At 44.4% G+C, this 142986-nt stretch overlaps 6 protein-coding genes, 1 long non-coding RNA gene and 1 pseudogene across 11 annotated transcripts; 2 read left to right on the top strand and 6 right to left on the bottom strand.

Annotated features, from left to right (window-relative positions):
* Positions 1–6359: 6359 nt before the first annotated feature.
* On the bottom strand, positions 6360–8912 carry LOC120679748. The gene is made up of 2 exons (XM_039961402.1): positions 8673–8912; positions 6360–6898 (listed from the first exon to the last, which is right to left on the bottom strand). Exons 1-2 carry the CDS (start codon positions 8758–8760, stop codon positions 6699–6701), a joined length of 288 nt encoding a protein of 95 aa, XP_039817336.1. The 5' UTR covers positions 8761–8912; the 3' UTR covers positions 6360–6698.
* Positions 8913–73320: 64408 nt separating this feature from the next.
* Positions 73321–76508, top strand: LOC120679161 (AUGMIN subunit 1-like). Of its 3 annotated transcripts, none has more exons than XR_005677016.1 (6): positions 73321–73832; positions 74371–74505; positions 74600–74726; positions 75666–75803; positions 75889–76070; positions 76162–76508. XR_005677016.1 is itself a non-coding variant. In XM_039960671.1 (5 exons), the coding sequence occupies exons 1-5, from the start codon at positions 73393–73395 to the stop codon at positions 75997–75999; spliced, it is 951 nt and encodes a 316-aa protein (XP_039816605.1). In that variant the 5' UTR covers positions 73321–73392; the 3' UTR covers positions 76000–76508. The 3 variants fall into 3 exon arrangements, 1 of the variants encoding a protein (XP_039816605.1); XR_005677015.1 differs by having other exon boundaries at positions 73322–73832; positions 75889–76055; XM_039960671.1 differs by having other exon boundaries at positions 75889–76508.
* Positions 76509–79464: 2956 nt separating this feature from the next.
* Positions 79465–80598, bottom strand: LOC120677989 (probable xyloglucan endotransglucosylase/hydrolase protein 23). Its single transcript, XM_039959159.1, has 3 exons — positions 80335–80598; positions 80048–80247; positions 79465–79852 (listed from the first exon to the last, which is right to left on the bottom strand). Exons 1-3 carry the CDS (start codon positions 80596–80598, stop codon positions 79465–79467), a joined length of 852 nt encoding a protein of 283 aa, XP_039815093.1.
* Positions 80599–82263: 1665 nt separating this feature from the next.
* LOC120679163 lies at positions 82264–89332 on the top strand. 2 transcript variants are annotated; one of them, XR_005677018.1, is made up of 5 exons: positions 82264–82986; positions 83090–83508; positions 83904–84002; positions 84352–84446; positions 88900–89332. It is a non-coding gene; the product is annotated as an uncharacterized LOC120679163 (long non-coding RNA). The 2 variants fall into 2 exon arrangements; XR_005677017.1 differs by lacking the exon at positions 88900–89332 and adding an exon at positions 85110–85334.
* Positions 85660–87729, bottom strand: LOC120679162 (xyloglucan endotransglucosylase/hydrolase protein 24-like). The gene is made up of 3 exons (XM_039960672.1): positions 87013–87729; positions 86721–86920; positions 85660–86189 (listed from the first exon to the last, which is right to left on the bottom strand). The coding sequence occupies exons 1-3, from the start codon at positions 87289–87291 to the stop codon at positions 85808–85810; spliced, it is 861 nt and encodes a 286-aa protein (XP_039816606.1). The 5' UTR covers positions 87292–87729; the 3' UTR covers positions 85660–85807.
* A 12546-nt stretch (positions 89333–101878) lies between the features above and the next one.
* LOC120679325 lies at positions 101879–106498 on the bottom strand (annotated as a pseudogene).
* A 17143-nt stretch (positions 106499–123641) lies between these two features.
* LOC120678422 (endo-1,3;1,4-beta-D-glucanase-like) lies at positions 123642–138382 on the bottom strand. Of its 2 annotated transcripts, XM_039959608.1 has the most exons (11): positions 138121–138380; positions 137370–138016; positions 137138–137225; positions 136890–136979; positions 126095–136795; positions 125966–125987; positions 124727–124844; positions 124484–124571; positions 124263–124352; positions 124068–124168; positions 123642–123988 (listed from the first exon to the last, which is right to left on the bottom strand). In XM_039959608.1, the coding sequence occupies exons 5-11, from the start codon at positions 126315–126317 to the stop codon at positions 123848–123850; spliced, it is 783 nt and encodes a 260-aa protein (XP_039815542.1). In that variant the 5' UTR covers positions 126318–136795; positions 136890–136979; positions 137138–137225; positions 137370–138016; positions 138121–138380; the 3' UTR covers positions 123642–123847. The 2 variants fall into 2 exon arrangements, with proteins under 2 accessions (XP_039815542.1, XP_039815541.1); XM_039959607.1 differs by lacking the exon at positions 125966–125987 and having other exon boundaries at positions 126070–136795; positions 138121–138382.
* On the bottom strand, positions 136680–138346 carry LOC120677988 (endo-1,3;1,4-beta-D-glucanase-like). The gene is made up of 5 exons (XM_039959158.1): positions 138121–138346; positions 137995–138016; positions 137138–137262; positions 136890–136979; positions 136680–136795 (listed from the first exon to the last, which is right to left on the bottom strand). The coding sequence occupies exons 1-5, from the start codon at positions 138344–138346 to the stop codon at positions 136680–136682; spliced, it is 579 nt and encodes a 192-aa protein (XP_039815092.1).
* Positions 138383–142986: the final 4604 nt, after the last annotated feature.

The following is a 142986-nucleotide window of genomic DNA, read 5'->3' as shown; positions in this document are numbered from 1 at the left end:
GAGCTAGCGAGTAGGGTGTCCTAATTAAGTACGAGGGTGAACCCCGTAGGGTTACCCAAAATAGGCACGTAGCCTAAAAAACTACTCGGCTCTGCTAAGTCCTTCAAAGGAGTTTAGCAGACAAGTAGGGTGTCCTAATTAAGGATGAGGGTGAACCCCGTAGGGATACCCAAAATAGGCACGTAGCCTAAAAAACTACGCGATATTTGTCCCAGATCTTTTGGAAGGGTAGGGAACTCGAAGTAGTTTGGGAACAAGTGTAGGCCATGTTAAGATAGAATTTTGGGATGCGGAATCCAGGCATAAGTTGTCGATTTGGTGAAAATCAACTTTATTGCCAATAAATTTGCGAGTATAGGACTTTGAGATAACAGACTCTGACCTTGTGACTCTTTGACAAAACTAGACTCTTAACTAAGGCCTACCACTTGCCTAGAGTGACTTGCACTTGAACAATGGTTTATTTGGGAACTAAATATGAAAATACTTAGCTTAAATTCTGCGAAGCTTTGGGAGTTAGTGGGGCGCCTAAAGCTTTGCGCAGGGACTTGCAGTCGAAGGTCGTATGAGAACCTTTTGGGTGCCATCTGCACTTGCAATGGAGTAGTTTGCTGAACTTTTCTTCATCAAGAAGCGTCTTTGCACAACGCTGATCATGGGACGTGCCTTGAGAGTCAACGTCTATGTGCCCGCACTTCCTAGAGGGTCCGGGATGGTCTTCTGGGATGCGGTAGTTGGAAGTAGGGTTGTAAGCCTCTATTTTCTCCCGCTCCTATCTTCTGGAGATGATTACGTTACAAGCGTCGCGCCCAATGTTGATGACGTTGTGGAGATCGCTGTTGTAGTAGTCGTAGTTGTCGCCTTGCTGTTCTTGGCAATGATCGACTACACCCTGGCATCACAGAGCTCGCTTCTGGTTGCGAATTCGGCAGCACTCGTACAAATCTTCCACCACAGACTCGTCTTCCAACTGGATGGTAACCGTCACAGTTGGTGGAGCTAAGAGTGGGTCTTGCTTCAGGCTAGTCTTGACTTCTATGATTGCCATTGGGCTCATCTCCATGCTGTCGAAGAGGTATTCATCGTAGTCATCAGAGTTGTAGTCGTCGAGGTTAAGGCGTTCCATTGAATCATCATCTGATTCATGGAACTTTGAGATGCGAACAATGGTTCTTCTTTCTGCTTCTTGAGCTTAGCTTCCTGCCAGAGGACGTCGGCAATGTGGGGTGGATGGCACATTGCCTCCATGAACAAGTCGAGTCGTTCGACCAATCTTTTAGATCGTCGAAAGGTTCAAGGTTATCTACACTTTCCATGAACTCGTCGAAGTCCTGATCAAATAGAGGATCAGAAAAGTCGGTGGGTTCAGAGGTCCAGTTATGGGTGGATTTTGACGAGCGAGCCTGGGGGTCCCTAAGATAGGCGGTCCTATCCGATCAAGTCGGGGATTTGCCTTCTCGAGTTTCCCATAGGGCTTTGCTGCCTTGTCTTGTTTCTTGGTGTCTCCGTGCTAGAGGGTGTCTTCATCTATGTTAATGCAATCGATAATCGTGGAATCGATTCGATCAAGCCCAGAGAATATGTCACCCATCTGATCGTGTTGTGGGTTCGAGTTCTCTGGGTTTTGGTTTGTCTTGGTTTGACCAAGAGCAGATTCTGCAAGCTTGATTTATCCCTCGATGGATCGTGAGACCCGATCTACTCCATCGAGTAGTTCGGGGTTGGTGACCCTAGGACGTTTGAGTGACTTTAGGTAAGCCACGTATTTTCCGAGGGTTTCAGAAAATTGAGAATATATGGAATTGGGGGTCAGGCTCCACTGACTCGCCTTGGCGAGTTGGAGCCGGAACGTTCCCAACACTTTCCGAATCGTGAACGAGTAGAACTCGGGTTGACGGCTTCTCGCTGAGTTTGGCATGAGCATCGACGAGTTGCCTATCGGTGGGGATCCTTGGCTCTTCGGGGGTGGTTAGGTGGCTGGTGTAGCCGCCCGATCCGTTGACGGTGCAGACCCAAGAACCGAAGTTGATTGTCGTGCCCTTCGGCACATTGTTGGTGTTGTCGGAATCGGTTGTCGAATACGCTGGTGAACTCGCCGAATTCCCTACCTGGCGTGCCAGCTTTTGGTGTTTAGCCACCAAGCCTACTCAGGGGTACCCTAAGCAGTAGAATTATAGGCAAGAGATCAACTAGTCCCAATGGTTCAAAGAACACAAAAATTTAGACAGGTTCGGGCCACGAAGTGCGTAATACCCTATATCTTGTGAGGTTGTTTGTATTACCTTAGAGGTTGATGTATGACTGTATCTTTTGGAGGGGTCCCTGCCCTCCCTTATATAATCCGGGGGGATAGGATTACATGGAAAGTCCTAGTCGAGTACTGATAGAGCCCTACTCTAACTAGATTGGGTAGTTTCCTTGTACTCCGACTAGTTCTACGCTTATTAGGTAGTTACAATAGGATAAGGTACATCTATGTGCTATCCCTTATTCTAGAATATTCTATGCCTATGAGCAGTCCCGCTGCCCTAGGTCTGACAGCGACCTTTACAATGGGGCTCGTGCAGTGGCAGTGTATGTTCGGGGATAGAGCTCGTGCGGCAAAGGTAACACAGCCCCCCCCCCACGCGGCAACAGCGGCGGCAGCGGTTGGCATTCCCTTCTTTTTATTCTTCCCCATCTTATGTTCTCTGAAAGGAATTGGTGCTCATGGCCTAAGAGAGTTAGGCAAACTTAAAACCTTAACCTATGACTCAATCTAGTTCGCACAAAACATAAACTAAACATGCTATCTAGATGTGCAACTATGGTTCACCTAGTGTGAAACCCTCATCTAGTGTTTTGCAACATATAGCCAATCCAAGAAAGATACTACTGTAAGAAAGTAAGGGCACATAAGTTGCAAGTATAAAATGTTGAAACATAAAGAAGGGGATGAGGGGAAGTAAACTCTTGACGCTCGGATTTATCCCATGGTATCGAAATGCACTAAGCCACCCCTAGTCCATGTTATTGAAGCACTCGCTAAGAGTATTGCTTCTCGGCCACCAAGTCTCCTTCCGGAAACCCCTTGACTTGCCACAAAGGCTAGGCCACTAAGGCTCACGCTGAGTTCCCAGTCACCTTGATCCCGCTTTCCCCTAAGGAGCTTCTCCATGAAGGATGGGGGTCTCCACATCCCGCGCACAAGATCATTGATGCCGCTTCATACCAAGCTAGAGGGATGAAGATTTACATGTGAGTCTCCAAGACTCCAAGGGGCCGGCTCACCAAAATACAAGTTTGGTTCACTCTAGAACCACACACAAGGCACAATACCTTTCTCTCTTTCACTCTCTCTAGAGCTCTCCTAGCACTAACACTAACTTGAAAAATGCTAAGGCCTAAAGTTGTGATCAAATAACACTCTTGTGGCTTGGAGGTAACAACACCTTGATCACTTTCACTCTCACTAGAGCTCTTAAGGGTGTATGCAACTTCTCTCAACTCCAGCAAGCTCAAATGACCCGGGGTGAGGTGCTTATATAGGATAGAGGGAACCATATAGCCATACTAGCCGTCTGCCAAAATGCGGAATACACAGGTTAAACCGATCATCACCGTCGGTTTAACCGGTTGCACTGACTCTGCGCTAGCTGTTGAACTCCAACTATGCATATTTCCTGATGTCATTGCACCGACGCCCGTCGGCTCAACCGCTCCTAAAGGATTACTCTACTGCAGCTTGACACACTCTCTGGACAATGGCAGCACAATTGCACTGGCTCCTCTTATTTACACCCTCGGTTTAACCGGTCCTATTGGGTCTTCTTAGCTTCGATCACCTTAGCTTCTTCCAATGCACAAACCCAATGTAGTTTGATACCGTTGGTTCAACTGGTCGACTGTTTTCTATTGACTCTTGTCCAACTCATCTCGGCTGTCATTTGGACACCTTGACAGCAATTTGGACTTCTTGGATATGGTTTGGACTGCATCCATGGAACGTAGAAATCCTACAAACTTGAACTTATAAAGCCATTAGTTCCATTGACTATGTTTTCACACAATCATCAAAATTACAAAATATGGCCTAATGGAACCATGTTCCTTACATTCTCGGCACACAAGTTTCAATTCCACCCCATCTGTCCTCCTAGCAGAACTGAAATTCTCTAAAAAAAAGAATTGAAATTGGATTCCTTCCTAAGGTTCCAAAAGCTAATTTCAGGTAATCCAAACAACATGGTTGGAATTGTGGTCCATTTTCAATACCATGACTGATTTGGTATTGAAGTCAATACGATGCCACACCTCCAATATCAACGTCCACACCGAGCCTAAAAACTATAGAGTATAATCTTGCAAAATAAGTATTATGCTGATGATTATTTAACAATTTTTATCTTGCATAATATGTATTCATACGTTTAACCAAACATCTCCCTATGATTTGGTTGGAATGAACCATGAAATTAAATAAAGCGGGTCTTGCATGCGCAGAATTAGACTAGGGACTGATTCTTTGATGCACTTCACACTCGCTAGAGAAGAGAACCAACCATGCCTTGCTCGTCGTCGCCAATTTCCTTGCTGGAACTGGAACTGAGCACTAGGGTTGTGCATGTTAAAGCAACTCCAGCAAAGTACCTAGTCGAGTCCCTATTAAAAAAATAGAGATCAAAAGCAAAAAAAAACTCACTCCAGCAGGGTCCTGTTGCAGCACCTAGACTAGGGAGGCCCCTAGATTCACCTTCCCAGCCCCTTCTCCCACGGGTGGGTAGGAAGACCCCTACTCGGCGATTTCCTCTTCTCTGCAAGCCCTTCTCCCTCCTCCTGAACAATGGCGCTTCCTCCCGCACGACGTCACTTCCTCTCGCGCCACTTCTCCTCGCTGGCTCTCAATCCCACGACGGCCCTCCACCAGCCCTCCACTACCCTACCCTTCCTTCCGCTGTTCTCTCCATTGCTCCCCTCCGCTGCAACTATCCGAGTACGGTGCCGCCACAGCGTGCCTCCTCCGCTGCCAGCAGCCACCCCATCTCTCAATGTACATGTGCTTTGAATTTCAGTGTATGCATGCTATGAATTTCAGTGTACAGTGTGTCTGATTATGACTATGACCAGTGAAGCGTTGAGGTTGGAGGAGTACCAATGACGTGATCCAGTCTTACTTGAGGAGTTTTTGAAGATACATCTGAAGATTGAGGACAAATAAGTTCATGAGAGACTAGCTCCAAAATGGCCTTGTGGGGCATTTGTGCGCTTCATGACGCTAGCTAGTATGATTTGCTTTGGTTTTATCGTAATTGTGACATGTTTCATATGTGGCTTGCAGCTTGCAATGGCTACTTTTAATTACATTTTAGTGAACAAAGAAACATTTTCTATCTTGTTGGCAAGAAAGTGCACAATCATTGCCTTGCCGGCCGGCTGAAACTATACCAGGATTAAATGGATATTCATCTGCATATTTTGGTCAAACTAAGTTGTGCTATTTTCTATCTTGTCTTGCTAGTTGTCGTTGAAATATGTCAAATGAAGTGTCTCCATTGTATTCATGATTGACAACTTGATGGCTTGCATTTACAAGTTTTTGGAATATGCAGTAGAATTGAACCAAGTTGCTAGTTATTTATCTATCTTGCATTGCCGGTTATTTGGTGAACTTTGTGTCTGGATATTGCCTTGTTGGTTGTCTCCATTACATTCATGCTTGCTGATATCTTTTTGTTTGAAATTTTTTTAATACAAATTTGAATTATTGTGTCTGAAATTATAAGTTTGAATAGGGTTCATCACTATGCTTTACAACTATTTAAATTTGAATTGTAGTGGTGTGATATGAAGATTATACATAGAGAGTATCATGAAGCTGGAAAGAAATAGAAATAGGGGCTGAGAAGTAGGAACCCTACTGGAGATGGGTGCAATAAACAAAACCCAAAAAGTAGGGAAAACCCCTAATCAAGAAGTATGAATCTTGAAGTAGATGCTATTGCTAGAGTTGCTCTTAGAAACAAAAGAGGTTGAATTGGTGCAGCAAGCCCCCTAAATTTTTAACTTTTTATTTTATTTCCTTTCGACAACTTTTTTTGCTTTTTATTAAACTTTGATTTTTGTGAATTCATAAGTTGAGTTTCATGCATCTTTGCAGAAGTTCCAGGAAACGAATTTGTGGTCAACTGTGCTAACGTTAAAATCTTGAAAACTGCACTTAAGCCAGAGAAGACATCTAGTACATCGTCTGCTACTGTTATGAACTTTGAACCAAGATAAGTTGGCTAGAATTACTGAAGTCGTTTCAAATTTTAAGGTCAAAATGAAAACTGTGTGACGGTGGCACGGTGTCAGTGCAGGAATGGTTGCACAACTGGTTGTTCAGTTGACCCTGTAACTGAAGAAAACATCATCTGAAGCTGTAAACCAGAGAGCAGCATGTTGAAACGAAACCAAAATACACCACAGAATTGAAAAGTAACCCCTCTTGCTCCCTCTTCCTCCCAACTGGCGAAAAAAAATGTCCAGCACCGGTTCATATCACCCTCTATCTACACACCTCAAAACACGACGTTTGGGAGCCTCAAGCTTTGTCCTTGCTGCAACTTTTCGCTCTTTTTGCAGGAAGAAGGGCGGGGGGAGGACGCCTGGTATTGAAAGAGACTGTAATAGGCTGCTAGTACTCGACCGCCGACGGATTCACTTTCGCTTGCCAGGCCCTACTGCGCGGCGGCGAGCGTCGACGAGGACCGGCCGGGCCACACAGGCGGCGGCGCCCGTTTCGGCGGCGGAGACGGCGGCGGCTTCTGGGCTTGAGCCGCTGCCTCGAGCTCCGAGGTGAGCATGTCGAACATGACCTGGACGTCCTTGTACCCGCAGGTCTGCACGTCCTCGTGGAGCTTCAGGATGCCGCCGCTGCCTGCGTTCAGGTGAGATCTTGTCAGACGCATTGTGGTGAGGAAATTAAGATGACTGGACCAGCTGCCAGGATCCCAGGACTGTGAAGAGGCATTATTCATTTCCATTACAATGTAGAAGTAGTAAGTATATAGCAAGAAAAGGAAACATAAATGAGCAAGATAAAGTGGTGATGTAATGAAGACATATTTGGGGCGCGAAAACAAATAAAAGGAGAAAAGTTGTTCACTACTTCACTTCATGCTTTACACTTTACTATTATTATAGTGTAAAACGGCACAGTCCTTGCACCTCCCTTGTGCTAAAACCACCAAATGGCATCATGGAACAGGAACTTTGGACCATCCCGAACCGAAGAAAAGGTACCAGAAGTCGCCTAAAACAATCAAATGGACGGCTGGGGGACAAAAAAGAAAGCCTCCCAAAAATAAAAAATAAAAAGCAAAAGCAGCATTGGTCCAACAAGGAATGGGTGCTCGCCCTGAAAGATGGGAGCAAGTCATAGTGCCGCCCGCCCTTTTATTGAGAAACTTCCTACTGTAATGACGCTCTCGTGCCCTCTTCAGTTTTCCCCAGCAAGGCAGCAAGGTACGGTGTCCATTTGGCCTGAGTAGCCTCTTTCTGCTGCGGCTGACTAGGCTCGCGATGCTGGTTTTGCAGGGGATGCATGTCTCCATCAGTTTTGATTTTCTCATCCCTCAGGACAGAGCATGGGTTGTGTGTAAAACCAAGCTAAATTTCCCAACAAATCCTCGCAAATTTCGCTTCCCGTGCTCCCAAAGTCCCAGCGATGGGGCCTCCATCCATCCAGTATAGTATTGAATTCAATCGAGGGACTGTCACTACTGCATCGTCAGGCAGGGCTATTCCTGCATCGACGGACGCATTCACTCGCTGCGCTCCGCCCCCAGCGCATACGTATGCGTATCCAAGGCACGAGATATTTAAGGCCGGCACGTGGGCCGACGCCCGCCCACATTCAACGCGGGCCCAGGATCACGTTGACACGGGGCTCCACTTCCACACACCCACACCGGACGGGCCCCACCCGTCGGCGGCGCTACAGGTCAATGGCGGCAGGGGAGGGCCGTCGTGTCAGTGCGGGTGGCTGCCATCATGTGGCGCGTGTGGGTGGTAGAGGCATAGGGAGAGGCTGGGACCTGGGAGGAGGAGGGTACGCACGGCCGGCCCCGCGCGCCTCGTGGTGAGGCTGAGGCGTAAGCGGCCATTCAAGTCACATAACTAAGTGCTCTCTACTTTTATTTTTATTTTGGCGTTGCAGACTGGTTTCCGTGGATTTATTGTATGCTTCATCGTTTTTACAGAAAAAAATCCGGAGGAGAGGAACAGAAAAGCCGAGCTCAGTTCAGGGCGAGAACAACCAGCCACTAGAACAGTCAAGTGCAGTGTGCAGCCAGAGCAGAGCCTGTTAGTATCAATTGAATCGCCGAAAACGGAAATTCTAGAAGCGAGCGAGCGTACTCTATTCATCGAATAGTTCATGATTTTGCCCTTGATTCTTCAGCATATCCACCCATATTAATTAATTAACCCTCTGTTTCGATTGTCTAAACGGCAACGGAATCGAGCCGCGCTCACGCGACGGCCAGGCGAGGAGAACGAGAAGTGCGATCGCTACTCCCGTCGCTAAACAAATTACTAATACTCATCGCTTCCGATCTCCCACGGAAGAACACGCGGCGGCAGAAGAGAACGCGTGGTCTGGCTCGCCTAGGGAGGAAGGGAAGGGGGACGCAAGGGGAAGGGTCACTGACCGGGCTTGCGCGCGCGGAGCCGCGCGGCGACGGCGGCCCAGGCGCGGCGCGCGCGGGGCACCACCTTCCTCCGCCACCACGCCGCCATCGGCGCCGCCCGCACCTCTCTCCAGAAGGCCGCGCTGCCGCGGCCTCCGAGTTCCCTGGCCGCCGCGGAGCCGCCTCGCGGTGGGTGTCTCTCTGTGTGAGAGGGAGGGGAGGGACTAGGGAGGCAGCGCGTGGCAGCAGGCTTCCGTTCGGTTCGGCAGGAGGCAGGCTGTGGGGGTTTTATTTTATCCAACAATGGGATACGGTTCGGTCCGGTCGGGCCGGGCCGCCGGGGCGATTGCGTGCAGCGGCTCGGGGCGGCCGGGTTTCCCGGGTGCACGTGGTTGGCGCCTGCCGCCGCCGCGCCGCCTCATCCGTTGAACCCGGTTACCGGCACGTGGCGGCACCGTAGTCCGTAGGGACGGTACCGATGGGTGATCTGATGCTGACTACAATCCGTGATGCTCTTCGTCAACGGCTTGCTTTCCATTTCCGACCAATGGCTAACAATTTTCCATTAGTAGTTTTCTCTTATTTTTTTCTTAAGGTTAGAGGCTAGAGTTCATGCATCATGTACCGGGACACTACAACTGCGCTCCGCTCTAGCAAAAGCGCATCCGATTTCCATTGTTTTCTTTTCCTTGGCTTCTATTTAGCGTTACTTGTTTCACCTTCTTTTTTTTTTGTGCCATGGTGTTTTCCCGGCGTTCAGTCGGGTTAGTGGACCCCACACTCCAACAATTGCAACTCTCGATCAACATTTTGTAGTGTCATAAGCTATATTAAGGTCATAAGACGATCATCTTATAGCTTTTATCGTGCTTACCCTAGCTCATTTTCTTCACCCCAAAAGACCACATCCGTATCCAAATTTATTGATACTTATTAATTGAAAAAGATTGCGCATTCATTTATGAATTTATTGTGGATTTATGGGTAACCTCGCCATGCTAAACAAGACATATCCAAATTTTACCAATGGGAATTAGTGCGGCGATATCTCATTCCCTCGTACACGTCATCTGGCAGATTGAAAACAAAAGATGTATCCTTTGGCACAAGTCAAGCTTGAACAAAATTCCTATAAAAACGATAAGCCTAAAACAATCTCTGCCACGTGTATGCGTGGCATGCACCTGGCCTACGTGACAATCAGCCGCATTATAAGAAAAATGACACGTCACACTCGGTCACATGTTTGCAGCATAGGGCCATTTTCTGGGCTCCACAGCCCCATCATTGCTCTCTGCAAGCTGGAAGGTGACCTCAAGCTCCTGTGATGCCATTCCACGTGGCTGCCTCCAGTAGATATTTTCATGTCCTTTCGCTGAATTCACACAGCGGATGTTTTCAAAAGTTGTACGGCCATCCCCAGAATTGATTTCTCAAAATACCTATTCTTTTTTCACAAAGTTTTGAGCTAGTTAGGCCTTTCCAAACGTCGTTCATGTTAACTCTAATTAATTAGTATCGCAAAGAAACAAAACTACTCATTTTTACTACTAATTCATTAAGCAAGCACGTCAAACGAGAATGCTGGGCCCATGCCTATCAAAGCTCACAAAAGCGTAGAACAGGGACGGAGTCAGACCAAGAAACCACCGAGGTCAGCTGTATAGATGAACAGTATTTTCTATTGAATTTAGCAAAGTTTAAGGGGTCGAGCAACCTCCACTACAGTAAAAAAAAGTTTCTAGGGGCGGGTGAAATAGTATTTTTAGGGGCGGACGCCGCAGCTAAAAATATAGCTGCGGAAAGCAAGGGCGGGTGCGGCGTCCGCCTCTAAAAATATATTTCTAAAGGCGAGTCACCCCATCACCCCTACTAAGAAATCGATTTCTAGAGGTGGGTCACCCCATTATCCACCCCTAGTAATTGATTTAAAAAATAAAAAAAAGGTCCAGCGTGCCGCTCCCAGGAGAGGCCACTTGCCGCGCGTGTCGCTGCCCACTGCCGCAGCTCTAGCCCCCGCCCCGCGCCGCCGCGTCCGCGGCCCGGCCGCGCGCTGCCAGGGGCCTCCGCGCTGCCGCCCGCCGCTCGCGTCCGCGGCCGCGCGATGCCGCAGCCGCCGCAGCTCCAGCCCTCGCCGCGCGCCGCCCGTCCGCCTGGCCGCCGGGGCCCTCCACGGTCGCCGCGCCGAGCACCGCTGCGGGGGCCTCAGGGCTACCGTTGGGCGGCCTCGCGACACCCCCGCCGCAGCTCCAGCCCCGCCGCGTGCCGCCGGGGGGCTCCGCGCCGCCGGGCCGAGCCTCGCTGTCCAGCACCGCTCCTGGCCGTGCGGCCCGTGCCCCGTGCCGCAGAAGATAAGGGATGAGTGGAGGGAGATGAGATAGAGGAGAGAGATGAGGGATGAGTGGATAAACACAGAGGAGAGAGACGAGGAGATATTAATACGCGCTGTCCACACAATTTTTCGTACCTGGCGCTGGCTGGATTCAAACTTTGTAGGGGCGGACTATGAGATGAGCCGCCCCTAGAAATGTCATATTTAGGGGCGGGTTAATTTATCATCCGCCCCTAGAAATAACTTATTTTTGGAGGCGGCTGATGGGACGATCCGCCCCTGAAAATATATTTTCAGAGGCGGGTCATTTGCTACAGTACTGTCCCTCTATTTGTAGCAACGGTGCAAATTTTGAGCCGTCCCTAAAAAAATCTTTTGTGTTGCTACAAATTATTTTTGTAGTTGTGCTTAGTGCCATAAAGGCAGCTTCCCCCCTGGTGTAGAAGCTCCATAATAAAATAATTAGTCTAGTCTCCATGCATAATTTTATTGTACTATTATAAAGACCGGAGATTTAGATAACCGTACATAATAGGTGTTATGGTGATGAAAACTCAAGTTACCAATTTTGCTGATGCCGTACGGATTTAATACCCACGAAATTCTATAAAACCCTTGATTAAGACTGAGGAAAACATTTCCACTCATGTTAAGAAGCTCGCACGTGTTCTAGTGAGATCTCTGAACAGCAGAGGATTTTGTGAAATCAGATTCCCAACTCCAAGGTTAATCAGACAGGAACAGGGCCAATTTTACGAAGGAGAAAAGCAAAAGAAATGGATCGACGGCGACGGCCCGCGTGCGCCTCCGATGCGTGCCTCCCCGGTTGGCCCACGGAGCCGTTGTCGTTGACCGCCGACGGGGCCACCCAAGCCATCCGCCTCGCACACGTGGCGCCGGATGCGTCGTGGCGCCCATGCGGGCCATCGGATTGGGTCGGATTCGGGTCGGGTCACTTCAGGTTTCGGGTCAAAAAATGTTGGCCCGCGTCCGACCCGTGACATGGTCGGGTCGGGTCGGGTTCGGATTGGGTTGGTTTGGCCCGCGTTTTTGTGTGTAATTTTCAGGTTCTATGAGGTTTTTTTGAGTTTCGGGTGAAAAATTTCGGCCCGTGCCCGACCCGTCACTTGATCGGATTGGGTCGGGTCGAGTTTTTTTCGGACGGGTCGGGTCGAATTTATCGGGTCGGGTGGCCCATGATCAGGTCTACTGTAGCCTAGCTGTCGCGGGCTACCGGCCTAGTGCCGCCCCCTACGACTGCGAACTATGGAGCTCTGCGTTGGGTTTACAAAATAGGTGGGAACCGGTCCGGTCCGGTTCCAGTTTGGGCCGGTACCAAACCGGCCCAAATTCAAAATTCAAATTTAAATTTAAAAAAATGAAAAATTTCCAAAAAATTCCTAAAAATACTTCAAGTTGCGACGAATCTAATGTTGTCAAATTTTCTCAAAAATTCGTTCGTTTAATATACTTTTCGGGCATTTAAAGTTAAACCAAAAAAGAAAAGGAAAAAAAAAGACGGCCCATTAAGGCCCACTTGGTAAACCGGTCAAACCGATCGGTATACCGTTCCAAACCGGTTACACATGCGATTTTAAATTTAGATTTGGATTTAAACCGGTCAAACCGGCTGGTAAACCGGTCTAACCGGCCGGTATACCAGTTCGAACCGGTTGAACTGAGTTTTTTGAATTCAAATTTGAATTTGACCGGTTTCTACCGGTTTCCGACCAAATCGGTCCGGTATATCGGTACCGGACCCCGCCGGTTTGACCGGACCGGTCGGTTAATTAAACCGTGGCGCTGCCCGCAGCCGGGGACGGTTACATGTGGGCAGTTACCCTGGCTCCATGACCGCGCCGGCGCCACCAATGGCGACGGAGATTTCGCGTCAGGAAATCCCCGGTCCGGTATTTCGGTTGGAGACTCCGGGGAGGGTGATTTGACTCGCCCCCTGCTCGTTGAACGTGACCGACCGCAAGACATGCAGGGCTCCTGGCCCTATGCCACCACCAAAACGTTAACCCAGATGGTTAGCGTAGATTGCACACGCTAAGAGTTTTCTAGGTTACTATAGCAATTTTTGTCCATCAATTAGTGATATTAAATAAAGACAATTTATAAAACTAACTCCATAACCCATGCGCTACTTTGCGAGACAAATCTAATGAGTCATTCGACCGTATAATTAGAGAATGGTTGTTGTACCATTACTGTAGCAAATCATGGATTAATTAGGCTTATTATATTCGTCACGCAAAGTTGCATCCATCTGTGAATTTTTTTTTGCAAATAAACTTCATTTAATACTCCATACATACAAGATTCTCTTCTAGCACTAGGTATGCTAGGGTAAACCAAACAAGGCCACTCTAAGTAGGATAGACGCGATTAAGGAGAAGTTAGGTACTCCCCCTGTTCCAAATTATAATTTGTTTAATTTTTTACTCTAACTTTAATTGCTCTTTTTAATAAAAAAATATGCAAAATGTCATTTTTTTGCTGTGGTTTGCTTTGTTAATACAAGTTTTTCAAGAATGACTTAAATTTGACTATATTTGCACAAATTTTTTGAATAAGACGAGTGATCAAATTTAAGGTCAAAAAAGTTGAACGATTTATAATTTGGAACGGAGGGAGTAGCTCTCTCGTGACGGAGCTATTTCAGTACTAAGCCGTGTCTGGGACTGCAAGACAATGATTGCGGATATATTAGTGCCATGCCTGTCAATAGCACATTGCAACTGGCGCTACTATATATCATGTCTCCAAAACTAAGAAACCCCTCTAATTAGCACGTGTCAGTTAGTTAGCCCATGTTCGTGTTCCAAGCCCACAGAACCCAGAGCTGGAATACTCGGGTTGAACGTAACGGGCCGTCTCGCCCCCCTCCCTGCAGAAGCAACACACTAGCTATGCATGGAGTCACAGGAGACAGCTCGCCTTCGGCCAACGCTACACGCTTGACAATGATCGCCACTAGTGTCGAAGCCATGGTCCGTGGATGCACACTCTTCTAGCGGTTCAAAATGCACAACCACTACTACAAAAACAGCCTTTGTTCCAGGTCATTTGTCCCGGTTACCTTTGGACCCGGGACAAAAGGTGGCTTTTGTCCCGGGTCCAAAGGAGCGGGGGGGGGGGGACAGAGGCCTTTTGTCCCGGGTGGAGCCACCAACCGGGACAAAAGACCCCCCTTTTGTCCCGGTTGGTGGCTCCACCCGGGACAAAAGGTCCAACCCTTTTTATCCCGGTTGGTGGTACCAACCGGGACAAAAGGGTGACCCTTTTATCCCGGTTGGTGGCTCCACCCGGGACAAAAGGCCCTTTTTGTCCCGGGTGGAGCCACCAACCGGGATAAAAGGCCCCTCCATGTGATAGTTCAAAAGGGAGTTATTCTTTACTGAGTCACATGTACTACTTAGGTGAGTTGGCAAGCAGGCCATGCGCTAGGCAATAGGTCTTGGGTTCCAATCCCGCAGGGCGCAAATATTTTTTAGCACGAGGGACATTTTGTCCCGGTTCTACCACCCGGGACAAAAGCCTCCAGCGCTTTTGTCCCGGCGGCCGAATCCCGGTTCCAAAACCGGGACAAATGGCCATATGGAACCGGGACAAAAGGCTGTTTTTGTAGTAGTGAACGCCTATTTGGGAATTTGCTAGAGTCCGTAAACTCCAGGATCTCGGATGGGAGGCTAACCTAAGTGGTCTTGTTGGATCATGTTTCTTTACCTTTTTACTGGTGATTTTATAGTTTTATCTTGTACTGCACCCCCTCTATTTTTGTGAGATAGAGTGGGTTGGGCATTTTTCTCTCTATTATTATAAAGATATGTCACTCTCCTGCGCATTTGAAGAGAAAAAAATTAGGGTGCATGATAGTGTAGAGGTGGATATATCATCTTCTGGGTTTCGTTTCTATGATCCTATGTTATCGCATTTCACATAAAGATTTGATCACATGCAATACTAGAAAACGGGCCTTGGGCACCGGCTGAGAAAGACCAAAGGCACCGGTTTCCCAACCGGTGCCCCGCAACCGCGACCATTGGCCTCTACTTAAGACACCGGGTTTTTCAACCGGTGCCTTAGGCCTCAATTGGTACCGGTAGGAAATACCAGCCGGTACCAAAGAGGCTGCTTCGCTGACGTAAGGTGGCAGCCCCTTTGGTATCGGTTGGTATTTCCAACCGGTACCAATGATCTTTTCCCTTTTTTTCCCAAATTCAGTTTTGTTTGTTCTATTTATTACTGTTTATTTTTTTATAATTGCTAAACGCACTCAAGCTCTACAGTACTCTACGTTCATTGGTTGTTCGTGTTCGTTTTCAGAGAATATTTGAAACTAACTAAAAGTGAAATGCGAGCATATAATTAAGCTAATTACATGAACTAATATATTTACAAATTTACAAACATCAAGGCACAATGTTTAAAAATATTTACAAATGTACAAGTCATGTTAGCCGTCCAACTACTAGTCCCCTCAGGATGTCGATGAAAGTCCTCTATCGATGTGACCGTCGTGGTAGAACTCGCCTCTAGGATCCAAGATCTCATTCAAAATGAATCCGGCGAGCTGCTCGCACACGGCGTTGATCCGATCAGTAGAGTAATATTCATCCCCCGTTTGAGACATCTATCATTTAGAAAAAAAGCATTAACATTCTGTGCGTTAGTACAATTATGAAAATATACTAGTGAACGGTTTGGACGTACTCTCGTTTCTTCATCAGTAGCCTTCCCGCATGGAGTCATGATGTGCAAGTAGTTGCATACGTAGTACCCGCACCAATCAGTTCCTTGTTGTTGTCTCGCACACTTAAGAAGAAACAAATAAATTACTCAATTTAGAACAATTTGAGATTATATACTTAACTAGACAAATCTTTATGAATGAACATACCGGATAATCCATGTTAACGTTCAGTTCGGGCCTCCATTGACCACGTCCTTTGTTATTTTTCACAAATTTTTTCCAAACCCTACGCTCAAAGTTAAGTTTGATATTCAGGAATTGTTATTAACAGAAAAAAGATTTGATTGTGCAAACTGAACTTACCTGTTCAAGGGGTCTATGATATGTTGGATTGCGGAATATGGATTTCTCATTGAGTCAAAGACTATAAGATTGCCGGTCTCTACGGAAAGTATGAGTAAAATCCAATGATAACTGCAGATATAGATAGGATATATACATAAATATATTAGACAACTTAGTATTTATTTAGTAATATAACAGAGGTTTGAGTCGATCAAGGCTTACCCAAAGTTGTATGGTATGAATATATAGGATTTGAAACTTTGCCTAGTCAACGAATCGTACATGTTTTCGTACGTTTCCTTGTAACTTTCGTTGATCAATTTCTGGTTGACTAGCAAAGGAGACATGAAGCCGATCTGATGGTGCCATCCATGTTTTCGGCTTCTTTGGATCTCCTGTCTAAACGATGCAATACAAATTTTATAATGCACACATATAATTATGTTCTTGTTAACAAAAAGTATTAATGTAGAGGTAAGTGATACTTACAAAACCCAAATGGTGATGATAGAGGCGTCGAGGGCTTGTCGATGGTAAATGTGATATAAATTTTGGAAGTACACCTAGAAGTCGTCCTCCCCGCGGAAGAAATCATGGTCACGATACTTGACTCCAAATATTTTCCCTTCGTCTTTCGCCATTCGCAGGTACCATCTATGCAAATTGAACATCTGCGTGCCTAGACTTTTCTCCTCTTCCTCAGTGACAAACGGTTTTCCATGCTGGAATGGAGTAATAGTGCGAGCGACAGGGATTTTTGCCTCCACATGCCCCGTTGCATCCTCTAGCGTTAATCCAGTTTCAGAAAGAAATATTGCGGCCTGTAGGTTCGCCTGGAGTTGTACGTCCGTCGGGTGTAGGAGTGGCAACCCTGGCATTCGGAGGGGCTCGAGTTCTTTTTGTTGTGTGCCAAGCTGAGGAATGGTCTTGCCACATTTTTTCTTCAGATTTCTCACCTTGTGTGCCTTTGTTAGAGTACGATCATAGTCCGAGGGTAAGCTTTTCAGTTTTGGTGGGTTGTCTAGGTTTGCGAGAAGCTTTTTCCCTAGTTCTAGAGGTACCTTTTCCCTCGACGGGGGACTTTAGGCTTCAATTGTTCTTTTATATATCGAGCAGTCTCCTCTTCCAACTCCTCAGCGGTTTTCTCGTAGGTTAATTGTCTTTCGACCATTTTCTGCTTCTTCTTTGAGGGTCCAGCCGCTGGGAGGGATGCTGTCTTTTTCTTTCCCTTTTCTAGTGTAGGAGGAGTTGGAGTACTCGTGGCCCTTTGCGCCGGCGGAGACGGTGGTGAAGGAGGTGGTAGTGGGGACGGCGGAGAGGTAGGCTGCGGAGACGGGCGATCGGTCTGCACGGGAGCCGTTGTGCTTGCAGTAAGTTTGATGTCGGCCTTGCGCCATAGAACGACCCCATGCAGTGCGTCTCCTAATGTCTTCTCTCCATCCCCTCCAACGAAGTCGAGCTCAAGATCCTCATTGTTTCCAACTATCTGCTTGACTGTGATGGAGGTGTAGCCAGGAGGTATCGGCCTTCCATGAATTGTAGTAGAAGGATTCAGGGGCAGGGCTGATCCGTATGCGACATGAATGGATATATTTCTTGCTCGCACATGAAGCTCGCACGGTGTCGGCATGGTGACATCATCCACTGGATACCTCTGGTCATCTACCGCCGTTGGTTCAATCTGGGGTTGCTGTTCCGCTTGTACGTCGGGCGCCGCCGTGGATGCATAGCTGCTGCGTCGCTGAGAGGCCGGGCTTATCACAACATCCAGGTGCGACCCAGCAGTGCCCCTTTGGTTCAGAGCTAGCTGCACCGCCTCATTGACCCTGGCGTCCATCTGAGATTCCAATGACGCAACCTTCTTGTTCATCTTTTCTTCTATGGCACGAAGTTTCTCTTCCTGTTCGGCTTTGCTCTTTCGGTGAGTCTTGTAAGAGGGATCTCCGGCCCAAGCAACTTTCCATGGGACCACGCCGATGCCGCGGGCTCGTCCAGGGTGTTCCGGATTCTTTAATGCCCTTGTCAGCTCATCATTCTCCCTTTGAGGATGGAATGTTCCTTGTTGAGTCTCATCTATTGCAGCGACTAGATCGCGGGACACTTCTTGCATATGCTCGGGCACGACCAAACTTCCATCCAACTGGTTTAGTGTCACGCCATTAGCAAATAACCACCACTTGGATCTATCCGGCCAATCCCAAGTCGTCGGCCTGATGCCTCTATCTATAAGGTCCTGCTCCATCTTCTGCCATTTTTTAACTGACTTCTTGTACCCGCCAGCCCCAAGGTGGTGGCTGTACTTCTTATTTGCAGCATTCACCTTGGCTTGTTCGGATTTTTTTTTGGGCTTCCTCTGATAGTTTGTATTGTTTGAACTCCTCCCAGTATGGTTTAACCTGAGGAAGATCGTCCCAGTTCGGCTCCTTATCCTTCTTGATGTAATTGGTGTACAACTTCTTCTTGAAAGTTGCAAAGGCAAGGGCCATCTTTCTCAAGCCACATTTCTTCACAAGTTCTTGGTCAACTCCTTCAGAAATAGTGAACATATCCTTGAGTTCTGCCCATAGCATTTCCTTCTTATGTGCAGGCACGGCGTGTTGCTGTTCTTCGGGTTTGGTCGTTTTCCATAGTCTTGTGGTGATCGGAATTCTTGCCCGAACAATAACCCCACATTGGTTGACAAATTTTGTGCTAGCATCCTCTGGCTCAATGACCTATCTTCCCTCCATTTTCTTGGTTGGCCGGCGTCTCCCTTTTAACTGGCTCAACGAAGTCGATGCGGAGGTCGACTAAATTACAGAAAAGATATGTTAATCGCAAAACTAATCTACCGAAGTCACCATGCATATAGTTTTTAGATTCGTACTGGAACATGCTGCTGTTGATTGGGCGGCGCAAAGTCATCATCTTCTTCATCGGCATCTCCAGACATATTCAGGAATGAATCAGCTGTCCGAGCATCTTCTTCAGCGATTGGCTGGGTGGTGTTAGCCCTCGTATCTTCGTTTATTGCGTCCAACATGTATTGCCCGGCAGCCTGCTCATCACCGAAGGGGTCCATCCTTAACTGAAACCATAAATATGTGTTAGAGTATGTGTCCATCCTTAAATGAAGTAGGAGATCCTTAAATATGTGTTTGAGAGAGAGTGTGTGTATGTTAGAGGGACAGAGAAAGAGAGAGAGTTAGTGAGTGTGTGTGTGTGTTAGTGTGAGTGTGTGTGTGTTAGAGTGTATTAGACAGTGTGTGTGTGTGTCGTGGAACGGGGTCGAGGAACGGGGTCGAGGAAAGGGGTTGCGAGTTAGAGAGCGAATACGAAATTACTCGTCGTCGTTACTCGTCGTTACTCGTCGTCATTACTCATCATCATTACACGTACGAGTTACATGAAAACAGCATCCAAAACTATGCTAGAACTATTCTACGCATTACAACGATCGCGTGGACATAATGAACGCCTAAAACGGAGCTATAACGCGAAAACTAGGCTTAAAACAAGATCTAGGGGCTTAACTGTAAGAAAAACAGAGTTTCTGGGGGTTTTCCGCAAAAACCGAGGACCTAAACATAAATAACACATAGATCTAGGGTCTAACTCGCAAAACTACAAGGGCTGGACGGCGGGTTCTATTACTATAAAGTTCAGGGGGGTCCGTGCAAGATTTTGGGCTGAACTGCAAATACTTTTGAATAGGACAGGAGCGCGGGTTGATACTCAGAAAGTGCAGGGGCTCTTTAGCAAAATGTCCAAGCCGAAGGGGTACGCGCGGATCTGATCCGTTGGATCACGATCCCGCGGCTCAGATTAGATCTGGATGTGATCTAATCTCGTCCGTGGGCTGAGGATCGGGCGGCTGGGATCGACTGGGCGCGCGGGGCGGCGGCGGGGCTCGCCGACGGCCTTGCTCCGCGGCGGAGCACGGCCGGAGTTGTTTGAACTCGGCATTTCCGGGGTGAATCGAGCTGGGGTTTGGGTCGGGAAGGGACTACGCGACATGCGTAGTCCACTTGAGGCCTTTGCGGGCCTCGGGGAGGTCCGTGGCGGCGTGTGCTACGACGGCGACGGCCCTGCGCGGCGGGGTTCGCCGGCGCGTGGCGTGCAGGCTGCTGGGGTGCGCTACGGGCTAAAGCAATCTAGCGTAAAAGCATGGCGGGGACTAGAGGGTGCTCACCGAGGCTTGAAACGGTCGGGGGCGTGACGCAGCAGGGTTGGCGGCGAGCTCCGGCGGCGAGGATGGTGCGGAGCTCGGGGAAGGGGCACTGCAGGGCTTGCTCCGGGCCTCCGGTCTCCTCGAATCGATGCGGTGTGTTGCTGCGGATGTGTACAAGGGGTCAGCGTGGCCGGGGGATCGCCAGCGGCGAGTAATCGCGGCGGCGCATAGAACTCACTGGCGCGGAGTTCCGGGGAAAATCCCGTGTGCGGTGCTCGTGGACGGGTCGATGCAGGGGTCCTCCGGGCCTCTGGACTCCACGGGGAACTTCAGGATCGTGCTGCGAAGCCGGTGGAGGGGTCAGGGAGGTTGGCAGTGCGCGCGCGGAGATGGAGGGCGGCGGCGGTCGACCGGAGGAATGGAGGGGCAGTGGAGAATTAGGAGGAAGAAGGCAACGGGTTTATACCTCTGGCCAAAGGTACCGGGTCAAAAATTCAGTCGGTACCTATGTGGGCCTTAGGTACCGATTGTATCTCCAACCGGTGCCTTAGGCGAGGCCTTAGGTACCGGTTCTCCGCACACCCGGTGCCTTAGGGCCCAACAGGCGGGAAATGAAAAGCCCCTATGGTACCGGGTGGATTAACAAAACCGGTACCTTAGGCCTTTTGAAGTTCACTTTTCAATCTTCTTTGACCCCCTTTGAACGGAATTCGTCAGTATCTCAATAGTAACTCACGGAAATTTGGGCTTCGCGGCCACGGTTCGACTCCCGCGCGCCGCCCCACTTTTTTTTACCCAAATAGGACCCTAAGGTACCGGTTGGATTTTCTTAGCGGTACCAAAGGTTATCTTTTCTTTTCCCCTTTCTTTTTCTCTTGTAAATCTATTAATTGCCTCATAATTCGTAATAAATCTGATATTTGCATAATAAATCTAATAATTGCCTAGAAAATTAGATAATTATCTAATAATTTAAATAATTGTCTAATAGTTAAAATAATTGTCTAATAAATTTGTTATTTGCTCAATAAATTTATTAACTGCCTAGTAAATCATTCAACTAAGAAAATATTAACTATGGTTTTAGGTGCACAATAATAAATCATTTTAATGTACAATAATTTTAATTACTACATAATAAATCATTTAGGTGCATAACTAATTATTTTAATTGCATAATAAATCAAATAATTGCATAAGAAATCTAATAATGTTCACAGAAAATATTACAAGACATAATCATTCAACTAAGTGAATATTATCGATGGTTCGCTTTACAATCATCCCTTCATTATGATCATGACGTGCGTACGGAGCCTCCTCTTCGGCAAAAATCCTCCACTGCGAACGGAGTCGTATCTTCAACCTTATTGTATTCTTCTTCATCTATAACATCGTCGACTCCCACAATTTTTCTTTTTCCTGCCAGAACAATATGGCGCTTTGCCTCATCTCCGGCACCTACAAAACTTGATTTATTCCTAGACTTGTCCTTTCTCGTTTTGCTAGACATGTCCTGCACATAGAAAACTTGAGTGACATTTTTAGCTGGGACGAATGGTTCGTCTCGATAGCCAAGCTCTTTGAGGTCTACCGTTGTCATTCCGTACTCGTTGATATCGACACCTTTTTCCTGTGAGTTTAACCCATTGACAACGAAATAGAGGTATCTTCAACGGCCCATAGTCGAGTTCCCAGATCTCTTCAATGTAACCAAAATATGAGTTCGTTTGGCCACTAGAGTCGGTGGCATCTATATGGACACCACTATTTTGATTGGTGCTCTTGTTATCTTGGGCTCTTGTATAAAATGTGTAACCATTAATTTCATATCCTTGGTACATCAGGATTGAATTTGCCGGACCCCTGGCCAGCCAAGCTAGCTGCTCATGAATTTGATCGTTGGCCATGACTTCCTTCTGCAACCAGGTGGCGAATGTATCGTTATGATGTTTTGTAATCCATGTCTCAGACTTCAAAGGGTATATACTTCGCACAATTTGCATGTGCTCCTCCATGTATAGAGCCACCAAGGCTGATTGTTGCAGAACTGTGAGATGTGCTTTGCTCAACGTGGCATGATCTGTGGCATTTACTGATTTTCTTCCAAGTGTGCCCTTTCCAATCAGCCGCCCCTCATGACGTGATACTGGAATCCCAATTGGGCAGAGTTCTTCCACATAGTCAACACAAAATTCAATGACCTCCTCTGTGACGTAACCCTTCGCAATGCTTCCTTCTGGACGAGCCCGATTACGAACGTATTTCTTTAGTACTGCAAAGTATCGTTCAAAAGGGAACATATTATGAAGGAAAACAGGACCGAGAATACCAATCTCTTTGACCAGGTGAACTAGAAGATGCGTCATAATATTGAAGAATGATGGAGGAAATATCATTTCAAGACTGACTAAACTTTGGACAACATCCTCTTATAGCCTGCTTAAACTCGATGGATCGATTGCCTTTTGAGAAATTGTGTTGAGAAATGCGCATAGCTTTATGATTGTTGCTCGAACATTAGATGGTAGAATACCTCTAAGTGCAATTGGAATCAATTGCGTCATCAACACGTGACAGTCATGGGACTTTACGTGTGCGAATTTCTTCTCTTTCAAGTTCAGTAGCCACTTTATATTCGAAGAGTAGCCTGATGGGACCTTGATACTGTTCAAACAGTCGAACATACTTTGCTTCTCTTCCTTACTAAGAGTGTAGCACGCAGGACCTAGATAATGACGTCCTTTATCCCTTTTTTCTAGATGTAGGGCGGCCCGTTGTTTCATACGTTGAAGATCTTGCCGCGCTTCCAATGTATCCTTTGCCTTACCGTAGACACCAAGGAAACCTAGAAGGTTCACACAAAGATTTTTTGTTAGGCGCATCACATCAATTGCGTGGCGGACGTCTAAGACTTCCCAATAAGGTAACTCCCAAAAAATACTCTTCTTCTTCCACATAGGTGCACGTCCGTCATCATTCTGCACTGATTTGCTGTTGGGTCCTTTTCCGAATACTACTTTTATATCTTTGACAATTTCAAACACCATTTTCCCACAACGGTGCCTAGGCTTGGTACGATGATCTGCCTTTCCATCGTAGTGAGCATGCCTCCTCCTTAATGGGTGCTTGATCGGAAGAAATCGACGATGACCCATATACACGATCTTCCTACAGTGCTTGAGGTACATGCTATCGGTTTCTTCTAAACAATGGGTGCATGCCCTATAACCCTTATTGGATTGTCCGGAGAGGTTACTTAGTGCTGGCCAATCGTTGGTGGTTACGAAAAGCAATGCACGCAGGTTAAAATGATCCTCTGCGTGCGCATCCCACATACGAACACCCTCATCTTTCCACAACAATAGAAGATCCTCAATCAGTGGTTTCAGATACACATCTATATCGTTACCGGGTTGCTTCGGGCCGGGGATAAGCACCGGCATCATAATGAATTTCCACTTCATACACAACCAGGGAGGAAGGTTGTATATACAGAGTGTTACAGGCCAGGTACTATGACCACTGCTCTGCTCACCGAAAGGATTCATGCCATCCGTACTTAAGCCGAACCTTATATTCCTCGCTTCATTTGCAAATGTTGGGAATGTTCTGTCCACTTTTCTCCACTGCGACCCATCAGCGGGGTGTCTCAACATATTGTCTTGCTTACGTTCTTCGTTGTGCCATCGCATCAATTTAGCATTCGTTTTGTTCATGAACAAACGTTTCAGACGTGGTATTAGAGGAAAATACCACATCACCTTGGCAGGCACCCTCTTCTTGACACGCATCCCCTCAACGTCACTTGGATCATCTCGAGGGATCTTATACCGGCATGCGTTGCATATAGGGCATGAATCCAAATTTTCATACTCACCTCGATATAGGATGCAGTCATTAGGACAAGCAAGTATCTTCTGTGCCTCTAATCCTAAAGGACAAACAACTTTTTTTGCCTCGTATGTTGTCTCCGGCAAGGTGTTACCCTCAGGGAGTAAGTTTTTTATAAGTTTCAGCAACTCCTCGAATCCCTTGTCAGACAAACCATTTGATGCCTTTCATTGCAATAATTCCAATGTGGTACCCAACTTCTTTTGGTCTTGTTTGCAATCAGGGTACAACAATGTTCTATAGTCCTCCAACATACGCTTCAGATCTCTCGATTCCTTTTCTGTTTCGCAACCTTCCTCAGCTTCGCGCAGCATCTGACCAAGATCATCTTCTACAATGTATCCTTCAGTATCTTCTTCAGGCTCACCCATTACAGTGTCGTTGAAAAAGGAATTATAATTGGCTGCAAAGTCAGGAATCCTGTCCTCTTCTTCTACATTATTATCCAGCTCAATTCCTCTTTCGCCATGCTTGGTCGAAACATAGTAGTTCGGCATGAAACCACTATTGAACAAGTGACTATGGATGGTTCTTGTTGATGAGTAATCCTTCTCATTCTTACAGAATTTGCATGGACAACGAACGAAACCGTCATACTTGTGTTTCTCGGCCGCTTCTATGAATTCATGCACGCCATCAATGAACTCCTTTGAACGCCGATCGGCCATGTACATCCATTGCCGACTCATCTAGGTCCACAATACATTTATATACATCATTGTAGTGTACAAATAGTACATTCATACTATAATAAATTTGAATTCAAATATATAATTGATAATGCTTATAACTATAATAAATAGATACTATTCACTTATCAAATAAATTAAATGATAACTGCTTCTAAAAACCAATTGCTAAGTTATGGAGAAAAATAACTAACCTTTTTTTGAAAAAAAAACAAAAATTCGCCTCCCCTCCCCTCACTCAGCTGCCATGAATAGTGAGTTCATGACAGCTTGGAGGGGGAGGGGTTGGGGTATTTATAGGCGTGGCTCAAAGGCACCGGTTGGTGCTCAACAACCGGTGCCAAACAAAAGGCATAGGCACCGGTGCCTTTGTTATGGGCACGTGGCGGCACCGGGCCATGGCAAAATACGGTGCCATTGTCCACCCTTTAGGCACCGGTTGGTTCCACCAACCGGTACCTATTCCTCCTTGTGCTTTTGGTACCGGTTGGTGGCACTAACCGGTTCCTATATTGAAGTTTTGGTGCCGGGTGATGCTTTAACCCGGTACCAAACACCTTACCTTTGATCACCGCTGGCCAAAGGTACCAGCTGCTTTTGCAGCCGGTACTGATGCGTGGCATTAGTACCGGTTGCAACAGCAGTTGGTACCTTTGGCCAGGAACTTTGGCATGTTTTCTAGTAGTGATGCAAATGCCCCCTTTTATTGGTTATCAATGCATGATGTTTTTTTGTAATAGAAGTTAAGAAGATATCAGTAAAGAAGATTCACCTATTACTCTTCAAACATAAATGCTTATGATATTTCTTATTATAAAACATATGCAGATATATAATGAAATCTAAATACATTTTTGTTATTTATATTTAACAAATATAGGGCACTTTTAATTTTATGGTTCACACCACAGCCTCAAAACTTTGGTACCATCCTAATTAATGTTAAGATCTATCACACACAAATCTAAAAAAAAAGATCTATCACACACATACTCATTAAAATGTTCACAAGGCAGAGTGTGCATGCATAGGTTGTAGGGGAGTGGCGGAACTAGTATAGGTGCATGGGTGTACAGATGTACACCCAATAATTTGGATAAAAAAGATCAGCAAGTATGTATATACATAGGTATACAAATAACTAGGCTAGATGATGTCTATTTGAGCCCAAGTAAGAGAAATAAGCTTGTTCCCCTCTAGCCTTGAAGAATATTGTTGTCGAGCTTTCAGTCTTACTTGTTGCAACAAAAAAACATACTATTAACTTATAAGTCTACAGACTCTTGAAATTAGTGATGTTGCTACCAATTGCAAAAAAAAAGACAAGGTACAAAAGTAGATGCTCACATGCACATACACTGTGTATGTGCATGTGAGCATCTACTTTTGTACCTTGTCTTTTTTAAAAAAATCAATGAAGCAAACCAAACATAATTTCATAGGTTCATAGCTTAATTAGTTGACTAAGTTCCTTTGGTTTTGGATTCTAAACTTAGAACAGTTGCTCGTATTTTTCTAAATTAATCTATCAATGCATAAACTACAAGAAACCATTTATTCTATGACGGAACATTTTCGTCATAGATCGCTAAAAATTCGTCATAAAAAATTGTTAGTGACGATTTCAGACAGCGTCATGTATTGAGCGTCACAGATTAAATCATGTGACATTTTCTTTAAAATTGTCACAAATCAGCACAATCTATGACGTTTTCTAACCGTCGTAAAATGCCCTTAGGCCTGTGCAACCAAATCCAAGTCCAGCCCAAGCCCAACATTCGTGACGAAATTTAACGTCACAAATGTTTGCCACGTCAACCAACAGGACTAGTGAGGTGGATAATGATGATGACACGTGTACAATGACATGGCTCGTGACGTGGATGATGACGTCATTGATGATGTGGCTGGTGACATCACTAATGATGTGGAGAATGACAGCCCATTTTAGAACTGAGCCAGTCAGTTGGGCCATTTTTTTATCCACTATCAAATCAAAGCTCACTAAACAAGTCCACTAAAATTGAGCCCATCAAATTCAATCCAATTTGTCATACATTCACCAAAATAGTCATTACAGCCCAAATGTCATAGTAAGTTTTCAGCCCATTTATTAGAATTACAGCATATTAGGTCCAGTATATCATAATCTCAAAAAACAAAAGATTCAACATCTTAGGTTACATTCAGAAGCACATCACAATAGCTGATTACACTTGTTCTCTGAAATATCAGTTGAAGTCAGATTAACACATACTCCCTTGCTTGCTGCAACCATTTTTTATAGAAGTGTACCATCTTTTGGGTCGTGATGCTCAGTCTCTCGCATCCTTCCTTGCTTGCTGCAACCAGCAAATAAAAAAACAACACAAAAAACTATTAGCAGGTAGTGTAGTTATTATATTTTGAATGTCCTTAAACATAACAAATCTGCAGTACAACTAATATATGTACAAACAGATCTTAGCATTTGGTTGCAATAACAAATCTTAAGCACATCCTATTGTATGAATGCTCATCCTAGTCAGGTAGCTAAAACCCTAAGTTCTGGATAAAAACAAGTGCATAATAGAAGAAAGACATCTATCTATTCTTCAAACATATACTAAGTTATCTCTAGTAAAATACTACTATACAGTATTAATCGATATTAGGTAGCTACTACCACAAGCACTGAGGAACAAAACTAGTATCATTTAGCAGAGACAACGCAGGCAAAAGGACATGCTAAAAAAGTTCATGCAATAGACATTCAGAGCTGAACAGATGCATGTAGCAAAACAGATCCCTACATTATTTTGATGCATGTAGCTAATAGATCAACTATATTATCCTAATAGTATTCTTATAACAAAAGCAATTCGGGGCAGTTGTCATCTTTCATAAGTCGAAGTAACAACCAATTATTCACTCAACAGGCAAGTGCATAACTATCAGATATCTCTTGTAAATTACACAGGCACATTATTCAATCAACAGGCAATGATAAAGTGAAGAGCATTCATGACATTAGACATCAACTAAGATCAATTCAGGTAAGTTTATTTATTTGTGAGTCCAAGTCAATATTAGCACCATCCTCTTCAGCTTCGTCCTTAGGGTTCATTTTCAAAATCTGAAACAGTTGAGAAAATATATAAGAAGAATTCTAAGCATGTTAGATCAACTTTCTACATTTGGCTTCAAACTTTACAAACCTCATAGACCTTCGGCTCCTTACATGCTTACTTGATACAAGTGCCAAGCTTCAGTAGGAGACCATCAGATCAAACTGAGAGAAGTCCAGCTGCAACCATTGCACTATCGACGAGAAAAGACCTCAGTTGTTGTTGTCCCTGCACAAATAGACTGAAAGTATATTGTTGCTTCTGATGAAACACATTCAGAACCAATGCTCCTAGTTGTCCACATCGGAGGGAGGACAGCTTACCTTGGGCTTGCGCATCGCCACGGCCGCCGGCGAGGAGCTCCAGCATCAGGACCATGGGGAGTGGAAGCATCAGCATAGCAACACAGCAGTTAGCTCCAAGCATACATCAAGGGCACAGTGCAGATATTTAATAATCATTACAGCAGATGATAAATAGAAAAGATTGAACAATGAAGAGATGTGCTCAAGCATTTGCTTTTCAAGAGACTTAAGTAAAAACACATCCATAGTTACGGTAGAGAGGCATAATAGATGTTGAGCATTAAGGCATTTAATCAAACAAGTTATGTGCATGCCCCATCTGCTCTCTTCTATTACTCTGCTACCCTTATTGTAGTAGAACTGGTTGTAGGATGGTTAAAAGGGATCAGAGCAAAATTTGCACAACAAGAACACCTATGCAAGAAAAAGAGAGGAGAAACACTACTATGTGGCTATAGTGTGTTACCGTGCAGGATTTAGCCTACAACCCCCACCTAGATCACGCCACAGTGCCGTCTCCACTGCTTTGGATCAGGAAGATGCGGAGGTGGCGATTGGAAGGGGGGCTCCGCCCAGAACATCGCCCCAGGAGCCGCGACGAAGAAGGGCCACGACGCCCAGGCTGCCATGGCGGAATGGTGGAGGAGTTTGTGGATGCACTGCACCCGTCGCTGCTGCAGGGTGAGTTGTGGAGGGCGGAGATGGATCTGAGAAGAGGATCCTCCATGGCGACGGCAGCCTCCTATCTACAGTGGTGGGTGGAGGGGAGGACGCGACGGCTGGGCCCGACTCCATGAGTCATGCTGCCTGCACCGGAGCCACGCGAGTCGGGGGCCCCCGGGAGCCATGCGCAGCAGCCGTGCCCCATCTGAGCAGCAGGAGGTGTCGGGAAGAGCGGGAACTGCCCTCCCGGGCCGGCAGGGGACAGATCCAGCGGGGGGGGGGGGAGCCCGGGATACGGGCGTACGGCGGTGGATCTGCCAGCAGCCGGGGTAGGGCTGTCCACAACGGCAGGAGGCGAGGATGGAGGAGGGAGGAGGTGACGACGGATCTGGCGCACCGACGGCCGGTCGCTGCCTGTCGTCGCGGGGTCGAGCATCCGGCAAGTGGTTGAAGTACAGGGCGCGGCAGTGGTGGTTGGGGAGGGGTGGGCGTGGCGGCGTTGGGAGGAGAGGGAGAGGGAGGAGGGTGGCGGCGGGGAGGAGGGGAGGCAGAGGGAGAAGGGTGGCCGTGGGTTCAGCTAGGGGAAGGTTTTTACGTCTCTGAAATTTCAAACACCCGCGCCCGTTCATTGGAAAATTTCGCACGCGGGCGAGTTGCGTGTGGTGGGGCAGCTAAAATATCTCGTGTGACTAACATGTGGGGCCAAATGGGAGGTGGGCTAGCCAGGGCGAATTTGATGTACTTTGAGCCCAACACTATTTATTGTTTTTACATGTAATTAAAAATATCACCCTTGCAAGATAACTTATAAAATAATTTATCTTATATACCTCAGTACAATTTTTACATTTAATAGATCAATATTTAGCCTCATATGTTCCATTATAACCCATATTCTCGAGATAGATCAATAATTCAATTGTTTCCTATAGATAATTCATACTTCTATCTCACTAAGATGCCATAGAATAATTATAATGATATCTAAATTTGGTCTGAAAATTCTACAAATTGGAATGACAACATATTTTTGGTCGTTTAGCTTCCCATAAAAAATCAAGTAGTTCTAATAGTATGTCACTATACATTGTTCACAAATGGATACCTCTCTCACATAGTTTCATATATCTCAAGTCAAACTTTGAGATTTGAATACCTCATAACATGTTTGAACTTGTATGCACCTCAAATTTAGACACCACCTTATGTTGACCATAACATTGAAAAATATCAAGTTACATTACCAATTGTTATGCAAAAACATGTTTTTCAATTCTCTATTTAATTGGAATAAAACATGTATTATGAAAACAATCAAGATATAGTAATTAACGTACAAACAAAAGCCACTAAATAAAAGATCCTGATTTTACAAAAATTCAAAAAAAAAACCATCAAATTTGGAGTTGATATGAGGAAGAAATACTAATTACAAAATTTAATTCCGGATCAAAAAGAAAAAGATGAATCACACATCAGTTCTTCATTGTAGGGCCACGTCACAACACTAGTATATAAAATAATTATTATCCAACGTCACCACAACCAAAGGCCCGGCTCATTGGTAGGGCACCCGGGTCTTATCGCCATGCCCCGGGTTCGAATCCCGCTGCTTTCTGCGCCTCTTTTTTCTCCAAATTATTAAAACATGAGATACTAGTCTATAAATAGGATAATACCATTCATCATCATAACCGAAGGTGTAGAGCAGTTGGTAGGGCTTGCGCTTCGTATCTTGAAGATCAGAGTTCGATGCCCTATTAGCTCCCATTTTTTAATTTTTCTAAATTAAAGCAAGTATATTAGTATATAAAGGATAATACCAAACTTTTTCACAAATGAAGGTGTAGAACAGTGTTATGGTGCGGCGGCCTGGTCTTGGAGACCATGGTTTGAATGCTCCATTCTCTCTTTTTTTCCCAATTTTTTATCGTTATTTTTTTTGGTGAGCAGCTCTTTGTTTTTCTTATCACCAATTCTGCGGGAGAATTTTTTTTCTTCCATCACAAGCAAATAAATGCAACTTATTTTGTGACGATTTTAATTTTCAATCCATGATGGTTATCAATGGTTCGTCATAGAAACTAGGCTCGAATTGGAGCCCAAATGGGCCATTTGCAAATCTGTGACGATCTCTGAAAACGTTACAAAAATTTCGTCAGAATTCGTCACAGATTAAATGGTTTCTTGTAGTGATAGGTTGTAGGGGGAGTGTATGTGCATGTGAGCATCTGCTTTTGTACCTTAGTTTATCTTTTTTTTATAGAAAAAATCAATGGAGCAAACCAAGCGTAATTTCATAGGTTCATAGCTTAATCAGTTGACTAAGTTCCTTTGGTTTCGAATTCTAAACTTAGAACAGTTGCTCATATTTTTCTAAACTAATTACATGAATTAAAAATATTGTTTCTTCAAGTAATGGGTAATCTACCCATCAATAGAGATAACGAGGCATCTGTGTTGATTTCACTAATATCAAAATATAACACACATCAACAGCAAGACATGTGTGATGCCTTTGTTAATATGAAGATATACTGGCACATGCTTATAGGGATGTTTTCACGCATCCATATGAAGTGAGTATTTATGTGCATATATTAGTAAATGAGAATGTCTCCGTTTGTTTTAAATAAAAATGATGAAGCTGATGCAACCTGTTGTTGTAAAAATAAATTTTGGTCCTTAAACTTGTCGCGAGCTCTCATCCCAGTCCCGATACTATTAAAATGCACATAATAGTACTTAAAACTTCTCCTACGCTCTCATCCCTATCCTTCAATTTTTCCCAGATTCTCATACCGGTCCTCATACTCTTAAAATACACATAATGGTCCATAAACTTATTCCACACTCTCAAACAAGTCCATATACTTCCAAATATTAAAAAAATTTACAAATTATTTCAAACAATTTCAAATCAAGTTCTAATCTCACTCAGAAGTGATAAAAAGTTCATGAGCCAAACATCTTGGATACAATATTTGATGATTCTAGAGTCATTATTTTAATACATTTATTTAATAGTTGACTTTATTTAGAGATTAAATAATTTTCAAATCATTTATCCTTTTCTCTAAAAATCCTAAGAAATCACAAAAAATTTCAAATCAAGTTTATTTAAAGATCTTGATATTCACATTCAATTCATGATAATTTAACCATAAATTTTGGATCCACTTTGAGTAGGATTCAAACTTGATTTGAAATCTAAAAATTTAAAACAATTCATGTTTTTTTCTAAATAAATAATGAATCTTAGAAGTATATGGACCTAGATGAGAGTGCAGGACAAGCTTAAGTATTATGATACTAACTTGGGACAAAGTTTACATATTATTATGGACATTTTGAGAGTATGAGAACCGGGACGAGAACTCGGGATAAGTTTAAGGATCAGGATGAGGGTGTGGGACAAATTTAAGGACCATTATGTGCATTTTAAGAATACCAGGACCAGAATGAGAGATCGGAACAAGTTTAAGGACCGCTGATGCAATTTACTCAGGGGAAATATTATCACTTTGATAACAGATTTTAGTTGTTTAGACATAGATATGGTATATGATACTTCTATTAAAACATATTATCTTAGTAAAATAATATGTTACAAAATTACTTTCATGCGTGACTACTGTAACGACCTGGCCTAGGAAATGACTAAGATTCACTCTACACATTGGGTGAACCACACTTGCTAATTAACTCCCTTACTCTTTTGTCCTCGCTTCATGCAAAAGGTTGCAAACGGAGTTAACAGCACCCAGGACCGGTCTTTTAAGCTGGTCTAGCTCTATGTGAACCACCAAATTCAGTCCAATTCACAGGACTAGACAACTTGGCTCACGGGCTAGGATGTCACATATACACCCATTCTTTTGGATTTGACATCATCGAACCAGGTTACACAGCTTATTCATAGGGAACAAATGTTCAGGATCAACTCCCCTGGTCACGTCCGTACGACGAATTCAGGATGCATATATACAATCGCCTAAATAATAAAACCTCACCGGATTGGTGAAGATTAAGAGGACATGATGAACCAGCCTCTATCACCATATTGGTGAAGATCATGTCTAATAATTACCTATCAAAAGGAGCCACCGGTACTATAAGTCAAGCAAGATAAACATCACATACCATCTTTGGAAAAGATTATTTGCAATAATTAGCAGCAAAAGCAAGTGTGTGCCGCTGCCGCCCTTTACTCTTTTCCTTGAAAAGCCACAAGCACATTATTTTGTTCACAAGTTTGAGATGCATGCATCACAAGGGATTCAAAAAATGGCACACCTCCTTTTTCCAAGAGCTTATGATGTTTCCAACGATCGACCGCCTAGGGTTCGGGCACGCGCAGCAGTTGAGGCGAGAGTCGGGAGGAAAAATGATATAGCGGCTTGGGCTCAAGCTGGGGCTGCTCACCTTGCGTCCTTAATAGCGCATGAATAATTCTGGCTGATGAGAATCCTTTTTTGTACTTCTCCTGTTAGCCGGATTTATAATCTCTCTTCTTTATCAATGAAATAAGCACTCTCTCGTGCTTGTTTGTAAAAAAAATATTTCCAATGATACGAATTAAAAAAATAATGAAAAGATTGATAAGACAGCCTGTTGCAGTGTTGTTACACCGGGTTCTTCTTTGTCATGAAATAAGTGTCCACTTGTCATAAGGATGGCCATCCCCAACCCATGGTGTCCAATTGTCCATAGATGGTGTCTAAAGAAAAAAAAAGAGTAAGAAACTACTCATAGACACTACCTCCCAATGCATAGTTTCTATGTTAAATTAAGAAACTAAATCTCATCCAATCCTCTCTCATCTCTCTCCTTGCCTTACCCTATCATTCTGTCAGACCCGGGGCATCGGGAATGCTTATAGGCATAGAATGTTCTAGAGTAAGGGATAGCTCATGGATGTACCTTACCTCTCTTGGAACTACCCGAGTAGGTGTAGAACTAGCTGCAGTACAAAGGAAACTACCCGATTGTGTTGTAGTAGGACTCCAATTGTACTCGACTAGGATTTTCCATGTAATCATGTCCCCCCGGATATATAAGGGCGGACAGGGACCTCCTCGAAATACATCAACACCTAAGGCAATACAAACAACCACACAGGACGTAGGGTATTACGCAACTCGCGGCCCAAACCTGTCTAAATCTTTGTGTTCCTTGCACCATCGAGTTCCAAAGCAGTCGATCCCTACCTACAACCCTACTGCTAAGGGTATCCCTGAGCAGGCTTGGCGGTAAACACCGATAGCTGGCGCGCCATGTAGGGGATTCGGCGAGTTCATCGGCAAATTCGATGGCAGGATCAAGCGACACCAACAACGTGCCTGAGGGCACAACTCTCGTTTTCGGCTCCTGGGCTTGTATGGCTGACGGATCGGGAGGCTTCTCCAGCCACTTTGTCACGCCCAATTCTCCTAAGCTGGAAACCATCAACCAACCCGCCGAAATCTGCAAGACCGCAGAACTCGACGGAAAGCAAGCTCCACTCGAGCTTAGTTCAGATATTCCTGAAAATGTGTCGACTCCAACTCAAATTCACTAGTTAGCCAAGTCCGACACAAACTCTGATCCCGAAAATCTTCACTAATCCGAAACCTTAGGAAAATACGCGACTTATCTCAAGTCAATCAAACGCCCCAAGATCGTCAACTCGGAACTACACGATGGAGTAGATCGGGTCTCACGATCAATAGAGGGATGCATCAAACTTGCAAAATCCGCTCTTGGCTCGTCTAAAACACAGCAGAACCCAGAAGCATTGAACCCACCACAGGAACAGTCAGGAGATATGCTCTCTGGGATTGATCGGGTAGACTCTACGGTCATCGACTGCGTTAACATGGCTGAAAGCATTCTGCAAAACAAAAAGCAGAATTCGGGAGGAGGAATCTGTGGGAAATCTAGAGAGACAAACCCCTGGCTTGCTCGGGTGGGACTGTCTCCCTCCAGGAAACCTCAGAACCCTTCATCGAAACCTGCTCGCAATTGGATTCCTGGACCAACTGATATCTCTGATCCCGTATTCGATTAGGACTTCGATCAGTTCATGAAAAGCCTCGACAACTTTGAACCTTTCAACGATCTCGAAGACTTGTTAGACAACATCGACTTGTTTATGGATGCCATAGCCCATCCACCCCAGACGGCAGACGCCCTCTAGAAGCTAGCCAAGCTTAAAAAGGGAAAATCCAAAGCTCCTGAAATATCCAGCGAGTCGATCTTCGACAAACATTGGATTAAAGAGCCAGAAGGATTAACTCCTACACAATCGTGGTTACATTGGATGAACGAGAACGCCCTCCGCGTAGAGATGGGCATTCCGCTTCTTGCTCATCCAAAGCACACATACTCCAAAATCGGTGGCCAAAACGACTCTGAATCCGAGTACTCTTATGGCCCGGAGGACGAGCTGGATGACCTAATCTAGTACAGCAAGGAAGTCGAATCCAACTCGACTAAGAATTCCAAATCCGATCAGGACTCCCTTCCAAACCTGGTCATATATGCCACACCGCAAGGACGGACAGTGTGCTGGAAGGAGATACAAGATTCTAAGGCTTTCAGCCCTCAGCCAACAGATCTCCCCTTCCAGCAGAGCACCCCACTAGATCCGTTAGCAAGCAAACAAGACCAAGAAATTCTGGATCTCTGCCGTGAAATCCTCATGGTTCGCATCTCTGAAGTCCACGAGTCAGAGGCTAATTCGATTGAACATCTCAACCTCGATGACTACAATTCTGATGACTATGACGAGTAACTTTCCGACAACATGGAAACTACTCCCCCCGCGGTCTGCTACCAAGCAAGACCTGCCTGCACCTCCTCCAGCAATTACGGTAACTGTCCAACTGGAAGAGCAGCCCGCAGCGGACGATCTCTACGAGCATTGTCGCTTGCTTAATGATAAGTGGGCGTTTAGGCGCCAGCGCGTTGCCAACCACCAGCAAGAACAACAAGGCGATAACTACGGCTACTCCAACAGTGACCTTCACAATGTGAGCAACATTGGTCATGATGCACGTAACGTCATCATCTCAAGAAGAAAGGAGCGTGAGGAAATAGAGGCTTACAGCCCTTCTTCCAACTACCGCATCCCAGCACACTCCTCCGCGTCTTTCAAAAAGCGCAAGCCGGCAAGTACCCTTCCCTAGGGTAAGCCTCGCACCCAACACCATGGAGAAACATCTCTTGGCAGAGACAAGATGAACAAAATGCTCCTACGCAAGTGCTTCATGCACCCAAAGAGCTCTCATACGATCTTCGAGTGCAACTCACTCCGCAAAGCCTTTGAGGCACCTCCGGTAAAGGAAACTTTACCCAAAATCTAGTCGACCACTACACCGATTAGTATTACCCCCGAATATCTTTATTCAGTCATGTAAACCATTGCTCACATATGAGCAAGGGGTAGGTCTTAAGAGTCAGAGCCTGTCATTTTACAATTGCTGTAATCACAACAAGTCTTCAATAAAAAGTCGATTTCCTTATAAATCAACTACTTCGCTCTCGCTCATCTGACTTATACCCCATCACTAACACTACTCCAAAAAGCTTTTCTCAACATAGAGCAACTATCGAGTAGTTCTGTATCCTATGGTTTACTCCGAGTATTTTTAAGATGGTTTCATCTTGGGTAACCCGACGGGGTTCATCCTAACAGATCTATCTTAGAAATTACTCCAGTCCTTGGTTAGGACACCCGACTCGCTGGCTCGAGTAGGTTTTGGATATTCTTATGATGGTTTCATCTTGGGTAACCCGACGGGGTTCATCCTAACAGATCTATCCTAGGAATTACTCCAGTCCTTCGTTAGGACACCCTACTCGCTGGCTCGAGTAGGTTTCGGATATTCTTACGATGGTTTTGTCTTGGGTAACCCGACGGGGTTCATCCTAACAGATCTATCCTAGGAATTACTCCAGTCCTTTGTTAGGACACCCTACTCGCTAGCTCGAGTAGGTCTTGTATATTTTTAAGATAGTTTCATCTTGGGTAACTCGACGGGGTTCATCCTAACAGATCTATCTTACAAATTACTCCAGTCCTTGGGTAGGACACCTTACTCGCCTTGCTCGAGTAAGTTCGGGATATTTCTAAAATATTTTCATCTTGGTTATCTCGACGGAGTTCATCCTAATAGGTCTATTTTAGAGATCAATCTAGTCCTTGTTTAGGACACCCTACTCGCTGGCTCGAGTAGTTTGTGGATATTTTCTTAAAAGTTTTTCCCACTTGGGTGACCAGATGAGGTCTATCCTAACCGGTCAACTTTGAAAATTACTCTAAAATAAAGCAGCATAAAAAAGTTCTTGGTACTCCAAATAGTTGACATGAGCCTCCCGCTTGTTTGGACCACCGAGGTGTTGACGCAAGATTGGCCAACACACAAGCACTAGAACGCACAGGATCGCAACGATCGCAATCGGACGAAGTTCCCTAGCGACCGGTCAGACCGGTCGCGCCAACCGGTCAGACCAGTCGGACGCAGAGAAGCTTCGCGAAGACCAAGAACCTCAAGCTCGGGAGGGACCCCGTCGGAGCTCGAAGATCTAGGGTTGTCTTGGAGTCCGCAAGCCACCCAAGACGCCCTTGAACGCCGTCAAGACGAGCAAAGAATAGCATGAGGTTGGAAAAGCTAGGGTTTGGTGAAAAATAGGAAAAATTATAAATTGATTGATTCGATTGGGTAGAAGGACCTCAATCGGCTGTGGCCTTTATATTTATAGGCCGGGGAGGACGTACCCCTTCCAAATCGAGTTACAAACGGACTCTACAACTCAGATCTAACTTGATTCGGATTACACAGAGCCAGACCGGTCTGACCGGTCGGGCCGACCGGTCAAACCGGTCGGCCTTCGGCAATGCCAATTTTAGCTGCCAACATATGCCCCCTGCTTTTTAGTGAGCTTTTGCAAACTAAAAAGCAAGTACCAGATGCTTGCCTAGTTACATAAATTTGCACAGAAAATACAAAGCTAAAAATAATGCTAAGGACGATATTCTATACCGAACGTCTTCATCTTCAAGCGTCTTGCCACACGCTGGGATAGTATTTCTTCAAGTATCTTCCATTAAGAGCCCTTGGAAGATGTTCTCCTTGCATCGTCTCCACCATATATGAATTTCCGAAGATAACCTTGATAATCTTGTATGGCCCTTCCCAACTTGGCGACCACTTGCCGAACTTGTTGCTCTTTGTCCCTAGAGGCAATATCGTCTTCCATACCAGCTCACCAACCTGAAAAGATTTGGCTCTTACCCTCTTGTTGTCCTTCTCAATTTCCTTCGAAGCTTGCAACCGCTTGTCGCTTACTTCGTCAATATTGTCCATCATCAAGTCATAGTAATCAACAGTAGTAAGGTCATTTTGTCAAGCCAATCTATAAGCGTCCAGATTCACCTCAACGGGCAAAACGGCCTCTTGACCATATACAAGCTCAAAAGGAGTAACTTTAGTAGCACCATGTCTAGATATGTGATGAGCCCATAATGCTTTAGTTAGAACCTCATGCCACCTTCTAGGATTTTCTTCTATCTTCATCTTGATAAGCTTTATCAAGATCTTGTTACTAGACTCGGCCTGACCATTGGCCTGAGCATAGTATGGAGATGAATTGAGTATCTTAATCTTATAAATTTCGGCAAAATCTTGTACCTCCTTTGAAATAAAAGATGAACCTTGATCCATTGTCAAAGTTTGAGGAATGCCGAACCTATGAATAATATGCTCTGTAACAAACTCAATTACCTCCCGATGTCTCATATTCTTCAAAGGAACCGCTTCAGTCCACTTAGTGAAGTAATCCATAGCAACCAACATGAAGCGATGTCCCTTTGAAGATGAGGGATTAATCTGACTAATGAAATCCAACCCCAACCTCTGAACGGCCATGGCTTAATAATAGGATGTAATAACGCAGCAGGCACCAATTGAACATTATCAAATTGCTGATATTCTTCACACCCTTTATAATATCTGAAACAATCCGCCATCATCGTTGGCCAATAGAAATCGGCTCTCCTAAGCAACCACTGTCGGTGTTTACCGCCAAGCCTGCTCAGCGGTACCCTTAGCAGTAGGGTTTGTAGGTAGGGATCGACTGCTCTAGAACTCGATGGTACAAGGAACACAAAGATTTAGACAGGTTCGGGCCGTGAGTTTGCGTAATACCCTACGTCCTGTGTGGTTTGTATTGTCTTAGGTGTTGATGATTATTTGGAGGGGGTCCCTGCCCGCCCTTATATATCTGGGGGGATAGGGTTACATGGAAAGTCCTAGCTGAGCACAGTTGGAGTCCTTCTACAACACGATCAGGTAGTTTCCTTGTACTGCAGCTAGTACTACGCCTATTAGGGTAGTTACAAAAGAGGTAAGATACATCCATGAGCTATCCCTTACTCTAGAACATTCTATGCCTGTGAGCAGTCCCGCTGTCCCGGGTCTGACAAGCCCCTGAGCTCTTCGTAGCCGAGTCCTGCAGGCATCGAGTACTTGGACGGCGTCTTCGAGTACTTCAAATAATCAGAACATCCTTCTAGTTGCTTCTGAGTCTTCCTTCTGATGCGCCGAGTAGTACTCCAAGTACTCGTGGTTGCTCTGAGGCTGTGAGGTGCTCAAGCCCCGAAATCTTGATCATATATGGTGCGCGAAGTCGCGCTCCATATGGAGTAGCCCCCGAGCCTTAGGTTGAATCGCAGAATCAGGCTGAGGGTCAATTCAGTCTTTTTTCCTTCTTTATTTTCCAAAAAATTTGAAAAATAAATCTCTGATGCACATATCCCGCAGCCCCCGAGTCTTGAATTTAAATCCCTCCATTTAGATTTAAGAATCAATGTAAACTCGTGGCAAAAACTGAAATCATCCCTGAGAAGGAAAGAATCCGTTGGCATCCCAAATATTCACAAAATTACCCCTGAAGACCGTATAAAGCCGGTTGAAAGCCTCCAAGGGTTTTACCCCTTGAACTCTTGGCCGCCGTCAAACTCAGATTCACAGTTGCATCTTCTTAGTCAAAATCCAAAAGCCTCTCTCGTAGCCCCCGAGCTAAAACTCGTGACTGTGAGATGGCTCCCAAGAAGAACAAGTCTAAGATTAAAGAGGGAACGATCGCCAATATGTCCATAGGTTGGCGTAAAAGCAAGATGTCTGAATCACAGGTCCGGGAGTTGGAGAGTATGGGTCTCCTCCAAGAGCAGGGCGTGAGCCAATGGCGCACTGGTGAAGGAAAAGATTACCCTATGGAAGGTACTCTTGAGACTGTTATGTTTGGCAATTTTGTGGAACGTGGTCTCACTCTTCCCATGTTAGATTTTTTCTATAGACTTCTTCAGTTTTGGGGAATTCAATTACACCATCTCACTCCCTAATCCATCTTGCATCTTTCAATTTTCACTCATTTCTATGAGGCATTCCTTGGAATTCTCCGCCATTTCCGCCTTTTCCAACATTTCTTCTTCCTTATTCCAATCCCTAATGCCACCAATCCCGCCGTCATCGGGGGATGTGAATTGGTACTCCGCCCTGAGAACAGAGGCGAGTACTTGGCTTATGATCCGGCGGGTCAAGGAGCCGAATGGAAGAAATTCTGGTTCCATGTTGGGAACTTTGAATCCCCACTTCCAGAAAGGACTGCTGGTGCCCCGCAAGTCCAGGAGAGCTGGTTGAGTTGAGGACCTGGTGGCAAGCAAGTTGAAGCCATTCTTCGTGCGGTTGCCATTATTAAGAAAAAATGAGACACTGGAGATCATGTGGTCTTCTCATTTATTAGTCGCCGTACGCAGCCTCTCCAGCTGCAAAAGCATCCTTCCTTTAGATACGAAGGTACGCAAGATCCCACTAGGATGTCCTCAGAACCAATGGCTCAGTCTGAAGTAGTAAAGAGATGCTGCAAAGTACTCGATAACTTCGACAAGTCTTTGACGCTTCCAACACTCTTCTCGGCACAAAATCCTCCCGAGAATGCCTGGGTACGTGCTTTGGATATCATGTCGAGTACTTATAGTTAACCATTTTTTGATCTTCTAACTAAGTATTGGCTTCTTTCTGTAAAAGAATTATAAATCCTGGTATTGTATGCCTCCGACTTCTGCAAATGCTGATTCTGACGACAGCAAGAAATGGAAGGTAGCTCCCGGATCAATGTTGCAGAGGAAAGTTCCTCGTCTCAATGTTGGCCAGTAAGTATATAATATTTTGTTGATTGTATCCCGTTTGCCTCAGCTTTCTTATTCAGAATCTTGCTTGGCTAGGATCCAACATCTTTCGCCACATGAGAAAGATGAAGTCCAAGACTTCCGCAACTGGGTGTCGAGTGGTTCGCAAGGAACTAGTCGATCAGCCACTGATTCTCCTGTAATTGGGTTGATCGAGAGCCCGGCTGCCGGTTTCTCGAGTGCAGACACAACTGAGAAACCAAGCGAACCAAGCCCTAAAACATCTGATACTCCTGCGGCTGCTGAAGGAGCCTCTAAAGCTGGTGGATCTAGGAGTAGTGGAACAAAAAGGTCAAAAGGTCCTTCCGTTCGACTGGTACCATTCCAGTCTATGCCTCAGTCCGCCTAAGAAGAGTTGGAAAAGGAACTGTTTGATGATCCACTGTTGTCTCTAGACAACATGAAGAAACTTGCAGAATGTATGTAGTGGAGCTTTAAATTTACCAAGGTGAGTCTTCTGCCACTACTTGTCTTTGTCGAGTAGTTGTTGATGTCTAACCAGATTCGCCTTGTATGTCTCAGGATGTAGCCAATCGATCTTTCTTGAAGTCTCATGCTTTATATAAGACTGTAGACAATCGGAAGATCTTAGAGGAGCAAAAGGCCATGATTGCTAAATGACTGGATGAAGCCCTTGCTGCTCGGAACAAACTTTATGAAGCAAGTTAGCAGCATCATCTGGAGATTTGTGACATGAACCTTGAGGAAGAAAGATCAAAACTTCAAGAAGAAAATTCCAGGCTTCAGAAGCAATTGCAGACTGCCCAAGCCTATAAGCACTCGATCTTTTGTCCTGATTTTGCTTTGTCATATCAATTTCTGAGATATCTTCCCATCAGGTTCTCCCGAAGACCATACTCGACTAATAGCAGCAGCTCAAGCCCTTGTAGATGTGGTTGATATTGAAGAGGAGTCGTCAAGTAGCAAGTCCTTGGTGGAGCGCTTGGAAGAAGCTCCCCAGAAAATTGTTGATGTCATGACGGCTACTTCCAAGAATTATCTAACCCATATCATAAGAGTTGTCAAGTCATACTTGTCTCAGTTTAATTTAGCTCCGATAGCTAAAGGAATAGCTCCCAGTTGCTCTGATGAGAAATTCCGAGAATATTGTAAGGAATAAGAAGTGATTGCGGAGGAAATTCTGAAGAACATGGTAGAGTAGACTGCTTGTAACAACTCTTATAATCCTCAGTGAGCTCTTGTCGTTGTTCATAGCTTGTATCCTGTTGGTGTGTCTTCAGAAGCATAATCTGATACCGTAGGATAAGTATGAACTAGTCGATAAGTCAAGTAGAATACCAGCATGGAGTAATCCTTAAAGTTAATCAGTTAGGATGAATCCCGTCGGACTATCCAAATAGAAAAAACTTGTAAAGATATCTATAAACTACTCGATCAGGCGAGTAGTGTGTCCTTACCAAGGATTGGAGTAATCCGTAAGACAAAACTGTTAGGTATGAACCCCGTCGGGTTGCCCAAGACGTAAATGTCATAGGGATATCCAAGGCTTACTTGAGCGAGGTGAGTAAGGTGTCTAACTTGTAGACTGGAGTAACTACTAAGATTGACCTATTAGGGCGAAGCCCGTCGGGTTGTCCAAGATGGACAAATTGCAGTAGTATCCATAACATACTTGAGCAAGCAAGTAGTTTTGCCTTTATAGCAAGGCTAGAGTTCCTTATAGTTGACCTGTGAGGATGAACTCCGTCGAGTTACCCAAGATGGACAACTAGTAAAGGTATCCATACACCTTCTCGAGCTAGGCGAGTAGGTTGAGCCCTTATATTAAGGGAAAGGATGCGGCTTGTGTAGTTGTCTTGATGAAAAACTGTGTAAGCTTATCCTGAACTGGTGATGCCGTCAAATTCCCTTCGATATGCCAATAAGGATCCTCACTTTATTAAGGAAATCAACTGACACCACTAAGCTGCTTGGATCAAGGATAAAACTTGCGCAAGTGCTCGATGTTCCAGGAATTCGGTACCTCATTGCCATCTGCATCAGTGATTCTGTATGAACCTGGTCTTGTAACCTTAGTTACGATGAAAGGACCTTCCCATCTGGAATTTAACTTGTGCAGTCCTATCTCATCCTGAATCCGGCGAAGTACTAGATCTCCAATATTGAAGGATCTTTGCTGGACATTGCGATCATGATAGCGTCTGACTCCTTGAAGATATCTATCCGATTGAGTTAAGGCGTTGACTCTGGCCTCTTCGACTGAATCAAACTCCAGTTGTCGAGCTTCATCTGCTTCTCCTTCTTGATAGGCCTCTACTCTTGGGGATCTCCACATGATATCAGCGGGTAGTATAGCCTCTGACCCATAGGTAAGGAAGAAAGGAGATTGTCCAGTTGCTTTGCTAGGCTGGGTTCATAGCCCCCAGACTACATGAGGTAGTTCTTGAATCCATTTGCCACCTTTCTTGGTGTTGGCATCATAGAGTCTTTTCTTCAAGCCATCGAGTACTAAACCATTGATGCGCTCAACTTGTCCATTTGCCCGAGGATGAGCTACTGAAGCATATTTGACCTCAATGCAGGAGTTGTCACAGAAATCCCAAAAAAATTGTGACGTGAAGTTAGAGCCAAGATCTGTAATAATGGTGTGAGAAAAACCAAACCGATGGATAATGTCGGAGATGAAGTCCACTGCTCTATCTGATGAGATCTTGACAATGGGCTTATACTCGATCCACTTGGTGAACTTGTCGACTGCTACTAGCACATGATTGAATCCTCCTGGAGCGACGGTTAATGGTCCTATCATGTCCAAACTCCAACAGGCGAACGGCCATGATGGAGGGATTCTTATGAAGTTATGTGCTGGGACGTGAGTCTTTTTGCCGAAGAATTGGAAGCCAGGACACCATCTGACCAGGTCTTCTGCGTCCGAGACAGTTGTTGGCCAGAAGAATCCTGACCTATACGCCTTGCCGACTAGTGTCCTTGATGCAGCGTGATTACCGCAAACTCCTTCGTGTATTTCTCGGAGGATGTCTTTACCTTCTTCAAGGGTAACACACTTCATGAGGATGCCTGAAGTAGAGCGCTTGTATAGGTTGTCACCGACGAGGACGAAACCCTTGCTGCGCCTGGTGATGCGGGCAGCTTCAGCGCTTTTAGGATCAATATGTGGTGGAAGCTTGAATTCCTTGATGAAGTCAATAAACTGAGTCCGCCAATCTTCATCAATCATCAGCACTTCTCTGACTGTGGCCGGGAGTTTCGTTTTAGTGGCTTGTTGGCTTTGTTCCTTGATTGATGGGTGGTGAAGTTCATGGACAAAAACTCCTGGTGGAACAGCTGCTCGAGTGGACCCAAGTTTGGAGAGGACATCAGCTCCCACGTTGTTGTTGCGGTCGACGTGGTGGATTTCCAATCCTGAAAACTTGTTTTCGAGCTTTCTGATTTCTGCAACGTATGCGTCCATTGTATCCTTGTTGATGTCCCATTCTTTATTGACTTGTTGAACGATGAGTAGAGAATCGCCGTAGACAAGTAGTCGCTTGATGCTGAGAGATACTGCTAGTCGGAGGCCGTGTAGCAATGCCTCGTATTCAGCTTCATTGTTGGAGACCTTGAACAAAATTTGGAGCACATACTTCAATTGTTCTCCCTTGGGGGAGATGAACAAAACTTCTGCGCCGCCTCTATCGATCTTGAGTGAGCCATCGAAGTACATCACCCAATGCTCTGGAATGTTCTAGGGTGCGAGAATTTGATTTTCCCTCCATTCAGCCAAGAAGTCGACTAGTGCCTGTGACTTGATTGCTGTTCTTGGATTGAAGTTGATTTCCAAAGCTCCCAGTTCAACTGCCCACTTTGAGATTCGTCTAGTTGCATCCCGATTGTGGAGAATATCCCCCAATGGGAAGTTAGTTATGACTGAGATCTTGTATTCGTCGAAGTAATGCCGGTGCTTCCTGGAGGTGATTAGAATCCCATACAGAAGTTTCTGAATTGATGGATATCTAACCTTTGATTCAGAGAGTACTTCGCTGATGAAGTAGACTGGTCTCTGAACACCGTAAGCGTGGCCTTCCTCCGGGCGTTCGACTACTATCGCCGTACTGACTACATGGGTAGTCGCAGCGATGTAGAGGAGTAATTCCTCACCGGGTAGTGGAGCTGTTAGAATCGGCGGTGACTGGAGATGTTGCTTGAGATTCTCGAGTGTTTCCGCGGCTTCTGTAGTCCACTCGAATTTATCTTGTCGCTTTAGGAGTTTGAAGAAGGGTAATCCCCGTTCGCCAAGTCTGGACAAGAATCGATTCAAGGCTGCCATGCAGCCTGTATGCTTCTGGACGTCCTTGATGGTAGCAAGGGCGTCCATGGCCATGATGGCATTGATCTTCTCTGGGTTAGCTTCAATTCCTCGGTTGCTGACGATGAATCCGAGTAGTTTTCCAGAGGGTACTGCAAAGACGCACTTGGTTGGGTTGAGCTTCCAGCGGAATTTTCGGAGGCTGTTGAAGGTCTCTTCCAGGTCAGTAATGAATTGATCCTGGGTCTTCGTTTTGACAACGACGTCGTCAACATAGGCTTCAACATTGCGATGTAGCTGATCGGAGAAGCACAACTGTATCGCACGCTGGTAAGTAGCGCCAGCATTCTTCAACCCGAAGGACATGGTCTTGTAGGCGTATGCCCCATAAGGGGTGATGAAGGCCATCTTAATTTGGTCTTCTTCTTTTAGGGTGATCTGATGATACCCTGAGTAGCAGTCGAGGAAGGATAACAGGACACATCCTACTGTCGAGTCGATTACTTGATCGATACGTGGTAGCCCGAAAGGAACCTTCAGGCAATGCTTGTTTAGATCAGTGTAGTCGACGCACATCCTCCACTTGTTGTTCTTCTTCTTCTGGACGAGCACAGGGTTGGCCAACCAATCAGGGTGGTAGACTTCCTTGATGAACCCTGCTTCAAGTAGTTTTGCCAGCTCTTTCTTGATGGCTTCTCGCTTGTCCGGTGAGAACCGCTGTAACCGTTGCTTTTTTGGTGTTGCTTTAGGGTCGACCTTCAAGGCATGCTCGATCAACTCCTTGGGCACCCCTGGCATATCCGCTGGTTTCCATGCGAATACGTCTCGGTTGGCCCTAAGGAAGTTGACGAGCTCGAGTTCCTATTTGTCACCCAGTCCTGCTCCGATGATGGCTGTTTTGGATTCGTCTCCCTCTTGTAGCTGGATAATCTTGGTGCCCACATCACTGATGATTGGGTTGGCTTCTTGGAAGGCATCGACTCCTTGAGTGAGAGTTCCTTAGCAGCAACAAGTATTTCGCTGACAGAACTAGCGACCCGGGTTGTGGCAGCATGATCAATTGCTTCCTTGTCGCACTCGAAAGATTTAAGGAGGTCTCCACGTAGTGAAAGGACTCCTGAGTTGCCTGGCATCTTGAGGAGCAGGTAAACATAGTGCGGTACTGCCATGAATTTGGCTAGTGCAGGTCTTCCCAAGATGGCATGGTAGGAAGATTCGAAGTCGGCTACTTCGAATTTGATGTATTATGTCCGAAAGTTTTGTTCTGTACCAAATGTGACAGGGAGAGTAACCGAGTCAATTGGCGTAGAGGAATTTCCGGGGACGATGCCGTAGAACGGAGCCTTGCTTGGAGTAAGCAGACTCATATAGTTGAGGCCCATCTTTACCAATGTGCTTGCAAAGATCAGGTTGAGCCCACTTCCGCCGTCGATGAGTACTCGAGTAAGCTTGGAGCCCTGAACGACTGGATCGAGTACTAGCGGGAACTTTCTAGGTTCAGAGAAGCTGGTCCACTGATCCTCCCTGGAGAAGGTAATGGGGACCTTGCTATATTTGAGTGGCCTCTGAATTACCGGCTCGACTGAGAGGATCTCTCTGAGTAGGAGTTTCTGAGCTCGCTTGGAGAAGCTGGAATCTCCTCCAAATATGACGTTGACGATGTTTTGCTGCTGTTGGAAACCATCATGGTCTTTCTTGTCACCTTCATCATCTTTGTCTTGTTCTTTCTTTGGAGCAGTTGCAGGTGCCGACTGGAAGGATTTGCGCAGGATCGTGCACTCCCACATCGAGTGGTTGCTCTTGGGGTGGATTCGACATCTTTTGTTGTGAAGTATCTTGTCGAACTGGTCCTGCGGTTTGTCGCCCTTCTTACCACGCGGTGTGCGATCCATAGTGCCGACAGTGTCGTCAGGCTTACGCTTAAGTTTAGGATCCCGCTGGTTACTGGGCCCTCCACGGTCGTTGTGGCACTTCCCATTGTTGTCATTGTTGCGGCGGGGAAAGCGACTGCATTCTTGCTCCTCTTCATCTGCCCAGCGCTGCATCATGTCACATAGATCTACCGCCGTTTTGGGCCGATTACGCCCAAAGTCGCGGTATAGCAACTGGACGGTGATGCCGCTCTGGAAGTAGTCGATGACGTCGTCGTCGGCGACATTGGGGGATGGTAGCTCTTGTGTCGAAGAAGCGCTTGACGTAGGAACCGATACTCGCCTTGCTCTTGCTTGATCATGGATAGGGCGTGGCGAGTAGCTACTCGGTGTAGCGACCCTTGGAAGTTGTCGACGAACGCCTTCTTCAGGTCCTCCCACGAGTGGATTGACTCGCGCGCCAAGCTTTCGAGCCACGTGAGGGGTGCGGGCTCTAGGGCCATTGGGAGGTAGAGGACCTTAGTGTTGGTGCCTCTCCCTGCAAGACTAATAGCGGTCAAGTATAATCGTAACCATTGAGCAGGGTCTTGCTTACCGTCGTACTTTTGGATGTTCGTAGGCTTGAAATCCTTTGGGTACTCGATGTTGTCGAAAGCCTTGCTCAGGGCTTGGAAGCGGTTGGAGTTGTCCGCAAGTTGCGCTCTGCGTGTTGCGTTGCTGATGTCCCATGCGTCCACAATGGAATCGGCTACCTCTTCTCTATTGTTCCCACGGTTGTTATTGTTGCGGTTTGGCTGAGGGCCAGGAGCTTGATTTGCTTGTGGTTGCCCACCTCTGGGGCGATGACTACTCGTAGCTTTCTGATCCACTTGGTTTCTTAGGTTCTGCTGTTCCTGCTACTATTGACGCTGGTGGCCTCTGGGGGTACGGCTTGCTTGAGGTATTGCTGTTGCAGTAGCCCTTGATCGCGTACCGTGAAGCGAGGACAGGGGGTTCTGTCTCTCGAGTTGTTCAACAGCATTTTTGGTGAGATTTATGACTCGTTCAAACTCGGGATTCTGGGGCATCGTCATGAGTCGCAGGGTTGCTTCTGTCATTGCGGCGATTGGTGTTGTGAAGATGGGATCCGCTTACGCCCATGGAATTTTTTGAGTATCCGGTCTGACCGGTTCGTCCAGAACCAGTAACTCGGCTGTTCCTCGCATCGGCTTTCTCATATTAAAATATTTTTTGAGTTAAATACACAAGTGGCCCTTAAATTTGTTGTGAGGTGCCACTTAGGTCCATGATCTTAGAAAATCGAAATCTGGCACCTTTAAGTTGTCATTTAGGGCCGATTTAGTCCATAACCCCCCACGGGAGCTATTTTGCCAACGTGGACTGGCCACCGTGGATCTGACTAGGCACGGGCATCCCTTTTCAGGACTGGCAGCCCTTGATTATTAGCAGGTACCCCCTCAGTTCCCCCCAATCACTTTCTTTTTCCCTCTGCCCTGTTCGAGTTCATCGCTGCCGAAGGTGAAGCGGTGGCGACAGCTGGGTGGCGACCGGCGACGGCAATCGGAGGAGCAGGTTGCGGATGCAGTGAAGGAGAAGGGTTGAGGGCCATCTTGCCTGAGCGGGTCGCAGTAGCGATTGCAGTGAAAGGCTGCGATGGTACCCACCTTGTGTCGAGCAGGGGAACCGCCACCTATCTACGATGAGTCCATCCAACTCCCAATCCATGGAAGTAGTGGTAGTCGCAGGTTTAGGTGTGGATTTTGTAGGTCCTGGGTGCACAAATTTTGGTTCTTTTGCGGCTAGGGTTTAGATTCTTGGACTATTTTTGTGGGATTAGGGCAAAATTGAATTCTGGTGTTGCAATGTTGGTGATGATAGTGACGAGTTCACTGTAGAGGTGCACCATGGTGGTTTCTTTGTTGGTCAAGGTTGCAATAGGGCTTATGTTGATGAGAAAGTTAACTGGTTTGATCACTGTGAGGGAGAGACATGGTCTGCTCTATGGTTGGGTGATTTTGTTGGGGAACTAGGGTATCAAGCATCATATTCTCTGAAGATATATTGGTTGCTACCTGGGACAGATTTGTCAGATGGCCTTAGGTTGATTGCATCAGATAGTGAGGCACGATTTATGATTTCAGTTATTAGCAAGGTTAGGAACTTTGTTGTGTTCTTTGATCATGATGACAACATCAGTGGCATTAACTGGGACGACATTGTTACAAACCCAATAACAGAACTGCCTAAGGTTATGAGCCCATCAAAGGTACAAAATGCCAGGGGAGAGAAGCTACCTGCATTTTACTCAGATGTCCCTAAAGTTGGCACAGCAGCTGGCACAACAGCAGCAGGTCCTTCAGTGGTAACAGGAGATGAGGAAACGGAAAGTGACAGTGACTCAGACTTTGTTAACAGTGATTATGACCTTGAGGATCAGGATGATGACTTATTTGTGGAGAATTTTGATGAAGATGTTATTGAGCAGGGAGCTGCAAGGGGCAAGAAAATAGGCAAGGGTGAAAGTACTTCAGCTAGGAAACATAAGAAAATGATGTCAACTGGAGATGATGTGTCAAGTGATGAAGATGATCTCTATTTGCCAGATTCAGATGGTGAAGACCAAGTGAGCAAGAAGTTCAAGTCATTTAGGGATGCAGACTTGGGGAATCCTGTATTCAAGGTTGGCATGATTTTTGATTCAGTTCAGATGCTAAGGAAGGCTGTGACAGAATACAGCTTGAAGCACAGGGTGGACATCAGCTTTACCATGATTGAGAAGAAAAGGCTTAGAGCTCAATGTGTAGACAGCTGTCCATGGAATTTGTATGCTTCAACCGACACAAGAACTAAGGGTTTAATGGTGAAGACATATACTAGTGAGCACAACTGCCTGAAGCAATGGGTCTTGAAAAGATGCACATCAAAGTGGCTTGCTTCCAAATATGTTGAGACATTCAGAGCTGACCAAAAGATGACCCTTACCAACTTTGCAAGAATTGTGCAAAAAGAGCTGAACATTACCCCTCCCAGAACAAAACTTGCTAGAGCTAGGAGGATTGCCATGAAGCAAATACTTGGTGATGAGGAGGAGCAGTATAAGAGGCTGTGGGACTATGGTCATGAGTTGAGGAGGAGCAATCCTGGAAGTACTTTCTTTCTGAATCTTGAGGGAAACTTGTTCAGTTCTATGTATGTATCACTTGATGCATGCAAGAGGGGGTTTTTAGCTGGCTGGAGGCCACTGATATGTCTGGATGGATGCCACTTGAAGACAAAGTATGGAGGGATCATGCTTACTGCTGTTGGGATAGATCCAAATGACTGTATTTATCCCGTTGCTTTTGCTGTTGTGGAGGTTGAGTCTCTGTCCTCATGGAAGTGGTTCTTGCAGACCCTCAAAGAAGATCTTGGGATTGAAAACACTTATCCATTGACCATCATGACAGACAAACAAAAGGTCCAAAAAAGAACCTTTATTCTTGCAATTGTGTAGTTTATGATCAATAATTTTTCTGGATTTTGACATGTGTTCTACTTCATGCAGGGATTAATTCCAGCAGTAGGGCAAGTGTTTCCAGAATCTGAGCACAGGTTCTGTGTGAGGCACTTGTACTCAAATTTTCAGCAACATTTCAAAGGTGAAAATTTGAAGAATCAGCTATGGGCATGGGCTAGATCTACCACAGTGGTCAGGTGGAATGAGAATATGGACAAGATGAAAGTGCTGGATCAAAAGACATTTGAGTGGCTTGAAAAGATGCCTCCAAATACTTAGGTAAGAGCATTCTTTAGCACTTACTGTAAGTGTGACATCTTGTTAAACAACAGTTGTGAGGTTTTCAACAAGTACATACTAGATGCTAGGGAAATGCCAGTCCTGAGTATGTTAGAGCAAATCAAGACTCAACTGATGATTAGATATTACAAGAAGAAACAGGAGGTGGGTGATTTGTGGGAGGAACCTATATGTCCAAAGATTAAGAGGAAGCTACTCAAGAACACAGAATGGGCAAATACATGCTATGCACAACCAGTTGGAATGGGCATATTTCAGGTTCAAGTCATGGACAAGGAGTACATAGTGGACATTGTAAACAAGCAATGTGATTGCAGAAGGTGGGACCTCACTGGTATTCCTTGCTCTTATGCAATCAGTTGCTTGAGACATGAAAGAATACATCCAGAAGAAGAAGTAAATGTGTGCTATTCCTCTAAAAGATTTCTCCTTGCCTATGGTCCTACCATATGGTCTACTAATGATAAGAGCATGTGGCAGAGAGTGGGTGGACCTGACATTCTCCCTCCTGTGTATGAAAAGAAGGTTGGCAGGCCAGCCAAGAATTGAAGGAAGCAGCCACAAGAGGTAGAAGGCAAGTATGGACCAAAGATGTCCAAGCATGGTATAATAATCACTTGTTCTTATTGTGGAGACCAGGGGCATAACAGGGGAGGGTGCTCCATGAGAAAGGCTGGCAGCCGGCCCAAGCTAGTTGCACAGAGAAATCAAAGTCAGCCACCCCAAGAAGAATATGAAGATGAACATCTGACAAGTCAGGTTTCCTTGAATTTGAAAGAAGGAAATCAACCACTTTTGTCTCAAATGAATAACACTATGATGACCCAGTTGGATGCAGAGGTAACTAGTGTGTCAACTTATTATGTTTCCATGCAGAGCTAAACCATAACCATATTACTAACTGATTTTTTTCAGTCTTCTCAAATCAGAACAAGGGAGCTGTAGGCTAGGAGATTACTAGATCCAACATTCATCATGTCCAACATACCATCCTCTAGGCCAGTGCCACCTACCACTGCAACCAAGAAAGGAAAGAAGGCTATGGAACTAGCTAAGAAGGCAAAGAAAGCTCCTGCAAAGAAGAAGGCTTGAAGTTCTCCAGTGATGGTTTCATGCTTTAGCTAGTGATGGTTTCATGCTTTTGCTATTGTACAACAGCAAACATACTGCTTCTTTTGCAAAGGTCTCTGTTACCTGACCAAAAACGATATCTTTTGCTTCTTCCTGAACTTTCATCATGGAAGATAGGACAAAGTTAGTGCATAGATGCAGCACTACAAATTCTGTTGGAATGATACAGCAAAACATTTTCTGATGGAATGCTTATTAATCAGTGCTTGAATGCAATGCCTTTATGCCTCAATTTCATTCCATTACTGATAACATTCATAGCAGACCTCAATTTCATTCCATTCCATTATTGATAACATTCATAGCATAGCATACACCATCATTTTACAAGCTGAACAATGAGAATCAGCATAAGTACAAACAGGATGCACACTGAAACTAGGGTAATTGCCTTCACCAAACTAACTATTTCTTTACACATGGCTACAAGTTCATCTTCTCTGTTCATCATTCCAGCAGCACCACTCATGCCGAGTTCCTCTTCCACCATAGTTCTCCCACTCAAGACGAGTTCCCCTTGCACCATTGTTCTGCCAGCATTGCTCTTGTTTCCTTCATGGCCTCCAACCAGAGTCCCTTTGCCTGCCTCAATGACGGCCCTCTTGCCCGCCAATAGATCCGCATAGTCATCTTCCCAATGCCAAAATGGACAACCAGTACCATCTTGCTACAAAAACGACCCAATTAGTACTTGGGGCACCAGTACAACCCGATTCAATCGAACCCTAACTCACCTTGTATTTGGGGCAGCAGTAAAACACTTGGTAGGCGTTCCATGGCTTCTGCGACACGTGCCGCACTACCTGCCTCGACTTGCAATCCATGCACCAAATCAGCGGAAGACCCTTTGCACCTTGTGGATTTGAAGCGGAGGCGCTTGAATCACCTCTCATGGCGTCGAACTGAACAGGGGCGCTATGGGGAACGAGACAGAGAGAGAGAGAAGAGACTGCCTGGGAAGATGACCCCTTTTCCTTTTTATCAACTCAGGAGGGACCTAAATGCAAAACATACAGCCTTAACTGGCGGCAAGAATCCCGCCAAAACACAGTCAGATCCACGGTGGCCAGTCCACGTCGGCAAAATAGCTCTCGTGGGGGGTTATGGACTAAATCGGCCCTAAATGACAACTTAAAGGTGCTAGATTTTGATTTTCCAAGATCGTGGACCTAAGTGGCACCTCACGACAAGTTTAAGGGCCACTGGTGTATTTAACTCATATTTTTTAGTAATATCATAGCCAGATGCTTGTTGAGCCAGAGCATTTGCCTTCTTATTACTATCTTTTGGAATATGTCGAATCACAAACTCATCGAAACAAGAGATAATATCAAGGCATCTATCAAGATATGCATTTAAAGACTAGTTATAGCATTGGCATACCTTGGATACTTGCTGCACCACCAGAAGCGAATCACCATAAGCTTCCACATGTTTAACACCCATTGATTCCAAGAACTCCAAGCCAAATAGAAGTGCTTCATACTCAACTTGGTTATTCATGTGCTCTTCTTCCAATCGATTTGAGAACTCAAAAATAGTACCATTCGGAGAAATTAGAACGGCACCAATCCCTTATCCATCATCACAAGCCGATCCGTCGAAGAACAACTTCCATGGTGTGCAAGTAACATAGCCAACCTCCAAATTATGCTCATCAATAATCTGATGTTCAACAATAAAATCCGCTATAATTTGGCCTCTAACAGCTCTCAAAGACTCATAGGTCAAATCATATTCAACAAGTGCATAAGCCCACTTTCCGATTCTCCCACTCAAAATCGGCTTTTATAGCATATGCTTAATAACATCGGCTTGACAAGTGACTATGCAAGTACTTGATAAAAGCCTCAACTTGGTACAAGCATAATATAATGATAAGCACAATTTTTTAATAAATGTATACCTTGTTTCTGCATCAATAAGTTGTCGGCCAACATATGTGATATCATACTCCTTTCCTTCGGTTTCTTGAGTCAAAACAACACCAATAACCTTGTCTTCCGCAACCACATAAAGCCTAAAAGGAATACCTCTCTTAGGCGCCTTGAGAACTAGTGGTGAAGACAAATATTTCTTGATCTTCTCAAAAGCCCCTTGCTATTCTGCCCCCCAAGTAAATTTAGCTTCATTCTTTAACAGAAGAATATGAGTAAAAGTATCTATCTTTCTAGACAAATTAGATATAAATCTTCTCAAGTAATTCACTTTGCCCAGAAACTTTTGCAAGTCTTTCTTGCAAGCAGGAGCCTCCACTTTCTTCATGGCTTCGATTCTTTTTGGATCAATCTCTATGCCCTTCTCATGAATAATAAAGCCCAAGAACTTCCCAGTCGATACACCAAAAGCACACTTGAGCGGGTTCATCTTCAATCCATACTGACGCATCCTCTCAAGAGCAACTCTTAAATCAGCCAAATGATGACTCAAACCGGCCGATTTAATTACAATATCATCAATGTAGACCTCCAATATAATACCAATTAAATCATGGAAGATCAAATTCATAGCCCTTGGAGTCTATTGCTTAATGGAATCGAAGGTAAAACTTACCTCACTTGGAGTGGAAGCAGATGAAGTAGCAGCTGTAGCCGTAGTAGACGGGTTCGGCGGTGGCGATGCGAATGTGGGCATGGCAAACTTCTCATTCTCGAACACGCCTTGCCGAGTCTTCCCAAAGCATGCAAGCAATCTCTTCTTGGCATCCTCCTGTTCCTTCTGGAACGCAGCCTCGAATTGCTTGCGCGTCTCCTCAGGTATGTCTTCGTACTTGATGTCAACAGGAATTGAATCTACCTTGGGGTCAACCTTCTCACCGGCCATTGCGCCCGATGAACTCAAATTTGTCCCCAGCGGAGTCGCCAAAAAGTATGTTAACACAATATTGGCCAACACACAAGTGCTAGAATGTGTAGAATCGCAACTGGATGAAGTACCCTAGCGACTAGTCAGACCGATTGCGCCAATCGGTCAGACCGGTCGGACGCAGAGAAGCTTCGCGAAGACCTAGAACCTCAAGCTTGGGAGGGACCCCGTTAGAGCTCGAAGATCTATGGTTGTCTTGGAGTCGGCAGGCCACCCAAGATGCCCTTGAATGCTGTCGAGACGAGCAAAGAATAGCACGAGGTTGGAAAAGCTAGGGTTTGGAGAAAAATAGGAAAAATTGTAAATTGATTGATTCGATTGGGTAGAAGGACCTCAATCGGCCGTGACCTTTATATTTATAGGCCGGGGAGGACGTACCCCTTCCAAATCGAGTTACAAACGGACTCTACAACTCATATCTAACTTGATTCGGATTACATAGAGCCAGACCGGTCGGCTCGACTAGTCAAACCGGTCGGCCTTCGGCAATGCCAATTTTGGCTGCCAACACGAGGGTGTTACACTAAGGGGCTTGTTGCCTCGAATACTTGACGGGATTTACCTGCTTGCTCGAGATACCAAGTTCATAAAGTGTTCCGTTTTCCCTTGGTACCCCGAGTAGTTGTCAAGAGGCTCCTGTTCACCTATATATTCAAGAACATCATCCAAGCTCCTAACTCTCCAAGTACTCGATAAGAGTCTCTCCATTTGTTTGGACAATCAAGTCCATGTGAGCACCGCTCTAACCCAAGCATTTCTTTTCAAAAAGAAATCTAAATTAAGCTACGGCTTAAACCACCCTCCCACAAAGTGCCTTCCCCACTTGGTTAATCCTATGGATTCAATCCTAACCGGTCAGGACTAGAGTTCTGAATAGAACTACTCTACTCGATTCCGCTCGAGCATATCCTGCCTTTTAAGGCAAACACATCCATGGATGCACTACTTTGTATCGATGAACAAAAATTGAGTAGGCGCGATGCCGCCTAAACCTATTAGGTTCTCTAGATGATACTTTCTAAGTATTACTACTCGATAGATTGCAAGATCATACAAATCAAAGGATTGCACAATCCTTTCACAGAAATAAGTACTCGACAAATACACAAATTTTAACATTTGTACACACAGAGTATTTGAGGCTGGATGGTTGTGGAGATGTACCTTTCAAAACTTTCAGGTACTCTACGAAGTTTCCCCGCCAACGTGAGTGGCTCGCCTTCGCTCCCTTCCGGGATCTCCACAAGGTCCACCACACCTTGAGCAGCATCCTTCATGTCTCTCAGCTCTTTGAGCTCCTGCTACATCAAGTCCCAGGACTCTGACAGATCCTTGAGCTGCTTGAGGGCTATTGTCATCTCCCGGTCAGAATCCTGCTTCATCTTCTTGAGCTTTTCAATTTCATCTGCACTTCGGTACATAAGATTCTTTAGATCCAGCACCAAGCTTTCCTCAATCTTTAATGATTTTGAGCAGGCTGTGTACTCGATTAAAAGAGAAACTTATAAATACCAGGCAAAACAACCTAGTCGATTGCATCATATATGCTAAGACTAACCTTTCTTGGCTTTGGAGAGCTTTCTATTCTTCTCCTGAAGGGCGGCCTTCTCGGACAAGAGCTTCTTTATTTGCACTTTCAGAGCATCCAGCTCTAATCTGTCCTGGGGCGGACTGGTCTCTTGATCAAGCACCTCCAGCCAACAAAGTATAAAACAAAAGGATCAATACACACTACTCAATCTAAGAAAACAAGTACTCGAGTTATTCGATTACTTACCCCCAACAGCTTGTAAGCAAGCCTCAACTTGTCTTGTGGCACGACACTTCTCGATGAAACCTGGAAAGTAGTCGCCTGCACCACGGAAACCGCTTTCTGCGGCACATCTTCAACTTTTCCCGCAGCATCCCTGGAATTTGGGAATCTAGAGGAAAAACTTGGGTTACAAAACCACCTTGTCAAAGGGAACTACTCTCTCAGTACGAAGGCATTATAAGTTTACCTGTGGGGGTCTCCACAGGAAGCTTCTTGCCGCCTCCCTCCTTAGGAAGCTTCACGCTTCCCTCTTCCTCCGGGAGCTTCTCATCGCTCCTCTCAGGATCCGGGAGTGGTGAATTCCGCATCATGGAATTCGCCAACTCCTCCGCCTCGTGAGCATCCATCTCTGGAGTGCTCGGTGGCTTCTCTGATGTTGACTTGGGGGCTGAATCGTCTCTAGTTTCCCCTCTTGCCTCCAGGAGTGCATCACTGTAAAGACAAATCCGTTAAAACGCACTCGATAAATAGTCAAATCTACAAACAAGTTCAAAAAACTTACGTAGATGCCCTTGTCATGGCAAGCTTTCTCGCGCCAAACTTAGGCGACAGCCTAACGATTATGGCCTTGCCATCCGTATTTCCAGCACCACTTACATTGGAACTACTCGCTGGTCGAGTAGTCCCAGTCCCCTTTGATGGGTCCGTAGTGGTGGAAGGGACAGTCTGTCCCACCACAGCATCATCCCCTGATGCTGTAGTCTGTGGCATCTTTGCCGCCGGACTTGAAAAGAAAAATTTCGAAATCAGAACAAGCAAATCAAAAAATTTGACAAAGTACTCGATTTTAAGCAAACTAGCCACTTACCTGTCGCTAGTAGCTTGTGAGGAGCCACGATGCTTCCTCACTGTTGATTGGGTACCCTTCGGGCGCCTTGCTTGGGTATCTATGCTGGGACTGGGGCTATGTTCCCCATCAGTATCCTCTCCAGCTGCCTCTTCATCTGCACAACCATAGATATTAGTTTTATCTATGCAACTTTCAAGGAGAAAATTCTTGGATTTGGTTAACAATGAAAGAGCGCTCGGGAAAAAAGATAAAAAGGACGATTAAGTGCCTGACAACGAAGGACTGCTCTTAAAAAGCTCCACGTCCTCCTACAAAAAGCAAATTCTTTCAGAATCTTGCTAAGACAAAGTACTCGACTACAATATTTCGACTACTTTAATCCATACCTGCTTTGGAGGGTCTGCAGCCGAGAAGGTATCAGGGACAACAGGTACATTCTTTACACTTTTTAGTAGTCGCTGAATTCAACTAAAAACTTCTTCATCCGAGATCTCTTCCTCTGAGTATCTTGATGAATCAGTTATTCCCTGATACTAGAAACCAAATGTTTCCCGAGCCTGCAGCGGCCGGATTCTTCTTTTCATCCAGTCAAATACAACAGCTTCCCCAGTCAAATTCTTTTGCCTAAACTCGGCAATCCTTGAGAGTAGCTTGGGGACTTGGCTGTTATCGACTGGTTTCTTGTTCCACTCAGGCCATTGAATTGGAGGGCCTGGAGTAATCACTGGTAAACTCTCCCTATGGTTCTCTACGTAGAACCATTTGGGTTTCCAGTCGATTACTTTGCTACTAAGTTTATAGGGGATATATACTTTATCCTTCCTCTGTCTAAGTTGAAGACCCGCACCTCCTACTACATCTAAATCGTAGGAATCTGGATGTGGCTTAAGATGGAAAAGAAATCGGAAAAGCTCAAAATGGGGCTTGATGCCCAGAAAAGCTTCGCACAAATGCACGAAGATGGAAATATGAACAAAAGAATTCGGGGTCAAGTGGTGAAGCTGGATCCTGTAATAATGTAGGAGCCCAGAGAAGAAAGCCGAACAAGGGAGCCCCAATCCCCGTTCAAAATAAGGGGCAAAAGCTATGATTTCGCCCGTATTCTCATACAGACGATTTTCATCCAAGGCAGGACATCAATGGATGACGGATTTCTCCGGCAAAAGACCATTTGAAACTAGGGTTTCTAGGTCAGAGTTGGAACACTTTCTTGATACCCATCCCTTCTCGCGGGTTGGCTCTGCAGCTACGCCCTTGCCCTTGCTCGACTTCTTCAGAGCCATTCGGAAATTAACAGGGCGCTTCTAGCGCATACACTAGTTAAAACCCTAATGGATCGGAAGCGAAGGAGAATAAGGAGTTTTAGATCTAGAAGCCTGAGGCAAAAAAACAAGAACAGATCTAAATGGTAAGAAAGGGTGAATAGCGACCGGTGGGGTAAAACCTAGTTATCGTTCTATTTTATAGTAGCGATGGCAAAATGGTAAATACCTAGAAGGGTAAGCGTCAGTTACCAATTATGTTAAAAGCGGGATTTTCTGAGATATTTCTTTTTTCCGAGATTACATTCTGGGAAAAGAAAACACTCACATCCCTTGACAACTACTTGACTTATCTTTCTCCTACTGGATTACATTTCAGAGTAAAAGAAAAGTACTCGACACAATACAACTAGTCGATATTACAACTTGAGTACTTTCTACTAAAAACTTTACAATGACTCGAGTCTGCGCGCACACTTTTTGGCTTCTTGAGCGAGGTCTGCTGCAATTGGATCGGCCTTAGGCCATGACAAAGTACAAACTTGTTATTCCCATCAAGGAAATAATGATATTCGTATTTAGGGAGAAAAGTTTCAAGATCCCTTGTAGCATCTTGCAAAGAAATTTCTACTTCTCCCTGAATATGTTTTGACAAGATTAAGTCTCTGTAGCGAAAATGGCCTCTCATGCCATATTTCAATATAATGTTTTGGTGATTGATATAGACAACACAACACTTGGACTAATATGATTGTTAAGATGACCATTCTCAGGCTTTTAGGTTCAAGTGATGTCAAAGAGAAGATAGGCATAGCTAGGCCCGAAGGGCCGCCCCTACGGCGCCCTGAAACCTCTTCGGTCCAAGGGACAAAGAATTGAAGAGACCCTAAAAAAACCAAGTCAAAGAAATCAAGACAGAGATACTTTAGTATCACCGGTTAAACCGACGATGAGAAAATCACATACGTCAGTGCATTGACTTGGACCACACCAGGAATTTTGGTTTCACCGGTTGAACCGACGTTAGGGAATTTGAATACGTCGGTGCAATGGACACAGTAGCTGAGGCAAGGTCTATACACCGGATGAACCGATGATTGGGTCTTGGTGAACGTCGGTGCAGTTGTCCAGAGAGTTTGTTTTTCAGAGTTCACAGGACAACTACACTCACCGGTTAAACCGACGCAGCATTAGTTGATTGCCCGTACACATAACAGCTAGTTTTTGAGGCGGGCAGTTTAGTATCACCGGTTGAACCGACGATGGCTTTTGGAGGTGCGTCGGATTAACCGGTGTTAAGTGTTTTTCTGGCTCATATGAGGTTGCTGGAGACTATGGAAGCATAAAAGAGTTAAGGATCCTCTCGAACCACCTTGGAGCTTCATTATACATCATATAGACTTAAGCACACTTGTGAGAGTGCTTAGTGCTTGTTTAGGCTTAGTTCTTGAGAGAACTAGCTTGAGAGAAAGTCTTGCTACGGCAAGCATCTTGTGTACTCGTCGTGTGACCCTCTGACTTGGTGTGGAGCAGCAACGACACTTTGTGCGGGGAAGGAGACCCCTCTTGGTGAGAAGCTCCAATAGTGAAGATGGTGCCGTTGGTGACGCTTCGAGAGAGATGGTGGCGGTGGCCTTGTCTTGGTGACTTGGGGTCACTTAGCCTTTGCTTGCCGGGAGCCTTGGTGGCGAACGCAAGACGGTGATCAAGCGAAGAGACTCCGCATCACACTTGTTCGTGTTGGACAAGTGGCCGTGGACGTAGGGAGGGACTTGGTGTCCTAACCGAACCATGTTAAATCGTGTGTCTTGGTGTCTTCACGGGAGTTTGCATATTCTCTCCCTTACATCTTTACTTACCGTATTACGTTTCCGCATTTACTCTTTCTTGCGTGCCTTTACTTTCCTAGTTAGTTTGATTAGGATTGGCTATAGGTTGCAAGTTTTTTAGGGGTAAGTAGAGAGTAGCATAAATAAACCTTAGTCATAACTAGCATGTGTAGGACGTGTTAGGTTTATCTCATGCAAATAGATTGAGCCCTAGGATAGAAAGCGATTAGCGACCCTATTCACCCCCTCCCCCTCTAGGGTCGGACACCCCGGTGATCCTTACAGTCTCCACATCAGAGATGGCAGTTCTTGGGTACCCAGAAATAGACAACCCTATCAGTGTTTACCGCCAAGCTTGCTCAGGGATACCCTTAGCAGTAGGGTTTGTAGGTAGGGATCGACTGCTCTAGAACTCGATGGTACAAGGAACACAAAGATTTAGACAGGTTCGGGCCGTGAGTTTGCGTAATACCCTACGTCCTGTGTGGTTTGTATTGTCTTAGGTGTTGATGATTATTTGGAGGGGGTCCCTGCCCGCCCTTATATATGCGGGGGGACAGGGTTACATGGAAAGTCCTAGCCGAGTACAGTTGGAGTCCTATTACAAAATAATCGGGTAGTTTCCTTTGAACTGCAGCTAGTTCTATACATATTCGGGTAGTTACAAAAAGAGGTAAGATACATCCATGAACTATCCCTTACTCTAGAACATTCTATGTCTATAAGTAGTCTCGCTGTCTCGGGTCTGACAAGCCCCCGAGCACTTCGTAGACGAGTCCTGCAGGCGTCGAGTACTTGGCCGGGCATCTTCGAGTACTTTAAGTGGTCAGAACATCCTTCTGGTTGCTTCTGGTCCTTCCTTCAAATACGTCAAGTAGTCCTTCAAGTACTTCCGTTTGCTTCGAGGCTGTGAGGTGCTCAATCACTGAAATCTTGATCATATATGGTGAGTGAAGTACTCGCGCTCCATATGGAGTAGCCCCCGAGCCTTAGGTTGAATTGCAGAATCAGGATGAGGGTCACTTCAATCTATTTTCCAAAAAAATTGAAAAAAAAAATCTTTGATGCCTATATCCAGCAGCCCCCGAGCCTTAAATCAAAATCCCCTTTTGCTGCGAGTAGCCCCCGAGCGTTGATTTGGAATTAAGGATTTAAGTCATGGCATCAGATTTTATCTTTTAGATTATTTGCAGGATTCATCAGATCAGGAATCCGAAAAGACCTCTTTTTCGGGTAAAATCCCAGAAAAATGATATAATTGGATCCGCCACACTGATTGCACCCGAAATAATTTCAAGAATAAAACCCGGGATGTACGGCTCTTTATTCAGTGCTCACATGAGGCATTACTGTTTGGAGAATCTGCATTATTGTAGCTTTGACTGCGTCCGTGAATGCTGTCATGAATGCGTCCGTGAAACGTGCACTGTTGATTCACGGGTTCTCCTTCAGCAAGTCTCCTTGTGGCTATAAAAGGCAGGGGAGAGGCCTTTGCCAGAAGCACCAAAGTGTAGCGATCATGACTTTTCCTTGGTGTTCTTACTCTCGCCCTCCTGAGATTTGTGTAGTTCTTCCCAGCAAAAGAAGCTAGAAGAGAACTTGCAAGTGACAAGAGAAGTCCCTGCAACCTCATCTTACCACTCCCATGCTCTCATTGGATCCATTTTGGACATCATGTCCTTGCATCTTCCAATGAGGCAGGTTCTTTGTGGATTGGTTGAATCTAGTTGTGTCATACTCTTGGAGTTCCCAGGTTGAGACTACCCAAGAACTGACATCTCTGGCGGGGAAGATTAATCTTGCCACAACGTATTCTGGGAGAAGGAGAAGTTTCTCCAGAAGATGCTACAAGAGTACTTGCGAAGTGATTACTGTAATCTGCCTTCATACTCTTGAAACTTTTCTCCCAGGATACATGTATCATTATTCCCTTGATGGGAATAACAAGTTTGTACTTTGTCATAGCCTCAGGCCGATCTAGCTGCAACAGGCTTCTCAGGAAGCCAAGAAGTGTGCGTGCAGACCCGAGTCATTTTGTAAAGTTATGTAAAAAGTACTCGAGTTGTAATGTCGAGTAGTTGTACTATGTCGAGTCCTTATCCTTGTTTTGGAATGTAATCCTAGTTAAGGAAAATGATGTCGAGTAGTCGACTAGGGATGTGAGTGTTTTGTTTTCTAGAATGTAATCTCAGAAAACAGAATGTCTCTTTTAAATCCCATTATTTCCGCGATTTGCAACGGATTGTTAGCCTGTCGGGTGTTTTTACCATGTTGCCACCGTCATTATAAAATGAAGAGGTAACTTAGGTTTTACCCCACCGGCCGCCACTTTTTTACTGCTTTAGATCTGTCTTTATGCTCTCGAGCTCCTAGATCCAAAAATTCCTTCTCTTTGCCGTTCCCCATCCTCCTCTTAGGGTTTTCGCCAGTTTATGCACTTGAAGCGATCTGTGGATTTCCGGATGGCACCCAAAAGGACAACCAAGAGGAAGGATACAGCCGCAGAGCCAACCCGTGATGAAGGCTGAGAACCAAGTAAGTGTTCCAGATCTGACTTGGAATCCTTAGTAAAACATGGTTTCTTGGCTTCTGAATCCGTAATCCAATGGTGTCCCTCATTTGGTGACGCCCGTCCGTACGAAAATACGGGCGAGATCATTGGATTTGTTCCGTATTTTGAGCGGGGGTTTAGTCTTCCCGGCTCTGATTTCTTTTCTGGACTTCTGTATTATTATGGGATCCAGCTTCACCATCTTACTCCCAATTCTCTTTTTCATATGTCTGTCTTCATACATTTGTGTGAAGCGTTTCTAGGCATCGAGCCCCATTTCGAACTTTTCCATCACCTTTTCCATCTTAAGCTTTTTTAGATGTAGTTGGTAGAGCGGGAATTCAATTGAGACAGAAGATGGATAGGGTTTATATCCCCTATAAGTTATCTCAAAAGGTCATCGACTGGAAACCATGATGGTTTTATGTCGAGAATCAGGGAAACAGTCTTCCATTCATCACAGCTGGTACTCCCGTTCAGCGCCCTGAATGGCTGAAAAAACCTTATGATATGAGCCAAATTCCAGAACTCCTAGAAATGATTGCAAATCTAAGGCAAAAGGGAATAAGAGTCTGTGGCTTTTGACTGGATGAAACGTAGAATCCAGCCTCTCCAAGCTCGAATTACTTTTGGTTTCGAGTATCAAGGGAGAAGTGATCCCTCGCGTTGTTCGGAAGAAGAGATCACAAACGGAGAAGCTCTTCGTCGAGTACAACGATTATTCGACAAAATGGAGCATGTTCCTCAACTCTTTAACACTTTTTCAGTGCTGAATCCTCCCAAAGAGGTAAGTGCTAAGTAGTCAATTTGCAAAATCGAGTACTTTATTTGGACTTCTGACAATATTTCCTTTTGCAGAATAATGTGAATGTTTATAGGAGTAGTCCTCCTTTGCCAGGCATATTTCGCCCGTCTCATCTCCTTCTGAGTGCTTATAACCCATTTGTGCCTGATTCTAAAGATTTTTCAGAATTTGAAAGCTTTAGTTCTGATAATAAAGCTGCTAGTGCAGAAGCTGTAGAATCGACTAGAGATGAAGACAGGGTGGATAGTCCTAGTCGAAGCGAGGGTACTTGCGCAGATCACCCGTCGAGTACTTGCTCAGCTGCGAGCAAGCGAAGTAGCTCCTCACAAACTGCTGACAATAGGTATGTTGCCAGTCGACTTTAATCAGGGACTTCCATTGTCGATTCACTGATTTTGTGTTTTGATTTCTAAGTCCGGCGGCTAAAATACCACGGATCGTATCATCTGGGGATGATATTGTGGTGGAACGGACTGTCCCCTCCGCCATAATGGACCCATCAAGTGGGATCAGAGCTACTCCTTCAGCGAGTAGTTCCGATGCGGATAAGACTGTCAATGCGGGTAAGCTGGCCATGATCGCAAAGTCTGCCCGCAAATTTAGCATCAAGGAGTTTGCCCTAATAAGAGCTCATGCGTAAGTTCTTTAGAACTTGTATGTGTAGGATCTGTTTTGAATCTAGTAGTTTGTAACTACTTTGTCTTTGCAGAGATGCGGTCCTGGGAGAGGACGTGGGGGCTGAGGGCCACTCAGGTTCTCAGCCGGGGTTGGATAAGCCCCCGAGTACTCCTGAGATGAGTGCTCGCGATGCGGAGGCGATGGCCAACTCTATGCTTCTGGATTCTCCATTGCCGAACTTAGAGAGGTCCAATGAGGAAATCCCAGAGGATGGCGGAAGCGGCAGGCTTCCAGAAGAAGGAGAAGGCTAGAAGCTTCCTGAGGGAGGCGATGATAAACAGCCTTCGGAGACCCCTGCAGGTAAGCTTGTATTGCCTTGTAGGAAAGGTATCCTTTTATTTGCCCTTAATGTAATTAAGTAGCATGTTCTTCCTTTAGATTACCAAAACACGGGGAATACTGCAGGAAGGATTGAAGAAGTGCCCAAGAAGGCTGTTATTGTGGCGAGTACTTCCCAAGTTATATCGGGAAGTGACTTGTCGCAAGAGAAGGTAGAGCATGCTTTTAAGCTGCTGGAGGTAAGTAGTCGAATGCTTCGAGTACTTTTTATAGTAGATCGAGTAGTATGCTGATCTTTTTTGTTTTGCAGGAGGCACTGGGACGAAAGGGTGTCCAGACGCCAGATGAGACAGAGCAAAATGCTCTCAAGGAGAGGGTTAAGACGCTCTTATCTGAGAAGACTGCTCTTGAAGGGAAGCTGAAAAAGCTTTTCCAATCTAAGAAAGGTTAGTCTTTAGCATTTGATACACACTCGACTAGTAGATCCGCTTGGTGTTTATAAGATTTTCTTTTTAATCGAGTACACAGCTTGTGCCAAATCTTTAGAGATTCAGGAAAGCTTGGTACTAGATTTAATGATTCTTATGTACCGAAATGCAGATGAGATAGAGAAGCTTAAGAAGATTAAAGAGGACTCTGACCGTGAGGCAGCATCGATGCTGCAATAGCTCAAGACTTTGTCAGAGTCTCGAGACTCGTTGCAGCGTGAACTCGTGGAGCTGAAAGAAGTCAGAGATGCCGCCCTGGAGGTAGCCGAGGCCATGGTTATCCTGGTTAAAGATGGAGATGACCCACTCACACTGGCCGGAAGGCTTCGCAGGGTGCCTGGGACCTTCGAGAGGTTTGTTTCCCACATTACCCGCCAGTACGTAGGCCACGTACTTGGGCTGGTGAAATCTTATTGGCCAACCACTCGTCTGGATGCTCTTGGACGGGGAGCCAAGGCTGATTGTACTGATGATCAGTTCCGTCAGTACTTGGTGGAAACTTCCGGGGTGGCTGATCAGATTGTAGAGGCCTTGAGTAGAGCAGAGTCTCCTTAAGCTTTTCTTGTATTTGAGTTCGCGTGTGAGCCAGAAGTACTTTGAACAAATGCTGGATGTTTGTGTAAAGTCAAGTACTTGTTAGGATTGTGGAATCCCTTAATATGTCGAGTAGTTATACTCATGGGTCCTGAGTGTAGGCAGCATCGGGCCCACTCAGTTATAATAGTAGATACGATACATTGTATCCGTGGGTGCCTTAGGAGGCAACATATTCTCGAATCAAATTGAGTTTGTATGTTTCTGAATCATAACCATAGTGCTGACCGGTTAGGATTGAATCCCGCGGGATTAACCAAGTGGGAATAGCACTTAAAGGTGTGAGAAGCCGTAGCTTAGTATGAATTTCCTTTTTGGAGGAATTTTTTTTTTGATTAGCACGTGGCTAATATGAACTTTATTGTCCAATCGAGGGGAGAACTCTTATTGAGTATTTAGGAGTTTTAAGAAGTTTCTCGATAGATAAGAAGACAGGAAGCTCTCGACAAGTACTTAGATTACTAAGGGAGAACAGGAGTTCTTTTTGTATCTCAAGCAAGCGAGTAGTACCCGTCAAGTACTCGAGGCAAAAAGATTCAGTAACGGAGATTCCCATAGTAAACTAAGTAAGCGGGAAACTTGTGTCAACTTATTTTAGAGTATCAAGAACTTATTTGTACTCCTTGCAGGGTTTTCGCAGTTGACCATTTAAGATAGACCTTATTTGGTTACCCAGATAGTATGCAACTGTTTGCGAGAATATCTCAAACTTACACGATCGTATCGAGTAGTATGTCCTATTAATGGACTGGATTAGTTTCTAGAATAGGACTGTTAGGATTGAACTCCATCGAGTTAACCAAGACGTGAATATTCTAGAAACATCCTAAACTTACTCGAGCAGGGCGAGTAAGGTGTCCTACTTGAGGACTGGAGTAACTCTAAGGCAAGTCTGTTAGGAACTAACCCCGTCGAGTTGTCCAAGACGAAGGTGCCGAAAGAGTATCCAAGACCTACTCAAGCCAGCGAGTAGGGTGTCCTTTTAACCAAGGACTGGAGTAATCCTTAAGACAGAACTATTAGGTACGAACCCCGTCGGGTTGCCCAAGACGTAAATGTCAAAAAGATATCCAAAACTTACTCGAGAGAGGCGAGTAAGGTGTCCTATTAACCAAGGACTGGAGTAATCCTTAAGACAGAACTGTTAGGTACGAACCTCGTCGGGTTGCCCAAGACGTAAATGTCAAAAAGATATCCAAAACTTACTCGAGCAAGGCGAGTAAGGTGTCCTTTTAACCAAGGACTGGAGTAATCCTTAAGACAGAACTGTTAGGTACGAACCCCGTCGGGTTGCCCAAGATGTAAATGTCAAAAAGATATCCAAAACTTACTCGAGCGAGGCAAGTAAGGTGTCCTTTTAACCAAGTACTGGAGTAACTCTTATGGCAAGTCTGTTAGGTACTAACCCCGTCGGGTTGCCCAAGATGAAGGCGTCGAAAGAGTATCCAAGACCTACTTGAGCGGGACGAGTAGGGTGTCCTACCGGAGGACAAGAGTGTCTTTTAGGACAGAACTGTTAGGTACGAACCCTGTCGGGTTGCCCAAGACGTAAATGTCAAAAAAGCACTCGAGTGAGAACCATAAAAACTACTCGATAGCTGCTCTAATGCTGAGCAGGTCTTTCGAGGTGGGGTATTGGTCGTGTGGGCGAGAGCCAAGTAGTCGATATGGGAGAAATCAACTTTATTTGGATTTGTCGAAATTACAATAACTGCAAAGTGACAGACTCTGACTCTTAAGACCTACCCCTTGCTCGTTGGACGTGAACAATGGTTTATATGACTGAATAAGACTTATTCGAAAAAAGGAACTTAGTCGATATGATGGTCAACTAGTACCACTAGTCGACACAAAGGTCGACTAGATTTATTGGTGGTGTCTCCATTAGGAGAGGTGCTCCAAGGGCCTTGCAGAGTGAGTCACACTAGAAGATCGTGTGAGAGCTCTTTGGGTGGATAAAGCACTTGCGTAGCAGTACTTTGTTGATCCTGTTTCCGTTCTGAGACAATTCAGCTTGATGCTGGGTGCGTAGTTTACCCTGAGGACGGGTACTGGTGGTTGCCGGCTTGTACTTCTTGAAAGATGCGGAAGCCTTTGGCGGGATGCGGTAGTTGGAAGAAGGGTTGTATGCCTCGACTTCCTCCCGTTCCTTTCTTCTTGAGATGATGACGTTGCGCGCATCGTGACCAACGTTGATCACACTGCGGAGATCGCAGTTGGAGTAGTCGTAGTTCTCACCTTATTGTTCTTGTAGGGTGTTAGCGAGGCGCTGACGCCTGAATGCCCTCTTCTGGTTGAGCTGGCGATGACGTTCGTAGAAATCTTCTGCTGGATGCTGCTCGTCCAGTTGGACGGTGATGGTCACCGCTGGAGGAGGAGGAGGAGCAGGTAGATTCTCCTTGGTAGTAACTTGGGCTTCTGTGATTGTAGGAGGAGTAGTTTCCATGTTGTCGGTAAGGTACCCGTTGAAATCATCAGAATTGTAGTCGTCGAGGTTGAGACGCTCCGTGGGATCGCCCTCAGGTTCTTCGGTGATACGAACCATGAGGATTTCACGGCAGAGGTCTTGAATTTCTTGGTCTTGTTTGCTTGAGGACGGGTCTAAAGGAGTGCTCTGTTGGTAGGGCAGATCCTCTTGCTGTGAGGCAGAAGCGTTGGGATCTTGTGCCTTCCTGAGGTGCACTGTCCGTCCTTGCGGCGTTGCATATATAATCAGGTTAGGGAGGGAGTCCTAATCGGACTTGAAGTTCTTAGCCGAGTTGGACTCGACTTGTTTACTATACTAGATCAGATCGTCCAGCTGTTCTTCCGGATCGGAGGGGTACTCGGATTCGGAATCGGTTAGCCCACCAATTTTTGAGTGTGTGTGCTTTGGGTGAGCGAGAAGCGGTATGCCCATCTCTACACGGAGGACATTCTCGTTCATCCAGTGTAGCCATGATTGAGTGGGAGTTAGCCCCTCAAGCTCCTTAATCCAGGGTTTGTCATAGATTGAGTCGCTGGATTGTTCTGGGGCCTTGGCTTTTCCTTTTTTAAGCTTGGCGAGTTCCCAGAGAATGTTGGCATGCTCGATTGGTTTGGCCATGGCGTCCATGAGCAGCTCGACATTGTCTGACCACTCTTCAAGATCGTCAAATGGTTCAAAGTTCTCGAGACCGTTCATGAAGCGATCAAAATCCTGATCGAACTTGGACTCGACTGGTTTCGGAGTCCGAGTGTGAGAAGGTTCCGGTGAAGGGCTCTGAGGTATCCTGGAGATGGACGGTCCATCCGAACAAGCCTGGGGTTTGTCTCACCAGCTCCCCCGCAGATTCCTCCTCCCGATTTCTGCTCTTTGTTTTGCAGAGTGCTTTCAGCCACCTTGATGCAGTTAGCAAGCTTTAAACTTACCCGATCGATCTCTGAAAGCATGTCGCCCGACCTCTTCTGCAGTTGGTTTAGTGCTTTAGGGTTCTGCTGTAGTGCAGATGGGCTGAGAGCGGTTTCTGCAAGTTTGATGTAGCCCTCTATCGATCGTGAAACTTGATCCACTCCGGCGAGTAGTTCTGAGTTCTTGATCTTAGGGCGTTTGATTGTCTTCAGATGAGCCAAGTATTTTCCAAGAGTTTTGGAAAAGTAAGGCTTTTCGTAATCAGAATTTGTGTCGAACTCGACCAAACCGAGAGTTCGGTTTTGATTTGTCACGTTTCCTGGGTTGTCCGAGTCGAGTTCGGGTGGAACTCTTTTCTCGTCGAGATTCGCGGACTCGCGGATGCCAGTGAGTTGGGAGCGGGTTTTCGATTTAGGCGAGTTAGGCGGGATAAGGTGGCTGGAAAAGCCTCCCGTTCTATCAGCCGTGCAAGCCCAGGAACCGAAAACGAAAGTCGTGCCCTCTGGCACACTGTTGGCGTTGCTTGATTCAGCCATCGAATTCGTTGGTGAACTCGCCGAATCCCCTACCTGGCGCGCCAGCTGTCAGTGTTTACCGCTAAGCCTGCTCAGGGATACCCTTAGCAGTAGGGTTTGTAGGTAGGGATCGACTGCTCTAGAACTCGATGGTACAAGGAACACAAAGATTTAGACAGGTTCAGGCCGTGAGTTTGCGTAATACCCTACGTCCTGTGTAGTTTGTATTGCCTTAGATGTTGATGATTGTTTGGAGGGGGTCCCTGCCCGCCCTTATATATCCGGGGGGACAGGGTTACATGTAAAGTCCTAGCCAAGTACAGTTGGAGTCCTACTACAACACAATCGGGTAGTTTCCTTTGAACTGCAGCTAGTTCTATGCCTATTCGGGTAGTTACAAAAAGAGGTAAGGTACATCCATGAACTATCCCTTACTCTAGAACATTCTATGTCTATAAGCAGTCCCGCTGTCTCGGGTCTGACAAACCCCAAGAGTTTGACACAACCAGATGCCACTCATCCCTGAAACCCTGTCTCATTGGAATATGCAAGGACATGATGTCCACCATGGATCCGTTGAGAGCATTGGGGTTGCAGGATGAGGTAGCATGGACTTCTCTTGTCAGTTGCAAGTTCTCTTCTAGCATCTTTTGCTGGAAAGCACTACGCAAAATTCTGGAGGGCGAGAGCAAGAACACCAAATGCAAGCCATAGCTTCAAAATGCTGGTGCTTCTGGCAAGACCTCTTACCTACCTTTTATAGCCGCATGGGGCTCCACTGGAGGATGACCCGTGATGCTACAGCGGCAGCACTCACGGATGCAATAATGCAGATTTCTCACACAGTAAAATCCCATGTGATCGAACAATAAAGAGATAAACATCTTGGGTTTTATTTTTTGAGAATATTACGGGTGCAATTAGTGTGGCATATCCAATCGTATCATTTTTCTGGGATTCTACCCGAAAAAGAGGTCTTTTCGGATATCGGATCTGATTAAACCTGCAATATTCTTAGGAATAAAATTTGATGTCACGTCTTAGATTCTTAATTCCAAATGTTTGCTCGGGGGCTACCCACAAGATATGTGATTTTGATTTAAGGCTCGCGGGCTGTGGGATATGGGCATCAGAGATTTATTTTTTTATTTTTTTTTTGAAAAATAAAGAAAGAACAAAGACTGAAGTGACCCTCAGTCTAATTCTACGACTCAACCTAAGGCTCGGGGCCTACTCCATATGGAGCGCGAGTACTTTGCGCACCATATATGATCAAGATTTCGAGGCATGAACACCTCACAGCCTCGAAGCAACCATAAGTACTTGGAGAACTACTCGATGTACCCGAAGGAAGGCCTAGAAGTAACCAGAAGGATGTTCTGACTACCTGAAGTACTCGAAGACGCCCTGCCAAGTACTCGATACCTGCAGGACTCGGCTACGAAGAGCTCGGGGGCTTGTTAGACCCGGGGCAGCGAGACTGCTTATAGGCATAGAATGTTCTAGAGTAAGGGATAACTCATGTATGTACCTTACCACTCTTGTAACTACCTGGATAGGTGTAGAACTAGCTACAGTACAAAGAAAACTATCCGATTGTGTTGTAGTAGGACTCCAACTAGACTCGGCTAGGACTTTTCATATAACCATGTCCCCTTGGATATATAAGGGTGGACAGGGACCCTCTCGAAACACATCAACACTTAAGACAATATAAACAACCATACAGGACGTAGGGTATTACGCAACTCGCGGCCCGAACCTGTCTAAATCTTTGTGTTTCTTGCACCATCGAGTTCCAGAACAGTCGATCCCTACCTACAACCCTACTGTTAAGGGTATCCCGAGCAGGCTTGGCGGTAAATACCGACACATTCTTCTCTCTTTCTTGGTTTTTGTGTAGACATGATGTCTTGCATGAGAAACCATATCTATCTTTTCCCTTATTAACTCTCTTGTCATGTCACCAAATTGCTTATGTGGTAGTATCATTAATGCTATGAACACCATCTTAGTAGGAGGGTTGGGGATGATCTTAGTGTCTCCTTTCACTTTGGGATCCAAGATTAGATTTTGGAGACTTAGGGCGTTCGCAATGGTACTAGCTGGTACTAGCTACGTAGTCTGCTAATGTGGAGGTGCGAGATAAAAGAAAAACTATTTTATACTATTGGACTCATCCGCTCCTCTGACATGTTCTTGGGCTACGTGAAATAGATCAGCTATTTGCTCGTCGCTAGTGACTACTCTCTCTTACTTTTTATTGCCACATCAGATCTAGCTAGCTAAATAGCTAACTATTACGGATGCCCTATGAGGAAGCCATTAACAAAAGTAGGTGGTTGTAAAAAATAAACAGGCATGTCTTGAAATGCCACCTAGTGCTAGGTACGGCCACTTTTCGGAAAAGCGGATGGGTTTAGGATTCTTAGGATCTAGCTAGATTCCATTTGGAATGCAGAAATTTCACATGAATTTTACAAAAAAAACAAGGCGCAGGAATAAGAAAAAAGTCCCACATTCGAAAAGAGGTTGCCTTGTCTTTTTATGTAATCTTATGGTTTTTTTAATCCTAAAACTTCCTGCAATCTCAAGTATTAGGGTCTAGTGCAAAACTAAACTAAATATATAACCAAATTGCTAGCTAGATAAGAAAACAAATCCTCTAGGGCAGAAGGAACTGAAAAACAAGCATTCGGTCTAGTAATAATACATTCAAAACAAATAGAAAAAGCCATTGAATCCATGTCCAAATGATTTCTGAACTAGTGAGAGGCCATTGTATCAGAAAAGCGGGATGAACAATGAATGATATTATTGAACTTTTGATATGTTTGTGTTCATCCTTGTACAAAATTGAACTAGAATTTGACTAATTGGGGTCGATCCATCCAAAAATATCGGGTTCTGACAACTGACTCAAATATACTCAACCATAAATTTCCTACCTTTAGTGGCCACCGCAGCATAATAAAGATCTTTTGTAAGGCAAGGCATAGAAGGTAGGTAAAACCATAGCACTTAGGTACAATACATGTTGCCAATGGAGCTTCTTGAACATGGAGGCACGGTATGGCGTAGGCTACACTTGAAGAAATTTTTTTGTCTTTTTTGAGCAACAGATAATGTTTTTGTTTGATTTTTTGAGAGGAAGATAGAGATTTATACATCAATTGGTAACAAAATGTTTTCGTTTGACAGAGGCCCACTGCGAACCCCATGCTAATTCGAGCCCAGAACTATCTAGGCCCAACGGGCAAAATACCTAATAGACTGTTCAGCTCATTCCCGACAACGCCCACTGAAAAAAAAAATACACCATTTCGTTTCCGGAAGATAATTAATTCCCCACAAAATTCAAACACCAACCTGGCAACCTCTCCTCTTCTCCGTGTCGCCGGCCCCACCCACTCGCCCCCCAATGGATCACGCCGCCGAGCACCTCGACCCCACCGAGCCGGCGCCCGCGTCCGCCTCCTCCTCCGCCGCCGTCGCTGAGGTTAACGCGTGGCTGTCCTCCCTTGCCGCGGAGGCCGGGTCCGGGGGCGGAGCCGGAGGGCGAGCCGGCGGCGGCGGGGCTGCCGCGGAGCTGTCGCTGGGGCCCGAACCCACGCCGCGCGGGGTGGCCTACCTCCGCGCTTTGGCCGCGGCGTCACAGGCGCGGTCGCGGGCCGCCGGGATCGCGGCCGCGGGGCTGCGCGCGCAGGCCTCGGAGTTCCGCACCGAGGCGGCGCGCCTGCGGGAGGCGCTCGAGCGGGCAGGGTTCGCGAGGGACGCGCTACCGCCACCCGCAGCAGCGGCGGCGCGCGCCGTCGCCGCCGTCGCCAATCTCCTCGCGATCCGTGACACCGAGATGAGCAGGTGAGTCGTTATGCTAGGGTTTCGAGTATTGAATTATCGAAAGGACATAGCTCGTCTTCTCTCATAGACGCAGTAAGTGAGAGATCTGTACTCCTGATGGGTACACTTGTTTAGGATTTGGGATTTTTGCACACTTATTGCATGAATCATTGAATCTTCCATTTCAGTTAATGCTGGGTGCTAATGCTGGAGGTTTTGGTCGAATTACAAAACCAAGGCATGACAGGAGACACTCTGCTATTTTTGCATTTGTGTTTTGGTTTGAATGCACAGAAGCTGAGACTAAATTAACACCACTTGCTGCAACTCGAAGCAAAAATCTAGATAAGCAAACCTGTAAAATTCTTTCCTCAATGTTGTATGTACAAGAAATTTCTCTGAATACAACACCTGTATTTAATTGTTCTGATTTTATAATTTTTTATCAACTTATTCAAGAAAACTTCGCCATCAACTCTAAGGAAGCTGTAGGAACTGTTATGATTATTCTTTTTTATTTGCCTTTCTTTTACTAGTTTCTAAAATTTTTGTCTTGCAGCTTTGTGGTGGCGAGTGCAGACTTGTCACTGAGGCGAGCAGAGGTGGAGGAGAAGAGAGACAAAGTGCATAAGGAGTCAAAGGCACTACTTGATTACACTCGGAAGGCCATAAACAAGCTTACTGAGCTGAAGAAGTGAGTAGATAACTGTCATTCATAGTTGACTTAAGGAGTGTAATCATTGTCACCTAGATTTCTATGTCAACATTATTACTTGTGCGGTTTCTAGGATGCTAGAGAAATTTAAAAATGATGTGGAGAAGCAACAAGCAGAGCAAATGACGGATTGGCAGACAAAGCTTGTAATGATGGACTCCAAGGAACGTCAGTATATCCTCCAAGTCTCTAATTATAAGGTGACTATCATTTTGTATGATTCATATTTGGAGTTGGCTTCTGCTTGTGCTTCCAGTTCTTGATTGTGACTTGCTAGATGTGGATGGCAATCTCCAAACACTTGTGCTGTGCTGATACTTTTCATTACTGAAGAAACCTATGCTTTTTTGCTAGAAACTGCCAACTATTGCAAGAATCTTGTAAGCTATCAATTCCATGTAATGGTGATACTAATATACGATTGTTGAACTGAATGTTGCAACATCCAAATAATTTAAATCAGGCTATTTCTGAGCTTGAAGAAGCTCTTGATAGATTTGCCTCACAGCTGTCATGTCTATGCTGTTATGCAATTATATAGCCAGCTTTTCTGATTGAACTTTGCATTTCAGTGACTGGTGTTAGTTCAAATATTCTCAGGATTTGTTTCTTCAGTAGGATGGAATCTCTTAAGTTTTTAGGGGACATGTCTTTATAAGGTGGGCTTAAGCACTATGTAACTGATAGCTTGATAATTCCTGGTTCTATGAGCAATGAGCATATCCCTCCAACTTATATGCTAAGTTACCTTCAGTCTTTCAATTTAGAGATGAGACTCTAGAGATGTATATCTCTGACTGGATTATTGCTATGGAACAATTGTGATGTTTATCATATGAAGCTTTGAACTAATGATGCACGTTTATGTTGTCCATTACCTGTTTTTGATACTCTGATTGATAGCTAAGTCGTATGATCATGAATTGAATAATACGACATCAAGGTCTGATATTGTTATTACAAAAAGGTGTTACCACCATTTTTAGAGGTGATGTGGTATTCTCTTTTCATCCTTACCATAGTTGTTTGAGATATATAGAGCTATTGACCCCTGTGCAGGTCAAGTTTGATTGCAGTTACACACTGATGTCTGATTAGGAATGACACCTTTGAACTTGTTGTCTTATTATATTTGTCAGGCAATGCTCAACCGAGTGGGTTATACACCGGAGATCAATCATGGTGTGTTGATGGAAATGGCCGAGCATAAGAAGGATCTTGAGAGGAAGACAAAACCCATTGCCGATACATTGAGAAGTTACCAGGACTTACCTCCAGTATGCCTTTTGCCCTTTGTTTTGTTCTTTTTTATTCAGATGGAATCCATTGCTTATTCTTGGGTACTATTGCAATTTTCATCAGGATAAAGCTCTAGCAGCACTAGCTATAGAGGACAAAAAGAGGCAGTATGCAGCTGCGGAGAAGTACCTTGAAGATGTGTTGCAATCTGCTCTAACCACAACTGGCCTATAATGTTTATAGTTTTGTTTGGTGTATCTTACATGTTGGCATTGATTGAAAGTGGAATGGTAATTAACTTCCTTGTAAGTTGTAACTTGGTTCTATAATTACGTACTATTCATTGTTTTCCTAACCAGACAAATTCACCATAGAAACTTTTTTTTTTTTTTGCAGTTAATCAGTTACGATCTCAGCAACAACCTAACACTCTCCAGACAGCTTGGCCTGTGTGTGCATGCGTGCGTGTGTGGTTGTCTTAATGTGAATGTGATTTTGGATGGCCATTGTGAACTGTTGAATCAGTGATCGTGTTTGTCTACAGATTAGCTGAAATGTGATTTTTTTATGGATTAATGGATGTACAATTATCTTATGGTATGCATGTTCGTTTTCGCTTCTCTTTCATGCATTCTAGCATATATCCCAAATTTGTCCGTAGCATTGAAACAATACTCAATTGCTGAGGCTAACACTTTGTATTCTGTGATTTATATAAGATTGAAATATGGTTCATTTTCAAATAGCGGAATGTGCGCTATAAATCTTTTAGTGGTTTGAGATATTTAGTTCTAATCTTGGATTAATTGATGATCTAGTTCAGATATGTGCACCCTTTACCAGATTTTGAGCTGATTGACCAACTAGGTTGGCTGTAATCGTGAAAGGCAGAGAAATTGAGGATGAACGCACTATATATTCCTGAATTTTGTAGAGACTGCAAATGGCTGCTTCACATGTCCAACTGTCCAAGGAAAGTAGGTGTGCTACTTTCTCTGACAATAACATGTTTCATTTTTCTGGATTCTGTGAGAATCTGTATCTATTTCCTTTCACATTCTATTTTTTACATGACATTGTTTGACGTGAGTTTAAATTCTTTTCTGGTGTTGCATTGCATGACAACATTTGCTTGTTAGCATTAGATTCTTCAACGCAGGAGGCAGATGCATCATACAAATGTGAAGAGAATCTTTTGGGTATGTGCTCTGCATGTATAAGTATAAATGTGATACAGACCTTGTTTAAGTATTCCAACAATTTTCTCTCCTCTGATGCTAACATTTGTTCCATCTCTTGCCTTTGCCTGTAAACAGTGCATGGTGTGTTATGTAATGGGGAGTATGTCGGCAGGCTCTTGGTTGTTTTCTAGTTAGTTGACCTTTTACTTGCTGAAGGTAATTACTCTTATATTTCTTCAAAAAGGGGACACAGCCACTGTTGAATTGCCCTGCATCTGACTCTTGCTCGTTTCGTTGGATATGCTATCATTTTTGGAACTGCGGATTTCAATCCATATTCCTTACTAATTTCTATGGTCTGACCTGGTAACTGCCATTCGTTTCCAATCAATTAACTAGTCCATATTTACAGACATAGCTTTAAGATTGCTTCATGTTAATGATTTATTCTTCAAGTTTATTGGGGACAAGGCATTTTATAGTTTCTCAGCTGAAAATCTTTATTTAGCATGTGATTTACGGAACATATGGGACAACTGTAGCATTTCCTAAAAAAATGAAAGCTTGCAACAATTGTAACCTTTTCTTCTACTACATTGTATAACACAATATTATTTCTATTAGCATAGGGAAAAGTTTGCACAACAAACTTACAGAATATGATAGTATCAGAATAACTAGATCAGAGCTAACATAAAGGTATTGATAGTTTTCCCAAATGACCTTTAACTCCAATCTTTTTCCAAAAGAGGGGATTTTTTTTTTTGGGGGGGGGGGGGGGGCTAGAGCTTGTCCCAGCATGATCTACTACAACAACAACAACATAGCCTTTTTTCCCAAACAAGTTGGGTAGGCTAGAGATGAAACCCGAAAGAAATAAGTTCAAGGTTCAGGCACATTGATAGCTAGTCTCCAAGCGCTCCTATCCAAAGCTATCTCTTTAGAGATATTCCAATCCTTAAGGTCTCTCTTAACCAACTCATCCCACGTCAGTTTAGGTCTACCTCTACCCCTCTTTACATTATCGACCCGCTCAAGAACCCCATTACGCACCAGCACCTCAGGAGGCCTTCGTTGGACATGTTCAAACCATCTCAGCCGATGCTGAGTAAGTTTTTCCTCAATTGGTGTCACCCCGACCCTATCCCGAATACCAGCATGATCTACTATTGCAATAAACAAGTTTTTATTCTCAGAAACCATTTTGTAGGGCCTCTGTAACTCTGTTCCTGAATCTTCACTGGAGTTGGAACTGTGCTGACTCCTGAATAATGTCATAGCTAGCATTATTCTGGATTTCTCTCATGATTTTGGATATTGTCTATAACAATAATACAATATGGCTTCTACATTGGGAAATGTTACAGTATGATTTTTGTACCTTACTTTTTTTCTGATTTTCTTTTATAAAGGAAAAAATAAGCCACATTCTTAGTGCAATTGCGGTTCCTAGCAAAGTGGCATGTTAATAGCCATGCCTGTGTATGAAAACACATTTGTATCTTTTTTATAACTCTTGTATCTTAACAATGCTGTTTTTATGCAAAACTGCCACCTTTGTAATTTCTGGGCATATCTGAGTAATCTAAAGTTCTAAACTGCCATAATTCTAGCCCACCATTATGGTTGGTAAATATTCTTTTCCTCTGTAAATTATATGCCTTTTTCCTTCTTTTTTTTTGACATGCTAATGCCTCCTTTTTTTTCCTTTTTGACCTTCTTAAACCTTTTTTGGTAGTTCATGTTAGCCTACCATAACTTGCTTGAAAATAAGGTTTATTTATTGTTGTCATCATTGATGTTGTTGTTGTATCAATGTGGGAATGAGTGAAGTGGCTCGAGTCCTACTGGTTGATTAATGTGCAGAATAGAAATGATACTGACTGGCTTTGAAACTTCTCTTTTCATGGAAACTTGGGGAGTTGGGATGGGCTGTCTCTGTAATATGTTCAGATTTGTATGTACCTGCTATATTTTCTTATTTTAGCGACCATGATGTTTATGTTTGTGTAATCTGTTTCTGGTGCTACTTCCAAGCCATGGGCAGGGATGATGGATTATTTTTCTTGGCCAATTACCACTTAGGGTTAGTAGTGAAGCACATATGAGTGGCATTATGTGTCATAGTTAACTCCACATTTTGTCCAATGTAGTATCCTGCTTCAATGTGATGTATCTTTGTTCCAAAATATGTGTTGCCACACATATTTTTTTCTAACTGGAAATACAAAATGGATTGCTTGGCTTCTGCTGCACTGTTTGCATTTTCTTTTGGCAATGAATTGTTACAAATCCAACTCACTATCATGTTTTGCTCTTGATTCTACCATTTTCAGCTTAATTTGTTTGATATATCTATGGGAAGCAAACATTTGGGCATCAATGCTTTATGCCCCCACACCCTAAAATATGCAATGTACAATACCATTTGTTATGACAATCGTACTCGTAAAGAATAGACTACATCCCCCAAGGCTGCAATACTCCTCACCCTTTCTATATGCTTGTTAAATAACTTCTACTGCGATGCACATTCTGGGGGGTATCCATCAGGAAACCTCCTTGAGTCGGTGCAGTAGTCATATATCTTGTTTTTACCATCCACATCCTTCAGTTTCTGCTGCCCCTCCTCATCCAACTCCTGGTTAAACCAACTGCTATCACCAGAACCCTGGCCGCAAATCCAGGCTCTATTGTATGGGACACAAGCGTTGGCAGTGTAGTTCCGGAAGAATGCTGTGAATGGCGCCTGTGACCAGTCAGTTTTGATGCGTCCACCCTGCGTTGCCCAATCCTCAGCATTCCATATGCTGGCATACATCCTCATAGGCTGATTGAGTGGGAAGGGAGTGTCATCCCTCATCTGATTCTTCATCTGCCGGATTGGTTTGCCATTGACAAGTATTCTGTATCAGTGTATCCCGACAACAGACAAATTGTTTAGGCCTTACACATTCAAATAGCTATGCTGAACAAAGCTTCTTTTTTTGAAGTAGCAAATATTTTTAGAATTGCTTACCAAACAGCAAAAATTGTCAAATTGAGCCTTAACAGCTTTGCATAGGTACTAACAACTTGACCAAGATAAGGGGGGAACTTACAAGATCATGTGTGGGTTCCAGATGATGGAGTAAGTATTGAAGTCTTCAGTGGGATCAAACCAAAGACGGTACTGCTTTTCTCGGCCACCTTTTCCTTTGGCATAGATGTTTGTGTGAAGGGTGTATGGTTCACCGGTGGCGTTCCCCAAGAACTCAAGGTCGATCTCATCATGGTACTGCCATGGCCCCTCTGTTACCATCTATTTTTGGATCAAGAAAAAAAAATGGTTAGGTTAAGGATCCATAAGTAACCTAAATGATGATCTTTTGGTTTCTTGTTTACTTACATATACTGTGGTGACCGTGCCAGCAGATTCCTTGGGGACAAGCTTGATGTCAATGTCGAACCTCCCAAAGAGGTACTGGCTCTTTGAGCGGAATGCTGAAGTCGTCCACTGGTCAAGGGTCAGTGACATGGTTTGGTGGCCAGCGCTATCATAGAGCACCTGTGTATTGCCCCACATCATTTCAATGCTGTCAGTCATGTCGCTAATTGCTGGGGGGATGGTTAGGATGAAATACAAAGCTGCTAGGATCCTAGCCTGCCTCATGGCTTCTGGTGGTATTTAGTGAGTGGACACACTGTGGATCTGATGTGTTGAAACAATGTCCTTTTATAGACCAAGAGAAAGAGACCAGTGTCACTGTATTCTGAACAAGATCTAATGCCGTATGGGCTTAGATTCTTGGGATGCCATAGTAAACTCGACATCATTGGCTAGCTTCTGAAGTAATGGGTATAAGAATCGATTAAAGTACTGGGAATCAAAACTGCAGGGCCGCCCCACGGTAGCTTCTGCCAAAATATGCTGGCCCTCAAGCAAGTTGAGGGTTTTAGTTGCCTCTTACTGCAGTTCCTGTGGGGTGATATTACTATATCCACTCAATTGTAGCATATAGTTTTGTCCAATCCTGAGGTATGCTTATATCTGTTGACAGTAAACCTTTAGTATTCTAACAATGCTAGGTGTAGAACTCACTTTTCCTCTGTTTTTGCTATTAGGAATCAGGTGTGTTCTACATAATTTATAGCAAACTATGAAAGTAGTATATGAAGAATTTGTTTGAGTGGACTGTTAGGGCTGACCTAACAGTTCCATTGAAGAACGAATCCCTCAGGTTTAGCAAGCCATTTAGTATGGCAGTGCTGTTCAGAAAATAGATCAAATTATCCTGAAGTCAAACTGGCAAAACACCTGTCGATCACATGGCTGTCCATGCTGAAGTCAATATATGAAAAATTACATGTACAACAGTACAAGTTCCTCATTGTGTTTGCACACTGCAACCTGTTTAATCATGTGCATGCTCCTAAAACTTGCAGTAAGCACTAAGCAGCTTGAAAATTTTTCGGCGCTTGCACAGTTTTGTGCACTAATGAAACTAGGCAGGTTGGCGCGCTTTGCGCGCCTGTAGCAAAAGATTTGATGTAAAATAATAATAAAAATATATTATCGTATATTACAGTTAAACCAATATCGTGTTGATATATTTTGGCAACGTGTTGATGTATTGAATGAAGTGTGATAGGTATAGTTGATAGATTGTCATATAATTATATTTTGCGAGTTTATGAAGTGGAATTAAAATCCAATAAGTAGTTGGGGCTAGCACGTGTAGACGTAGTGTATGAAATATGGTTATTGTTTTCATGTAAATAAATAATTAAATATATTTTGTGGGTGGATTCCAATTGAATATTATGTGGGTAACACCTAAATAACACACAGGGCCCACATGGGCCTTGTATAAATAGTACATAGAAGAATTTATTTTGTGTATGTTAGTAGATATAATTGATGGATTAGCTTACACTAATTATTAATTTTGGTAGAAAAAATGATAGGGTTAGAAATGAATGTATGATTCAATTATATTTTGCGAGTTCACAAAGTGAAAATAAAATCCAATATATAATAGAGGTAAATGTAGTATATAATTTTTTTTCATAAAAAACTAAACATTTAAACACATGGGCCACTTTTTAATTTTTTTATTTTTAATTTCGAATTATATTTTTTTATTATGAACAGTACCCGGTGGGGCCCACATAAATAGTACCTTTTTATTATTTTTTATTATGAACAGTACCCCCGTCCCCACATGAACAGTACATTTTATTATTTTTAAATGCTGAACAGTACCCCGGGCCCACGTGGGGCCGCGACGCATGAGCGCGCGCCAATTCCTGGCGCGTTAGTATAGTACTCAATTTGTTGAGCTCAGATTATTCTTTAGCAACTTAGATTTCCTTTTTATATTAGACTAGTGATATTTAAGTCCAGATAGCAAAGTTTTGATGTTCATACAGTAAATGTCGCTTCTACTTCGTGGAAAATAATATAATATTCTTGCCTTTCTTGTGCAATCTATTTTGTGTCGTAAAAGACATCTTTTAGTGGCATCTGTACTTCAACTGTACCCAAGTTGTTTTATATTATTCCAATTATCTGAGTGCAGGTGGCTAGCGTCACTTCATATTCCTCAACTCTTTCCGATCATTACTAATGACTGGCCAGTTTTAGTTCAATGAGAGATTATGAATTTAAATTGCACTGAGTTCTGGTTTAGTGTTGAGCAATCACTCTCATAAGATATATGAACACTTTCCTGTAGGAATCAACACTGTAGTTTCAGGGCACATAGTAGGATATACTACTTCTTTCTGCATTAATTAATAGTGACTGTGTCTCTTATTTTTATATCTCTGAATAGACCTAGAGATTGCTTCAATTTAATGCTTGGACGACTTCTACTAATACTCTTCAGGCTTTATTTTTTGGCTTCTCGGATTTCTAGATACATGGCACGGGTGATAGGATTTAAGTAACCTGACAATAATATTCTGTGAGTAGCACTGAAAAATTGTTGTCTAAAATAATCAGGGGAACAGGTCAGTTATTGAATGGGGGCCACAATGAGTTAACAATTAGTTATAGGTGAGTGGTAAAGATGAAATTATAATTTATTCAGCCTGTTAACTACTATTACACCCATCATTTGTTGATTAGCATCTGATGCTTTTTTTCTTCTTTTAAACAGGCAGGAGAACTGCATATCATTGTATTAAAGAAGAATTTTCTAGTGATTTTAAAAGGCACCACCACCTAATGAGCAAGATGTTTTTTTTTGTGGGTGATGGCCAAGGCCCAAGATGTTAAGATATTATCCTCGTAGCAAATGATTGTGAAAATTTACAGCCACTTCTGTGCTACAGTGGACTCTGGAGGAGAGGATCTCACCATATTCCACGCATCGTAGTTGTTGTCATCTTTCCCAATCAGATGTTTATCATGGAATAGTTTCCCATGAGTTACACAGTGCTCTTGTTCAGGCGAAGGTAATCGGCATACAGAGTGAATCAGTGGGGTGCAGACTGGAAGTGAGTGACATCAGCATTTGGAATTTGTGCAGTGGAGTACAGGAGGGATGATCAGAAGAAGTATACAGGAAGGAACACAGTAAGTTTTTCCCTTCATTTTTCTGAAAAAAATGTTGTTAGAACTCAAAGGGATCTGATCTTGCAAGGATACTAGAAATGTAGGAAAGGGAAAGTGATACATTTCATTTTATTGCATTGCATAAATGCAACATGTGAGTGCTGACCTTGTTCATATCTTACATCAAGTGGATCTGAAATTGCGAAAAACAAGTCATACATTTCGTTCTCAAATTCATCTGGAGTTCAGGAATAAGAAAGGGAAGAGTGGCACGCATATATCACATTCACTATTTGCACCCAGCACTTGTGCCACTTATGGTGATGATTTGTTGAAAATTTGACATTTAGGTATTGCCATGATACATTTCATAATTTTCTAAATACCGTAACTAACCCCCTTTTTTCTTTGCAAAGGCTTCTTCCAATGATGGTCTTCTATATTTTGGTGGCAGTTTGCAAACAGAAAACTGAGATTTTCTTATGTGTGCTGTGTTCAAATTACACCACCACCAAGTAAGAGCCGATTTCAATTAGCTAAAATTAATATAAAATAACCTTCAGAGTGAGAACTAGAACTACAGAAGTTGGCAAAGGAATGTCTGCATAAGTAATTATATCAAAGTGCTGCACTCAGATATAAGAATGTTGAAAGACTTGATCTTTTGAATGTCTGCTCTGCAAACTTGGAAGTTGAAACTTGTTTTGCTATTGCCTATGCTGAGTCTCCACACTGAAATAGTATTTATAACAAAAAAAAATGCTTGGAGAGGGTAGTAGCTGCTAATATTTGTTCTGGCTACCATCATATCTGTATCACACTATACTTTTTTGATTATAATATGTGGGTTGTTACTCTTTGTAGGCTCATATAAGATTATTATCCTTCAAGAACTGAAAAGAAAGTTCTAGGCACAAGTAGCTAGGATGACTATCCTTGCCTGGTCGACCTCACTGAAGGTATGTAAGTAGCTAGGCACAAAACTGTGGTGGCATAATGGCTGATAATTTGACTATAATCTAGCAATTGAAGTGTCATGTCATATATCTTAGTTTGGCAGGCGTTTTTTTAATGACTAACAGAATGCCCGCGTGTTGCTATGGATAATGCACAATGATTTTTATTCCCTGATCATTGTATTACTCTTGCATCACTAACTGAGCTATGAGATATAAGGGGCATATTCACAACTAACCTATATGTTGTCTGTCAATCTGTGCATGAATTATGAGTTGAAAACCAGAAAATGCATCCAGTCCTCACAGTTTAACACAGCTTTGAATTGCACCCAAAGGATTATATATGGTAGATTTTTTTGTTGGAGAGAATAAAGTAACCAAGATATCTTAGTTTTCTTATAACACAGCTTTGTTTTGCGCAAGCATTGATTTCAAATAGACAGACGCAAGTAATTATAAGTCCTCCAGCCTGCAGTATATACAAGACCCCACCGAACCAATTTTTGCTTGAACGCAGAAACCAGCCTAACCTATTGATTCGTCCCACTCTGAAGTCTGAATTAAGTATTAAATCATGTTGTGCTGAACTTGGAAGCAACGCATCTCCACCACCGTCACCATCACGGGCTTCTTCATCTATCCCAGACACAACTGCCACTGCAGGTGTAATCCAGGGAGGTGTTGCCGTCCTGACGCAGAGGAGCAACTGCCCGGCAGCTGCAGCAATTGAACTGAGGGCTGTGTCCGTTCTCTACCATGGTTCTTGCACCTGCATGGAAAACGTCTTCCTTGCGACAAAGCCCCAACCAAACTCCATTTTGGTCAATGATGCACCTCCAGCCCATCGCACCAACTCAATGTTTAAAGGAAGTAAGATAAAGATTTCTATGGGCTGGCTTTTTCCGCTTTTTCATTAAGAGATATATATATATGTATATATATATGTATGTATATATATATATATATATATATATATATATATATATATATATATATATATGGGTTGGCTAGCTTTCAGCCGTGCCATCCGATAATTTTTGGTCTAACTCCATTCTCATTTTTTTTACTAGCCTTGTGCTTTATGTTGGGTGAGGTGGTGGTGGACCACAACATTTTCAAATAACACCATCTATTAAGTATTATGCTCACTCCATCATTTTTGAAGCACATCATCACATTGATATGCACAACCAATATCTGGATGCATGTGATCTGATGTTATTGTTTATTCTCTCTATTTAATTAAACGCAATGGACCAAATGTTAATTGAACTGTTCATCTTGAAAAGAATGATGGTGAATTGCTGAATCATAAAATACACATCTGACCCTCTCTATCTGCTGGATGAATCACTTCTACTTTAATTTAACCCACACTCCCTTGGAGGCGGCCCATTCTTGTACCTCTTGGGGTCTTTGCAGTAATCATATATCTTGTTGTTGGAGTCCACCTGCGTCATTTGCTGTTTCCGTGACTCATCCAGCTCCTGGTTAAACCAACCGGAGGCTGGGAGACACAAGGGGTTGTTCTCGTATTGGGGGCATGAGATGGCCCTGTAGTTCCGGAAGTATGCCGTGAAGGGCGCCTGTGACCAGTCGGTCTTGACCTGCCCGCCTTGTGTTGCCCAGTTGTCGGCGTTCCAGATGGTGGCATACACCCTCATTGGATAATAGTATGGGTACGGGGCACCGTACATCTGGTTGTTCTTGATCTGCCGGTACAGCTTGTCATCGACAAGAAATCTGCAGCTCAGAAAAAGCAGTATGATTATTACCAGCAGAAAAAATAGCGATATGATGAGGCTTAGTGCAAAATAAGTAGGTTGAGCAAGATCATTTCCTACTGTGCCAATTTCTTTTTCTAAATTATCGGTCCTATCGACATGGGGAGACCCGTGTAGCCTTAATGCCTTAGACCTCTACTTCTCCTACCAACTCTTTGATCTTTTTTATTATGTACTTGTTTTGTTTATAAGTTATAGTCCACTTTACTTTCGTCTTAAGTTAAAATTTTCCAACTTTGACTAAGTTTAAATATAAAAAACAACAATATCTACAACATCGAATTAGTTTCATTAAATCTGTTTTGATAGTGCTTTATTTGATATGGTAGAAATTGATATATATTTCTATAAACTTAGTCAAAATTAGAGAAGTTTGCCTAGGACAATGTGAAATGAACTTTATAATTTGAAACAGAGGGAGTACTACTGAATGATATGGCAATACAAAACTGAGAGAGTATAGTTTTTGCTAGATAGCAGAGGAGCTTACAAGATCCAGTCTTTATTCCAGATGATGGTGTACTTGTGGTAATCTTGAGTTGGATCAAAATCAAACTTGTACTGCTTCTCTCTGCCACCTTGTCCTCTGGCATACATGTTAGTGTGCATGGTGTAGGGCTGCCCAGTGCTGTTTCCCAAAAACTCGATGTCGATCTCGTCATGGTACTGCCATGCCCCCTCTGTTATCATCTGCCACCAGATCCCAACACAAATAGGTTGGTCAGAGAAGATCCACAAGCCAAATAGAATGTCGATAACCAGTTTGTTTCTAGGCTACTTACATAAAACGTGGTAACAGTGCCAGCTGAGTTCCCTGGGACGAGCTTGATCTCCACATCGATCCTGCAAAATTGGCATGTCTTCTTCGACCGGAACGCAGAGCTAGTTGAGCGGTCAAGAGTCAGCGCAATGGCCTGTTGGCCGGAGCTGTCAGTGACCACCTTTGCGTTGCCCCACATTATCTCGAGGTCATCGGTCAGGCCACCGGTGACATGGGGGATGGCTAGGATGAGGTAGATAGCCGCTAGGGAGGCTAGGAGTTGAGCCCTAGCCTGCCCCATGGCTGTTGATGCTGTTGGTAGGTACAGTGTGAGCGTGCTTTCTTCAACATGGTGTTGGCTTATATAGAGAGAGGGGAAGTGGCCATTATTAGGGTGGTGAAGTCTGATCAAGATCTACCATAGTAGCAACTTTGATTCTCTGAAGATCTAAGAAATTGGAGAGAATCGTCTAGCTGGTGATCAGTAAGTGGTTATAAAAAAGTAGATCATGACTTCAATTAAAGCTTGGACACAGAAAGAGTTGACTAACTGGTTCGAGGGCTCTCACGCAGCACCAATCTGTGAGCCGTCCCACGGCGGCTTCTGACAGGCATAGTTGATTCTTCTGCAAGTTGAATGCTTGATATTTATGTGGGGAGAGTCGAGAAGTTCTGGTCCCTTTAATTTATTTGGCGAGAAGAGGGTTTTTGGTATCGTATGGTACTGTGGTTTCATCTTGCTGATCAAACTGCCAATGAGGTGGTGGCTATTCTCCATAGGCATGTAGATTTGCAAGTCAAAATATGGCCAGTCACATGCAGGTCACGAGGGTCCTGTGCACAGAAGCTCCACTGGAGAATTGAGACCTCAAAGTTTTGTGCATGTCCAAGTGTCAAGTGCTATTCTTTTCATGACATGGTCTGAAGCTTCTAACTTGTACCTAATGTTAACATGACATTCTGACCACGTTCTCATGCATATATATGCTTTGAGATGCTCCTGTTAACAGCTAGGACAAAGTTAAGAGTTCCTTTACATGCTCAGAACAGCAATTCCTTGAAATGAGTCTGAAGGTTTATTTCACTCTTTCAGAAGTGTGAATAAAAGTTTCCTGATAGGAAGTGCAATCAAATCGTTTGTTCTGTTACGAAAATATAATTCCTCACAGGATGTGCAACATGTTTGGAAAGGCGAGCAGCACCTATTGGTACAGATATACCATTGAAGTTATGGGAAGGGGCAGTGTTATGGACCTCTGAGTGAGTTATCACTTATCAGAGTGATTCAGCAATTCCTTCCATCCAGTTTTACTCTGACAGAGCTACATACATCTCTCTGCAACCTGTCCATAGATCAAGCATTCATTCATACTGTTCACTGTAACTTGCCAGTATTTTTTTCTGTACATGGTGTGAGTACCAACTCGTACAGGTCTTGGTTGACTTATGTACAATCAATGGATTCCCAGAAGTTTTACTACGAGTTTGTGTTGATGACCGTGGCTGTATAGGCTTGTACTTCAGCTCACACGGCCGTAATATTTCGATGTACGTATGCCTGGTCTAACCTTCAATTAATGTCCACATTTTTTATGCATGAGATGCCATCGACCAATGCAGTCGTGATTTAGATTAGCGTAACATTGTTTAGCCTTTGTTTCTTGATTTGCATATGCCTAGGCACATGAGAGGTGCTGAGTTCTTTCTCTGACAACTCTGTCGCACCGGGCGTGGTGCTGAGAGAGCGAAGAGCATATCATGTGTTCTGCCGTATGGGCTCTATTTTGCTTCTGCTTAGCTTTTTTTTAGTCTCGGCATCCATTCAAAAACTCTGACTTCATGATGGATGCTTGATGCTTCACAGGAAACATATTTTTAATGCCTGATGCCTCTGTTACATTATTTGCAGAAATCTCGATGCGGAACTGGAATAGAAGGTGCGGATGGGTTGGAGATTACCAGTGTTAGTGTGTACGGTAAGCTCGCTGTGTCTGACTGTTGAACCAGATTGATTCCAGGCATTCAGCTTTTGACCTGGATTTTTGGTTTGAAACTCTGGATTGGGACCAAGTCAAACAAAAAGTTGATAACAGAAATTGAAGGTAATAGGCTACCTGTCAAAATTAAGTTAGTTAAAAATTCACTGCAGAAACATTAAAACCTGAACAAAAGAAGACTGTTTTTTTTTTCTTTGGGCTACATAATACCAGGAAATCATATCAGGAGATAATAGTTCTGAAAACTGAGTACTGGACTTTCAAAATGTCTTCTGCTTGATTAATGTGCATGAAACACTATTAAACAGAACAAGACACAAAAGCAATGTTCAAAAAAGCGCTAGGCGGTGATCCATCATCGAGAGCCTAGGCGTTTCAAAGCGTTTTTCTAGGCATTTTAATAGTTTAGTATGCATGCATATATTAACTTGGATTATCCTAAATAAAGGAAAAAAATAGGAGATTTGTGGACCTAACTTGGAAGAAATGCCCATCAAAGGAGCCCAGCCCAACTTATGTGCACCTCCTACCTCCTTCCATCCAATAATTATTAAAAAAAGAAGATGCAAAACAAAAAAGAACCAAACCTTATCTCTTCCCTTCCACAGTAGCAACTCGTCTCCTTCCACTCCCCAAGTCCCCATCACGCATCCCATCCGTGGGTCCCCTCCCTCCCTCCTTCCCCCCTAGCCCGGCGGTTGTGGCTCGTGCTCTCCTTCTCTGGCGGTTGTGGCTCATCCTCCCCTTCTCAGGTGGCCACAGCGGCCCGTCCAGCAGTGCGCTCCGGCGGCACATCACCATATCCGGCGTTTAATCCCGCCTTCCTCTCGTCGTCAACGTGCCAGTGCCGCCTAGGGTACCGCCTACCCTTAGGCGAGGCGGTACCCCTCCGCCTAGAGCTTAGTCGCGCCTAGGCGGCCGCCTAGAACCACCTTTTTGAACATTGCAAAAAAGTTAGTCATATACTTTGTGAATTCGAAACATTGCATGATTTCCGTACGAATTTACTCCTACACAGTTAATGGGCGTTAGAACCCGAGAGGCAAGTGGTGGGTGGGCTCAAATAAGATTATCAATCTTGAAATTTTTAGATTTTGAAATAAGACTATCATCCGTGAATGGAGAGAGTAAAACTCAGCAAGCAGAATAAAATTACAATTTGGACAATACGAAATTTAATTGTTTCTAATACTTCATTGATGGCCTCTCGCTATAGATGTCTATTTGGGCCACCCAGCCCGGCCCGCCCGCCCTGGCCCGGCCTTGATCGTGCTGTGCCTAGCTCAGACCTATGTCTCAGCAGGCCGTGCTGGGCCCACGGGCTGCATCGGTGGCCCAAGCACGAGTCCACGAGCTCATTTCGTGCCAGGTCAGCCCGAATAGCACGGGAAATCCGTGATGCCCGTGCCGTCCACCGACGGCGCACTTGATGCGGTCGCCGCTCGCCGGCTTCCGCGCCTTCCGCCTCGCCGCCGCAGTGCCCAACGGCCACCGCTTGCACCTGCCGATGTCGCCGCGCCCGTTGGCCTGCTCGCTCATCATCGCTGCAATCTGCTCATCGTCGCCTCCTTTGCACTCCACGCCCTGCGCTCCACCGCGGCCTCTTGCCCGCCGCCGCCGCCTGCTACTTCGCTGATGCTGCAATCTGCATCGCCTCCCCCCTGCACTCCGCCGCCTAGCTCGCTGGCGTAGCCCCTGCGCGCCATCGTGACCTGCCCACGCGCCGCCGTGACTTGCCTCTCGGCCCTTGTGCGCCGCCACTTGCCACCTTCCTATGTGCCGCCAGGAGGGACGAGGGATGGAGGGCGAGGCGGAGGATGAAGGGATGCTGGCGACGGAGAGCATCTGGCTGGGCATGGGGAGAAGAGGACTGGAGCGTTGGAGTCTTCGAGACTTGGAGGAGCCAAGCAGGCCGGGTTGCCATATCATACATGGGCCAAAGCTGAGGAGTTACGAGCCATTTTGGGCCAAACTGTAAAATTCGTGCCGGACCGGGCCGCCCGTCGTGCCATGGTGACAGCCCACGCACAGCACGGAGTACCGGGCCGTGTCGACCCAGGCACAATGGATATCGGGCGTGTCTTGTTTGGGTCGGGCCAAAACATCATGCCTCGTGTTGGGCTGTTGGGTCTCATGCTTTTTTCTTTTGTGAATGAAATTTTCCAGTTTTTCTATTCTTAAAAGAAGATACTTGTTTATTTTTCTAGTTGTTATGGTTGTGATGGAAGATAGTGAAGCAAGATATTGGAAATTTGGAACACAGGAATTCCGTAGGAATTGTGTTACTGTTCCCTATGTAGTTTGGCTGGACAGAAATTCATAAGGAACTTGAGTCCAGGAACTGAAAACCAATTTCTGTACGTACCTCATGGGTGACTCGAACCCTATTATGGCCAATGGGTTGACCCTGGCTTTGTGTTCCACCAGCAAGCCCCTAAAAGATAGGGATATACTGTTCACGCTGTTACAGTAAAAGTCGATAAGTTTGGAAATTTTCAAAATCCAAAGACTCAAAATAAGATCAAACAAATGAAGACTGCATCGGAAGCATAATATATGCTCAAGTATGCACTGGCCTTATGGCTTACGTTATTACCCGATGCACTGGCCTTATGGCTTATGTTATTACCCGAGTATTATGCACTCGCCCACTGGCCTTATGGCTTATGTTATTACCCGAGTATTATGCACTCGCCCATTTTTTTAAACAAAACCAAATACATAGCAATATTTATAACAAAATCAAGTTCCATACATATAATAACATCATAATAAAATAATGAGCAACAATATCATGAAAAAGAAATTTACAATAACTAAAAACCTATCAGAGATATACATCTTCTCCTAGAAACGAAGGCTCCACACCAAACAATCCACTAGGGGTTACGTACGCCTAGAACTCAGTAATATCTTTAGAAAACTTCACAACAACCTTTTCTTTGGAGCAACGATTTTAGCAAGCGTAAGTACATTTATGGTTCGTACTCAGTAAGTATATTAAAAAATAATTAACATGCAAAGCTTAAACAAGGATAAAAAATGGCTGAATAAAGCGTAAGCATTAAATAAATAGTTGAACATTAACAACCTATTTACTAAGCCATGAATGAATATTGCATACCTTTATGAAACAAAGAAATAATTATGTACTAAATAAAGCTTCAAATGCATTCTACCATAGATTAAATTTAAATAAGTCATGTGAGGGTCTAGACCGCTCTTGACCGTGAGAGGTTATACACTTTTACCCACAAGTTGTGTCTCTCTTGATGCCTATGTTTGCAAGGCCATAAACGCTTTCGAGGTGAGTGGGAGGGATTAACTATGAAGCTTTTCCAAAGACTCCCTAACAAGTCAGTAAGCCCACGAAAATTTCAGCAATTGCGTGAGTGAATCTCCACCAAGGTGTGGCAAAACCAAATAAAAGAGTACACCCTTGACAGACAACGAACCCCTTATCACAGGCCCATGCGTTGAATTCACCACTAAAAATTAGAGATATCTAATTACTTGGCTAGGACCAAAGCCCATTAATTCCCGTGGTTGCACTACTTAAAAAATGATTTATCGCGACCTTTTTTAAACACCTTCGAGCCGAGCAGGAATTTCAACCGCCTCGGTTAATACCAGATATTAACCAAGATGATCATTTTTTTATTAATCGAGATGGTTTAAAAATCACCTCGCAAAATGGATTAACCGAGGCGGGCACACTAGAAGGCCCGCTAGGGTTAATATTAGTTAACCGAGGTGGTTGTTCTAAAGCAAACAATTCGATTAATCGATTATATGAGGCGGGCACACTATAAGGTGCGCCTCAAAAAATACAGGTCCAACTAGGAGCTCAATCAACCCATCTTGACCCTATATCCCGCTTAGTGTATATATTTCTCTTAGGATTTGGAGTCTCACATTTCTCTCTCCCTCACCACCACACTCAGTCGCCCATCCTCTCCCTCTCCACCACACTCTTGCTCCCACGCACGTTCCTCTCCCTATCCCCCGCCCCATCCTCTCTCTTCCCACCGCCGCCACCTCCCCCACCATAGGTGGAGCGGTTCGGGCGCCGACGCCGGCTCGGAGCAGCGGCAATGGCGGCGAGCGCCGGAGCAGCGACAAACCGCCTTGAAAATAGGTCATTTACCATGACCTTTGATCTGAGGTGGTTGCGAAAAATGCATCGATTAATCGTTTTTGCCTGCCTCAGTTAATCATTTTTTCTAGTAGTGTTGCACTGCCGAGTGGTCGCTCCATAGTTTTAAATTAATTATTATTACCAATTCATCTCAGTTGTTCCAAAAGTGATAAATCATGTATCAAGTATTGTGTTATTCAACCACCCATAACCAATATTTAGCAACTAAGCAAACTACCCAACAATTAATTAAATAATCTGGCTTCAAGGACATGGTAACCAATACGGCCAAAGCAGGAACCCATCATGTTATTGCGTGCAAGTGTAAGGTTATTAGGACGGAACTATGTTCAAGAAATATACTTGCCCTGATTTCAAAAAATTACTGCTCAAAGTCTTCTACACTTGCTCTTGAAACTTTTAACCTTCAACTCTCAAACTGCGTTCCTTCTACTCGCAACAACCATCAGCACAAACATACGAAAAAAACACACAAAATAAGAACAATTAAGAACACAACTCAAACAACAACAACAACAACAACAAAGCCTTTTGTCTCAAGCGAGTTGGGGTAGACTAGAGATGAAACCCAAAAGACGCAAATGTCATGGTTCAGGCACGTTGATAGCTAGTCTCCAAGCGCTCCTATCCAAAGCTAACTCCTCAGAGATATCCCAATCTTTAAGGTCTCTCTTAACCGAATCGTCCCAAGTCAGTTTAGGTCTACCTCTACCCCTCTTTACCTTATCAATACGCTTTAGCACCTCACTACGCACCGGCGCCTCCGGAGGCGTCCGTTGGACATGTCCAAACCATCTCAACCGATGTTGGGTAAGTTTCTCCTCAATTGGTGCCACCCCTACCCTTTCCCGAAAAGCTTCGTTCCGGACTCTATCACTCACAACAGAAGATAAAGATATTAAAATGTTTAGAGCTCAAAACAGAAGAAAAATATTAAAAAGATCTCACTAAAGTTTAGAGCTCGAAACTCTGATAGCAGGAGCACAAGAAACAATAAAAATGGAGCTACCACTCACAAGATAAAGATATGGGAACTTTTTATATTATAATAAAAAAGAAAACTATAAGTTAGATTTATTTTAACAAAAACATATGTAAATGTTATAGTAGAATTAACAATTTAATTTATATTTGTAAATATGAGATAAACTTAGTCAAGTTTATGTATAAATTATATCAATTAATTTTTTAACTAGCAAATAAAACATGTGAGTAAACAAGTTATCTGAAAGATAGATTTAAGTTGGTATTTAATTAATTTAATCTTAATTGTGAAAACTGAGTTAGAACTTGCTTTTAATTAGAAAATATAACTCAAATAAGCACTAATCAAATTGATTCTAAATTAAAAATGCTTCAATGAGATAGATTGCACTAAAACAAAGCTAACACAACTAAAATGGAGCTAAAACAATGAATCTATGAGCCATACAGGTTCGCAGTGACTTAAACATGATAAAATATAGATTCTAGCCACTAAACTGAAAAAGCTCGAAAACAGACATAGAAGCCGATGGGAGCTGTAGCTCAAATTCCCGTCGATTCGTTGCACTGGAGGGCTCGGGATTTGGGTAAAACAATTGTGTCCTGGGGAGTGCGGACGGTACGGTAATTTGGAGCACTTCAGTCCATTGTATTTCTATCCCGTGAGGCCGTGACGATCTAAATTCACTGGTACAAACTAGGAGAGAATCCAATGTGACATAGTTTCAATCAACATTTCATTTTCCTTGCATATTCATAGTGCTTCGTCTCACAATCGATATCTTACTAAGAATGCCTTCAAGCCACATTAATCACTCATAGCCGGTGCCAAGACGGCGTGAGAGGACCGTGATGTCGCCTAGAGAGGGGATGAACAGGTGCATCTACAAATTTTCACTCAAATGCAACGGATTAAATACACTTTTGGAACTTCCGAGTACACACATAGCAGAGTGAAGAAGATAAATATAGTGCGAGTAAATTGAATGTAAGTTCAAACCCCAATTGCAAAGTCTGCTCGATGAAGATTCTAGGGCAAGTTTACATAGATTCTGCACACACAAAACAGCAAACTCTCCAAGATAACAAATATCTAATGGAGAGCTTCTCCAATCCAGAAGATAAAACAAGTGCAATTGATATAAGGATTTGTTTTACCAAAGCTCGGATTCACCACCATGAATCCTACTCTCCGTTGACGAACTCTTTAGGAACGTAAATGTATTTCACCTCACTCCACCGAGTTCGGTCTTCTTCCAACCACTTCCTCACTTCACTAGCTTGCTTCTTCCCTTACTGAGGCGAAGCACAACCTGCACAAACTTCCCATGGCTCACCACATGATTGGGAGCTCACCGGGCAACACCTAGCCATCTAGGAGCCAAAGCTCCAAGAGTAACAAATGCAACTCAAACAATTTCATCCAAACTCAAGTGCTCAAGGTTTCCTGTGTTCTTTGGTGCTCTCAAATAGTCACTCTCCGAAACCCAACTCAAGGATATTCTCTAATCACACAATCTAACAAAGAGAGGTTGGGGAGAGCTCAAAAGTGGCTACCAAGCTTCTTGGGACGACCAGCAATCAACAGAACATAGCTTGGAAAAGCAGCCCGCCAAGGAGGGAGCCAAAGGGTATAAATAGCCGGTCCCAAGAAAACTAGCCATTAGATGATAGTTAGAATCCAAAACTTCCGGATCCAATAACTCAGAACTTCTGGGTATTCAAACGTAGTAGTTAGTGCCATGTGTACCAAATCCGAATCTTCCGGATTGGCCCTAGCAGACAAGCCAAAAGTGCACGTGAGGATTTTTGTCTCTCTGAACTCACTTGGGTTACGTGAGCACTGAGACTAAACTAAAAGTCATTGTGATGCATAACTCTTGATAGTACGTCATACCTATACTCAAGATCAAGGATAAATTACATTTGACCACTTGAGCTTCTCTTTTCTACCACATGTCGTGCTTTGATCAATCACAATCTAAGGACTGCATTCACCTTTGTCTCCTTACTTTGATTACATCTTCCTTGAGTTAATGACTTGAACTTTTGTCATTGAATAAAATCCACTTCTAGTTCAAATCAACATCTTCACAATATGATTCTAGAAAGATTGATACTTTGCCAATATGAACACCATACATGACCAAGATTCCTCAAGTTGAATCCCAAGAAAGTTTCTTCACCCTAGCATTGGTCCTTCAGCACAACCCAATTTCCCTTCTCCAAGCTTAGTCCCTCAAAACGTTTTCCGGATCCCAACTCTTCATCCATGCATCACATAGAGCTTCATATAGGCTTATATCACATTTAAATCACCAATGATATCCATTCTTCATAATGCCATTGTAATTTGTATCTCCTTTTGATAGAATGTCCATTTCTCACAATAAATTCCCTTTTTGGTGCTATGACTCTATCACATGTTTCATTTGGATATGAGAATCAATTCATGGTCATTCATACATGTCTCAATCCATGCAATGACTGCAGCATGTTAAACTCATCACTTTTAAACATGACATAGCACACAACTTGTTGTATGAGCTTTTTGTCTTGAACATTAATTCATTTCTTCATGTATATTACTGATATAATAATTAATTCGTGCTCATATACTCGACAAGATGTTTAGTGCTTTAATCATGGTGCCATCCAATCCACCAAAACCCACTAGGGGCCTAGATGCTTTCACGGCGGTACGAGCAAGCTTAGTCTCTACTCAAGCGTCGGCCATGCACATGTGGTTGACGTGCGGCCGCTGCACGCCCGACGCAAGGTGCATCAGTACAACAGTATAGGTAGTTTATTTTAATCTTCTTTGTCTTGTCTTCAATTTGACCTCCAAATCCTTCAAAATTTAGATGAATTAGACAATGTAGGAATTTGTTTCTATTAACTTTGTTCTTTTCATCTTCTTGTGATAATCTCGAGATTGACCTTCCAAGAGATCAATGATCTGACAAGAGATGAGATTTCATTCCCAAAGAAATATAGACCTAAATTTCAAATTTGTGTTCCCAATGCAACTATTACATATACAAAGTTCTGTTAACAATTTTTGTAACTGCTACATAGGCAAAACAAAGCTTTTCTATTTGCGTTCTACCATGGCATAGGCCCTCATTTTAGAGATTGGCACAAGGCCTCCAGTATAGCCGGGAATGCCCTGGGGCAAAAGAAAGGTGACCTTGAGAGGAATCTATTTTGCTAATTACTTGCAGTAGGGATGCACCAAGGTGACCGTATTCTTGTCGGGAAAGAGGAGGAGGCAAACTGACGGCGAGGTCAGGGGCGGCGGCAATCAATTTCCTTGGTGAGCGGAACTTGGCGGTGATGTAAGGGAGGCGCAGCCCAGAGGCTCGGGGAGCGATGCCTCACTCCAATTGTGCAAGGGAGGTGCTGGACCGAATGGCGGTGACAACAACTTCTGATCTGGCAATACTGGTGAGGGCTATTGGGGAGTGGCGGAGCTGGCGCATTTCTACGCCTAGGGCCACTCAGACAAGCACTTAGACCACCCAAAATCCCAAACTATCCCTAACCCTGCAAGTCATACGTTTGAATGATTCAATCCAAGAAGAGAATATGGCTAATGGGAATTAGCAATTAGGGATTATCGGATTGCCAGATTGGGGAATAAAAACTGACCTGCTTTAGCTTGTGCTTGCGGCCGGTCCGGTCTCCATGCTCCAGCTCGAGCCTCCAAGAGGCGTTGCGTCTTGCTTCCACCTCCAGACACCTTGTATTCATGTGTGCCGCTGCGCTGGCCTCCAGGCGCCTTTGTCTTCACAACTTCACCGGAGCAGGGGAGCTGGAGAGGTCGGGTTGGCGGGAGGAGGGGAGCTGGGCAACCGTGGGGAGATGGTTCTTCCTGGCACCACCAAGGCGCATTGAAAGGACACCGGCGCCGCCGGCCATTAGGGTTGGCACCAGCAAGGAGGACTAGGCGAGCATGAGGAAGAAAGGCCAAGACCGGAGGCCGTCTAGCTCCTGGGCCTGCTGGGCAAGCCGATGGTGGGCTGCAAAGAAATAGTTGAGCCTTTAGCCCATGACGATGTTGCTACTGTGCTATATGCCTAGGGCCGATCCATGATTGGAGTTCCTAGGCTATGGAAAAATAAAGAGGGTATAAGAGAGATTTGGGCCACGCCTAGAGCCATGGCCCTAGTGGCCCTAGGCCCATATCCACCCCTGATTGGGGGTAACTTGCGTTACTGCCAGTTGATTAGTACCCCGACCCCTCTCCTCATCTTCTTCCTTCGCACCCTCATCCACAGCCCCGGCTGGCGGCTGACGCTGCCGTGCCACCCGCCAACCAACACCTACTGCCGCGACACTGCAGTCCTGACCTTCTTCTTGCCCCGCCGCCGTCCACTACCCCCCGGGGCTTCATCCCCGCCCGACTGGTGGCTCCCACGCGTCGCCTCGCTTCTTCCACTAGCCGAACTACCACCACTTCCGGGCCGCTGCCGTCCCCGACCTCCCCCTTCTATATATATATATATCCACCGGCCATGGAGGCCACCCAACCCCGGAAGCTTGAAACCCTTAAACCGCCATCTCGATCACCACCCCGGCCAGCGGTGACCTCGCCACTGGCCACTCCCTCGGGACCTTAATACGAGCAATTTTGCAACCCTAACTCGGCGGCGGCAGCGGAAGCTCTAGTGGGCCATCACTGGGCCTTTTACAACTGGTCCGCTCACAGTAGTGTGCGTGACCCCTAACATTTCCAGCAATTGAGCGCGACGAGGCGAGAGTGAAGGAGTAGGGCAAGGCACGGGGTGCAGGAACGTGGCCGGCATGGGTGCTTGCGAGGGCACGGCTCGGTATTGATTCGCATGACGGTTCACGAATCCATCACCTAAAGGAACCACGAGCGCTCCTCCCTTCTTCCTCACCCTATCTTCTAACTCTGGCTCCCACCATCCACCGCCCGCCGCCTAGCCCCTCCCCCACCCCATCGGCATGGCCAGACTAGGGTCCCGCTCGAGTTCCGCACCGACCGGCGTTGGAGAGAATCTCCGATGGGACCCTACCTCGCCCGTGCCGCCCGCCCTCCCACCGCCTCCGCCGCCTCCGTCCACCATCATCATCACTGTCGATTCCCCAACCCCCGCCCCGGCCAAACTGCCATCTCCTGCCACCCAGCCGACTACGCCCTCGCCGCCAGCCTCGCCACCCCCACGCCCGCCTCCTCCACGGGGCCAGCCTACCGCCGCCCTCCCTCCCTCTATGGCCGGGGTTGAGCAGCCGCCCTCCGGCAACCCCGAACCCTAACCCAGAACTCTAACCTCGTCGGAGTTGGAGGAGGTGGTGATGGGCCGTACTTGGGCTGCTTTAGGCGATGGATCACGCTTTTGTAGCGCGCACGACATATAGCTGCGGCGGCTCGCGAGGCCTTCATTTTTTCGCTGAAATGCAGTGCACGTACAAACAGTGGGTTTGCCCATGTCCCTGTAGGGGATGATGGCTGCAAGCCTGATTCGGTTGGGCTCGCGGCTGCAGGCTCGACCCGATAGGATAGGGTTTTATTTATTTTGGAAGAAAAAATGTTATTCAGTAGAAAACAAATCCAGAAATACATTAAGATTGCCTTGAAGTATATAAAAATACTCTGATGCATCCATAATTCTAGAGAAAAATATGGGAATAGAATTGGACAAGATGAACCTAAATAAAATATTTGAAGCTCGTTAAAAGGTTTCCAGAACCTTCCAAAAATATTAAATTTGCTCCAGGAAATTGTGAATAATTCCAGCAAAATCTAGAAATATTATCAAAAACTCTAGAAGATGGTTAAGTTTATTCAAAATGATATTCACAACCCAAAATTGAAATTTAAGTTGTGAAAAACAGATATCAAAAGAATTTAGGATGAGACCACTGGAAATCCGTTAAGTAAGTACTGCGTTATTTGCATAGTACTAAAAAGCACATGTCCACTTATAGAAAGTTCGACAACCTTGTAGTTGTCGGTTACTCTGATGCAAATTTTGTGGGGTATGTAGATGATAAGAAGTCCACGTCAGGTTACATCTCCACCATTGTAGGAGGAGCAATATAGTGGAAAAGCTCCAAACAATCAGTCACTGCATCGTCGACAGTGGAGGCTGAGTATGTGGCAATGTTTTGTTGCTACTGGGTAGGTTGTATGGCTAAAGATCTTTATTATGGGATTAAGAGTGTTGACAACATTTTGGAACCACTGCTTTTGTACTATGACAACTAACCCTCAGTGTTATATTGAGTAATAAAAAGTTGAGTGTTTCTGCCAAACACATCGACATTAAGTATCACGTTGTGGAAGATAGAGTCCATGATCAGATAATTAAGACTGAGCACATCAATACAGAATTTATGCTTGCGGATCCACTTACTAAAGGCTTACCACCTAGTAATTTGGATTTCCTGGAAAGCCTTTAATTCTGGACAGAAGAGGACTATTTGTAGAGCCAACTCCCATAACGTATTATAAAGTTATTCAATCAATTTAGAATGGAATACTATATGTAATGAGATCTTATGGTACTTGATTGACCATTGTGACACATTACTTTGGTGTTATGTTCCATTGAGAGACAACCTATGATGATTAGCCTTATGATCAAAGGAGAGAATGTTGGATAATGATATCGGCCAATCATTGGGACCGAGTCTTAAGGGGGCCAACGCCCAGATTCGGGTCCCCCCCCCCCCCCCCCCGCCCCCCATTGCGCTTTCATGGAGAATCCCACCAGCCCTATATTCTTGTACTTCTGATCTAGAGTGCGCTGATGGTGACGGAAAAGCCGAGCCACTGCAAGTGACGACGTCCACTTCACCGCCGTCATCATGTCATCTTCAAGCGCCGCCAACTACGTGTGGCCGGTGAAGATCTACTCATTTCATTCATGCTCTTAATAATTCTAGGTGTTCTTAAGTTCAAGGCTACATGTTAATCATGTTTTACAGTTACGTGCACCGAACAACTTGTAGCCATATTTTGGACAGATTATAAATATATATAGCCACGTTTTGGACATTTGGAGTGAGTTTAGTTTGACATTATATCGAATTGGTGAGGAAACTTGTACAATGTTTATGGTTCCTTCTTCGTGTTACATTGACATACTCATTCCCTTTGTGGTACTCACTCCGGTCACTAATACTTGACGTTTTTGGACAAGCGAAGCAAACTAAAACCAATTCATTTTCTTTGTCCAAATTGTCATATTCTGTGTTAACGAGTGGAGGTAGTATTGGTTTTCCGGAAACGTGATTATTACCGGTTTATTTTCTTCGTCCAGATCGATGCGTGGTTTCACATCCATTGTTTGTTTTGAGAAATCATATAAAGAACCTACTTTTGAAGTTGTCATCTCCGAAGCCTTATATTGGGATATTATACCCTCTTATCTTTTTACCTTCCTTTGGCCATCAGAGATCGTGGGATAACAGTCATGTGCTTCTCTCGAAACTCCCTTTCTAACCTGGGCTAACACCTTTGTTTAGACTCCTTGTTCATAGTTTTTTTTTTCCTGCTAGCTTCTCTTGTACAGCCTAGTTTTTTTATCCAGCATAGCCATATCCTCTGTAAGTATCTCTTGTAACTTGCACTTTAACCCCTTTTAATAAATTTTATCACAGTGGGGGCTTCCCTCGCTGTGTTTCCAGTTCAAAAAACAGTCATGTGCTTTGCTCTTAATATATCTTGCAAGGCTTAGTGGTAAGCCCTTCATGGTGTGCAAGCTTACAATCTAGAATCAAGGAAATACACTTCTGTTTTATTCATTTGAAACAATCGTGTACAGACAAGGACATGTCTTCACTTCAAGTATTTGTTGAACCAGTCGAGCATGTAAGCAAGAGCTTGTTCAGCACTTTTGACTGCGAATGGGTCGGTGGTATTATATCTGCAAGCAAATCCATGGGCAACTCTTGGGAAGATCTTGACAAAGTACTCAATCTGCAAGAGGAGGGGCAGGGTCATATATACGGGTGAGGGTCTGACAAGCAAGTTCACATATGCTGGTGTGCATTGGTATTGAGTGCCACCGAACCCAGGTAGCTAGAAACCAAGAACTCACATCCATTCTTTGACGTAATGCTTGGTCGAACTGACGCACTTGTGTCGTTCTGTGCTCCAAGGATCTCAATTGGCCATTTGACCTCTGAGTTTTGGATAGACATATATGGTTAGCACACGAACACAATGGTAGTCATATATACACATTGAGGTATACCAGGGGGTGGCAACCGTGGTAAAAGAAACACACACCTTTCATATCATCAACAATCACATAAGCAGGGTGAGAAAGGACAGCTACTTTTATATCGTCAGTTTTTGCCATCTCAGTGGCAAATTTTCCTGCCAATTAATCAGAAACAAAATAGGCAGCATTAGCATGTTTATGTTTATCCTGCACAAGGATTTCGAAATTAAAATTATTCCAATCAGGCTAAGCCATTGAACTGTAGTGATTGCTGCTGATTTCACTCACCACCCCAGCAGTAACCTCCAACCCCAATGGATTTTCCTTCATTTTTTAAAGAAGCGAAGAGTGGTTTGGCATCTTGAGCAGCTGTGACATGTAAGATTGATCGAACACACAATCAATTTATTTTTCAACTCATGATGCGATGCATGATTTTGTTAAGGATTCATTGCGCTGTGATTTATTTGTAAAAATGAAAATTAATAATAGGTGAATGCAAACTTACTGGGAAATGAGATTTGATCCATTCTGAAAGGATTTTACTGTCGGTGTAAGGATCACCATGGAAGAAATCAGGCACCACAACGTAGTACCCTTTTGCGGCAACTTGATCTGCTATTTTTCTACATTATTACACATGCACTGCAACCAATTACTTCTTTAACTAGCAAGCAAGGGTGAATTGTGCCATGACATTTTAATTTTGAAATCAGTACTGAACATCATTTAAACAAGGGTAAAGTCTATTTTTGACCATCCAACTATCGACTGCGTCCGGATTTGGCAATGCAACTTTAAAACCGGACATCCGCGGCCATCCAACTTTTAAAACCGTTCATGTTTGGCCATCGAGCTGTTTTGCTGGGTAGTTTTGTTGAGTTGGACGCCACATGGCGGTGGGACCCACCTGTCAGTCCGCCAGGCCTCTGCCGACCCGCGCAGCCCGGAACCTGCCTGGCCGAATGAAGAGAGGGAGGGAGGCCGTCGCCGAGGACGAAGGAGAGAGGGAGGTAGCCAGGTAGGCGGCCGGAGCTCCGCCATCCCCGTCGGCACGCGCGCATGAGCTCGAGCTCCGCCGCCCAGGCCGGCGAGCGCGCGAGAGGGGCGGGGCACACCGGAGCCGAGACAAGCGGAGGACCTGAGGCGGTGGCGGAGGAGGAGCCGGAGAGAGGGAGAGGAAGGAGGAGGGAGCAAAGGCGGGGGACGGCGCGGCCGCCGGCGGCCCCTGCTCGCCTCGCCGACCGACGCCACCGTGTCGAGGGAGCCGGCCAGGGCCACCGCCATCGCCGGAGGCCCGCGGGTGCCCGGCCGTTTGCCGCCGTCCGGCCCCGATCCGCCATGGGAGGGAGTAGGAGGAGGTGCTCCCGGATCCGGCCGGCTCCGGAGCTTGAGGGCCGCCGCCCTGCTCGCCTTCGTGGGCGGGCATCCGCGGTGCCCGGCGCCAGAGGAGGATGGGGAGCAGGGGTCGCGGCCGCGGCTGCCGCGCGCACCCCGCCCTGCTCGCCATGCCGCGCGCGTTCGCCGCACGCTTGCCGGCCTCAAGGGCGCGTCCGCCACGCGCACCCTGCCCTACTCGCCGGCGCTCCGCCCCCTGCTCCGGCCGCGCGTGCTCCGCGGCAGCTCCTTCCTCCCGCGGCGGCTGGAGCATGAAGGTGTCGCCGCCACCCGCGCGAGGCTCCGCGCCGCGCCGTCCGCCCGCGCGCGGGATGCCTGGCCGATCCCGCCGCGCGCCGGCTCCGCCTCGTGCAGGCCACCGGAGCTCGTGGCGGAGGGGTGCGGGAGGGGAGGCCCCCAGGGAGCCTCGCCGCGCCAACCGCCGTAGCTCCTCGGCCTGGTGCAGGGGAGGCCGCCGCAGCTCCTCGCCCGCTGGCCGGCGCGGAGGGAGCAGGGGAGGCCGGCGGCCACCGCTCCGCCCTGCACCGCCGCGGGAGCTCCCGCTGTGGAGGGGAGCAGGGGAAGGGGAAGGGAGGGAAGGAGGGGAAGGGGCCTCCGTCGCCGCGCCGGGAAGGGGAGCCGAACACGCCGGGCGAGCTCGAGCTCCGCCGCGGGCCCGCGCTGCCGGCCGGGTCAGCTGGAGAGGCGTGCGCGGGAAGGGCGGCGGCCGACGCAGGGTCAACGGAGTTGGACAGGAGAGAGGAGAGGTAGAGGGAGAGAGAAAGAGGAGAGAGGAGGGAGAGGAGGGCTGACAGGTGGGTCCCACCGCCACGTGGCGTCCAACTCAGCAAAACTACCCAGCAAAACAGCTCGATGGCCAAACATGAACGGTTTTGAGAGTTGGATGGCTGCGGATGTCCGGTTTTAGAGTTGCATTGCCAAATCCGGACGCAGTCGATAGTTGAATGGTCAAAAATAGACTTTACTCTTTAAACAACTGAATCGAAGTAGATTGGTGTAGCAATGGCTATTTTCTTTTGCTTTTGTGTGGGATTTCTTTATGGGAAATTTAGATCTGTACCATTAAAAGATCACAAAGTTAGATATATACCATCGTTATCTCACTGATATGTGGGGTTCACATGAGTCAATAACATGTGGGTCCGATTGTATATATCTAAACTTTGGGATCTTTTAATGGTAGGTAGTTTAAATTACAGACAGTTTGAGCTGAAATTCGTTTGGGATCTAATTTAGCCTATTTTATTAGTTTTGTGAAAATTTCTGAGGGATGTAAGACAGCCAATCTTGTTATTGATTGTTCGATAAAGCAAGCTGCCCTGTCTGATGAAGATCTACAATATCTATCCATTCCAGAATTATGATCGAGTCTTCCAAAAGTCTGGAAGTCTAGGACACCATGTTTCCAGCATTACTCCTATTTATTAGTATCTCAATAATGTAAGCGAAGACAGAACTAAAAGAAAAAGAGCTATTTTACAATGATTGTAAAGTACGGATGGGTACTTTTTGGAACTTTTACCTTGAACTTTTTTCTATCCGTTGATTTATGAAAAATATTTATAAAATTAAATTACTTTAGTATTCTATCCCACTTTTTAGTACTTGGTCCTGGTACTTTATCCTATGTACTTTTAGGTACTTTTTACCTTCACTACCGTAGGATTTTATCAGATGAACGACTCCTATTTTTTTCAATCACCGTAAAATTTCTCAAAGAAGAATCCATGCGTTCTGCAATTCCAGTTCAAGCAAACATCACAACATGATGCTTTATTCCTGTCTTATTTATTATTTTCTGTGGAGCAAGGACATCCCTGTGTATAATCTATCTGTACTTGTTTTGTCACCGATAATTCATAGTAATGCTTCAATCTGTATTCTATCCCTTTTTTATAAAATAGAATCTTTGTTCTATCATGTTTCAAGGAAGGAAAAAGTACACAGCTCAACCTGAACTATTTCCTGCTCTTTTTTTCAGTGTCATTGTCCTTGTCTGTTTTCAGTCTCCAATTTTGAAACCGTCTGAAACGCTACCTTCAACTCTCAGGGCAAAAAACTAGGGTGCGTTTGGACATGTGACCTGGTTTTTATCTGCTGTAGTACTGGTGTCCACGTGTACAAGTAGCTAGTGGCGACACAGATCATTACAAATAAATCAGCAAGCAAAATAAAATAACTGTTGGCACAAGGTACCCTTCTCTAATTCCCCTTCGTCCACCTTTTTTCTCTCTGCCTCTCTTCAATTTAAACACTTTTAACTAACTTTGTTGGTAAGCGGACTGGGATTCCATCACTTGTGTGGAAATTATGTTGTTTCCCATGCTGTTTGAGCTGGATTGAAATTCATAAGAAATTTGAAATCAAGAACCGAAAAATTTACGTACCGCAGTATCGGTGCCTCGAACCCTGAAGAACATTAGATGAAAGAACAGAGAGTAGATTTCAGTCAGACGGGCCACAAAATAACCAACAACAGAACTGATTTTGAATTTGCACTAGAGGAGCGTTTAAGTTGCTGGACCAACCGTAGAAATCTGAAGCGAGGACGACGGCATGGCTGGACTTGGAGGGGCCAGTGACATAGGCCCTGAACCCCCCTGGAAGGTCATCTACGACCTCGCCAGCTTGCACGCCGCGCAATGACGACATGTCCGGCGGGTTGTCGAGGCACTGCGAGTGCTCATGAACAATTGCTGCCGTGACGACGTGCACGGTAGTGAGGAAGAGGAGGAGCACTGCAGCGGAGCCCATGGCGCTCTGACAGGAGGCTCCTACGCTAGCTTAGCTTGTCGCCATCTCTGCTGGGTTGAGTTCGTTTATATATAGCAGTAGAGCAGCCAGCATGGTAGGCCAGGTTGCTTCCACGTCGCCGTCCGGCCGCCGATTGCTTCAAGCAGCACGGAAGCTGAAAACGCCCCATGAATTTGAGTGAAAGACTCCATATGCTTCCTTTGGTGTGCAATTCCTGTACTATCACCAGCCTTTAAGCTCTCCTGTAGCTCTGCTCAAGGTTTTGAAATTCGTTTGAGAAAAAAATTCGGATATGGCCGAAATCAGCGAATTTCGCGAAATTTCGGCCGAAATTCATTTTAGAATATATTTAAATTATTATTTCCAAAATTTTTAAATTTCGGAGGGGGCCGAAATCAGTGAATTTCGCGCGGCGAAATTTCGAACACTGCCTCTGCTCATGTGTGATGCACGAAGCAAAGGATTTGGGCCCTTTAATTTGACGCGATGGCCCTCGCCGATCTCTTGTTTGTACGACAATAGTACATGAAGGAATGCTTAGATAGCTGTGTAAATTTGACTTTAGGTCTGACCAAAAAGATGAGGAAACTTTGTAAGAAATTCATGGTTCTTTTGTTGACATTCCTGGTATGTTGTCCTTTCAGTCACGTCGACCAATTGTAGTTGTATCATCATCCTTGCGTTTGCTACCTTTCACGCTACAGCCACCACCATTTTTAGCATTACGGAGGCATGCCAACAGCATTTGATCTTGCAATAAAAGGAAAGCATGACGATCCACCACTTACAGCTACCTATGAAAATTACCGTCGGTGCATGTGCCATCCCATTCAATCTTATGTATGGTACAACACGGCCTTTTCACTACTACGAAAATGGTTTTTAGGGTTGGGCAAAAACGCATTTTTAGGGGCGAACCCAATACCTGCCCCAAGTTTCCGCTACAACAAATGATATTTGTAGGGACGAGTAACTTCGCTGCCCCTAATAATTCATTTCTTTCAGGGGTGTTGGCAGCCCAAATTGGCAAATACCGAGGCTGACCGGTCTGACCGGTTGGGCCGACCGGTCTATGCCTGTGTAATCTGAGTCTGATTAGATTTGCTTTGTAGAGTCCGTTTGTAACCCGATTTAGAAGGGGTACGTCTTCCCTGGCCTATAAATATAAAGGCCACGGCCGATTGAGGTTCTTCTACCCAATCGAATCAATCAATTCACAATTTTTCTATTTTTCTCAAACTCTAGCTTTTCTAACCTCGTGCTGTTCTTTGCTCGTCTCTACGGCGTTCAAAGACGTCTTGAGTGGCATGCCGACCGCAAGACAACCCTAGATCTTCAAGCTCCGATGGGTCCCTCCCGAGCTTGGGGTTTTAGGTTTCACGGGTTTTTCTGCGTCCGACCGGTATGATCGGTTGGCGCGGCCGGTATGACCGGTCACCTGGGATCCTCACTGGTGATTTGATCGTTGTGATCCGCGTGTTTTAGTGCTTGTGTGTTGATCAGATTTGCGTCAACATAGTTTTTGGCGACTCCGCTGGGGACAGATCTACATCCATCGATTACAATGACCGGTGAAAAGGCCATCCCCTCCAAGGTAGATTCCACTTCCATTGATGTCAAGTATGAGGACATACCTGAGGATCGTCGCAAGCAATTCGAGGCCCAGCTCAAGAAGGAGCAAGAGGAGGTCACGAAGAGATTGCTTGCATATTATGGGAAGACTCGGCAAGGCGTCGTCGAGAAGGAGAAGTTCGTCATGCCTACATTCACGCCGCCGCCGCCGAACCCATCTACTACAGCTACAGCTGCTGCAACATCTGCTTCTACTCCAAGCGATGTAAGTTTTTCATTCGAATCTATTAAGCAGTTTGCGGAGGCCTTTTGTAGTAGATTTGAACAATCGTAGAAGATTACACAAGATCTACTAATTGATTTGAATCTGCAAAATAGAGGTAAGAGAGTTGCTAACGATTATTCTAATCAAACCTCTAGTCCTAGTTCTTCGGCTATGCAAAAAGAAAATGTTCAGTATGGTATGCCACCGAATTATTTTGTGGGGCAATCACCACCACCAGGCATAGTTCGGTCTTCCATGGCCGAACCGGTCAGACCGGTGCCTCGGTGGCTGGATCTATCCAACCGATCGCTTCGACCGATCAGACCGGTGCCATGGTGGTCGGCTCTGAGTCACAGCCGCACATCGCGCCTCTTCCTTCTTCGGCTGCCTCTGGCCGAGAGGATGAATTGGCGGATTTTGTGCCACCGTACACTACAAAGTCATACGGTGAACCCCCGTTCCCTCCACCAATGCCCAAAGATGTTTGGGATGATTTACTCAAGCCAAACCCTCATTATGCCACACAGACGATGTCCACTTCTGATCCTATGACACATCATTTAGGCCAAACATTTACGGGTAACTATGAGGTCGATCTTGCTAGGATGAGAGAAGATCTGGCCAGTATGTTTAAGTCTAAACTTGGTTTAGATGTGGGTAGGAGTCGGCTTTACCAAAGGCCGTATGTTGATGCTTTCTATTTGATTCCTTACCCTGCTGGTTGGCATGTTCCCGATTTTGTTAAATTCAGCGGTGATGATAACCGATCCACTTGGGAGCATATGAGCTAATATATCACTCAACTTGGAGAAGCTGGTTCTAGTAAATCTTTGCGTGTTCGTTTATTCACTTTGTCTTTAACTGGGACAACTTTTTCTTGGTTTTCATCATTAGCCCCAAACTCGATTCGTTCTTGGGACAAATTAGAGCATAGGTTTCATGATCATTTTTATAATGGGGATAATGAAACTAATTTGATAGACTTGATATCGGTTAAGCAGCGGAGAGATGAATCTATCCATGAGTACTTTAAAAGATTTAAAGATATTAAAAACCGATGTTACTTTAAAAGATTTAAAGATATTAAAAATCGATGTTACTTTAAAAGATTTAAAGATATTAAAAACCGATGTTACAATTTGACTCTCTCTGAAAAAGATTTGGCCGATTTAGCTCTCGCGGGTTTGTGTTCTAATTATAGAGAAAAACTTGATGGTTCAGATCACTTCAGAAAGGAGAAAGACACTTATAAGTCCCATCATTCAGATACGCATATTGTTGAATATGATTCTGATTCTTCGGACGATGAGGATAAAGAGGTGTATGCTACTGAGTTTGTTTGGCCAACCTTGGCCAAACCATATTCTTGTGCATCTCTCAACTCAAAGGAATCAGCAAGAAGAGATGAAGTTTACTTTTGATGTGTCCAAGTGTGATCGTATTTTTGATGAATTGTTAAGACTTGGGCATTTGAAGATTACTCATGTGATTCCGCCGCTTGAGGAGCTAAAGTGGCGTGCTTATTGTAAATTTCATAATTCTTCATCTCATTCAACTAACGATTGCAAGATGTTTCGTCGACAGGTACAATCGGCCATAAATGAAGGACGATTGACCTTTTTGGAGACGAAGATAGACAAAGCTCCTTTCCCTGTGCATACCATTGATCTTAATAACGCCAAGGTACTCATTCGGCCGGATCAAGCCAAAGGAGCAAAGGGCAAAAATGTGATCATTGGTGATGAGAGGCCGTTGACTGTTGATAACAAGATTCCGGCTAGGGAGGTGGTTCAGGAGAAAGCTCCTGATGAGAACAAGAACCTGAGAATAATCCTTAAGCCTCATGCACCCATGGGGCAAGAAGGTTCTTCTTCAGGAGACCGGTCTACTGCTCAGCCGAGACCAGTCAGACCGGTTTCTCCGACCAGTCATACCGGTCCAGGTGGCCGGTCAGACCGCCCCTAGTGGTCAACCCCGAACATTTAAGCCTAAACGTCCGGAAGTGGGTACGTGGAAGACAAACCAACCAAAGGTATAGGGTAAGTTTGCAAATCAGAAGTTCACCTTTGGTCAGTTGCTGAACAAGTACTCAAAGGCCATTCGAAACAATCGGCCGCTAAAAAAGAGAACAAGGTCACCTCCGTGACAATGCGCACCTTCATCTCCTAGAGGAGAATCAAGTAAGCGCAAGGGTGATGTGGTTACCTTGTTTCCTCCACAACAGATGCAGCTGATGTACGCTACCATGCCATGGGCTCTGCCATCATCGGATTCTCAGTTTCCCGCATGGGAGCATGGGAGATTTTGGATGCAATGCTACCCGATCCTGTATCCGCCACACTTTCAGGGGAGGGAAGTTCCAGAGGACCTGTGTTTGACAGGTTGAAGCAACCGGTTCACGACCGATTGGGGCAACACCAATCTGGTCAGGGGCAAAACCCCAGACCGGTCAGACCAGTCTATCCCGACCGGTCAGACCGGTCTCAACAGAGACCGGCCCAAGTTCATCCTTAGCGCCAAGAATATCGCGTCAAGGAAAAGAAGGACGAACCGGAGCCAATGCAAGTTGATTCTGGGAAGGCACCAGTCACCAATGTTGTGCAAGTTGAGGATGGCAAAGAAAAAATTCAAGATGCACAGAAGGGACCGATGATTATTAAGAAATCAGTCCATGCCTCTCAGAAACTTGTGTTCGCCAATGATCATGAGGCCAGCAGAAGCAACTCCAAAGGCCAAGACAAAGAGAAGTATTTTCAACCTAGGTGGTGCCCACCGGGGTTGACACATACTCAAAAAAGGAGGTTGCAGTGCCTTCGCCGCCAGGAACAGAAGGAAAAGGAGGCGAAGAAGGTGAGGGATGAGCACTTTGAAAAATATAGACCAAGGATCCCTCAAGGCAAGATGTGGTAGGTCAAGGCAGTTGACTAGCCATCAGGACCGGTCGGACCTCCCCAGCCGACCGGTGTCCCGGACTGGTCTGATTGCTCAGAGCAACCGGTTAGACCGGTCGAACCTGAGCCTGAGCAGAAAACCGAAGAAAGTGTTTCCACTTCGGCTCCTGGCACAACAAAGGTTTCTAGCAGCTCCTTCAGCAGCGAAAGATGAGGAGTTGGTGGATTATGAAGTTTCTCCTAAACATACCAACATGGAGATCAATGTTGTGCACTTCTCCAAATGATTACTTGGCAATGTCGGTGGAGAAAGCTGCTCATCTGGACTTTGGGCCGCGCGAGGCTATATTTCAGAAGCCCAATGAGTCAGATAATCATCTGAAGGCTCTCTACATGAGGGGGCATATCAATGGGAAGCCAGTTTCTCGTATGCTCGTGGATAGTGGTGCAATTGTGAATTTGATGCTCTATTCATTATACAAGAAGCTTGGCGGGATGGACTAAGAGCTAATCAAGACGAACATGACGGTCAGCGGCATTGGAGGAGGTGATCCCATTGGTGCAAAAGGGGTTGCTTCGATGGAATTCACCATTGGGAGCAAGACGATCCCAACAACGTTCTTCGTCTCCGAGGTGCAATGTAACTTCAGCCTTATACTTGGACATGATTGGATTCATGCCAATCAATGTGTGCCATCTTCCTTGCATCAGTTTCTTATTCAGTGGATCGGCGATGAAATTGAGGTAGTGCATGGTGATGCCTCTTCTTTCATTGCAACCGAGTTTGTTGGTGCACATGATAACATCAAATGCTTATCGGGCCTGGACTAGACCGATTACGACTTGATCAGTTGCACCAAGTAGGGTTTTGTATCTGCTGTCCTAAAGCCGATGGAGAATCGGCTACATTTACTTCTATGATGCATCAGGTCAGCGACACAGAGCCGACCGGTTAGACCGCTGCCTCTGACCGGTCAGATCGGCTGACCGGTCAGACTTGTGCCCCAGACCGGTTAGACCGGTCCAACGCAGCATCGCGTTGGGCACTATTGGGCGAGGACGAACGATATGTGCGAGGTCATTGAAGACTTCGGTGATTTTGATAAGTTGGGCCATGGTTTTACACCGGCTGATCCATTAGAAAAGGTAGATATTGGAGATGGTTTTATTCCTAGGCCGACGTTTGTAAATGCAAATTTATTAGATGATTGTAAAGCCGATTTAATAAAGTTATTAAAAGAATATGTTGATTGTTTTGCATGGGAATACTCTGAGATGCCTGGTTTGAGTCTTGATTTGGTTGACCATCGGCTGCCGATCAAAGCCGGTTTTAGACCTTACAAACAACCTGCTAGGCATTTTAATCCTACTATGTATGATCAAATAAAAGAAGAAATTAATCGCTTATTAAATGCTGGATTTATTCGGTCTTTTCGTTATGCGGAGTGGATCTCTAATATTGTGCGTGTTGAAAACAAAAATTCGGGCAAGATTAGAGTTTGCACTAATTTTAGAGATCTTAATAAAGCTTCTCCTAAAGATGAATATCCTATGCCTATAGCCGATATGTTGATCAATGAAGCTTCTGGACATCGTGTTATCAGTTTTCTTGATGGCAACACAAGTTATAATCAAATATTTATGGCCGAAGAAGATACGTCTAAAACGGCCTTTAGATGTCCTGATTTTGTTGATTTGTTTGAATGGGTTGTCATGATTTTTGGATTAAAGAATGCTGGTGCTATTTATCAAAGAACTATGAATTTGATCTTCCATGATTTACTTGGTATTATTTTGGAAGTTTATATTGATGATATTGTGATTATATCGGCCGGCTTGAGTCATCATTTGGCTGATTTAAGACTTGCTCTTGAGAGGATGCGTCAGTATGGATTGAAGATGAACACGCTTAAATATGGTTTTGGTGTATCGGCTAGAAAATTCTTGGGCTTAATTATTCATGAGAAATGCATAGAGATTGATCCAAAGAGAATTGAAGCCATGAAAAAAGTGGAGGCTCCTACTTGCAAGAAAGACTAGCAAAAGTTTCTGGGCAAAGTGAATTTCTTGAGATGGTTTATATCTAATTTGTCCGGAAAGATAGATGTTTTTACTCGTATTCTTCGGTTGAAAGATGAAGCTGAATTTACTTGGGGGCAGAACAATAAGAAGCTTTTGAGATGATAAAAAAATACTTGTCTTCACCACTGGTTCTCAAGGCGCCTAAGAGAGGTATTCCTTTTAGGCTTTATGTGGCTGCAAAAGATAAGGATATTGGTGCTGTTTTGACTAAAGAGACCGAAGGAAAAGAGTGTATCATTATATATGTGGGCCGATGACTTATTGACGCCGAAACAAGGTATACATTTATTGAGAAATTGTGCTTATGATTATATTAAGCTTGTACCAAGTTGAGGCATTATCTCTTATCTAGTACTTGCATAGTTACTTGTCAAGCTGATATTATTAATCATATGCTACAAAAGCCGATTTTGAGTGGTAGAACCGGAAAGTGGGCTTATGCACTTGTTGAATATGATTTGGCCTTTGAATCTTTTAGAGCTGTTAGAGGCCAAATTGTAGCGGATTTCATTGTTGAACATCGGATTAATGATGAGCATGATTTGGAAATTGGCTATATTACTTGTTCACCATGGAAGTTGTTCTTTGATGGATCGGCTTGTGATGATGGTCAAGGAATGGGTGCCGTTCTAATTTCTCCGAGTGGCACTACTTTTTAATTCTCAAACCGATTGGAAGAAGAACGCACGAATAACCAAGTTGAATATGAAGCACTTCTATTTGGCTTGGAATTCTTGGAATCAATAGGTGTTAAATATGTGGAAGCTTATGGAGATTCACTTCTTGTGGTGTAGCAAGTATCCAAGGTATGCCAATATTACAATGGATCTTTACATGCGTATCTTGATAGATGTCTTGATATTATCTCTTGTTTTGATGAACTTGTGATTCAACATATTCCAAGAGAAGATAATAGAAAGGCAAATGCTCTGGCTCAGCAAGCATCTGGTTACAATGTTACTAAAAAAATATTTTAACATGAGAAAGTCGATGCGAGCAAAAGCCGAGATACTGGTTCTGGACGAACCGATCAGACCGGACGCTCCAACCGGTCTGACCGCCCAGACCGGTCTGACCGCCCAGACCGGTCTGACCGCCCAGACCGGTCTGACCAGTCAGACAGCTGAAAACAATGAGTCGGCCATTGTTTCTAATTCCAAAGGGAAGGTCGAGGTTGCTAATTGGAGGGTGCCTATTGTGACATATTTAAAGGATCCTGGTCATGTTGCAGAGAGGAATATTCGGCGTTTGGCATTCAAATATATTTTGATTGATGATGAGCTTTATCGTTGGACCATCAAAGATGTACTTCTCAAATATTTGGATCCTGATTAGGTCCGTGTGGCTATGGGGGAAGATCATGAAGGCATCTATGGTACACATCAATCGGCTCTTAAAATGAAGTGGTTGCTTAGGAGAGCCTGTTTTTTATTGGCCAACTATAATGGCGGATTGTTTCAGATATTATAAGAGGTGTGAGGATTGCTAGTAGTTTGGTAATGTTCAGTTGGTACTTACTGCATTATTACATCCTATCATCAAGCCATGGCCATTCAGAGGTTGGGGGTTGGATTTCATTGGTGAGATTAACCCCCCTTCTTCAAACAGACATCGCTTCATGTTAGTTGCTACGGATTACTTCACCTAAGTGGACCGAAGCGGTTTCTTTGAAGAATATGACACATTGGGAGGTAATTGAGTTTATTACAGAGCATATTATTCATAGATTCGGTATTCCTCAAACTTTGACAACGAATCAAGGTTCATCATTTATTTCAAAGGAGGTACATGATTTTGCCGAATCCTATAAGATCAAGATACTCAATTCATCTCCATACTATGCTCAGGTCAATGGTCAGGCTGAGTCTAGTAAAAAACTCTTGATAAAGCTCATCAAGAAGAAGATAGAAGAAAATCCTAGGAGGTGACATGAGGTATTATCTGAAGCATTGTGGGCTCATTGTATATCTAGACACGGTGCTACTAAAGTTACTCCTTTTGAGCTTGTATATGGTCAAGAGTCCATTTTGATCGTTGAGGTGAATCTGGACGCTTATAGATTGGCTAAACAAAATGACCTTACTGCTGTTGATTAGTATGATTTGATGATGGGCAATATTGATGAAGTGAGTGATAAACGGTTGCAAGCTTTGAAGGAAATTGAGAAGGAAAAGTTTCGGGTGGCTAGAGCTTACAACAAGAAGGTAAGAGCAAAATCTTTTAAGGTTGGTGAGTTGGTTTGGAAGACAATATTGTCTCTTGGGATAAAGAGTAACAAGTTCGGCAAGTGGGCGCCAAGTTGGGAATGACCGTACAAGATCATCAATGTTATCTTCGGAAATTCTTATATGGTGGAGACAATGCAAGGAGAACGTCTTCCAAGGGCTCTTAATGAAAGATACTTGAAGAAATATTATCTCAGTGTGTGGCAAGACGCTTGAAGACGAAGACGGCCAGTATAGAGTATCATCCTTAGCATTATTTTTACCCTTGTGTTTTCTGGGTAAATCATGTATCTAGGCTAATTTCTGGTACTTGCTTTTTGGCTTTCAAAGCTCACCAAAAAGGCAGGAAGGCATATGTTGGCAGCCAAAATTGGCAAATACCAAAGCTGACCGGTCTGATCGGTTGGGCCTATGCCTGTGATATCTGAGTCTGGTTAGATTTGCTTTGTAGAGTCCATTTGTAACCCGCTTTGGAAGGGGTACGTCTTCCCCGGCCTATAAATACAAATGCCACGGCCGATTGAGGTACTTCTACCCAATCGAATCAATCAATTTACCATTTTCCTATTTTCCTGAAACCTTAGCTTTTCCAACCTCGTGCTTTTCTTTGCTCGTCTCTACGGCATTCAAGGGCGTCTTGAGTGGCCTGCCGACCTTAAGACAACCCTAGATCTTCAAGCTCCGACGGGGTCCCTCCTGAGCTTGGGGTTTTAGGTTTCGTGGGTTTTTCTGCGTCCGACCGGTCTGACTGGTTGGCGCGACCGGTCTGACCGGTCGCCTGGGATCCTCGCTGGTGATTTGATCGTTGCGATCTGCGCGTTCTAGCGCTTATGTGTTGACCAGATTTGCGTCAATAAGGGGTGAGTCATGCCCTCACCAGGTAAGGACATGACCTGCCCCTACAGGTTGAATAAAAACACAAAAAAAACCATCGGCAATAGCTGCTGCTCCCCGTGCCAGCGCACGCGCAGCCACCATGCGCTGCGCTCTCTCCGCCTCCTTCTCCTGGAGCAACGTTAGAGACCGCACTCGTCGGACTCGTCCCTGGCGTCCGCGTGGCACTCGAGGGAGCAGAAGCGGAAGGGGTTGAATAGTGCATGGCCGCAGATCTCGCATTTGTAGGGGCGGCTGGCGCTGGCGCTCGTGGAGGTACTCGTGGAGGAAGAGCACCCTGGCGCTATTGATGACGTAGATCTGGACGTTGGTGATGTCGAGGACGTCCTCCACCTCGGAGACACGGATTACATCGTGGTAGGAGTACTGCCGTATCTGCAGCGGAGAGGGAGAGGGTAGATGGAATAAAGAGTGGATTTTTGGAGCCACATGGGCACATTGCAATTGCATTGCAAAGACCAAGAAGGAGAGAGAAATTGGAAGGAACCTGGACGGTGAGGAGCGCCCCTCAGGCCAGGAAGAAGCGTGTGGTGAAAATCTACAACAAAACACATAAAAAAGTGAAAATTTTGCCATAAATCTATCATGAAGTGTAGAATTTAACAAAAAATATGGAAACTATATTTCAGGGTATATAATAGTTAAGAGTGTGAAACCATAATATATGACTCACTCACTCTGCTCTCTCATACAACTTAAGACTTACTTTGTGATTTCCACACTCATAATCACTATGTACAGCAAAATACACTTTTAATATTTTTATGGGTCGATAGATCACAATAGGCTTATAGTACAAACTTCACTTTTTTATATGTTTTGCTATTTTTATGAATTAAATAAATTTCTGAAATAAATTTGAAAATTATTTGTAGGGGCGGGTGAGGGGTTGACCCGTGCCTAAAAATGGCATTTCTAGGGGCGCGCCACCCCCTCACCCGCCCCTACAAATAATTTTCAGTTTTATTCTAGATATTTAGTTAATTCAAAAAAATAGCACCACAAACGATCTGGCCATATCTGGTGGACTGTACACGGGTTCGGACGTCCGAACTGCACTGCCTCCTATAGCGTAGAGACATTCGGATGTCCCAACCTTCTGTAGTGAGGTTCGGACGTCCAAACCAGCGGACGGTCCGCCCCCTAAGGCCAGACCGTCTACCCCCTAAGGCCGGACCGTCCATAGTGATATTTTTTGAATAAGTAAATTTTTGGAATAAAATTGAAAATCATTTGTAGGGGCGGGTGAGGGGGTGCCTGCCTGTACAGATGGTATTTTTGGAGGCGGGCCACTGCCTCACCCGCCCCTACAAATGATTTTCAATTTTATTTCAAAATTTTACTTAATTAAAAAATAGCACCGCGGACGGTCCAGCCATAGCTGGCGAACGGTCTGCGGGTTTGGACATCCGAACTTCACTGCTTTCTACAATGTAAAGACGTCCGGACATCCGAACCTTCTGAAGTGAGGTTCAGACGTCTGAACCAGCGGATGGTCCACCCACTAACGTCGGACCATCCGCCATGCTATTTTTTTGAATCAAGTAAATTTCTGGAATACAATTGAAAATCATTTGTAGGGGCGGGTGAGGGGTTGACCCGCCCCTAAAAATACATGTTTAGGGGCGGGTCTGTTGCTACAGTAATTTTGCTACATTTGTAGCAACGGGTCAAATTTTGGTCCACCCTTAAAAAAAATCGGGAAGTTGCTACAAATCATTTTTTGTAGTAGTGTTTGTAAGGAACATAGCCTCATTAGGCCATAGTTTGGTGATTGTGTTATGGGACTAACGAGTATGTCAAGTGAATGATCTTAGATCCCAAGGATAAAGTACAAAGTCCTAGCAAAGCAAGAAATGGAGAAAGAACTCATAGAAGTATCGAATGGGATGAGTTCGGCATAAAATAGGGTACCGGTTAAATCAACGCCCCAGATAAATAAAGCGTAGGTGCATTGGACGGTGCAATGCTAAAGTGACACAAGAAAACATTGTTGTACCGGTTAAACCGATGATCTAAGTTAAGGCGTCGGTGCATCGGTCTTACTATTATCTAGAGAGCATGTTAAGAGGCAGCTGGGTTGGAGGGACAATTGCTTAAGCACCGGTTGAACCGATGGTGCATCGGTTGAAGGTATCGGTGCAATGAAGCAAGCAAAAGCTTGCGTGTTAGAAGGGGGCCAACGGCTATATGTGGCTGTACAGGGTGACTGATTGAACTGACACCCACCCAGGCAGAGCGTCGGTTCAACCGACACTACTGTGTTTTTTATAGCTGTTAGAGCAATGGCTCTATGGAGTTCTTGAGCTATATATATGCCTCACTCAGGGTCATTTGAAGCTGCTAGAGTTTGTGTGAAGCTACCCACATATTGAAGAAGTTCTCAAAGCCATCAAAGAGTTCATTGATCAAATCCTTCGGTTTAGCACAAGCAAGGTGTAGTTGCCTTGTGGTTGGTTTCTAGAGTGAACCACAACTTGTATCTCAGTGTGTCGGCCCCTTGAAGTCTTGGATACTCACCAACAAGTCTTCGACCCTCCGACTTGGAGTGGAGAGGTGACAATGTCTTTGTGCAGGGGATGTGGAGACCCCCATCCTTTGTGGAGAAGCTCCTTAGTGGAAAGCGAGATCAAGGTGACCGAGAACTCGGCGTGAGCCTTGATGGCCTAGCATTTGTGGCAAGTCAAGGGGTCCCCGAAAGAGACTTGGTGGCCAAGAAGCAATACTCTTAATTGAGTGTTTCAACAACATGGACTAACGGCGACTTAGTGCCTACCAATACGACGAGATATATCCTAGTGTCAAGAGTTTGCTTCCTCCCATCTCCTCCTTTACGTTTTCATATTTCATTCTTGCAACTCGTGTGCCTTTACTTTGTTTGTGTTTTGGTAGGATTGGCTAAGGTTGCAAAATGCTTTTGGGATGAGAGTTTCACACTAGTTGAACCATAGTTTCACATCTAGATAACATTATTTTGTTTATGTTTTGTACAAACTAGTTCGATCCAAAGTTTAAGATTTTTAGTTGCCTAATTCACCCCCTCCCCCTCTTTGGGTATGAGCACCGATTCCTTTCAATTGGTATTAGAGTCGGGACTCACATCTTCCACAAAGAAATGCTAATTCCATTAGCAAATTGTGAAAACGGGCTAATAGAAACGGTTAGGCTTCATCGCTTAGTGAGTTAGTTCATCAGGGATGGATCTCTTAGGAAAGGCTCCGCCTCCATGGTTTGACAACACGAGCTTCCATCGTTGGAAAATGCTTATGGAAGCATATCTCCAAGCTAGGGGCTTGAATGTTTGAGAGTACTTAGTGAAGGAAAGAAAAGTGATAATCACCAAGAGAGGCAATATGATGTTATAGCAAAAAGTATAATCTTATTTTCTCTTTGTGATAATATTTTCAATCGTGTGTTTGATAGCATAAATTCTTATGAGCTATGGAAGACTATCAATGAGAATCATGGTGGAACCAAATATGTGGCAAATGAAAATCATCATGTTCTCATTGATAAGCTTAATAGCTTCAAAGAATTCGATCATGAAGATGCTCAAGCTATGTACTCACATTGAATGTTCTTGTGAATGAGATTAATTTCTTAGGTGTCAAGCAAATTGAAGATATGGAACTTATTCACAAGATCCTTAACTCTCTCCGAAGGCTGGACTATGATTTGGTGATCTCAATTCTCTATGAGAAAGAGCTCAATACCTTCACACCAAATCTAGTCCTCAACAAAGGTGACCGCCCATGATCTTTGCAACAACATCAAACCAAGAGCTTCACCTTCTTCACAATATATAGTTCTCTTGCAAGCAAACAAGCAAAGATGTTGAAGAATATGGTAATCAAAGGAAGCTCAAGTGAAGAGGGAAGAAGAGGATGCAAGCCAATGCTCCTCAAATGATGAAAAAAAAAGAAGAAATGAACCCCAGGCCACTCAAGTAAGTCAATAAAATGAACAAGAGCTTGAAGAAAATAAACTTGATGGTGTACATAGTCTTCCTCAAGGATCGGCATCACCATCAACTCATGAAGGTTGAGAGGATCAAGTACAAGAAGAAAAAGAACAAAGGAAAGAAAATAAATCCAAACAAGAAGCCCTTGCCACCTTTGGTGAATGGGTAAGTGATGATGAAGAATCAAGCACAAACTCATGTTCAAGCTCAAGCGATAAGTCAATAAAAGATTCGCCTCCCGCATCAACAACGACTCCTCATCATGAAACATGTGTCTTATGGCCAAAAGTATGGAAAGTGATGTAAGTGGTGATGACTTCGACTCTCCTTCCATTGATGAACATCTTGATTTGGTTCGTGAGGACCAAAAAGTCATTAAGAAACAATCTAAAGAAATCAAACAACTTCATGCTCTTAATGATCTTAATGCTACCCTTGCTACAACTTATGATGATTTGTTGTGCAAACTCAAATTGCTTAGCAAGGAGCATGAATAACTAAAATTGAAAATTGAGAGCATTAAGAATGAAACTAATGACTTTTTGGAAATGGAGCAATCTATCCCTTGGCCTCGATGCGTGACAAGAAGGAACACGACAGTGGACAGTGGCTATATGGGAGCTATGACATGTGGGCATGGAGATGATGTTGTGGTTGGGCGACGTGTCAGTCACCCCCTAGGGATGCGTCACGGGGCACCGGCCGCCGGCCTCCATCCCATCCCGGATCTGTGCCCTTCGGGTCCGTCCTTTTCATGTCGTTAAGGATGGCCGCCGCCGCCATAACAGGGGGAGCACACCGCCACCGGTCATGTAGGACAGTGACGGCGGCTGCCATTGCCTCACTTAGCTCTCTTGTGTGGTGGTCATGGGAGAGGCCAGCACCCTGCTCCACTCCCCGACTCAGATTAGCTGTTGGGACTTCGGTGGCTGTCATATGGGTTGATTGCTCGCGGTAGTGATAATGTTTTCTTGCAAGAGTTTTGGGCAAAAGCTCTACCTAACAACGCATGCGTTGGCCAACACCGGCTGCATGCGCTGTCTAGATGTCGCTTTCGCTCCGTTGAGGTGTTGTTGTGATAATTTATGCAAGGGTCAAATCCTTGCATCATGGCAACCTTTGACTCTTAAAAAGTATATATGCGCCCTGTACAATAGAGGGAAAGAGAGATTTCTATGAATGGTTCTAAGATATAATAATGCAAGATGACCAGGATTGGATTATAATTGGGGATTTTAACTTAATGAGGACACTGGATGAGAGAAACTGCCTAGGAGGTGATGTATTAGAAATGTTGCTTTTTAATGAAGCAAAATCTGTGCGTTAGGGATAATTGAGGTACCTCTTCATGGTAAGTGGTTCACATGGTCCAATAAACAACATCCACTTTTGTTAGAACATCTTGACTGGCTCTACACCTCTGTAAGTTGAACACTAACTTATCCAAATACAATGACCTCAACTCTAGTATCGGAAGTATCAGATCATACTCCTTGTCTCCTTCAAGTTGAAACAGAAATCCCAAGAGGAAATAATTTTCGTTTTGAGTACTACTAGATGGAACATGAATGGATGATCATGCAAGTGGTCAATCATGGATGGTCTTTGCCAACTTTTCAAATGGTTTCAGCGAAGAACCTCATGGCTAAATTCAAGAATTTGAGAAGAGTGTTAAAGGTATGGCAAAAACACATCTCCAGTATCATGGCCAATATTGCCAATGTTAAGGCAGTTTTGTCTACAATGGAAATCTTGGAAGAACACAGAGATCTCACTGTTGAGGAATGGAATTTCAAAGATCTTTTGAGTGAAAAGTTGTTATCTTTGTTGCATCAACAAAAAGTATATTGGAAAGAGAGAGGCACCATTAGGTGGGTCAAATTTGGTAATGCTAGTACACAATTCTTTCATGCAACTGCTACTATTAGACATAGGAAAAATATGATTACTATGGTAAAAAAATGTGGATGGTACAGAAGCTTAGGGTCACATCACCGAAGAAGAAATTTTGTGGGAAGTTTACAAGGAAAGGTTGGGTACAACTAATCCAGTGGTCATGCCGACAAACCTTGAGGAACTTATTCAAGCCTCCAGGATCTCGCTGTCCTAGAGACCCCTTTCACGCATCAATAAATTGACAATGTGGTTGAAAGCTTGGCATCAGATAAGACTCCAGGGCCAGATGGCTTCAATAGTGACTTTATAAGAAAATGTTAGTCTATCATAGTAGCGGACTTCTATAAATACTATGATGACTTTCAGAAAGGTGACATTTGCCTACAAAGTATAAATGGTTCCTGCATCACTCTTCTGCCCAAGGTAGACAATCCATAGTTGGTAATTTTTGACCAATTTCACTCTTGAACTGCTCAATCAAATTAATCACAGAAGTCTTAGCCAATAGACTGCAGAGAGTGATTTAGTTGCTGATTCTGAAACATTAATATTCAAGGACAATCCAAGATTGTTTGGCTTGGTCTTTGGAGTATCTTCATCTCTATCACCAAAGTAAAAAAAGGATATTATAATCCTGAAGTTGGATTTTGAGAAAGCTTTTGATAGGATGGAACATGAGGCAATGTTAAAACTAATGCACGCCAGGGGGTTTGGAGATACCCGGCTTTCTTGGATAAAATCCATTTTCCGGTCTGAAATCTTAGCTGTGTTACTAAATGGAGTACCTGGCAAAACCTTTTACTATAAAAGAGGAGTAAGACAAGGAGATCCTCTTTCACCCATGTTGTTTGTTTTAGTTGCTGATCTCTTGCAGTATCTGATAAACAATGCTTTAGAACAAGGGCTTCTCCAATTACTAGTGCCTTGTGCCTTGATTTTTCTTTCCCAATTGTACAATATGCAGATGATACTCTCATCATAATGGAAGGATGTGTTAGGCAGCTAGAGAACTTGAAAGACATCTTAAATAACCAAGCAAATCAAATGCATGTTGGGGCAGGGTTGTTTGCATTGCTTGAGGTCCCTTGAAAAAGGAGATGCTCCTGTTGACCAAGATCAGAGCCCAGCCTACCTCTTCTTTAGTTCCTTGTTTTTCGAGATCGACAATAAATCCTTTTTGAGCCTCGGTATTTTGCCTGAATGTAGTATTGTTCTGAAGTTCCTCACCTATCTTTTTCTGGTTCACACCCGCGTGCCTGTTCCTGCTAGTTGTTTCTCTCTATGCACCACGAGACAATGGCTCGTCGACAGATCAATTTCGCCGCCATCCAACCAAGTAGGATCTATGCTATCTTAGTTTATTTGTTCAGTTATATATTAAAATTCTTCCATTAATTAAACTAATATATTCCAGATAAATTAGCATGGTCTCAAGGTAAAAGAGACCAACAGTACATCATATCTTCAAACCAATAAAAAATATCCAATAATATTCATCCAATGGCAATATGCAAGTTTGCAATGCGATCAGAAATAAATATTATCTCTTTAAATCATTTCTGAGTAACCTTCAAGTAGTCTTCACTTCAAGTATTTCTTGAACCAGTCAAGCATGTAAGAAAGAGCTTCTTCAGCAGTTCTAACGGCAAAAGGGTCGGTTGTATTATATCTGCAAGCAAATCCGTGTGCAACTCCTGGAAAAATCTTGGCGAAGTATGGAATCTGCAAGAACAAGAAATAATGTCACAGAAATCCTTAGTGTAATTTGTATCCGGTGTTAATTATGTCACTAGGAACTCACCCCTGTTCTATGACGCAAGACGTGCACAAACTGGTACACTAGTTTAGGTGGCGTCGACGTGTCATTCTGAGCTCCAAGGATCTCAATTGGGCATTTGACCTCTGAGGTTCCGGCCAACTTAGTTTAGCAAAGGAAATCAATAGCACAAGACTAGTTCCCCAGAAAAAAAAAAGAGAGAAAGGCTAGGGGGCACACCTTTCATATCATCAGCAGTCACCCTTGAAGGATGAGAAAGACAAGCTACTTTTATATCATCAGTTTTTGCCACCTCGGCACCAAATTTTCCTGCCAAAAAAGCAGCATTATTGTAAATAACTTGTACATGTTTCATGCTGAATTTTTTTTGGAAACTAAATTTCACTGGGGCTAAGGCTTGCCAATTAATAGTATTTTATAACTTGATGTCCTTCACTCACCACCCCAGCAATAACCTCCAACAGCAATGGACTTTCTTTCCTTTTTTAAAGCAGCAAAGAGTGGCTTGGCATCTTCGGCAGCTTTTACCTGTCAGATCGATCCGGCAATAATAAATTTTCAACTCATCATGCAATGTGCCATAAGACAATATTGTTAACCGTTAGTTCTCTTTGTTATGGTAATCATAAGATGAAAATCGAAAGGGACATGGAAATTAGTTTTGACAAGTAAATGGAACACACCGGAGAGTGAGACTTGATCCACTCTGAAATGTTTTTACTTGTGTCGTAAAAATCTCCATTGAAGAAATCTGGGACCAAGACGAAGTATCCGGCCTCACCAACTTTATCTGCTATCTTTCTGCATTAGTAAACATCATCAGTTACTAATTAGCTCTGGACTAAACCAAGGAGTGGAATAATTATAGATACTATTGTTTCTTTCATTGAAAAACACTATGCAGTGTATCCCATATAGAAGGCATTTTCTTAAACATTAAGTTAGCAGCACAGATTGGGTGTTCTAAATCAAACTTTCAATCATTTTGGTGAGAAATCCATTCCTTGGTAAATGGATGAAATTGATAAAGATTTGTGTTAAAATTTACTCAAATGAAACTTGACCAATTTATTGTCCAATTCGAATGTTAATTGGAAGCTGGGACCCACCAATAAAATTCCCTCACCATCTGTTTTTTCTAGAAAGCGAGCTGCTCTGCTGGATGATACAGATTACAGAGCACAGACTGTCTGCACATCAGAACCATGACGATGTCTCTAAAAGCTATGTTAGCATGCTGTTCCTTTTGTCGACAATTTTTATTAGATAACATTGCCAATCTTTATCCATGATTGTTTCAATAGTGTCAGTGAACCTGTAAATGTAGAAAACTCTAGAGCAGGCAACTGAAAATCTTTAGGTCTGATCGGTAATCGACAGTTTACCATCTGAGGCTAGGTCGACAGTTTACCATCTGAGGCTAGGTCCCAATGTTTGTTTATTTATGTAGGTCTGCTGGTATGTATAGCATTTATAAATTAAGTGGTACAAGTGCATCATAATGTCTAGTTAATTTGCGACATCAACGACCATCTGTTCTATAAACAAATATAACCAAGCAAAATCAAATGCATGTTGGGGCAGGGTTGTTTGCTCGAGGTCCCTTAAAAAAGGAGATGCCCCTGTTAACCAAGAACAGAGCCTAGCTCTTCTTCCGTTCCTTGTTTTTCGAGATCGACAATAAAGCCTTTTTGAGCCTCGCTATTTTCCCTGAATGTAGTCTTGTTCTGAAGTTCCTCGCCTATCGCCCAATTTAACCCCTCAAATTTTTCAAGTTTCCACTACTATTTTAACAAGAATTTTCTGGTGGTTTTGATGCAGAAGGCTAAAACAAAGCAACAGATAGTAAAAGGAACAAGAACAAGAAGGAACTTCATAGGTTCAAATCCAGGAAACGAAGTGAAAATTATATTTGTCTGTACCTGAGTATAGGCGCCTCGAACCCTGAAGAAATCCGTCAAGGAAACACAGGGATGTTTTATGTTTACTGTCAAAAGATGCACACCCAAAGACACTGAAAGATTACGTGATATATGAACTGATGCACAGACCGAAGACGTCGGAGGCGAGGACGACGACGCGGCGGGACTTGGCCGGGCCGGTGACGTAGGCTCTGAAGCCCCCTGGTAGGTCGCTGACCACCTCGCCGGCCTCGCCGCCGGTCAGAGACAGGTCCGGCGGGTTGCTGAGGCACTGCGAGTGCTGGGCTTTTGCGACTGCCGCCGCCGCAGCAAGCACGACGGCGAGGCAGAGGACGACCTGCGCGGAGCCCATGGCACTGAGACCGGAAGCCCACAACCGCTAGCTTCCAGCTGCCGGGGGTGTTGTTTGTTTCCACGTCGCGATCCTATGCCGGCTTACAAGAGCATTGGGATTAGAAGAGCACGCGAGCTCAAGTAAACGGGATCTGAAACGAGCTCCGAGGAACGGTGATCCAGTTGGATGTGGATCTCTGATTGATGATCGGACGGCGAGAAAACCGTGGTTGACATTGGCTTTCGTTGATAGTGTTATCTTCCCGGACGAACGAGGGTGGTTGCCACTGAACAGTCATGAAAGGTGCCACACTTTCCATTTTTTGTGTTTTATTATCGCAACAAAGGAGAGTCAGGATGAGGTGACGTTGTCGGAATGTAAGGGGCCACTGGGTACGGAGCCATGTTCTAACAATGAAGGTTTATCCGGAAAGGCGAAGTGTTATTACAGTTGAGAAAAAAGAAAAATATAAAGAGGAAACTCCAGCGAGACAAGATCCCTACTCAAATTTCTATTTTTGTAAATAAATCTAATCCTACATGAAGAGGAAAGCCTCCTAACTTTCTATGGTTTCTTCTAAATTAAAAAAAAATATTTGCGGTTCTCGCCCGCCCATTTGTTCCTGTCAGCTTCTCTCTGCGCCCGACGCCGCCTCGCTCGTCTATGGGTAGGGGCGTAGACAGGGGGGCCTGCCCCCCCCCCCAATAATTCCTAAATTTACATTGAACATTTGAATTTTGATTAATTTTTTTAAATTAGCATGGTTGGCCCTCCCTAATAATGAAAAAAATAAATTCCTGGCTCCGCACTCCCGGCTCTCGGCCGATTATTCACTTGCCAACAGCTCGATTTTGCCGCCCCCGCTCGCATCCGCTGCACCACCACATGCCTACCCACCCGAATACATAGCCGAGCAGGAGAACTAGGAAGCTGTCCGTACACTTGCCGCGAAGCATATTCATGGTAAGAATAAAATTTTAATTTAGTAGCACGCATAATGTGTACAAAACTACTCCCTCCGTTCTTAAATAACTGACGTTCTCGCTTCCCGAGAAATTATTTTGATCAATTTTATATAAAGAATTATTAATATTTATGATACATAAATAATACCAGTAGATACATCTTTTAATCTAGTTTTTAATAAATTTATTTGGAGATACAAATATTACACATATTTTCTACAAATCGAGTTAAATTTAAGGCACGCACACCCAAAGCGACAAATAATAAGGGACAGAGGGAGTACGTATATGCATTTTGTATTTGATCCAGGAAGATCAAAAGTTTAGCCATAAGAACACACTGGACTAGTTGCACCTATATATCCTATGCCCAATGCTAATTACATGGTGATCGGACATTCCAAAACACACGAGGGGATTCCGTGGTGGGTCCCATGCCTTCGATGATATCTCCTTCCGCCCGCTGGATTCCAGCCGCTAGCCTTTTTCTTTCTTTCTCCATCCCCTCCTCTTTCCTCTCTCTTCTCTTTGCTGGATCTGACTCCCCAGCTCCCGGCGGCCTTCGCTGGATCTGACTCCCAAGCTCCCGGCGGCGATTTTTGCGGCAGGCAAGGAGGCGCGGAGCTCCCTCACCCCTCAGTCAGCAAGGACAGGGCAGCGCGGTGGCAGCTGGCAAGGGCGTGCGGCCCCAACGAGGCCGACCGCTGGCGTCAGTGAGGATGGAGGGCGGCATGGGAGGAGCTGCGGCTGGCGCTCTGCTCGTCAGCCACGCTGGCGAGCGCGGCCGCCATCTCAATGATTTTCTCCTTTTCTCTTTTGTTGTATAATTTCTTCTAAAAGTTGTTCATCATTTTTTGTTGGATCATAAAATTGTTGTTCAGATTTTTTTTTTGTTTGACATTTTTTTGTTCTAAAATTTTTGTTTTTTAATTCTGGTCCTAACTTTTGCTTCCTTTTATTTGTTTCAACTTTTCTTAAAAAGGTTTTTCTCTGAAATTTGTTCCCTTCAACTTTTCTTAAAAAGGTTTTTCTCTGAAATTTGTTCCTCAAATTTCTCAAAAAAAAATTGTTTGTGTTTTGATTTAAGAGTTTTCTTACAAAATTTTGTATTCTAACAAAATTTATATATGCAAAACTTTCTATTTGAAAAAAATTATATAAATAACTTGCAACACAATTTTACATTTAAAATATTTTAAATATAAAATTTGTAGATATATATTTTTACAAAAAGATTCGGAAGAGAGCTTCACATGCGAAGCTATTCCCACAACTGGCTATCGGAAATCGACCATACGCAGGCGAGGTGTTGGCCTATCCTATGTCCTTTCTCGAGGAAATGCAAAAGTGATGATGATTCCACCAATAAATCTTTTGGAATAATATATTGTTGAATAAAAATAACGCCTCTCATCACATAAAGTCTTGGGGCTGTCTCAAGTGACACCTCATGGAGTAAGACAAAAGTCCTCTTGGGCACACCTTCGTGGGCTCCAGCTTATGTGTTACATGTATACTATTCATACTACTGTAGCACTACTATTTGTTGAAGCTTTTTTTTTCTCTATCCTGCTAAACTGAACGTTGGAAAAGGAAGAAGCCGGTTGAGCATAAGGGCAGCTGTAACATTTAGTCTAGGAGGAGGAACTATACTAGAAATGTGCAGCATCTACTATGGACCCGATTCGGTGTCTCTGTCTCTCTGCTAGTTACTCACTGTCGACTTGTTCTTTCCCCTTGCTACAGTGTAGCCAGGGCGACCCCCGGCTTCCTCCGCCGCTCCGCCGGCCCCCTCTCCTCCGGCGCCTCTCCGGCGACGGATTTGAGAGGGGAGCCCGGCTCCACGGCGGGTGGATTGTATAGCAGTAGATCTAGGTTAGGTCTTGTGCTCCCTTTCCCGACAACGACCTCGCTTTCGTCGTCTATGGTTTTGGTTCCCCTCCCCTCCTCCAGCGGCAGCGGCGGCGATGTTGACGCCGGCTCTGGCGAGGGACGTTGGTGGAGGTTAGTTGTGCTTCGTCCTTCCGTGTGTGGGGTGGAGCTTTTGTTTGCCCCTTGGGGGCTCGTCTTCCTCGTCGGACTTCGTTTCACCGGCGGTGGATTTCCGTTTCGATCGGCTTGCTTGGGCGTCTTCTTGGCAGGCCGATGTGGATTTGCTGCTGGACTACCACTTCTCGTCGGCGGTGGTGCCAGCCTCTTCGGTTTGCGTCTTCTTTGGTTTGTCTTCTTGCTCAATCTGGTGCAGCTGCGCTCTGTTTCGCAAAGGAGATGGCGGAGCTGGGTGGTTAGACAGGAAAGTTCGACGGCCGATGTTCTTCTACCGAGGATCTCATGCAGTTTACCTTCTGGTGTCGCTTTCTTGGTCTGGTTGCGAGGTGGCGATGGTGGTGTTGCGTGCTGCAGTGCAACGGTTCGGATGGAGCAGAGGAACAGCCGGAAAGAGAGGAGGAAGAAGAGGGACTTGTTTGTAATTTCCGATTTTTGTAGGGATCCCTCTGTAAAAAGGGTAAGCACTGTACTAGATCTTTGTTTCATATTAATGTGATGATGTCCCTTCTCACAAAAAAAAAGCATCTACTATGGACCCACACTGCAATTAAAGTATTCCTTCCCACTAAACTTTTCCCAGCACAATGAGCTCCTTGCAAGTTCCCATGGGATAGAGGAAATATTTTTTAGCCTTAGGGATGCTTTACTTTGGCCACAAGTGCTAGGAATTTCTAGTTTAGAACCACCACTAATATTTGGCAACCGCTCCAACATTTTGGTCTCAGTTTGCTTTTTTTTCAATTTAAGTCATAAGTTCTGTCAAATACTCAAATCACATGTTTAAACACCATAATTTCATAAGTCGTGACTCAATCACAAGACGAATCTATTAAGCCTAATTAGTTCATAATTTAACTACTAATTGCTACAGTAACCATCTACTTAATAGATTCCTCTAGATCTCTAATTGCAACTTATGCAATTAGTTTTATATTAAGCTGGTATCCGAACATTCGAATTGATATCTGAACATTCGATATGACAGCTATTTTAAAAACCAAATGATACCTTAACACTAGTGTAAGTCTTATCGTCTTCACTTCAGGTACTTGTCGAACCAGTCGATCATTAAAGCAAGGGCTTGCTGAGCAGTTCTAACAGCAAAAGCGTCTATGGTATTATATCTGCAAGCAAATCCAAGCGAAACCACTGGAAAGATCTTGGCGTAGTAGGGTGAAAGATCGGATCGGGTGCTCTAGTCTAAGAGGAGGAGGGGGTGAATTAGACAACTTAAAATCTTAACCATTGGCTCTAACTAAATTGCACAATATTAAACTAAAACATGTTGTCTATATGTGCAACTAAGGTTGTTCTAGCGTGAAATCCCTATCCCAAAAGAGTTTAGCAACCTATAGCCTTTTCTATCAAGAAATTACTCTATGAAAGTAAAGACGCAAAGATTACTAGTATGAAATGCGGAAGCTTAAAGAGTGGGATAGAGAGAAGCAAACTCTTGACGCGGGTGTTTATCCCGTGGTTCAGTTAGCCACAAAGGCACACCTACATCCACGTTGTTGAAGCACTCACTAAGAGTATCGCTTCTCGGAAGTCAAGTCTCTTCTGCGGACTCAACCACGGTCACCTTGATCCCGGATTCCACTAAGGAGCTTCTCCACAAAGGATGGAGGTCTCCACGTCTCCCGCACAAAGTCGTCCATGCCGCTCCACACCAAGTCGGAGGGTCGTTGACGTTGCCGGCGAGCTTCAAAGCTCCAAGGGGCCGGCGAACCGAGCTCTTCTTGTAGGTTCAACAAAGAACCACAGCACAAAGGCACAAAGCCTTGCTCTCACTCACTCAGAGCTAATCTAGCACTTTACACTCTTAAAGCTAGTGCTAAACCTAAGGATATGATCAATATGCACTTGGGTTGGCTTGGAGATGTTCTTGGGTATGTTTGTGATGTCTTGGAACTCTAGCAATCTTCAAATGGCCAGGGGATGACATATATATAGGCTTCTAAGTCCATAGAGTCATTGGCCACTTTTCTGCGAGGGCACCGGATAAATCGGTCAGGTAGCACCGGTGTATCCGGTCACACACGGCTTTGACTTAGCCATTGGCCCTCTGACAGCCGACGTGGCTGTCACCGGTTAGACCGGCGCCTTGCACCGGTGCTCCACCAGTTCATCCGGTTTTGAAGAAATCTTTAGCTTCTGTCTTGAAATTACACTGGTGCCTTGCCTGGTGCACCACCGGTTCATCCGGTGCTGAAGAAACTTCTTCTCGCCACTTGACAGGCTCTCTGAGTGATAGCATGGTGATTGCACCGATGCTCCCACTTGACATCACCGATGCATCCGGTGACACTTGCTTTTCTCCACTCCACGACCCATTACACCGGCGGTATGGCACCGGTGTATCCGATGCCGGCCGATTAGACCAGTGCAGTGTCACCGGTGCATCCGGTGCCACTGTTCCTGCAGAACTCGTCTAATTCAGTGTTTCTTTAAGTTCTTTCTACGTGTTTTGCTTTGCTTGGCCTTTTAGCTTCATCCATGTGATCTATAATTGTTCACTTGACAAATTCATTAGTCCCATTAACTGTGTTGTTACTCAATCACCAAAATCACAAAACTATGGCCTAATGGGGCCATGTTCCTTACAATCTCCCCCTTTTTGGTGATTGATAACAACACAATCAAAGCAAGCATAAATTTTGCAAAAATTGATAAACTGATACCAATTGAACTCAATTGAACCACATACACTTACTTGGATAATTACCATCATCCAGTGTCAACTTGGCCACCCCATAAAACCATCATCCTCTTTGTTCCTCCCTATTTTCGCTACTTCTTCTTCTTTTTCTCCTCCCCCTTTGGAATCAAAGTTGCACCCCCTTGGGAAGATACTCATTTTTACCTTGCTTTGATCCAAATTTCTCCCCCTTTGGAATCAAATCACCTAAAAAGCCTTGACAAACCAAAATAGCTCAAAGGGAAAAAGTTAGTAGCCCAGGGAGTTAGTTCCATGAATATTCAAGTGTATAATATTAATGAAGTTACCAAATGAGCAATTACTAAGGTAGATCACAAAAACACGAAACTAGCATAACATGAGCTAAGCTTTTCACAAAATGTGTGCACAAAATGATAATGTGAAAATCATGTGCACAACTAGATATTTGAAAGAGAAAGCTTAGGTCATATCATGCACGGAGGTAGCTCTATATAAAAAAATTGACAAAAATACCAATTGAAGGGGTTATAGACCATGCATACCTCCGGGGGTAATCTCTAATTACATTGTATGTACCAATTTTTAAAAGGACTTGTGCCGAAAGATATCAATTGAAATTGAATACCAATTGAAAGTCTTTGAAGTGGAGAACACTTGGTACACCAAAATGAGCAAATGTATAAGCACATAGTCTATGAACTTAGATATAGAAATTTAGTTCAATAGACCATGGCTCAATATGAGACTACAAAAGATAAACTTGCAAATATGTTAGTCTCAAAATCACAAATCATAGGATGAACTCCCCCTAAATGTGTACATTTAGTGTTTGAATCACCAACCAATGTATGCACATTGTTTATGACAACAATGGAAGTTTTACCCTATAACTTGTGTTCATGGTACACAAATGAAACACATACCTCATGAAGTCCATGTACCATGAAGAATAACCTTGTGTAGCTTTCTACACTCTTATCAAACCATGTAGGTTGCTCATGGGTTAGAATCATGACAGAAGCAACCCACCATATATAACACTAGGTGATGCAATGCAAACAACCTAGCAAGGGCAATGGAGCTACATGATGCTTGAATTGAAATTTTAGCTACCATTACCTTATGGGGGACTTGGGCAACAAATATCCAAGATGCGAGCTTGGCTTCTTTAGCTTGAATCCTCCATCTTCTAGTTAGCCAAGCCTCCAAATCCCCCGAAGCCATTCTTGGGCTTCAAGTCTCCTTTAGAACCCACACCATTTGAGGCCCCTTCATATTGCTGATGACATCCTTAGGCACCCAAATGGAGTGATTCCAACTCCTTTCTTGCTTCCCAACCTTGTGAGCAACCACCTTTCCATTGGTTTTCTTCTTGATTACATAGGTGGTGCTATGGCTTTTGTTCCTCCGGTTAGGCTTGGTGTAGATGAGAGAACTCTTGATTGTGAGTTTCTTCTTGTTCTTCTCATCCGAAATCTTTTTTTTTGTTGAGGGCACTTGTTGGACTTGTGGCCCTTTTGATGGCATTTTGAGCAAGTCACGGTGCACCCCTTCTCAACCTTCTTCACCATGTCTTCACGGTTATCTTGAGAAGGTTGGACATTGCTCTCTATGCTCTTGCCCTTTAATCTAGCCAAGTCCTTCATGAGTTTCTCTTCCCCTTGCTTGAGCTCGTCATTTTCCTTGGCAATGAGGTCATCACATGATTCTACAAAAACAACCTCATGGCATTTCTTATTACAAGAGTTAGAAGTTTCCAAAGAGTCATTAGTATCATTAATGCTCTCAAATTTTAACTTGAGCTATTCATACTTCTCGCTAAGCAATTTGAATTTGCATGACAAATTTTCATACTTTGTAGTGAAAATAACATTAAGATCTTTAAGAGCATTAAGGTTTCGATTTCATTTAATTGCTTTTTAATGATTTTCTGGTGCTCATGAACTAATTCAAGAAGTTCTTCATATGAAGAAGAATCGGAGTCATCATCACTTACATCGTTGTCCATACCTTGGGCCAAAAAAGCATGTGTGTGATGATGATCCCAAGTTGGTGCGAGTGGTGAATTCCTTGCTTGATTCATTACTTGAACTAGCGCTTGATTCTTTACCACTGCTTACCCATTCACCAAAGATGGCGAATGACTCGTGTTGAGGTTTTTTGTCCTTCTTTTCTTTCTTCTTCTTGAATCTCCTCTCAATCTTCATTTATTGGTGATGAGGTCCATCTTTGTGGAAGACTATATACCCCATTGAGTTGATTTCTTGCAAGCATTTGTTCATCTTCTTGACTTACTTGTAGAGGTTGGGGTTCATTGGCTCTTTTTCATCATTTGAGGAGCTTTGTCATGCCTCCTCTTCTTCATCTTTACTTGAGCTACCTTTGATGGCCATCTTCTTCAACTTCTTGACTTGCTTGCATACAAGTGCGCTATGAGTTGGTGAAGAAGGTGGCGCTCTTGGCTTGATGTCATGGCGTAGCTCGTGGGCGATCACCTTGTTGAGGACTTGATTTGGTGTCAATGTGTCGATTTCTTTCTCATAAAGAATTGTGATCACCAAATCGTAGTCCGGCCTTCGTAGAGAGTGAAGGATCTTACGAATGAGCTCCAAATCATTAATTTTCTTCACACCTAAAGAGTTGATCTCATTCACAAGAATATTTAACCATGAGTATATAGATTCGGTATTCTCATGATCAAGTTGCTTGAAACTATTGAGTTTATCTATGAGAACATGGTATTTTTCCTCTCCGATATCTTTCGTGCCCTTATGGTTCTCACAAATAGTTTTCCATAATTCTTTAGCATTTTTACAAGCAAACACACTGTTAAACACAGTGTCACCAAGAGAGCACAAAATGGCACATTTTGCAATAGCATCATATTGCCTCTCTTGTTGACTATTGCTTTTAGTTCCTTCACTCATTACCCTCCAAACATTTAGACCCTTTGCTCGGAGGTGTGATTGCATTAAGATCTTCCATCGTTGGAAGCCCGTGCCATCGAAACGTGGAGGAGGTCCTAATGAATCCATCCCTTCCCCCAAAGAGCTAACTCACTAGGCGGTGAAGCCTAACCGATCAAGAATTGCCAATATTAAACTAAATAGAATTGGCAATAGAATTGGCTTTCTTTGTGAGAGATGTAAGTCCCGGCTCTGATACCAATTGAAAGACCGGATTGGGTGCTCTAGCCTAAGAGGGGGAGGGGGTGAATTAGGCAATTTAAAACCTTAACCTATGGATCCAACTAAATTGCACAATATTAAACTAAAACATGTTATATATATGTGCAACTAAAGTTGTTCTAGCGTGAAACCCCTATCCCAAAAGAGTTTAGTAACTTATAGCCTTTCCTATCAAGAAACTACTCTATGAAAGTAAAGACACAAAGATTACTAGTATGAAATGCGGAAGCTTAAAGAGCGGGATAGAGAGAAGCAAACTCTTGACGCGGGTGTTTATCCCGTGGTTCGGTTAGCCACAAAGGCACACCTACATCCACGTCGTTAAAGCACTCACTAAGAGTATCGCTTCTCGGAAGTCAAGCCTCTTTCGCGGACTCAACCACGGTCACCTTGATCCCGGGTTCCACTAAGGAGCTTCTCCACAAAAGATGGGGGTCTCCACGTCCCCCGCACAAAGTCGTCCACGCCGCTCCACACCAAGTCGGAGGGTCGTTGACGTTGTCGGCGAGCTTCAAAGCTCCAAGGGGTCGGCGCACCAAGCTTTTCTTGTAGGTTCAACAAAGAACCACAGCACAAAGGCACAAAGCCTTGCTCTCACTCACTCAAGAGCTAATCTAGCACTTTACACTCTTGAAGCTAGTGCTAAACCTAAGGATATGATCAATATGCACTTGGGTTGGCTTGGAGATATTCTTGGGTGTGTTTGTGATGTCTTGGAACTCTAGCAATCTTCAAATGGCCGGGGGTGGCATATATATATAGGCTCCCAAGTCCATAGAGCTATTAAGAACCGTTGGCCAATTTTCTGCGAGGGCACCGGATAAAACCGGTCAGGTAGCACCGGTGTATCCGGTCACACATGGCTCTGATTTAGTCATTGGCCCTCTGACAGCCGACGTGGCTGTCACCGGTTAGACCGGCGCCTTACACCGGTGCTCCACTAGTTCATCTGGTCCTGAAGAAATCTTCGGCTTCTGTCTTGAAATTACACCGGTGCCTTGCCTGGTGCACCACCGGTTCATCCGGTGCTGAAGAAACTTCTTCTCGCCACTTGACAGGCTCTCTGAGTGATAGCATGGTGATTGCACCGATGCTCACTTGACATCACCGGTGCATCCGGTGACACTTGGTTTTCTCCACTCCACGACCCATTACACCAGTGGTATGGCACCGGTGTATCCGATGCCGGCTGGTTAGACCGGTGCAGTATCACCGGTGCATCCGGTGCCACTGTTCCTGCAGAACTCGTCTAATTCAGCGTTTCTTTGAGTTTTTTCTTCGTGTTTTGCTTTGCTTGGCCTTTTAGCTTCATCCCTGGGATCTATAATTGTTTAGTTGATAAATTCATTAGTCCCATTGATAACATTGTTACTCAATCACCAAAATCACAAAACTATGACCTAATAGGGTCATGTTCCTTACATAGGGAATCTGCAGCAACCAATGCCACAAAAATGAGCTGTGCAATGCAACTGATCCCCACTGTCGTGTCGCTTAATCAGTAGGTACTCACCTCTGCTCTTTTGCGCAATACATTGACAAACTGGTACACTAATTTGGGCGGTGTGTTTGAGTCATTTTGAGCTCCAAGGATCTTAATTGGGTGTTTGACCTCTGTTTATTTTGAATGGGCATATTTATAGTCAGCATACGAAACCAATCCGTGAAGTCTGGAAAGTTTGCAAGTGCAGAAAGAAAAGCAGCAAACCTTTCATATCATCAGCTGCCACACTATAAGGATGAGACATGGAAGCTACTTCAACGTCATTGGTTTTCGCCATCTCCACACTGAACTTTCCTGTCAGTTAAGCAGCGATAAAAGGCAATAAAAGGCGAAGAATTAGTATGATATATTTGGTGCCTGAAGAAGCATTTTGAAAACTAAATTCCAGTTGGAGGTAATAATAAATCTTGGCCGTTGAAAAGATTTGATAAGCTGCAATGGATGCCATTCACCTCCCCAGCAGTAACCTCCAACCCCAATGGACTTTCCTTCCTTTTTTAAAGCAGCAAAGAGTGGCTTGGCATCTTTTGCAGCTTTAACCTGTAAGATGGATGGGGCCCTCAGTTCTTGTTTGCATCTTGTGATGAAATGGAAGTTATTTGAATCAATCATTACACTATCCAACAAGAAGTTGAAGATTGAAAGTGACATGCAAATTAATTGTGACAAGTGAGTGGAACGGACCGGAGAGTGAAACTTGAGCCATTCTGTAAGGTTTTTACTTGAGTTGAGAACTTGAGATAGTCTACTCTCCATTGAAGAAATCAGGCACCACTACGAAGTATCCGGCCTCACCAACTTTATCGGCTATCTTCCTGTATGGTAGCATCAGCATTCAAGTAGTACTGTAGTAGTACAGGCAGGGTTTGTTACGTGGTAGAACTCTAAACAGAATACAATCTAGTATCTTATATGAGGGCTAACTTTTCACTGGCTTGTGTCTTACATTATACACAAGGACAAAACAATATAATGTTAGTTTGTTTCTCAACAGAAAGTATCCTTCAAACATTAAACTGGATACAAGAAACACGTTTCTAGATGAGGTGATTTGTCAATCCAACACCTGGAGTCAAATGCTGAGCTCGTTTTGCATTCACTTATTTTAATTTCACTGGTGAAGCCACTTGAGTAAAAGCCCTCCAAACGCCCCTAAATGGTCAGTAGATCAAAATCTCTTAATTTTAAGATGCTATAGATGACCAAGACCAGAGCCGTTTGAAAACCACGATTACGACTGCCCCAGAACAGAGCGAGAAAGAATACAAAGTTCAGGAATTAAAAGGCAATGGATATATTTATGTACTACCTGAGTAAAGGTGCTTCGAACCCTGTTGAAATCAATCAAAAAGGGGGAGAAAAATTAAATGTCCTGTCAAAACGTACGCCCAAATGGACATATACTGCAGGTGGATAGTATGGTCGATGCACCAACCAAAAACATCAGAGGCGAGGACGATGGTGCGGCTTGAGCTTGCAGCACCGGTGACGTAGGCCCTGAAGCCTCCCGGGAGGTCGTCGACGACCACACCGGCCTCGCCGCCACGCAGAGAGATGTCCGGTGGGTTGTCCTGGCACTGCGAGTGCTCACCCTGAGCGATCGCCGCCGTCCCAGCAAGAACGACGGCGAGGCAGAGGAAAAACTGTGAGGAGGATGCCATGGCTGGAAGCTCTGGGATTCTTGCGGCTACCGCTCTCCTGCGCCGCGTGTACCTATAGGACATGAGCAAGGTTAGGTACGGTGGGGCGGTGAAGATTGCATCAGATTTTTTGTGTATTCGCGTCGCCATCATAAGTGATGGACTATGAATAAAAGCCCCCACCCCTCCCACTATAACACCTGGGTTTCATGGTATCAGATTAGGCTTTCCTTCCCTCGCTTCCGCTCCCTGATCGCCATGGCCGGCGACGCTCCTGTCGATCCGTCTGCCTCCGCTGGTGATGCCGCCGCCCAGGCCAAGATCGACGCCGCGGCCGCCGCCACGGCCAAGGCCGAGGCCGCCGCCGCTCGCCAGCGCCTCCAGGACGACGTCGCTCGCCACGAGCGCGACCTCGCCGACGCCCGCCGCCGGCTCGAGGAAGCCGACGCCGTTGCCGCCTCCGACGCCGATGGCGACGTTGATGACGGCGACACACCTCCTGCTGGCGACGACGACGCCGTTGCTGTGCTGCACGCGCAGGCGCTCGGCATCCTCAACGTGCGCGCTAACATGGTACCAGAGCTGAGGTCCCGGGTTCGAACCCACCCGGCCACGCATTTCCGCTGCGCGATTTCCCCTGCGCCTCTCGTGTGCTGAGACCTGCTGCGGGCTACGCCGAGCACTAGAACCTACTGCGGGCTACGCCGGGCTCGCACGCCGTAGGGGGAATGATGGACTATGGATAAAAACCCCCACCCCTCCCACTATAACACCTGGATTTTATGGTCGGATTGACTAGGTGGGGCGCGCTAACAATAAGCAGCGGCTATTGTTCTGCGCACGAGCTGTATGCTCGGAGGAGCCAGACGGATTCGCCTCGTTGTCATAGTCATACTGTACACACCACATCAACACAGTATTCACCAAGATAACGTCTGAAGAACAGAGCTCACGCCAACAACCCCTCTCAGCCTGCACTTGGTCAAATGTTGAGGACGTCTCTGAATTCAGAAATCTGCGTATGGTTCTAGGAGAACATTTTGTGAGACAAAAAGCTTGTTAGATTAGTTATGTAAAAAAAAAGCTTGTTGCAAGTTTCGGTTGTAAGACAATGGAGGTTACCGAAGCCAACATCTTTCAGAAAATAAAGGCATGACTTGTTCGTTTTCTCCTCTTGTAAGACAATGAAATCAATGTGTCGCCACAGTGTGAAGTCGATATCTAGAAGTTCATGGTGGCCTTGTAAGCAGGCCAAACCATGTGCTGATGCTGCTGAGCAGGCAGAGCCCAAGACGACGACATGTCATCATTGGCAGCGATGGGCTGAGTATGGGCCATATTGTATATAGGCCGTTGTTAGCACAGCAACAGCAAGGTAGTGGGACTTTTTTCTTTTTTATATTTAAAAAAAATCAAAATTTCAAAAATATATGTCCGTTTTGAAAAATTTCAAAACTACCCCCGGTCGCCCTAGGGGGGGCGACAGGCCCTAGATGTAATTTTGTTTTTCTTCCAATTTGCAATGAGGTTCATTGCCGAAAAAAATGAAGGGGGGGCTTGTGCCCCCTCGGGCGACAGGGGCCTGTCGCCCACACCATGGGCGACAGGGTCCCTCCCTCCCTATATAACCCCTGGCCGTCATTCCTTTTTCATTTAAGCCTAAAAATTCAGAAAAAAAAGGAGGGGTGAGGAGAAGAAAAGCGGCGAAGCTCTGCCGAATTCCGCACTTGTGATCTACCGGTAACTTCCGTATGAATCCGTTGATATTGTATAACAATTTAATTTAATTAGCGGATTAGCTAAATTAGATTTGGTGCTTTAGAACACTCGTTTAGTTTTACAATTTGAGTACTATTACAGACTTGTTTTTAAATTAATTATGCATTAGAATAGAATTATGACAGTACCTTATTGATATTGCAGCATAAGACAATAAAATTATGACAGTACCTATATTTTCACGCATCGATTTGGTATACGATATGTGCATTATTTAAATCATTGTTCGTCATTTGGCGCATCACACTATAACGTCAATGTCTTCGTCAGGATCAACCTACATTCCGTGGAGCAAGTGTGTAGCCACCATACCTGAAGGAATTGATGTGCCAATGTGCTTCTGCGGTTCGTTATGCAAGTTCATGTAATCTGAGGTTTTAAGAGATGACTACGGCATGAGGTTCTTTATGTGTGAGAACTACGAATATGATCCCCCTAAGCGATACGGTAAAGACCGGGCCAAGGTAGCAGCACAACAGACGTTATTTTTCTTTGTGACCTAACATTGAGCTATGATTCTAACTTTTGTTGGACAAAGTCTCCTCCGCCTCTTTGTGATTTTATGCAGTGGTTCGACACCATGCAGTCGCAGCAGGCAAAGGATTTTGTGGAACAACAAGCAAGGTGGGCTGTAGAACGTTGGCGCTGAATGAAGCACGAGGAACAGCAAGAGGAGAAGCGTAAGAAAGAGCAAGAAGAGATCCGCAAGAGGATGGAGGAGGTGGATCGTAAGGCGGCGGCCGAACGTGAAGCTGACAGAGAGAGAATGCGAGAGAGGGCACGCCGTGCGAAGGAAGCCGGGCCCGAAGCAATTAGGAAGGGCAAATATCCTCGGTGCACTCAGTAGAGTAGTACCATGTAATCCCGGCATTTTACATTTCATAAGGCATGGTAGATTTAGATGCAATAAGAAATTACCTTGTCGCGTGCACATGCCACTGCAATTAGTTGTTTATGTTTTCAGTTGAGAGCTTGACTCTGTGTGTTGTAACTTTTACCATTAAATTGCAGTTGTAGCCGGGAATCTATGAAATGTTTGAACTTGTCCTTAATATTTTCGGAGCTTTTCATGTCCCTAGAATACTAAAAAGCACACATTTAATTAATATAACGATAAGAAATAAGAACTAAGAAATGCATTACATAATGTGAACCATCAAATTTTACATCATAATACAACGATAATGAAACACACATCACACATGCAGTGGCATGGCAGAACCCGTTGCAAACTACGGTAAACAGATTCTGGACTAACCTAACATGCCTTAGGTAATTTTTAAAAAAAACACAACAAACACAACGATGCAGCATGTCACTAGCACTAGGGTAGTCCTAGTAGCCGTACCCCCACATAGCAAACTGCGTTGAGCCTTCTCCGTAGTTTCCACCCATTGCATGTGGTGCAGGCGGTGGTGCCGGAGGCGCAGGGCCCTTCTTCTTGTGACAAGGGCAGTTACAGTAAGAAATAGTGCATGGTTCATCCTGTGAACCGGCAGCATTGCTGGTATCATCATCTTCGTCATCTTTGTTACCCTCGCTCACTTCCTCATAATGGTTCACCTTGCATTCCAGATCAAAGATCTTTATCTGGAGGTACTCGATGAACTCCTGAACAGAATTAATTGGTGCAGGATCGACCCACCTAGTAAAACCATAGTTTTCTGGAGCATCGGAAGACTGCAAAATAAATTTCATGTAAGGTGTCTCATTGAAGATAAAGAAATGAAACAACCGAGTATTACCCATGTCTGTGGACATTTAAAGAAACGCCGACCGCCATCCATCTCGTCGGTGCACATCTGCACTAAGCAGTCCTCACCATGTCTGCATTTTGGCCACGGTTCTCTACGGTTATCGTATTGTCAAAGAGGAGTCTCATTGGTAAATTCACTCTTGTGCTGTGGCGGAAACTCAAACACTGGTTCCGGAAAAGGAATCAGGTCCAAGAGGTCCCTCCCATATTATGGGGTCTCCCTTTCTTCCCCTTTTCCTTTCCCAAAACCGTAATAATTCTTCCTGCTAGATCCACCTCCAGACATTGGGTATACAATGAGCTTTGGTGTTTGAGTGCTGCTGGGAGTTCACAAACTTCGGAGTATTTATAGGCGCACAAAGGTCTGATACCCGGAGTGTGGAGTGTAAATGCACCTAAAAAGCCTACATGACAACACAGTGAAGAGGCTAGCTGACCTAACACTGAAAAGGCTAGATTCGATTCTCGAAATGACTACTCGATGCATCTCTGTGCATGTAGAGCATCTAAGTGCATGCAGACTCACAGCACTGCATTGCTGCCGCTCGGTCGATCGCGCCTAGATGCCGCCTTCCCCACTACACGCCACAGACCTTCGCTGTAGAATGACAGGTCCGTCGTCCTCGCCAGAGAGACTGCTTTGAAGGTGAGCTGGTGTGGTTGCCGTGTTGTCACATCTTTTTGAAATGGTGGAAGGGCACTGCTATTGGGTTGTCGTCTTTTGTCACGTATGTCTGGGCAAAAAATGCGACATTTGGGAAACCCGTGATCGCCGTGCTGAGCAGTGGCAACTTGTGATCTCGTACTCGCAGCTAGATACAATATGGTTCCTATTTTGAGCTATTCAAGCTTGCCACGAATTTTACATTGTATGCGGTAGTCATCATCGTCAGCGGGATCTCGGCCGCTAACTCCTACCGCACATAACTTGTCCTTCATTAAATCACAGAAAAAATTCGCAATAATTTCCCTTATTTCATGAGCATTATGGAACCCACAAACATAACAAGTTCACATCAATAGCGTCTATAGAAACAAATGACAAGTAAACTATCACAATCATAAACATCGGATACAAATAAGCGGTCCACAGCTATCTCATTACAAATAAACATCAGAGATACAA

The sequence above is a fragment of the Panicum virgatum genome, chromosome 6N, assembly GCF_016808335.1.
Source record: "Panicum virgatum strain AP13 chromosome 6N, P.virgatum_v5, whole genome shotgun sequence".
Taxonomy (NCBI): Eukaryota; Viridiplantae; Streptophyta; class Magnoliopsida; order Poales; family Poaceae; genus Panicum; species Panicum virgatum.
Note: the sequence above shows the minus strand (reverse complement) of the source record. Positions and strands in the feature narration are given on the sequence as shown.

Excerpts from the sequence above, each read along its gene's own strand:
- LOC120679748 (XM_039961402.1), bottom strand. The coding sequence starts at position 8,760 with ATGGCGGCGTGGTGGCGGAGGAAGGTGGTGCCCCGCGCGCGCCGCGCC. Across the intron at positions 6,899-8,672 it reads GCTCCGCGCGCGCAAGCCCG|GCAGCGGCGGCATCCTGAAG; the intron begins GTCAGTGACCCT and ends ACCTGAACGCAG.
- LOC120679161 (XM_039960671.1), top strand. The coding sequence starts at position 73,393 with ATGGATCACGCCGCCGAGCACCTCGACCCCACCGAGCCGGCGCCCGCG. Across the intron at positions 74,506-74,599 it reads AAGCTTACTGAGCTGAAGAA|GATGCTAGAGAAATTTAAAA; the intron begins GTGAGTAGATAA and ends TGCGGTTTCTAG. Across the intron at positions 75,804-75,888 it reads GTTACCAGGACTTACCTCCA|GATAAAGCTCTAGCAGCACT; the intron begins GTATGCCTTTTG and ends AATTTTCATCAG.
- LOC120677989 (XM_039959159.1), bottom strand. The coding sequence starts at position 80,598 with ATGAGGCAGGCTAGGATCCTAGCAGCTTTGTATTTCATCCTAACCATC. Across the intron at positions 80,248-80,334 it reads GCACGGTCACCACAGTATAT|ATGGTAACAGAGGGGCCATG; the intron begins GTAAGTAAACAA and ends ATCCAAAAATAG. Across the intron at positions 79,853-80,047 it reads TGGAACCCACACATGATCTT|AATACTTGTCAATGGCAAAC; the intron begins GTAAGTTCCCCC and ends ACACTGATACAG.
- LOC120679162 (XM_039960672.1), bottom strand. The coding sequence starts at position 87,291 with ATGGGGCAGGCTAGGGCTCAACTCCTAGCCTCCCTAGCGGCTATCTAC. Across the intron at positions 86,921-87,012 it reads GCACTGTTACCACGTTTTAT|ATGATAACAGAGGGGGCATG; the intron begins GTAAGTAGCCTA and ends ATCTGGTGGCAG. Across the intron at positions 86,190-86,720 it reads TGGAATAAAGACTGGATCTT|ATTTCTTGTCGATGACAAGC; the intron begins GTAAGCTCCTCT and ends TCTGAGCTGCAG.
- LOC120678422 (XM_039959607.1), bottom strand. The coding sequence starts at position 126,317 with ATGGGCTCCGCGCAGGTCGTCCTCTGCCTCGCCGTCGTGCTTGCTGCG. Across the intron at positions 124,353-124,483 it reads TGGAGGTTATTGCTGGGGTG|GAAAATTTGGTGCCGAGGTG; the intron begins GTGAGTGAAGGA and ends CTTTTTTGGCAG. Across the intron at positions 123,989-124,067 it reads TCTTGCGTCATAGAACAGGG|ATTCCATACTTCGCCAAGAT; the intron begins GTGAGTTCCTAG and ends TTGTTCTTGCAG.
- LOC120677988 (XM_039959158.1), bottom strand. The coding sequence starts at position 138,346 with ATGGCATCCTCCTCACAGTTTTTCCTCTGCCTCGCCGTCGTTCTTGCT. Across the intron at positions 137,263-137,994 it reads TTCGAAGCACCTTTACTCAG|ATGCAAACAAGAACTGAGGG; the intron begins GTAGTACATAAA and ends TTTCATCACAAG. Across the intron at positions 136,796-136,889 it reads GGCAGCTGATGATATGAAAG|AGGTCAAACACCCAATTAAG; the intron begins GTTTGCTGCTTT and ends CAAAATAAACAG.